The sequence below is a fragment of the Lonchura striata genome, chromosome 1A (genome assembly GCF_050655825.1).
Source record: "Lonchura striata isolate lonStrDom1 chromosome 1A, ASM5065582v1, whole genome shotgun sequence".
In the NCBI taxonomy this organism is placed as follows: Eukaryota; Metazoa; Chordata; class Aves; order Passeriformes; family Estrildidae; genus Lonchura; species Lonchura striata.
The window spans coordinates 61,741,218-61,882,362 of NC_140741.1; the positions used below are offsets into that span (position 1 = coordinate 61,741,218).

General features: G+C 47.6%; 3 protein-coding genes across 17 annotated transcripts; 1 reads left to right on the plus strand and 2 right to left on the minus strand.

The window, feature by feature from the left end:
- Positions 1-356: 356 nt before the first annotated feature.
- Positions 357-16,164, minus strand: TEF (TEF transcription factor, PAR bZIP family member). 2 transcript variants are annotated; one of them, XM_021552751.4, is made up of 5 exons: positions 15,844-16,164; positions 5,250-5,576; positions 3,555-3,775; positions 2,720-2,931; positions 357-803 (listed from the first exon to the last, which is right to left on the minus strand). In XM_021552751.4, exons 1-5 carry the CDS (start codon positions 15,941-15,943, stop codon positions 782-784), a joined length of 882 nt encoding a protein of 293 aa, XP_021408426.2. In that variant the 5' UTR covers positions 15,944-16,164; the 3' UTR covers positions 357-781. The 2 variants fall into 2 exon arrangements, with proteins under 2 accessions (XP_021408426.2, XP_021408424.2); XM_021552749.3 differs by lacking the exon at positions 15,844-16,164 and adding an exon at positions 11,110-11,354 and having other exon boundaries at positions 712-803.
- A 7,829-nt stretch (positions 16,165-23,993) lies between these two features.
- Positions 23,994-72,427, minus strand: ZC3H7B (zinc finger CCCH-type containing 7B). 13 transcript variants are annotated; one of them, XM_085569783.1, is made up of 24 exons: positions 71,851-71,991; positions 66,342-66,439; positions 65,589-65,649; positions 63,122-63,155; positions 62,544-62,741; positions 61,549-61,707; positions 58,889-58,969; positions 57,365-57,424; positions 55,952-55,994; positions 51,300-51,559; positions 49,482-49,830; positions 48,408-48,520; positions 47,432-47,594; positions 47,185-47,346; positions 46,135-46,340; positions 44,587-44,687; positions 43,723-43,904; positions 40,068-40,153; positions 34,573-34,706; positions 32,910-33,015; positions 31,756-31,864; positions 29,935-30,068; positions 28,969-29,132; positions 23,994-28,214 (listed from the first exon to the last, which is right to left on the minus strand). In XM_085569783.1, exons 3-24 carry the CDS (start codon positions 65,639-65,641, stop codon positions 28,022-28,024), a joined length of 3,090 nt encoding a protein of 1,029 aa, XP_085425909.1. In that variant the 5' UTR covers positions 65,642-65,649; positions 66,342-66,439; positions 71,851-71,991; the 3' UTR covers positions 23,994-28,021. The 13 variants fall into 13 exon arrangements, with proteins under 13 accessions (XP_085425909.1, XP_085425914.1, XP_085425913.1 ...); XM_085569788.1 differs by lacking the exon at positions 66,342-66,439 and having other exon boundaries at positions 48,462-48,517; positions 57,365-57,421; positions 71,851-72,427; XM_085569787.1 differs by lacking the exon at positions 66,342-66,439 and having other exon boundaries at positions 48,462-48,520; positions 57,365-57,421; positions 71,851-72,427.
- A 2,629-nt stretch (positions 72,428-75,056) lies between these two features.
- RANGAP1 (Ran GTPase activating protein 1) lies at positions 75,057-96,681 on the plus strand. 2 transcript variants are annotated; one of them, XM_021552746.4, is made up of 16 exons: positions 75,057-75,129; positions 77,895-78,028; positions 79,206-79,333; positions 80,252-80,311; positions 80,971-81,150; positions 81,986-82,120; positions 83,311-83,469; positions 83,640-83,753; positions 85,231-85,330; positions 86,044-86,128; positions 86,518-86,662; positions 87,142-87,255; positions 87,546-87,648; positions 89,294-89,382; positions 91,185-91,306; positions 95,566-96,681. In XM_021552746.4, exons 2-16 carry the CDS (start codon positions 77,917-77,919, stop codon positions 95,633-95,635), a joined length of 1,716 nt encoding a protein of 571 aa, XP_021408421.2. In that variant the 5' UTR covers positions 75,057-75,129; positions 77,895-77,916; the 3' UTR covers positions 95,636-96,681. The 2 variants fall into 2 exon arrangements, with proteins under 2 accessions (XP_021408421.2, XP_085425916.1); XM_085569790.1 differs by lacking the exon at positions 91,185-91,306.
- Positions 96,682-141,145: the final 44,464 nt, after the last annotated feature.

A 141,145-nucleotide genomic window follows, 5' to 3' on the forward strand; every position in this document is an offset into this window, starting at 1 on the left:
CTAAGTCGTTAGCAGAAGAATAGAACCTTTTTCAGCAAGATACCATAAAAGAAAGAGAGCCTCATAAACAAAATAAAGGAAAAGGCAGGTTACAGCAGTGTAGCTGTGGAGCAGGAAAGCCACCGACGTGGTTTATTATTACGTGGGTCATTTGATAGAGGTTTATTACTCTCTGTATGGCACACTGTGGTGCTTTCTGGATTATTTCAGTACATCTGCTGTAATCTTCTGCACTGAAGTCTCACACATTACGGGCTGCTGTCTTCCTGGTGTCTTTAGTTCTGCACTCACAGTACTCCACAATATGCTATACTGTACCAGAAGTGAACCGCAGTAGTAAATAAAATTCATTATACTGCAGGGAAAAGAGTCTTAAAATATAGCAGTTCTTTATATATACAGACACTTTCATTTAAAACTCCCTCTCTTCTTCCACTCGAGTGCCAAAATGAAGAACCACTATTCACACAGGCTGTCAACAGACTTTGAGACATGAACTTTGAGTGTCTTGACAAAACCCCAGTAGGTAAGCTTACTGTAGTTCATAGTTACAGTGAGAAAGACAGATAAGAAAGCCATATACAGAATTAAGGAGACTTTGCACTTTTCATCATGCCCAGCCCTGGGTAGTCAGATGGGGTACTTGCAGGCAAGGAGGCAGGCAGGGTCATCATCAGTTGTTTGTGTTGGGACACCTCATAGATTTCACTGCTCACTCTGAAGACTGGCGATTCATGTGTGCTTTTTAGTTTCTTTGTTTTTAAAAGTCTTTAAAGTTGCATCACTCGGAATCAGATAAGTCACTTTAAACAAAGCAAAGTGTTAAGTGTGACAATTTATTTATAACATACTTCCCACCATCACCACCACAAACCACCCTGTGAAAGAAAAAAACCCTGCTGAAAGGGTGACAATTTTTAGTATGTTTGAAAGAAATTAGACCAACACCACATCAAGAGCCACTCTAGTCAAATTAAGAGTATAACAGCAGGCGGGGGGGGGGAAGGAAGCTCAAAGCATACATTGGGTGTTGTGGATTAGCCTGCTTCTCCACTTCCTTAAGAATTCAACACAAAATTGCTCTAAACTCATAATTTCCACATTATGTTTAAAAGACAAGCTAGTCTTTAGCATAGAAAATAAACCCTAATGCTTTTCTAATGTATTTTCAGATTTCAATAGAGCAACTGCAATTACCCGCAACATCACCATCCCACATTTACTCCTTAATGTAAATATTATCCCAGGAAGTATAGCCTAAGAGCTCTGACACAGCCACTATCTTAAGACAGCTTCTCTTGTTAAGAGAACTTTTAGACATATACTTCTGGTAAAGCTTCTAGCTCTTGCAGTTGTAGGTCATGTAGAAGGTCTCAACATCAAACACAGCGTATTTTTTTCTTTTAACACCATATATTGTTGAAGCAGTGCTTGGTGCTGAGAATGGATTACTTCCAAGAGGGCAAGTCTTGTGTGCTAATTTTCTATCAGGAAACATGCTGGAGATAGAACCAGCAAGCATGGAGAGACCAGATATACTGCTGCACAGGAGATAGTGAGGTAAACTGTTTGTGTTTATAGTGGGTGTAGCTTATCCCATAGTGTGTTCATGAGGCAAAGGACCAAAACTCTTTCTCAATCTCTTGCACAACAGATAAGGTGCAGTAAAGTAACAGAGGCTTGTTTACTTCTTTAAAAAAGCCCCTTCTTTCAAAGCATAGGGTGCTGGCCATTTTTTAACAGCTGGGACTCAAGGTTCAGCCTAATGAGCCAGACTTCTTTTTCTAAATCTCCCTTACTTCTCAGTCAAGTGCAACATGCTGCTTTATCGGCAGTTCAAGAGGGAAGACCCTCTAAGGAAAGAAAGGAGGGGTGGTGGTAGAAATACAGTCTAGAACCCACATCAAATTATTTTGTCCACATATGTAAAGCAAGTGATTCACTACTGTTCTCTATCCTTGGTTTCTGCAAGTTATCCAGGATTAGAACCTATCAAGACATTTAGACAGTATTGTAATCAAAACTGCACTGACTCCATTCTGCATAACATTCATAGATTGCAATACTTCTGTTTTTACAAGAGATTGAATATTTTCCTGTCTTCCTGTCCTACAGGTTCTGCTATTCCTCTTCAAGAGGAACAGAGTTCTATACAACAATACTTTCTAGTGCCTCTGAATGGGAGACGAAACAATTTCATGATGCTGCCCAGCAACATCTACTTATATCCTAAAATTATGTTTTACACTTTTACTGGGAGGGGGAGGTGGAATGGAGAGAAGAGCAAGGGTTTGAAAATTGAACAAAACAAAAAAAAAAATAAAAGAAAGAGAGAGGAGAGTCTCCTAGGCTCTTTCTCCACTTAAAAATGAAGATTAGAACAGATAGCAAAAGCTCTTTCCAATCTGGAGGGATTCACATTTATTCCTCCAGACAGGTGAATCTGTTCAATCGTATGGCATAAGAAAATGTTCTATCAGTGTTGAGAATAAGGTTCTAAATATGGACACTAAGATTTTGGACAACAGAATGATCAGGAAAGGGCCTGAACCAGTTGTGCCAACAGAAACAGGGTTTGTTTGTGTTTTGTGGTTTCTTTCTAGTGTAGATGCAAAATGGCAAAGCCTCCATAAACTTTATTTCTGGGAGTCTCTACAGAAGGCAGAGAAGTCTAAGAGGCTAAAACAAAGAGCCCTAACAAGGAAAAGGGTGTGCTTACAAGGGTCCGTATCTGGTCTCGTATTTAGAAACAATGTTCTTGCATCGTCCCACTTCCTTGCGCAGCTCTGCCACCTCCGTCCTCAGGGCTGTATTTTCTTTCTCAAGAAAGGCTGCCCGAATTGTGATCTGATTCTCCTTTAATCGCCGAGCATCACGGGAACGCTTTGCTGCCACATTGTTCTTCTTTCGCCTTGTCCAGTATTTTTCATCCTGTATAAAAAACAAAGCCAAACTGGCAAGTGTTTCGGAGACACCTCTTTATTGCATAATGATATTCACACTGACTGCTCCATAGGTTTGCAAGGCTCTGACATCAAAATGGAGACCATGCAGTACTGTAAGACTACATCTTGACACAAGTCTTCTAGGATTAACCAAGTGGTTTGCTAGAACTAAAGAGATTTAGAGACTTGGTTATTAAGAAGCTTTCCAGCTGAAATGCTTCTTTTACTTAGTTTCAGTTCAGGAGCGAACTTTTACACTTTTACACAAAACCACCTGATCTTGTCTAGGCTGCTTAAATCCAGATTAGACACAATACTGGGCAAATATAGACAATGGCCTTCAAAAATGCAAGTGATGAGGATTTGACTTGATAGTTCTTCTAATTTCTGTGTATAGCATTATCAGTTGCTCCTTGCCAGTAATTAGCTCATGATACCAAAACCTGCAAACCAGCCAGCACAGCAGTTGGCTTGCCAATGCTATTCTTGGCAACGCTTCTGCCCAATCACGTAGGTAAACTGCATTAGCTCTGTATGTCAAAGGGTTTGGATAAAGAGTCAGAAACTTTTATCATGGCCTAGAAGAGTTTGCAGCAATAAATCTGTTACCTTTTGCTCGTCTGGGACAAAAACCTTCTTGGCTTTTTTAATCATAGGTTGTGGTTTTAGGTCCTCTTCAGTAAACTTGTGTTTGCGAGGATTGAAGAGCTCACCACCAGGCACACTGGACAGCACTAAATCAGCAGGGTCAGGGTTAAAATTCACCTCAACTTCTACGCAGTCAGGATCAATGGGGCTGGGTGTATTTCTCTCATTTTGCGGTGGGGACTCTGGCAACAACAAGAGAAATTACAATATATTCAGCAGGATGACAAGAATTAACAAAGAAGCCAACTTCATTGGCCTGTGGTGAGAAATAGCTAATATAATTAGTTGGTGCTTCCCTGAGGTGTGGGGGTGCTGCACTGCTGCTGGTACAGAGAAAGAGTTCACAGTCCAGTCTGTAATATAACTCTAGGAGCATATGCCAGAATAACAGACATGAGCAGACAGATGCAGGACAGGCGTTAATACTTCCTTGGCAAAAATTACATGTTTTGCACACACAAAAAGCACCTTCAGCAGCAATAAGAAGGGCGAAACTGGTATGAGCCTGAGTTTTCTACCATACAAGTCCTTACAGAAACGAGCCTGCCCAAAGACCCCAGTCCCTGGGTCCCTTCAAAGGTCAGATAAGTAGACTTCCAAACAACTGACTAAATAAAGGAGGATTTGCTACAAATGCAAAGCATTCTTCTTCTTTGCTAATAGAAATAAATGCCCCAACAGAAATGTCTGACACTGGTAGTGTTCATATGAGCTTTATCATATTAATCTATTGTTTCCAAACTTTGCGTACACTAGTTGCAAAACTACATGTCACTGCAACGTGAAGTAGTGATCAATAACTAAGTTTTGCATATACCACCTACAACAAAGCTACACTCTTTAACTTACAGAAGGAGTTCCATGTTATCATTACCACAGATTCATAAAAGAGGTCCAGAGCAAAATGCTTTCTGTAAAACTTGCTCTTAAAATAGTACTATGATGGCTATCATGTTTAAACTCTAAATCCAGGGCAAACTGAGCAGCTGAATTCTTTAATAGAGATCTTCATACTACAAATGAAGTTTCCTAGTACCATTTAAGCACAGTTTTGTTTGTTTGTTCCTCCATAGCCACTTCAAAGCACCACAGAACATCAAACTGCATCATTAAAACACCTTTGCCAAGCGTCTATTTTCACATTTCCCAGGCTACCACAAAAAAGATTGCTTCATTGTTTTTCTATTTAACATTGTTATTTGAGGTACATTAAGTTCACATAAGTTCACCCAAGCAGACCAAGGTAGTAAAAATTACTTATGACAAGTTATCAAATCTGTTGTAAAATAACCTGAGAAAGTATTTTCTCAATTTGTCCAGCTTCTCACTACATTAGCAATACCAAGAAAGCAAATATTTTATGTTGCTATTTCAACTCTTATAATTTCAAAAGCAAAACAGACTGCACACTGATAGACAAACATGCTGCACATTGATAGACACCCATTCTTCATAGGACGGGAAGAGGTAAAGAAACAAGAGGCAGCATCTTCATGTGCTGACACATGAACTAAAGCTCTCTATTGAACATGTTTGACTGTTTAACCTGCCACAGCAAACACTGACAGGTTAGCATGTCTCCTCTTTGATCTAAATGGACACCTTTTAATATGAGAACAACAGAAGTCCCTCAGAGCCCCATGTTATTCCATCTACCTGTGCTGGAGGCTGCTTCAGATTGCTGGTAAACTGCAGTGGAAGAGGATGATGCAGGAGAACCAGTGGAAGCACTGTCAGATTCCTTCCCTTCCAGCTCAGCCACAGGCAAGAGTGGGTTCTGGTTCAAATCCAAGTGAGTAGGGCTGGAAGGAATTCCATTCTCCAGCAGAAACTCATCCAGATCCATGTACTCCAGGTGGAAAGACTCGCCATCATAAGGAATTGTTTTGTCCCAAATGGGTGGCATGAGGGAAGCTGAGACTGCCATAGTGCTGGCAGCTGCTGCCTCATCTTCTTCAAGCTTTATTTTCTCCTTCTCTTTATCTGAAAGATACAAGTAGGTCACTATACAAGCCAAAACACAGGAGAGACTCAAGGTTTAAGAGTCCAATAAAATCCTCATTAAAGGAAATTCAGTAAGCTCATGGTTCTGCCTCATGACATGATCTGGAAAACCAGTTGAAAAGCGACATTTACATATAGAATGCTCTAACCCTCTGCGATGGCTGGACCACAGGCAGCTGAGCAGCCTTGCAGATCAGCATCTTTGCTGTGATAGCTTACCAAGGGGAGATGAAATGCTGAATGGAGCTTATTAACCAGTTACTGCAAAACAGCCTGGTTTTCACATACCCATCTCAGAAGACACCAAAAGTGAGTGTCCCTAAGCAGGATTACATGGGAAACTGTTAAGAAAATTCTGAGGAGGCAGAGGAGCTTATTCTATGCATGAAGAAGGAAAGTGTAGAACAATAATTTAAATACAAATCTGATTACATCTGAAAATCAGTCAAAAGGTCCATAGGACACCAGAGACCTGGATGCCTATTGTTCAGCATTTTAGAAGCATTTCTCTCTGAAATGACTCAGCATGTCCACAGAAAGCAATAGCTCCAAGTACTGCTCACTATAGATAGCTCAGAGTACCTACATACAATTTTCACTCTTTGGGGAGATGTCTAATAAGGCACACTCCCACATCACACCCCCAAGTCACAAGAGACTGATGAGTTTTTCTCCATTTACTGTGCTACAGTGCACATATTACAGAAAAATGGCTGTTTCTATGTTCCCCATAGCTACTGAATCTTAACAATTGTCTGGGACAGAATCCAAGCAGAAAACTCAAGTTATGGAATAATTACATAATTTAAGAGATAAAAATAAGCTGGCAGAAAAGAAAAAATTAAAATCCAAGTCATTTTCCTGATCCAGTTCTCCATGCAGTTCTATCAGCAGTGAAGGAGGCATTCCAGAAGCAGTGCTCGTACTGCCAGCACTGAGCCAGCATTGCTGTCAAATAGAAGGGACAGTCACCAGTTGTGCCCTAAGCACCTGCAAATTGGGCATTACCATGGAAGCCAACAAATACTCAGTTTAATAGAACAGGGACTCCAAGGACATACACTGGACCAGTCTGGATCTCCAGTATTAACAGAAATTAGCCCAATAAAATGCACCAGTCTTTGGCATTAGGGTTTTCTAGACTGGGTACAATATGCTAAAGGAGCATTTTTCTTTATCGGGGGTGGAAGTGGGGGGTGAAACTTGGCTCTAAATCAGAAAAGCCTATTTATATAAAACCTATTCTGATAAAAGTGGCATTCCTTCCGCTGTTGCCTTAGCTGGTGTGGATCTGAGACTGAAAGAGCTTTTTATGGCTTAAAGAACAGTGCTGCCATACAAAGTAAATTATCTACCATATTCTGAATATTTTCTACAAAAGAAGATACTGATTTTAAACCAAGCAGCTGAGAAAGTATTCACCAGCCATCAGCTTGGGATCAAGAGCAACTACCTAAAGGACACATTAAATTCAGACCAGTGGCTCCTGGACCTTGCAGCTTTTTGCCTTCTCCTTGCCACTTCACACTGCTCCCTCTAAACTGCCATCTTCATCTTCCAGCTCCTATTCCTGCTATCAACTCCTTTTCATGGGGAGTTTTGCAATTTTCTACCCTTTGCTTGGGGAAAGCAAACATGCAGGTTAACAGTAATGATGTAAATAACCAGAATGTTTCTGAACAGCTACTCCTTGAAGGCAGTAAAGAATCAGCATCTGCTCTATATACAAGGAGCACACCCTGTCAAATTGGAACTAGCATTTCACCTGTGAATAGAGACTGTGTACTCCCCAACACTTCATAGTGGCCAACACAACCAAATCCAGATTTGCACTGGATGTTGTGGATGATACCCTAGTAAAGATGGCACCAAAACAAATCCAAGCAACCATAATGAATTGTTTGTAAATAATTATTTTTCATTAGTATGATAAAAAACTTGTGTAATGTTAAGTCAAAATGTCAACTAAAAAGAAAAAAAAAATTATTAACTCTTTAAAACAGTACACCATTGTAAGTTATGCCAGTTTTAATACAAACCAGCAGTGCTTTTGTTTTTCAACAGCTAATACAACATCTCCAAGAGAGGAGAAAAAAAATTAACTGATTGTTAGACTGAATATAAGGCTTAAAAATAATTTTTGGAAGTTAGATGCTAAAAAGACTGCATGACTGGCATGTGTGGCTCTTGACAGATCTTTTAATGCCTTTTGGATGATCATCCAAAAGGCATTAAATGCATGATCATCCTGCTGTCCTGCAGTAACCTGGATACACTGTGGTTCCTCCAATTTCCTCTTGTGATTGCCCCTGGTTCACATCAGATTAGATCCTTCCTCCAGGTAAGAAAAGCAACTGAAATTTTTTGTCCTTTTGCTACAAGCTGACAATGTAGTAAGCACTAGGCCCCCAGTGCTGTCTTTGTTTAGCTATGCTGTCTCTCAATCCTCCCTCACTTCTAACAGTATCTGAAATAAAATAGCAGAAATTAACACATATTGGGGGCTCATCTATTTCAAAAATGATACATAACATAGTAAAACCTTTGTATGATCATTTTTGCATTGATGTTTTCCCACAGGCCTTTTTTCAATTCATTTTTTCAATTCTTTATTTCTGCCACACAACATCCTGCTTGGGTGCACAACATCTAACAAAACACTAATTAGCTTCTTGCATCTTGAGGGGGAAGTTTCTGCCTACATCAGCACAGGGACCTGAAAGATTAATTCACTTAAGATATTTATAGTGTAAACAGGTATTACCTGACAGTAGAGCTGCAGTATCCTAAGAGGCTCCATTTGCAGCAATTCAAGGTCACCCTGGTAAATCTGGACTGTATTTCTGCAGATGATGGCTTATGTCCAATTTAACCCCCTCATTCTGCTACTGTGACCTATTAACTGGGCTGTACATTTGGTGTTAACAGTGAGGACATCAGTTTATACTCCGTGACTTAAGTGGACCATTCCAGTTACTGAACTGTTGGAAATACTGCTGTTTTAACCAAAAGCAGCAGCATGAAAAGAGATTTATTCCCTGTCCTGGCTTTTCCTCAAAACCAAAAATCCAACTACACCAAAAGCCAACCCAAAAGATTGCGGCCACCAGGCTGTCAAGAGCTAGCCTAGTCACAAACATTTATTTGACAAATTTCTTCTTGTTCACCAAAAAAAAAATTGTCAAATTATACTGAAAACGCTAAATATATATAGACTGCTCCATAAACCTTTAGTCCCACTTATAAGGACGGAACAAGGCAGGTTGCAGGCTTCCCTTATCCCTAACGCCCATTACTGTGATGTTCACTGAGGCATTTCTCCTGCCACAGCAGCATGCAACTGGTGATTAAGGCATCTTTTGGAGAGTATGCAGCAGCTCATTACTAATGGAGAGACCTGCACTCCTGCTCCAGAATATTAATTGCCTTCCCTTAACCCACATGACTTTTCCCTTTTTTATAAAAATATCATTATTTTTATTTATTTAATCCTTACAACATACACAACAACAACTCCCAGCAAGGCTGGTGAGCTGTACCTGGTCCATGGCAGGGCATTCAAGGGGATGGCATTCTGCTGGAACTGGCTGACCTCCCTCCTCTGTCGCTCAGAAGGATTAGAAAGCTGCTTGCTTTGACTGGGTAGTCAAATTACCAACAGCAGTTGGAAAACCCACAGGTAGCTTGCAGAGACTATAAATGGACAGATACTGCAGCTAGCTGATATAATTCCTTATAGAATAAGACAGAAAATTGTGTTTTTGTCAATAGGCATTCCAGACAAAAGCACAGGGTCTTTTCTCAAAAAGTTTGCTGGAAGTGCACCAGTGGATTAAGTGAATGAGTAATTTTTTAAGATTTTCAGTGTATCACTGTTAAAAGAACAGATAATAATCAAGGACCCTCTGAAGTCAGTTAAGTCTTAAGACTACTGACAGGCCTTTTGTAAATTAGGAATTACTACAATGAAGGCACTTTCATTTGTCTTGAACATGCAAACAAGAAAAGTATCAGAGACCAAAATAAACAGAGAGCAACAAGTTCCACAAAGTGTGAAGTGAAACAGAACAAGGTGAACAAAGGAAATCTTATGGAGAAATCTTAAGAACAAGAACAACCTGAACTTTATCACACCATGAATGGAGAGAGATAATCAAGATGAAATAGACTCACTAGCAAGCTTCAGAGGCTCCAGCTGAACACCTTCACGAGCTGGAATGGGGTCATCTAGTAATCAAATAGTATCAAATGTTTCTAATTTTAGAAAAATGCACTACCTCACAATAATATTAATTTCAGAATTTTACATCTCCATAGGCCACATCAGATGATTCTGAACACAAAAAGCAGCTCCAAGACAAATCCACTAAATCCCTACCAGCAACCATACATCAACTGAAATTGTTCCTGCTAGCATTAATGTCTATAAAAGACTGGTTGCAGAAATATCTCAAGAAATTCCATTATTTTGTAGATTCAAGATTCTGTATGCTGCAGCATCCTGCACCATAGCAACACAGCTAAAACCTTTAGCACAAGCTTTTTTTTTTTTTTTTTTTTTCAGCAAAAAGGAGAAAAAGTCTCCAGAATCACAAAATGGATTTACAGGGTATTGTGCAATATTAGACATGCAAGGTAGGTAGGATCCCCACTGATCTTGCCAACCTTGCTTATGTTGTGGTTTACCCTGGATGTTGTCTACTGTTCCAAAAAATTATTTTTAACCTCAAAATTCGTAGGTGTAAGGACTTCTTTTATTATGCTCTAGTACACTGAGCATTATAGCTGTGCAGATAATCCCGAGACTTCCTCGAAATTAAACTGATACTCAGAAAGGCAAAATTACTGCCAGATGAGAAGGGGGAAAAAAAAAAAAAAAGTGTGCCATTAGCACCGAAGACTATAAGCACTAGCACCGCTATTTACACAGCTGGTGTCCACATCATCAGCAGCAGAGAGGCAGCTCTAGCCCATGCAGGACTGCATGTGCAGGCAGTCACTCATACCCTTATGGATTATCACCGAAGCTAATCTCAGGGGATCCGCTGTTTACTCGTGTCATCGGGCAACTTCCCAGCAATTAAGGTCAAGCAAGACTCGAAACCTTCTCACTGCTGCTCTCCGCTACGCGTCTACAGGCGGGGGAGGCTGCAGAGAGCCGAGGGACTAAAACCAGCGTGTCACATCTCGGCTCCTGCCCACCCTTCGCTCCCGCAGCATTCTGTTTTGCCCAGCGCAGGCACCTACACGCTCCGGAGAGGACAATCCCCGGGAGGCGGGGAGCGATCCCGTGCAGCCGGCTCTTGGCTCGGCCGGCCGTGGGGGCGGAGGGAGGGAGGGACGAGGCGGAGGGAGGGAGCCGAGCGTGCGGCCTCTCCCGCGGGCGCTCCCCCCGCGGCCAGTCCCGCCGTGACCCGCCCTCCGAGCCACGGGGCGGGCCGGGGGCGGCGGGGGTGGATAACTGGGGGGCGCCGCGCGCTCCCGCTGCCCCCGCGCGCGCCCCCACGCTCACCCAGGCGCGCCTCCCGCGGCGGGTTCTCCATCAGCTTCTTCAGCACCAGCGGGAACGCGCCCGCCAGGCCCCGCCGCTCCTGCTGCGCGGCGGCCCCCGCGCTCCCTCCGGCTGCAGTGGGCTCTGGTCCTCCCGCCGCCGCCGCCTCCTGGTGCGCGGCGCGGCCGGGCATACTCCCCGCGGGCGGGCGGGCTGTCAGCGGTCACCGGCGGCGCGGGGCTGCGGCGGCTCCCCGGGACCCGGCGGCGGCAGCGGCGGAGCACGGAGCGAACGGCGCAGGCGCGGCCGGCTGACGCCCGGCGCGTGCTTCAGTATTCATGAGCTCCGGGGCCCCGCCCCGCCCCGGCCTCTCCGCACCCCGGGATTGGGCCGAGCCCCCCGGGGGGGGTGGCTCCGCGCGGACAGGCCCCGCCTTCCCCGCCCTGCCCTCCCCGCGGCCGGCGCGGGCACGCGCCCCCCGCCCGCCAGGGCACGTGCAGGGGCGGGGCCTTAACTGAGCTCATTAGCATCCGCAGCCCCGCCCCCTTCTGCTCCTCCCGCGGGCGCCGCGTCACCGTCAGGAGGGCGGAGGAAGCGGCGGGAGGCCGCGCGCGCTCCCGCGGCCCAGCGGTGCCTGAGGGGGCCGCGACCGACCGGGCGTCCGTGAGGGCCGTCCCGGCAGCGCGACGCCTGCGAGCCCCCTCCCCGTCCTGTCCCGGCGCCAGCGCTCCAGCCCGCCTTTGCATATCCTCGTTTAGGATCCCGAAATCACCTTTCGCGCGTGCCCTGGATTGAATCTGCCTCCGTCCCACACGATGCCCGCAGCGGCGTGCCCTACATAACGTGGGCAGGGAGAGGGACTTCACTGCAGTGCTGGCATGGGCGGGCTGCTGGGGGAAGGGAGGACAGGCCGCCTTTCCAAATTGTCATAATCACAAGAAATTCTTGCGATTCTCCAAGCGGCCCCTTGCTCTAGCAGCAAGGATGCCATGCTGGGATTTAAGCTGCTGAACACACGAAGGGAGCACATATTGCCAAGTTCGTTCCTGAGAGCACAGGTGGATACTGAGGAGCATCTCCCACAGAATGAATAAATTCACAGAAATGTCAGATGCTGCAGCCACAGGCTTCTCCTGTCAGCAGTGGCTGCTCTTCCCTCGACAGGATGGGCTGCAGCGAGCCGGGAAAGGGAGGGATGTTCTGCTGGGATCGGCCCGCCTGCATCCAACAGAGACGAGGGAGCAAGAGCACAGGTATTCCCATACGTGCCAGAAGAAAAAAAGACATCTTCCTCTCAGGTAGGCCCTTGGGCATCTGCTTGGTTGAACTCGCCCCCCACAAACCTCAGACACTTAATTTAACTGGCAAAACACCATTTTACCTGACCCTTACTAATAAACCCTGATGGTCTTTATGACCAAAAAAACAAACAAACAAACAAAAAAAAACAAAAAACAAAACAAAAACAGAAAACCAACCAAAAAAAAAAAAACCACAAATGCCCCAGGAAAGGGAATGGATTTGAAGTCACACAGAGCACAGGATGTTTTCCTCCATTGTCTTACTGCAATGAGGACCAGAGGCCATTTCCACCCAACCTGGGCAGATGCGGAGCTGCCCCACCCAGCAGCAACTTCTCTTGCGTGGGCCCAGTCTCCTCCCTCCTTCACAGGGAACGGCTGGGACTCCAGTGCAACTCCTGCACACATGGTGCCCAATAGGAAGCTTGGGAAAGGACACCCTGTTAATATAGGGTGGAACAGCGCAGGTTAACACATCGTTTATCAAGGCTGATAAATCCATTTGGAGAAGCAGACAGAGCAGGTCATGCTCCACTGCCCAGTGTGCTCCAGGGCTGCTGCCTGCCCTCCATGGATTTCCTCCGCCTTGCCAAGCTCAGCTGGCAGGAAGAAAAGGCACATGTGTGAAAGGGATATGCCACTTCATAGAGGGTAACGAGACACAGATGTCAGACCACACACAACAGAGGCAGCACACACAGCTTGGCAAGGGGCAGCAAACCCGCAGTGGTGCTTTTGTCTAGGAAACAGCTATTGATAGGTGGTAGATAGAGAACACAACCAAGTGAGGTCACAAAGGAGCAGCTTTTAGGCAAGTGGACACAGTCAAAGTGGGGCAGGCTGTAGGCTTCCCATTCAGTTATGGCTCTCATGGTCACTTTGTTCCATTGTTGTCAATGCCCCAAGGATGATGCTGTGCCTCAGTACTGTACAACACTCCTTTCAAGGAACAGGATCTGTGCACATCACCCCTGCAGAGCTCAATGGCAGCTGCTTTGCTGGGTAATGTCTGTACGAAGGGAGGTTATTAAAACCACTCAGCAGCTTTTACTCCAGGGCTTTTCCCGTTAGATTGACCATGTTCTTCCTCCAGCACATTTCCACCCATGCTCACTGTGCTAAGTTTTGTTCTGTACCACCATGAGTTGTAACTTTACTTGGAGAGGGTCTAGACTACACAGCATTAGCTGCTCTTCCCAAAGGCAGGAGGGAGGGAGTTCCTGAGGAGCATTCCTGTGGGTTGCTTCTCATATCACCCTGCTCCAGCATTAGCACTGCTCTGCCAGCTAGGAGGGAGGCTGCCTTGAGAGCTTTTCCTCACTGCCTCTGGGGATTAGGTGCTCAAAGCAATTGTCAACAGAATGCAGGCACTGTACCACAAGCTTTACCTTCTTGGTTAAGCTGGGATCTGCCTGGGATTTTTACACTTGCTTTCACTCTGCAGCTGAGGAGGAAAAGTGGAGGTCAGTAGGTTGTGAGGAGAAGAATGCAGTGGCCTTGGCTGTTACAGCTGGGAGTGTTGTCAGGGCCAGATGATACAGAATAGCCCAGTTCTGGGGTGCAGCAGGGAGGGACGCAAGTGATAACCAGCTCACTGCTGGGCACGGGATGTGAGGGGGAGATGTACAGCAAGCCCCACTGGGAGGTTTGAATAGCAGAATAGAGAATTTCAGAGAAAGGCCTGGGAACTAGCAAATCCAGATGAGTGCTGTCCAAGTATGGAGACCCAGAAGGAGAGAACTGAGCTCTGTGGGAAGAGGGCCATGATGGGAATGCTGGCCTGGAGAGGGAGGCAGCATGATAAAGAGTTCTGAGGACTACGGGAAGTGATGCGGAAAGGCAGGGTGGTCCTGGAGCTGAAGAAGAAAGCTGCCACAAAACAGCACTCTTAGCTGCCAAATAAGTCACACTGAGTAAAGACTAAATTATTCTCTCTTCAAATAATTGATCTCTCCTCTACCCCCTACTCTAAACAGATAGGTCTTGCCAGCACTCTTCCCTTGGATTAATTGAATCCACTTGCCTGTGGAGAGCAGAGAACCCAGAAAAGCAGCCAAACTTAGCTTAGCCACAGCAAAGCTCTGCACGACATGAGCTGCCCTTGGCTGTTACTGCCTCCTCCCCAGCAGTTGCACTTTCTACCTGGATACTGTCAGCTGGGGAGACATGCCCTGGTCCACACAAACAGGGACTTCATACAATGTGGTATGTAAACACATGTGTTAGTTAGCAGTCTCAGCAAAGAAGAGAGGGAGCTCACAGGAGGCAGCAGTGACAAAATGAGCCCCTCAGGGGTGGGGCAGTTCCCCTTGCCCTATTTCACTTTTCCACAGGGAGCACATGCATAGGGCTCATAGGGCTGTGCATGTGCCAGAGGGCTCACTGTATTACAGGAGGTGTAGGCAGCTGCCTTTCCTTACATGAATGCTTTACTGTCACAGGAGCAGCCTTTTCTCCCAGTGACCCTGGAGCGAGAGCAGGGTCCTTCTCCACACTGTGTGTCTGGTTTTTCTGCTCCTGGGTTCTGTTGCTCCTTAACACTGCAGAGCTGCCTGGATGTCCTGGTTGCAACTTCCTAGAGAAGAGCAAGCTCTGTGCATGTTTGTTTCTGTGAGCTCAACTCACTCATGCCCAGACATAGGCTTGTTGAGCCGAGGTGTTCCCACACACCTCCCCAGCACTGAGCAGCAAATGTTAAAACACAACAACCAAAAAGCAGCTTGTCAAGGGTCTGTAGCATCCTATCCAAAACCAGAGAGTACTCAAGCTGGGTGATGGTTGCTTGGAGCAGACCCAGCATTAGCGAAGCCATCAGTGCAGCATGAGCAAAGTGTTCAGCACAGCAAAAGCTCAAACTAAATAACCTCCTGGGTCCTTTCCATTTGTTTTCTACGATGCTGCACAGAGAGTGAGAAAACCTAGGAGTACAGAAGTGCTCTTGCAAAGAAAATGCAGGATTTGCTGTGTTCTCTATCCCAGTTTTTCACTAATAAACAATTAAACAAAGTTTGCACAGTCAGCCTGCCCCATGCAGGCTGGGCTCTCTGGACAGTCTGAGTCTGGGAAAAGGCAGTGTCTGGAAGCTTAGTGGTTATTAACCATAGGATAACAATGAATGGCAATCCTGGAAGTCACTTCTATGTGAGCATAAACATTTCTGCCTAAGCCTTTTCTGTGCATGAATCTTTGAGGGTTTCCAAGAAGTGGCCGAGCTCAGAGATTAAAAGGATCAGCAGCTCAGCATGATTTTATAATCAATCTATTGCTGCTGTTTTTCCTCCTAGCTGCACAACATGCATAGTGCCAGAACTCCCGGTCTGACTTGGACACTTTGGGGAAACACACCCTTGAAGGGCTTGCAGCAAACAAGATCTGCCCATTTCTCACCTTTCAACTGAAGGAGAAGATGGAGAAATCAAAACAGAACCCCCAGTACATATTTCTTCAATCCTACCTGTCATCTTGTTCCAGGGCAAGGAATACTCCAGTAGGGACTTCAGGACTTCCGGAAAGTCCAGGGCAGTGGGGCCCCCAGGGGTGTTGCAGCTTGACATGTCCTGTCCTGGGACTGTGCCAGCAGAGCAAAGGGAGGGCCAGGTGCCTGGCCACCAGCCTTACAGCCCACTATCCTGGGCGTTGCGAGATGGGCTCAGGGGCACCCGGAGCGGGTTTGCGGAACTGCTCTAGCTGAGAAAAAACAAGGAGAATGGGAAGCAGCCTGGCAGAGATGCAGCTTGCCTGGCTGTCTTCACCTCCCCCTCTCCCACTCTGAAGTGGCCAATTGTGGAAATAGCTTGCAGCCTTGCAGGGCTGGGCTGGGCGCCTGGCCAGCATGGTTTTACAGGGCCTCTCCCAGCCAATCCGGCAGCAAAGAACTGGGCCAGTTATCTAACTTTGCAAAGGCAGCACCCTTTTCCTTCCCAAGGTGTTATAACAAATACATGTGTCTGAAGGGGGAAAAAAAACAAGTGTGTGCTGTTAGGGGTACATGTTGGTCGCAAACACAACAGAGAGGGATCCTCTGATGTGTTCTTGAGAGGCTCTGACAAGCTCCAAGCAGTGCTCCAAGCTCCAGGCTGTTACAGGGAGATACATATGCTGCCTGCATCTGCCTGCTAACTTTTTAGCTCAGATGAAGATAGTGACATTATTTGTATGTGATGCAACGATTACTGCATTCCGTCCTAAGTTAATATTGATAATAGCATAACGTTTCTTTCTTAGAAAGTGTACATCATCCCCAAAATATAGGATTTTTCTTCTGAAGTGCCACAGAATTTTATCAGAAAGCAAACAGCCTCCTCTTAGAGCAGTGATGTATGGGAAGAGAGTTCATGAACCCTGCAAATACCTTGGTAACAGCTGGTTAAGTAAGATCTTGAGCACACAAAGCTCCTCTTCTCCTCTCAGTGAAATTCTTAGCATGGAGAAAAGGACTGGAGACAGGAGGATAAAAGTCTGATCCTCTTTTTCAGAACTTGGTGTGCTATGGTCTTTTGCTGAGTGTGGTATTTCAACAGAAGTGCCTTCATTTCTCAGTTTGTTCCTGTCTGTTTTGCCAGGCTCAGCCTTACAGTGCCAGTGTAAGTTGGTAGAAACCAGGTATTCCTACACTGGTTTGTGAGGCACAGCAATTGGACACTCTCCAGCAAAATCAGGCATGGTGTTTGGTTCCATAAGGAAATGAATTTGATTTAACCAAGTAGAAACCAAAAAGAAAGAATTACCTAGCCAGGTTGGGTGGTTGAGAATTTGAGTTTAGTTGGAGAAGATTCGTGATCTAGATCCCAATCTAATCAGGCTCAGAAATTACACAATAGTTAACTTAGTAGAATTTGTAATTATGATACAACCTCTTCAGATTTTGAGCCAGTCATAACCATCAGTGGTGAAGCCATTCAGGGAGAACAGTACTATACTAACTGTGGGCTGTTACAGTGTTCTCCACCCACCCAAAGCTGGAGCCAGCAGTCTGCAGATGGTCACTGCATTCTGGCTCCTGTGAGCAAGAGACATGATCACATCTCTCCTTCCTGGAGCACAGCCTGCCAGCCAGGAGATCCATGTCCTTTTCTGAAATCTTCCAGTCCATTCTGGAAGACTGGGGTCACTCAGTCATGCCAGGCATCATTGATGTTTGGGACAGCTACTGTCATATATGCCTAGTTTCGCTTCTTATCACAGGCTGGCAAGGGAAAGTCAGTGGGAACATGGTAGCTGTCCAGTGCCAGGTGCAGCTGGACCTCCTGGTTTTGTCTGAGGCTCAAACTTGTTATGAAAGCTGAACAAACATCTGACCACATGTCTGGAGGTACCCAAGAACTTCACAGTTGTGAAGTCAGTGCTACAGCAACTGACTGACATTTGTGGCTGCAGAAAATGAAGACATTCATTTAGAGAAAATTCACAGAATCATGGAATGGTTTAGGTTGGAAAGTACCTTAAAGATCATCTAAATTGTCTCTTAGCAGTTTTAATTATTTGCCTGCAATGGACATCTCTAATTTTTTTGTCTAGAGATCTGAGAGTGATGAAATCTACATCTCATCTAGTTTTTGCCATGTCCACAAAGTCTCCTCCCAATACTGTATGTCCCTCTTGATTCAGAATCCCAGAACAGTGAGCTCCTGCCCACCAGAAGAGCTTGGGTAATATCACTAGCTGGAACCATCAACACTACCCTGTCTTCAAGCCCCAGAGAATCAGAAAATATACTATGGAGTAGAGTCATAGCAGTAGGGAATGTCTGTCTGCAACCATATCCCTGCCATGGAGAGCAAAGCATTTGGGCTGCTTTAGTGAATGAAGTTGAAATATTGTCTCTGGAAAGATGCAGGCATGGCCACAGATTACATCACTTGTGCTGGCTGCACTGTTGTCAGACCAGAGATGTTTTTATTGTTTTTGTGATCCCATTTTAGTGGAGTTGCTGGCAGCTCTGCCCCAGCCATCACTCAGAAACCCAGTCAGCCCTTAACAGCACATTTTCTCACAGACTCAACCAGCCATAGTCGGTTATACTGGCCCTAAGTGGATGGCACACAAAAGGAGGTACCTAATGTGATGGAAAAGGTCAAACTCCAAGAACACAAATTTAACTGGCATAGACCAGGGCTAACTTCACTGTATTTTCTGCAGTTCTCTTGTAGCAGCTACCCACGCCACCCAGCTGTGCTGGCTGAACCTCTTGGCACATTTGCCCAAGGAGTGTGTTCAGCATTCCTGAGGAGAGGATTGTGGGTCCTTCAACATTTGCCTTGTCCATACTCTCCATCCTTTTACAATTTTATTCAACAGAATTGTTCTTTTTTTAAGGAACCAATTCTTGTACCTTCAATCCCCTGACCTCTTTGCTTTCCTGCAGTGTTCAGATGCTTCTGCAGGCACCAAAGCATGTAAATGTCTCTTTTAAAACCTCTAATTCTACTCCTGTCTCTAACGGCTCTAGAGAGGTGTGCCATTGGGTCCAAAGTGAACTGTAGAGCAACACTGCTGAGGTGTTACTCATAGATACAGCCTTCCTAGCAGTTTGAGACCTTGAAGAATCTTTTCAGACATTCAGACCTCTGATACAACCATGCTCATTATAAGGAGCCGGGTAAGGGGGTTCTCTGTGTATGGGTCCAAGTTGACATCTTTCACTCAGCCCCAGGAGTATTCCCTCAACTCCTCCACAAGGCCGCTTTCACAGCACATCTGCAGTGGCCTTTCCTCTGTTTCTGCTCCTGCCAGTGTCTTGCTGCCTCCCTCAGACCCAAAACAAGAGCCAGTGACACACTTGGGCGTCTCCTCAGTCAGAAACTCCTGCAGATTATTGCTATGGGTCTTGTCCTTGGTGGTGGCACCTGGCTGCTTATCGATTTGTGAGGCCACCACTAAAAAAGGGAATTTAACTGTTTCTCAAGTGTGTCTGAAAGCACAGCTGATGGGGAACCCAGCAGCAGCAATGACATTTGACCAAAGAAATGCATTAGTGGTGATTATTACTAATTGCTTTTATCTCAGCTTCTTCCAATAAAGTGAAAGTTTGGCTTGGTAATCTAATGGAATGTGTCCTCTTAGAAAATAAAATTTTTTTGTCTGATTTTCTAATGACACAAAGCTTATGCAACGTTATTATGTATCCTTCCGTCCATCCATCCATCCATCCATCCATCCATCCATCCATCCATCCATCCATCCCCAGAGCATGCTACACCTTGGCAAAGTGATAAATACATTTAAATATCTTATTCTGTTTGAAAGATAAGCTAGGAAGAGGAGAGTCAAATTAATGCCTCCCCAGAGATAAAACCTGAGGAGGCTATCTGTTCTGTATGATCTGGGGCCCACTGGCAGCGACAAGGGACAGACAGAAGCCAGCAGTACTGAAGGGACTTTGCTTTTATCCAAGCAAATCCTTTGCAGAGGTCAATCACTGCTTCTTTACAGACATCTTTACAATTTTTTGTTCTTGTATTAGTTCCTAGGACAATTTTACATTCCCCTTTCAGCTTCCAGACTTAACTATTTATTTGTGTGGTACATTGGGTTTGGTAGGGAATTTTTCTCATCTTGGCAGAGGTCTGAGGCTGAGTTTCACCATGGCCATTCTGAATGGACACTTGCAACACATCCCAGAAACTTGTCTTCTTCTGGGTTGAGATGCTGCTAGTGCCAACAAACATCCATGGAGCTTCAGGGATACCCAGAATGGCAGCAGCAGGGAAGGCTGTGGCTAGACTACAAAGGTGTCAGCAGAGATCTGGGATCTGGGATCTCTGCTCTCCACAGCCAAGTGTATTCAATTAATCCAAGGGAGGAGTTCTGGCAAGCAGATTACTTTGAGAGTAGGAGTAATGAAGCCAGCATGGGAGGCTGTACAGCTGAGGAAAAAGTGGGACTCAGGCTCTGTGTTGGTTAAAGACCCTACCTGGTGCCTACAACATGGACATGTAACCCATTGGGTACTTTTGATGGTAGCAACATGTGACACAGACACCTCACTCCTGAGAGCTCCCTTCCTACCTCTGAAAGGGCTTTTTTCCCCAGCAGGGTATGGCATGCATGCATGTGCCTATGTATGTATACAAATGTGCCTGCCTGTCTCCCTGTGTGGAGGAGCAGCACTGGGATCTCCCAACCAAGCAATGAACTTCCATGGCAGGAAGTGCCTGCACCTACCGCCCGAGGCAAAAGAATTTCTAAAAACTAATTCCCCAGAACGAGTGCCAAAAAGTTAATGAGCTTTGCTTCCTCACCACCCCCGCCAAGACATCTCCCCCTTCTTGGGTGCTCACATGGCAGCTGGGCTCACCACAGCTCTGCGTGTCTGCACATGGCCTTCCCTTGTGAAGTGCCATTTGCCAGAGAACTAGGTGCTAGGCAGGGAGAAAACATGAGAGAGGGCCTTGGGATCACCAGAAGTTGTACTGTCCTGGGCAGGAAGGACACCTAGAGCTGCCTTTTTGCATTTCCCTGCTCTGAAAATATTCTGGAAGCCTGAACAGAGACAGCTTTGGGAGCTCTTGGAACAAGCTTTGGCAGGAGGCAGACTCCAGGAGGTGCCAAGAGCAGCAATAAATCAAGGGGTTGAAATCAGGATGGGGAAATCCAAGGCCAGTGATGTTGGGCCATGGGAGATCATTGTGTGGGACAGGAAGAGACACATCCCTGTGGCTGCTTCTCTCTCAAAACCAAGGCTGCCTGTAAGGACCTGGGTTTTCTGTCAGCCATCTCTTCCTACTTACACCTGCTAAGGACAACGTGGTCCTGAGCAAGAGGAGGGATCCTGCAGTATTGTAGCACAAGAGGTCTGAGCTTGACAGAAAGGTACAGGAGTCATCTGAGCCTGGGGAAGGCATGTGAGCTGAAAGAAAACAAATTACCCTCAAAAAAGCTTTGACAGTTTGGCTGCCACTGATGCCCCAAAACCAAGACATGAACGGTCTCAAACAGGAGAGGATCCTGACTGCCTAGAGGTTCTTTTGAAACACTGCTGCTGTATTGAATCCCCACCACAGCTCCCAGGGGCAATGCCTCGCTGTGTTGCAGTTATTTTCAAGCAATTTTCCTGAAAAAAACGGAGGCCATCTCACTCCTATGGAAGCAGGACTTTCCCTCTCTGTCTCAGAGCTTTGCTGGGGTACAGATGGGGGCGCATGCCTTGGTATTCAATTAGCAAAACTATGCAGCTCTTCATCCTTCCCAACCATCTGCCTGGAGGGCTGCAACACTATTGGAAGCCCACAGCTAAGGTAGACGAAGGAAATCCACTGAGCTTAAAGGAAATATGCCAGAGAGCATATGCCAGAGCCGAGTGTTTTTCCAATTCAAAGCAATCCAAATCTACTCTGGCATCTAGCTTTAGAGACCTCTATCCCACCCCTGGGTAAATGTAATTTTTTTGATGATTAATTCAGATGGTTATGAATTACCCTATTTACAGGTTCTCTGCCTTCTTTGTGCCTCCTAAGGCTCCCTGGAACAAGCAGTAGTTTTCTGGGGCACTGCCATCCATAAGATAAAGTGCAGATATGAGCATTCCTGAAAGGGGCAATCTTGGGAGCTGCCAGGGACAGGGCTGTTGTGGTGGGAAATGAGTCAGCTAGAGCTGTCATCCGGTTTGGTCCCTGCTCTTGTCTTTGCTGCACCTGGAGCTGTTTTCAGGAAAAACCACTCCTGTCCCAGTGGCACCAAGACACACTGCTCTTGCCTGGAGGAGGAACCACAAAGAAACAAGAGGTGATAATCAATCTGGGAAGGGAGAGAAATTATGTGGAATGGACAGGTCCTGTCCACTCCCATCCTGGGGAGAAAAGGGTGAGGCTAAATGAGACATGGCTCAGCTCCTGACCAGAGTCTGCAGCTTTCCAGGAAGCCCCAATACCTGTGTGTCCACAGGACCTCTGCCTACAGCCATCCCATAGCACCCAACCAAGTCTGTTTAGTGCCTTCCTCCACCACATATCAAACAGCCTGTGTGCCCACAGCCCTTCCTCCTCCACTTCCCTCCAACTAGTCACTCCCATCTAGGCCTCTTTTACTATTTAGCTTGTTGCTTTCTGCCCCATGTTTTTCCCCCCAGCTGCCCTACAGTTATGTCCTCTGTGCCCAGCCAGTGACCAACACATCTCCCCAGCTCATGCATGTCAGGAACTCTCTGCTGCTCGCTGTGCACAGGACACAACACAACATAACCTTGTTCCTGGTTGCAATGGCAGCAGCAAATACAGTGAAGAAAAAGACAGCATTTGCATCATCTGCTGTCACTGCCCAGAAACGTTTCTCTAGAGCATGGTAGGCAGACTCCATTACAGGATTGCTTAGGATTCTCATTTGCAGCAAACTCCCTCTACCAGGCTGCTGTGTGATGGCATTAGGGGTTTCTACCCTGCTCCTCTCAACCTTCCATAGAACTTGGGTTTTTCCTGGCTGACCTGGGTCTCTCTGCCTTGTCTTTGTATCTGCTGAAATTCCTAGGAAGATCTGATTACTGAAATCACCACTCTTGTTCTTCCTCTCCAAAATACAAGTTTATTTCAGTAAAGAAACGCCAGTTTACAGCTGAGGCTCAAATCTGCAAGGAAAATAGGTATTCTTCTCCTGATGCTTTGTCTGTCTCACAGTTTGAAAATTCTGGTTTCAATTGTAGTGGAAAAGCTACCCTAAACCATTGCCAGCATGCCTCAGCATGGCCTTGTTTTTGGAATGTAAAACTAATGTCCCTCACATTGTATGTACTCGATGCACCTTGGAACTGCACATGGTCCTCATCCCTCCTGCACTACAAGAATGTGTGCAGGCCTCTTCTTTAACCAGAAGGACATGAGTGCTTATGTCTGTACGAAGGCACATCAAGATGTGTGACAAATCTTGTCTCTTCAGGCCTCACTGGATATGATCTTCTGGTCACTACCAGTTTATACAGCAGTAACAGAGCAGATCCATGGGACCCCCATGTCTCCACCACATGTCCAGTTTTGATTTTATCAAGACTCTAGATTAATCTACATCATGATAGATTCAAAAAATAAAGAATCTGGGTTTATTAATAAATGTTTTCACACTGACCTCTTCCCCCAATGCACTTTCCTCACACAGCATCCTCTCTAGGAGGAAAGTGCACAGATGCTTCCCATGACCCAAGCTGTGTGCAGCTCAGTGAGTGGGGCTAAGGACATGTTCCCTAGCAGGGTGCAGCAGCCAGGCAGAAGAACTGGCCAACCCGGTTGAACAGAGCAGCCTACACAGAAGAATCTCTATATGAAGGTGTTTACCTGATTACTGGAGTTATCTAAACACAGGTTACCCAAACACCTGAAAGTATGTGTTAATGCAGAGCACATGGATTCTTGGCACTAGGGGTGAATCAAAACATCTTAAATACACCTAAAGTTCACTAGAGCTGTGTGTCTGAACTGCATCAACTGTTAATATGCACACAGGCAATTTTCCACTCAGCAAGAAGAGTAACAGATTATACTTCAAGATGGGAGAAAGCCACAGTGGTCCAATGCTTGATGTGCTCCCTTTGCTTCCCTCCTCACAGCAGGGAAACCTAAAAGCCAGATAAAATGCTTTGCAGGCTGTTTGAAAAACACAAACACACTCTGGATCACGAGAGGATTTAAAGTGCACACTTTTATTTTCTATTACAAAGGCTAAAAGAAGCAAGTTTGGTTTTTCTTTCTTTATTTAAGAACAAAAACAAAAATGTTGTTAAAACATCTACATATTTATCCTGATACTAGACCTTATGAAAGATACTAAGTTCTTTTTTAATAGTAAAGCGTGGTATTCTTAAATTATATTAATATGAAGACATATTAAAGGACTCAAAATCATTACTACCCAGTTCAGAACTGCAGCATCCCCTTGCTATCTTTTCCTTTCACTTGCTAAAACCCATCAATTTCTGACATACAGTTTCATGCAAGCTAAGTAGGGTATTTTTTGTTGTTTGTTTGTTTGTTTGTTTGTTTTAACTTCTCCCTGTAAAGGCCTGGTTAATTCCAATGCCAGGGCACCTAAATCCCTGCTCCTACCTAAGAATTTGGGAAAAGATTTTCACTAAGTCCTTCAGCATTTAGTAAGTTTCTGCTCTGTGTGAATGTCTGTGGTTATTTTACAGGACATGAAATTTCTTCTAATGTTACAAAATTAAAACATTAACATGTCCTTTGTTAAGAACCCTCAAATTTGGTTTTGTGCTGCAGAATTTTCTTCTCTCACACAAATAAAGAAGAGAGAGTTATCACAGGGTCTTGTGAACACCACTAAAGCAGCCCCTACAACTTGTGGTTTATCTGCTGTACAGCTGCGAGCACTGAGCATTTCTGCTGAGAGCACATAATGCATTGAAGAAAACCCTCTTGGCTTGATAAAGCAAGCCTGGGAAATCAAGTGTGAAACTTCCTGCCTTTCACAATATCCCTTTAAATAATATAAGCAAAGCCTTATATTAAACTTTACTCACTAGTTAGCAGTATAATACTCTCTCACTGAGATGGGACTGCAAGGACATCCTAAAGGGTTTCAAAAATGTGAACAGGGAAACCTGTCCCATCTCAAAGTTTATACCTATCTATATAAAACCCTCCCCTCTGTTGTTAGTTCCCTTTCCCTATCCCAAATAAAAGGCTTCATAATTAAACTGGAGATGCTGCGTTTCCTGGCCTAAGTCCTTTTCCTTTACCTTCATTTAAAAGATTCTTTCGATACCACATACATATAATATTATATAGAGCAATATATTTAATACCTGTGTATATATGCTTCATGGGAAGGGTCACATATATACACACTAAAACAAGTCTGGTGACGAAGTACTGCAACACCACAGACCAGGTTATCATATCAGGGAAAAGAAAGAGATGCTTGATGCAACCTCCATGACCATGGGCCTATGTCACATCACCTCACCCTCTCCCCATCTCAGCCCCAGCCCAAACCTCTGAAGCCCCACTGAGCAGCTCAGCTCTCATTGCAGAGACAGGGAGAGTGGACAGTGACCCACTCTGTAACTTGTTTAGGTTACATGAGAAATCATGGCTCAGCAAGTGCTAGAGTCACACTAGAGATGCAGGTTTGTTTTAAAAATAAGAAACACATTCCAGTGTCCCCCAGTCCAGATTTCTTTCCTTGGCATCTCTGCCCAAGAAGGGCAGAACAAGTTAACCCAGGAGCTGATGCCTGTCTCCTCCCATCTCTAAAGTTGACCACTTTAGCACAAGGATGACCAGGAGAAGATACCATAGCTACCACAAAGAACAAGGAGAAAATACAGCCCTGACCACTCAAAACCTGCCATGTCTGGTATTGCTCATAGCAAACCAGAGACTAACATCCATATTTTAAGGGAGAGGGAAAAAAGATCAGCAGAAAAGTGGCTAAGTTGTCCAGGAAAGAGGCTGAGTCCCCATCCCCAGAGGTATTGAAAAATACATGTAGATGTGGCACTTTGGGACATGGTTTAGTCTGGGACTTGGCAGTGCCAGGTTAACAACTGGACCTGATGATCTTCAAGGTCTTTTTCAACTTAATGATTCTAAGGGCAGAAGTGCATTCCATTTACTTAGAGCACGCCATGTCTCTGGAAAGATTCCAGCACTCTACTCCATAATTGGACCCTAAATATCCCAGTGGAGCTGAAGTACCCTCCTGAAGGCTGGTTTACAAAGATGACAGCTGCCCCACACCATTTCCACATCTCCTGATTTCCACATCCCATCTCTCCTGAAGCTCTGAACCCCAAGCATATGGGAGCAGAGAAGAATAGGAGGACACAGCAATGTTAAAACACCAAGAGGTTCCTGCCCAGATTGTATTCACCATGGATACAGCCCTACCAGCCCCAAGGGCTCTGAGACTGCTGTCCCAGGAGAATCTGTGTGAAAAAGACAACCCTGACAAAGGCTGGGAGGGAGATGTGTTTGTGTTTGACTGGATGGTGCCATCCATGCATGCAAAACTGCAGAGCAGAGCTGGACTGCAGACAGGAGAAGCAGAGGGAAGTTCAGAACAAGGACACATTTACTGCTTACAGGATGAGACTGCCAGAGAGGACAAGGCTGGCATGCAGAGCAGCAGTGCTTCTCACTGCTGCCACTTAAAAAAGCAAAACTTCTGTCCCAGCATTCAGCATTACTGGTTACCTCATCAAAGCTCACATCAGACAGCACAAGAACAGGCCATGGCTGGGTCCCGCTGTGCCACTTGTTCTCCACCACTGTGTTCCTGCTCTGGGTTACATCCTGGTTGCACTGTGCATCCGCAAGCTCTGTGCTCTGGCTCTGAGGTGGAGGGGGCTGGATCTCTGGTACTGGTAAGTGCTTCCAGCTGGATTCCCACTAGTTTAACAGTGCCTGTGCTTCGCAGTGGTGTCTTTTTAAATGGGTCCCCACCCAGTTCTTCTGGCAGTGCAGGGAAAAATGCAGCTCTAAGTAACCAGAAACACATGCCATTTAAAGAGCAAGAAAGAACACCACTACCTCCCTCCCTCCCTCTCTTCAGGACACAAGGCAACAGAAATACAGATTCCTTTTGGTGACCACCTCCCTCCTGACTGATAATGCTGTGTGGACTTCAGTGACACACAGTGTGTCACAGACTCCACTATACCTCCTAGATGGGTTCTGTTATACTTGCACCAGTCACACCAGCCAAAAAAACCAAATCCTTACTATCGGCCCTGAACACTTGCACACACTGAAAAGGACATCTAATGAGAAGTCACCAGCTTGCTTTCTGAGTACAGTCAGCTGAAGTTTGAAGTCACCTACAACCCAGTTCCCGCTGCTGCAAGCAGTTTTATAACTTTACTACTTTTACCTTGCACTCCTTATACCACACAGCTGTTATCCTCCTCAGCACTAGCTGATGCCTCAGGGTAAATAATATAGACATCTGGAACATAAGCCTAGATCTTTTAAGCCAAATCTAGTGGTTTTCCTTCTTTGCACCACAATTCCTGTTTTTTCTGGTACCAAGCTCCCAGAAGAGCAGGAGGGCTGCAGCAGAGTAAGTGGAGCTTAGTCTGCAGCACTGATAAAAGGAACATATGAAATTCACAGTTACCTTATCACCAGATTTCATAAAATCATAGAATAGTCTGGGCTGGAAGGGACCTTAAGATAATCTAGTTTCAATCCCCCTGTCATTTAGAAGGACATCTTCTACTAGACCACATTGCTCAGAGCTCTATCCAACCTGGCCTTGAACAGTTCCAGGGATGGGGTATCCACAACTTTTCTGTCCCTCTCTCTCAACTTTGTCCTCTAGACCTCTGCAGTCATACTCTGAACTGAAAGGCAGAAGAATGACACAAGGAGAAATTCTCTGATTTGCAGCCCAATACAGACTGAATTAATTACTTTGACTGAAGGACAGTGAAAACAAAAAGATGAAGTAGAAGGAGAATTTAGGGGAAAGAAGAGAGAAAAGATGGATCATAAACTCAGTGAGTGTGGCGTCGCTGGCCAACAAGAATCAAATTCACAAATTCAGTCACTAATAAATCACTGTCTCATAATCTTAAAACAAAACAAAAGAAAAAATTCTCTTTGCGAGACACAGATCTCGCTCTCCCTGCTACTGCCACTTGGAAAACCCACCCTGTGTTTCTGCAGCTGACAGACTCCCCCCAGCTCATACTATATGTCATCCCGCAATAGGAAGTTGTATTTCCCGAAGTCGTCATCCCTGGGGCAGAGCAGCATGTCCTTGCGAGCCTTGGCCAGTTTCTGTTTCAGCACTTCCCTCCGGTCTAGCCACTCGGTCAGCTCGTCCTGCCCATGGGCATAGCGACACTCCTCTCCCTCAGGACAGGCCTTGTTCTTCTGGAACCTGCCAGCACAAGGAGCACAGTCAGGAGGGCACCCTCAGTACACGGACTTGAGCTCTCTGGGGTACTTTATCAGGACCCACTGAAACATGCTGTGAACTCTTCTTTTTAAGGGTGAACTGATTGTCCTACAAACCCATGTGCAGGTGGGAAAGACATCAAGGCTGGGGAAAACACAGAGCAGCAAAATGAGAAGTGTATACAAGGGGATTTAGTCAAGAGCACAAAAAAATGTGAGCTGGAATTGGACCAACAGGGATGAGGAAAAAGCAATGCACAAGAGAGGAAATGCCAGGTAACCAGCATGAAAGACAATAACCTTCTTGCTAACCCAAGTGGCATTTTTAACCATCACAAACTTTCTGAAGGCACCTTAAAGTGCTGATTCAGAGGGCTTGAGACATTCAAACCATTTAATAAGGCACCTGGGATTCCCCAAAGCACTGGGCCAAGGAGACTGTTCAGCAGCCTGAGAGTTGAGAGCATCCTGGCTATGAAGAGCACAGGTGCAGATAGGAAGCTCTCCTTTTCTAAAGACACATGCTCAGGAATGTGTTTTTACCCCTCAGTATTATGGCTGAGCACCTCTGTGATCCAACAGCAGCCTGTCACCCAAACCTGTCATCTCATCCCACTCCTCCTCCATGAAGAAGTCTCTGAGAACTTGGTGAGAGGATGAAGAGGGATGACAGAGGCCCTGGGTCTGTTACCCTGTCCCTGCAGCAGTGGCACAGGAGGGAGGTGAGACAATGGTACCTCTCGCAGAGCCGGAATTCGCCCATGGGGAAACGGTAGCTCCAGCAGCTGGAGTCACTGTCTGAGGTGAAGACCTTCTCCTTGTGCTTCTCTGACTGGATGTGCTGCTGCCATTGCTTCTTGCTGTTGCTGTTTTTCCCACAGAGCCAGCAGTGGTAGCCCATCTAACCAGTGCAGACAGGGAAAAGGGCCAGTCAGTGCAATAACATTCACATCCATTGGCCTTCCTATGCTGGAACTCCCTCTCCCCTTTCCTTCCAGAGCATCCTGGAAGCTCCATTCAGTCTATGACTACCCATGTTTCTCTGCTATATTGTATTTAGGGCACTGTGCTGACACTAAAGGGGAACAGAGGAGATGCTCTGTCAGAGTTTATCTATGGCTCAAACAGGCTTAGGGGACAGGGCAGCTCAGTTCATTGACATGGTCCCCCTGCCCCTGTTGATGGCCCCAGTGGGGTCTCACTGCAAGGTGCCCAGGTTCACAGGCAATGCAGAACTCTTCAGCAGCACAGACCCTTACATCAGTACCACCCATAGCATAAGGAAACACATCCGCCTCTGGTTTTCTAAGGCTTCTGTGTCAGCTCTTCTCCAAGCTTCTCCCCTTCTGACAGGCCTGCAATGGTTTTGCCAGCTTGCCCAGGAACCCTGGAGAGAGGCTGAGCCTATGCAAAAGGGAACCTAAGATAGACTCGTAATGACTTGGGGATTAACAGAAAAGCCATTGTAGAGCCTTGCTGACCCCAGGTCGATCTCTTCCCACTTCAGGTATGCTGCTCTTTCTGTGCTGCTCCAAGCTGTCCATTTAACCTATGTTAATACAGGCTCTGTATTAACTGTATTAACACTAGAGCAATGCAGTCTCTGCTAGCCACACCTGAAGCACAGGAGAGAGGCAGGCTAGCAGCATTACGGAAGAGGACAAGAAGGAGAAGGAATGAATGACAAGAGATCAGCTTATTACCATGATGTCTGCATAATCAGTGGGCATCTGGATCTGTTTCTCCCCTTCTCGTGACGTGAGTGGTGTTCCCTCTCCAGGCTTCCCAGGATTGTGTTTCTTTAGCCACATGTCATACGTCTGCTGCATATCTAGTACTGCACAAAGGCAACACATTAAGCCACTCAACAACCTCCCACCTGCTGCACAAACTATGAGAAAAGGACAAATGCTGGGGCAGCCCTTCCCTCCCCTCCCCTTGCCTGTGCAGCAGCACCAGATTGAAGGCTTGTGCCCCATGTCACCTCCTCAGATAAGATCTTGGGGGAGAGGAGGCAAATTCACACCACACCACCTGGCATGAGGGAGTGTCTTCTATCAGTTGAAGGGCAACTGGGGCAAGAGCCACACAAACTTTTCAGAAAGGTGGCAACGTGCTGCAAGATCTCCTTGGAATTCACCCCACAAGATGATTAGCCAAGAGGCCGGATTCTACTTGACCTCTTAGAAGACATCTCATCCAGCCAAGAAGCTAAGGCAAGTTTCAGATCCATCTCTTCCCTCTAAGCCCAAGCTTCACCCTCAGCACTAGAGAGGGAGGAGAGCCCCTAAGCAAGCTGGCCACAGGAAGCACTGCAGAGGGCAGGAAGACCTAATGATAGCTTGCTCTAAGTTCAAAACCTGCCCAGAGAACTGAGGCTGATGTCTCTCATGGCTTTGGATTTAAAAGCCACTCAACATACTTCTGGGAAGGGAAATTTGATGTGGAAGCTTTAAGTAGACATCTGCTTTTGCAAGATCAGCTCCTGAGAGAGGCTATGGAAACATAAATGTTTGCAGATATTGATATGATGCTCTAAGTATGATGCATTAGTGATTTACTCCTTGCTAAATGAGTAATTGAGGAACTTGAGGTAACTGGGGATAATGAATGCAAGTTCCCCCAAACTGAGACAACACTGTTGTTTGAACATTCACTTTTGTGCTTGAGCAAACACACCCAGACTTGTCTCATGTGCTTTAAAGGCCCCAGCAATTAAATGCTTTGAACTGCAACAATTAACAGTTTGGCTCAGCAGAGAGAAGGACCCTCCACAGAACCAAAAAAAAATTCAGGATAGGCCTGAAGTCCTTCAGGCTTTCCAGCAGCTCCAACAGAGACAGGTGAGCACCTGGACAGCTGGCCCTTTTTCCCCAGCCTCCTGTTGATCTGAATAAACAAAGATTTCTGCCACAGAGCTGGCTGTCCAGGATATGGGCAACCCCCCAACTATTGCCCAAAAGGTAAGCCTGCAGAATTAAATACAGACAAATTCCTCTATAAAGGCACCACCCAACGATTTTCTTATTCAGGATCTCAACTCCACCCCTTTGAATACAATGCCATGAGCAGGGAGGGCCACAGCCCAAGACCAATGAGCAGAAATAGGTAAGACAGCCAAACCAGAAAGAAGACAGACAAGAAAGATACAGGAGCAGCTACAGGCCAGGACTGGTACTTTGGCAAAGCTCCATACAGAGCCAGGCCTGGGACATTATAGGCAACAGGAGGGACAGTACAGGGTGGATTCTAAAATGATGCAGAAAGAGAGGGCAGCAGTGAAGCAATGTAAGACATAAAACTATTGTGCACTAGTCCCACAGCAAGGGACTCAAGAGATACATGCACATTTAAGAAAAAAGCAGCTACAGACAGACCTGACCCATAATCCCACATAAACTCATGGCAACAGCCTTGTCCAGCTCCATCTCTGTTGTCAAGAATATGTCTTAACATACCCTCTAGATGCCCAAATGTCCTCTTCCCTCTCCCCAAACTCTTTGGCCCACATTTCCCCCACTCACTTTTATTTTCCTTCATGAAGGTCCACATGTCTCTTTCCTCAGGGCTGTGGGCAAAGGAGCAGTTGCCCACATACTGGCATTTCCTGCCATTCTGTGCATGGATACATAACTGTTAAAAGAGAGAGAAAAATTTAGCATCTGCACAATCAGTCCTTGCTAGAGGGGAAAGTAGGTTTGATAGCCAGCTGAGGCATTAAGTTGCACAGGAGAGATTGCCAACAGGACACTATATATCATTAACTCATGATTCTTTTCCTCAGTCTCCTGATGACATAAACACACAGGCAGTTCAGCACCTGCTGCCATTTCCATAGGTGACTGGGTACAGACACAGGGCAACAGCAGGAAGCATCCTGGATTGACCCAACAGTGCTTCCTGCTGATGAAGCTGCTGGTCCCCAAAAGCGACTCATTCTCCAGCCATCTCTGAGTGGGTGAAGAGTGGCATTACAGATTGCACCACACTGGTGCACATACGGCTACCAGCAGCATCATTGCCAGAGAAAATGAGAAACTTTCTAAACATCGTATTTACTGATCATCTCTCATCCCCCTGTTCTGGCACAAAAGGAGCACCTACAATAGGGTAGGGGGAAGGAGTTTTCTTCTTTCAGGGAAAAAAGAAAGAAGAGGGAGAGAGGAACTCTCTATCATAACATTTGGGGCTGGGGTTGGAGCCGGGATATCTGAACTCAGCTTTTTAGCTGAGTTCTTAGTTTTGCTTTCAAAACCCATTGTGAGCAAGTTTCACAATCTATAGTACACAGTCACAGCAAAGGCAGGGACAGGCTTCTCCTAAGCATTTCGCCTCTCACCCACATTGAGAAACCCTGACCTAAGGGGAGTGTTAAATTTCATTCCCAAACCCTGTGCCAGACAGAGATGCATTAACAACTCTTGTTATGCATCAGCAGCAACACTGGAAACTCGCATTTGTGTGTTGAGTGGATTAAATGGGTGCTGCTCCTTCTTCTGCTCCATCTTTTTGCTGGATGTATTTTGCTGCTGTCAGTCTGTCCTTACCTCCCATCTCAGCCATCATTGCTTTTCTCCCTGAGAAGTCTTCAAGGGAGCAGCCCTCAAAACACTGCACCGCGGTGGAAAGTAAAGGGAAAGGGATGGGGCACCTGGCCATGCCGGGTGTGGGGGCTTACATCATATTGCTGTGGGAAGTTACGGATGGAAGGCAGTGGTCGGACTGACACCCACTTCTTCTTAGCTTTGGACATCACCAGCAGGACACGGCGTTCCTTTGTCCAGCTGAAGAAGAGAGGATCAATCAAGAGAGACATAAGAAAGAGCAGAACAAATGTTCAACCTCAGAGACCCTTAAATACTGAAAAATGAACAGATCCTCCTGTCCAGCTTGTCCCTGCACTATGTGGCTGTTCCTAGACATGCACATCTGTGATGGAGAAACCACAAGAACACTGTTTAAGGAGGACTTCTCCCTGTAAATATTACCTATTTCCTGGGATACCGCTTTTCAAAAAGCCACAAAAATCTCCCCCAAATCTCGCATGGCATCACCACAGATTATTAAACAACTGCATTCCATCCTTTGACACAACCAATTCTTGTGCAATCAGATCCATGAAGAACACTTGGGAATATTTTCTGCTTGAAAGGTGCAATAGAAATGCAAGTCATTACAAGCACTACCTTATGAACAGTGCCAGGAAGTATTTATTCTCCTTCAGCTCCAGCAACAGATCACCATGAGATACCCTGAGCAAAATTCCCAGATCTATTCAGCAGCTGCACAAAAACGTGTTATTTTTCCCATCCCAGGAAGCAATCCTCATCCACTTACTTCCTCCAGAAACTGCTGCTTCTGTCTCTTCTTCAACGGAAGTGTTACACTTACAATAGGAAGCTGGACTCTGCCTTTGTGGCTTGTGTTATAGAAAGAGAAGTTCTATAAACCCATCCTATCCCTGCAGGCTGCCTGGGTGAGATGGGCCAGAGTTTCCATGACCAAACAGTGACTTCCCAGCCACTATTTGTCTTCTAGGGGACTTATAAGACAGATAGGGAAAATTTTTTTTAGTGGGGCCTGTAATGTTGTAACAAGGGGTAGTGTCTTGAAACTAAAAGAGGGTAGATTTAGACAATATGTAAGGAAGGAATTTTTTATGATGAGGGTGTTGAAACACTGGCACAACCCAGAGAAGTGGTGAATGCCTCATCTCTGGAAACATTCAAGGTCAGGCTGAGCAATCTGATCTAGTTGAAGATGTGCCTGCTCATTGCAGGATGGCTGGATTAGATAACCTTTAAAGGTCCCTCCCAATCCAAACTGTTCTAGGATTCAATGCTTCTATTACACCACACATTCTCATAGGCCCCAAGGAATCAAGAGATGCAAACAGACATGACATGCATCACAGAGGAGCAACCAAAGCAGTGAAAGAGCCAAGGAAAACTAATTTAAAAGGAAGCACAGTATCTTGAATTATTGCTAATTGTGACGAGTATGACATCTGCAAATAGCTGAGAGTATAAACATGTGCAGAGGAGAACTCTGTTAGTTCTCTGTTAGCAACTGGGAGAAAAGAGAATTGTGGGAGCTGGACTGCCTGTGCCAGCAGTAACAGTCTGCACGATGCTGGCAGCAAATACACACAGTAAAGAGAGAAGGAAGCTGGAAAACAGCTATCTGCAATGCCTCTGTTTGCTATAGTGACAAGCAGTGAGAGGCTGCTAGGAAACCTTACAGCCTCTTCCAAAGATGCCAAATGAAGCCCTGGAGAAGGTAGGATGAAAAATTCCTGCCCTTGAAGAGCAGTAGAGGAAAGAGAAGGTTGAATTGCTCACCAATGGGGGGCTTTGGCACTACAGTACTTGAGGTCTTTATCTGGCTCCACCAGCTGCCCATTCCTCCAGCACTGGCCACACACAAATTTCATCTGGAGGTCAAAGGTGCTTGACGTGGGATTCCGGGAAGAAGCCTAGGAAAAAGAATCACAGCCTCAGGCAAAGAGAGGCAAAATGCACCCCCCAAACCTGCCACAGAGATGCTGGCTTGTCCCTGCACACCTGTGTGCCAGCGACAAGCCAGATTAAATCAGCTCTCCTTTGCCAGCGTTAGCTGTTGGCCCAACGAGATACCAGACAGGAGCAAAACCACCGCTTGCTTCAGCATGATTTCCTGGGTTTTGACATCTGGCCAAAAGCACAGACAGCCTGGCAGCTTCCAGCACTGACCAGGCCTGGCTGTGAAACCCCTGCAGTGTACCTCCGTGTACAGACAAGCTCTATGAGACTTGTCCCAGAGCTTAATCCCCATTTCCCTGCAGGGAGGGCAATCCATGTCCCACTCTGCCTGTGGAGAGCGCTTGGTCAGCTTGGACCAAGCTTGGACAGCCCCCTTGGGAGGAACCTGGACCATATCACAATGCAGGACACAAAACGCCTGCTTTTGGATGAAGAACCTCGTGTCACACCTAACATTTCACACAATGAAGTCAGAGCTGGATCCACTTGTTGATATCCTTCCAAGCCTTCTCACAGTTCCTCTGCACCGCATTTCACAAGCAGTTAAATCATAGTCTCTGAACAGAGGTACAATGCACATATTTCATATCCTCTCAGCCATTGCACTTACTGCCCCCACCCTACCTGAGAAGGCTAGTTTGGGATTATGAATAACAGATTGTGGAGAAGGAAAAAAAGAAAAGGAGCCAATCTCATAACACTGCTGCCTCATGCTTTCTGAGCAAATCTCTGGAAAACTTGCATTCTGCATCATCACTGGAAGAACATAAGGCTGGTATCTCCAGTTTATTTCCAAACCAAAAAGCAAACCCAACTAGATGCCAGTGGCCCTGGGCATGGGAGTGTATGAGAGTACAAGAGAACACCCTGGTCATCGAGCTGGCCATGAAGCACAAAGGTCACACACCAGCAAAACAATTCTCTGCCTGTCAGCCACATCAGCAGCCCATCCCACCTGCCATGCCTTGACTTTAACCCTGAGCATCTCACAAGAACCAGACATGCAAGCCGTGTCCCTGAAGAGCAGGTTTCTGCCAGCAAATGATTAGCAGCAGCATGGAGCCTGGCTGCATCCCTCTGTGAAGGGAAAACAGCAAGCACAGGCAGCACAGAATCAAAGCATTTCCCAGGAGACACCACATCAGCTATCAATTACCACTCTGCATCCTCCAGATATAGTCTTTTGGAGAATCAGAGGTGACATATAAAGGGTTCTCTGTCACTGTGAAAAGCTGAGTAGGGAGCTGACCTCACCTGTGCTGCATACATGAAGCCATCAGTTCTCTGATGTCCCAGCAAAAGAAAACCAGCATCTCTTTTGAAAGAGATAATCTCTTTTGAAAGAGGATAATCTCTTGTCTGGGAGAATGACCTTTCTGGTGACTCCCAGCACATGACTTGTTCATCACTTGCTGTCAGCTGTCACCTGTGCTGGTGACCACCAAGAACACATCAACGTGAGATTTTCTACCAGGCTGTGAGATGAGCATAGTTGAGATTTGGGCTACCATGAAAGGCAATAACGTGCCTCCCTCTCAGATATGTGGCCTTTGAACAGTAGCTTTAATCTCCACTTAGTCTTCAAAGGCCACTACCGCTCACTACTGACCCATAAATCTACAGCCTATGGTAACAAAACGGCACTGCTAGCATATTCCCTTGTATCAATCCCATGCTATCCCTCCTGGTGACGTATCTCTCAGCACAGCCAAGAAGCTTTGCTCAAACCTACTGACCCAGCAAAACTAAACACTGAGTGTCTCCAGAAGAGATGAGATCAGAGAGAAAGAAAATATCTCTCAGGTAGTTCTGGTAATCTGGGCTACTTTTTCACAAATTCTTAACCAAAAGAAGCCCTGTGCATTTCTTCATCTGAGTCATGCAAACTGCTGGTCAATTCAGTGGGCAGGTATGCTCCCAGGGGATTAGGAGCCAAGCAAAAATTCAAAGCGGCTCCTGTTAATGCTACATGACTGTTTTTGTAAAGGCAAGAAACACACCTGGCAGACTGCTGATAACCAACAGTGTGGAAATTATATCACATGAGGCTCTAGCAGACTAAGCCAGGCAAAAGTGCTGTGGGCTATGGCACCACCCCTTGCTATGAAGCCAGACAATACAGTGCTAACTATGCACCATAGCAACCAAATAAATACAAGTCTCTGGTATGACCGCTCTCCAGTTCAGGCTCTGCAGAAAACAACAGACCCTGCACAGCCATTCATGTCTCCCAGCTTCAGGAACCCCTCTGAGTGATACTGAAATGTTCTCTGGAGGAGCCACATACCACAGGGGACTATATGAGGAGCCCAGGTTACTCAGCCAGCTAACTGAGTGAACAGTACTTAGGTGCAAGTACTCCTTAATGGAGACATTTTTTTCCTCTCCATGCTTAGATTGATAATTCTGGGGTGAGCTTTCAGGGGGTTTCTGGTGCTGGCTAGGGGAATAAAAACAAAACAGTTCTTGAAAACCAGAAAAAATGAGGGCTAAAACCCTTCCGTTTGCTGGGATGTGATGAGAGGACACCCAGCTCCCTACAACAGCCCCTCTTCCTGACTGGCTCTTCAATCTGTGGCCACTGGGTTTACTCCTACAGCAGCTGCTGTGAGGCCAAATTTGTGGGGCCAACTGCAAGACTCCCATCAGGTGCTTGTCAAGCAGTGTATCTTCATTTTTCACTTCTTGCTAAGCATCATGACCTTCACTGTCACAGTTACTGGGCCCCTGCATGCTGCCTGCCTCTTTTCTCCACAACTGGACAGCTGTGGGTGCTGAGTCCAGCTAGCAGCTGTGACAAAACTGCAGCAAAATCCCCCAGAGCGACTTCGCTTCCGCTGACCAGAGGGCACTGGAGTGAGAGTGGATCACACGGGATGATGGGAAGGAGGGGTCTGTTTTTACAGCACTCCTGGAAAGTTGTCTTTGCCAGGCAGCCAACTTTGAAAGCTGGAAAGACACTGAGAAAACTCTGAGTCATGTTAGCCTGCTTGGACAGGAGAAAACAATGGCAAATTAAACATTTCTCAACAGATAGCTAGTCCTGCCCACAGGGTGTTTGGCAGCAAGCCTGAATCTCATCCCAAAGCCCAGCCCTCTGGGTGAGGACGTGCTGTTGCCAAAGCCATGGTGTGCTGCTGTAAACACATGCATCTGACTGACTTGACTGCCTCCCTGCACAGTGCCAGTGCCCATGCCAGGCTGTCAATCCTTAGAGATGGCTGGTGGTGCTGCTGGTAGGCACTTTTTCACTGTACCAACATGGCTGCTGCTTTGCCTCTGCACCCTGGAAGGGTTGTGGGTGCAGTCCAGCTCTGTGACAGGCATTTATGGGCTACAGCCAGACTTTGCCACTAGTCATTAGCCCTAGCACTGCCCACAGGGCCCAGAAACTGTAGCTCTCTACCCATTTCCTGATGTAGCAGGCTCTGGCATTTTCTTTCCTGATCTGGTCCCTTGCAAGCCAGAAATGGAACCCTCACTTAGCATCCAGATCCCACATGCTTCAGAGGACATTCTCTGACCATGCCTACTGTACAGCTTATTCTTCCAGCAGCAGCACCTCCACACAAAGATGAATTTGAAACTGCAAGGCTTACAGGAAAACAGCTATCCATTTATCTTTTTTTAATCCCCTCATTACACACAGAAAACGGCAAGACAGAGCTTTCTTGAAATGCAGGTAAATTCACAGCAGGCAGGACAGAACGAATCTCTGGACTGTGCTCTTTTGGGGTAAGGCATATATGGAGCAAGGATTGCTGATATAAATCCAACTGTTGTCACAAACTGCTGCAAATTCACATTTAGTGTTCTCCCATGTGGAAATGCAGGCTACTGCCTCTGTTCCCTCTCCAGGCAGAAAGAGATCACAACCAGCTCTGGTTGCAGGGACCATTCAGATCATCCACTTCTCATATAATACAGGACACAGAAACTTGTCCTGCTCAGCTTCCTGAGAGTTTAGAACATATTCCTTAAGCAAGTCAGACAGTTCCGGGAACTACAGACCTTGGTTATTCTGTACTGCTGCTTCCCATTCCTCTCCTCCAACTGTTTCAGACCACAACAGCTGCACGGTTTATTGATGAGTATCCCCTTGAAGATGAATCCATCACATGCAGCATAACCAGTGCATAGGTGGACACAGAGCCCACTGCAAGTATCAGTGCAGTCACCTGCATCTTTTCTGTTAGGCTAAGCTATACCCATCAGACCTTCCCAGAGATGCTTCCCCAGCATCTCTGGGAAGATGCCCTACAACCTTCAATACCCTACAGCCTTCAGAACACTTTTGTTTGCACACAACCAAGACAAAAAACAGCAGCTAAACATCACATGAGTGATTCAGATTCCTCTTCTATAAAAGACCTCCTCTACAGGGTGCTCACAGACTGCTCTGGCAGCAGTCTCTGCAGAGGAACTCCTAGGTGACAGACCCCACACAAAGGAGAAACACTCTTGCTTGAACAGTAAGGCACACGCCAAGGGATGGCAAGCTCAGGTTCGCCAAGGTTAAGCAAAGCTGTCAAATGGGAACAAAAAGGATTTACACCACATTCCCCACCATTGTCCTGTTCCAATGGCAAAAACTGCTTTTGTTCAAACTCAGGACTGGGCTGGGAATTGTCCTCACTGGGTGGGCTCTGCTCCTACAGTACAGAAATCCTCTCTGGGATAAAAAAAAAAAAAAGGATAAGACAGCACTGCTCATAACCAACAAGACAGAGGAAAGCAAACAAAGAAAAGCCCTTTGCTTCTAACCCCTCTCACACTACCCTGGTATGCTCTTGGCAGTGCTGGAGGGTGCAGCCCTCCACACTGAGAGACTGGTGGAAAAAAAAAAAAGGCAAAGCTCCCAGCCTCCTCCTGGTAAAGCACCACTAAGGTCTCTGTCATCCTCAACAGCATTTGGGCTGCCAGTTCCACCCACTCTTGCATTCAGATCAGCTCTATATGTCATGAGTCATTCAAACTGCTCTACCACCCCTTGGCCACTAAAGGGCAGCAGGACATATTTGGTCCCCACTCTATGACCACTGCCCCAAAATCTCCCAGTTTCACCAGCAAGGTGTAACACAAAACAACATTCTTATGTGTGTTGCCCTCGGTGACCTGGAGGCTTCACCCTAGCAGGAAACAGAGCAGATAATAAATCTGCAAAACATGGCACAAAGCTCAACAGCTCTCCTCCACCTCAGTGGCCAACCTGGTCTGCCTGGGCTGTCAGGCACAATAGTGGGAGCAAAAGAGAGAAAGGGCTGGAACCATTGAGAACAAAATCTGTCTCCAAGCCCTAGGAGAACCTTACTTACCACACTGTTCGCTGGTTTGCTGGCATGTGCCTCCACCTGCTGCCAGTACTTCTTGGACTCCTGCACGATATCTTCATGGGTCATTCCTGGGAACAACAAGAAGACAGAACTAAGCTACACTCCTTTGGCCAAGAGAAGAGAAGGAGGAATTGCAGGACTTGTTATTTTAGGCTTAGTAACCCAGGAGTAGCTGACAGCTCCCAACAGTCCCCCTGGTAATGTCTGGACAGAGTTGTGACAGAACCCACCACAGAATATGTCTAATCCCTTGCTAAGGAAGCTCCTCTCTGCACAAGCCAAACCAAAGGAGAAGAGTTCAGTCTCCTGGGCTTATTCAGACTTGGCTTTCTGCTCAAGCAGTCTGCAAAGGACCCAGACACTGCTTCCAAGCCAGTATTTCAAGGGTCAAGAGCTTGACAAAGGCTGTCCCTGACCCCCATATTAGCAGATTCTACCAAGGTCCTAAAAGCAATGCTTTGTTACTATTGATCTACTGTATATGGAATTTTTGCTTCTAGCTTGGAAGACAACAGATACCCACTAAGACATCTAGCATCTCCAAGACCCCAGAAGTCTCACCTATTACCTGCTGGGATTAATTAGCCTGTTACACCATCAAATTGAGAAGGCTCCCCATAGGCAAAGAGGGAAGTTGAAATTCAACACAAATAGACACCAAGCACAACCAAGACAGCAAGGAAAGACCAGCAGTGCAAAATGAACCAAGGAACAGCTGCTAGTAAATAATCAGTAAGGAAAGATCTACAAGGTCTCAGATATCAGAAATACAACATCAGACAACAAGAAAAAGGATTGGTCAGACCTTATCTAAGGAATTAGCTCCTGACCAGCTCAGGTGGTGAGGAAACAGCCTCTGTTATCACCAGTCAGCTGGATGGGCATTCATGTTAAGTGCTCTAAAGACCCAAGACAACTGCCAAAACAAACTGAAGCAAATATCTGGCACAGGCAGCTGATTGCAAGAGGGGTGCTGAGGATGGCCTTGATGCAGCATCCCCAGGACACAGACATTGCAAATTTTTATTGCTTTGCTGATGCCTACATCTTTTATTACTGAAGTGAGGTGTTCCCCAGGAGTATTACACAAATGCCATCATTGATCTGGGAGATAGTGCATTCCAGAATTTAAGGGCCACCAAACAAAGTTTTCATCTCAGCTTAGGTTGTGTGTAGCTTGTGTAAGTCATAGCATTCCTGACCTCAGTTTTCCTGTCTCTGATTTTGGCTGTTCATGTCCCCATCAGGCACCACTACTGCCATTTGCACAGGGTTTGAACGGGATGAAAAGCACTCAGAAGACCATTCTTCAAGAACATCTGCTCAGGTCTTTAAAATGGCAGCTACTGCATAACTGGTATTGCTCACAGATTACAGCTGTTGGTGAATATTCTACCTCTTAACCCTTAATCCTAGAAGAAATGGTGTAGTTAGAGAAATTGCAACGTCCTCTTCCATGTCCAAGTATTCCAGGGTCAGATGCAATGATAATTTGTATTTTGGGGACAAAAACTCTAAATCTGGGGAAACCACAACAAAAAATTAACATGCTGCACTGGACCTGGTGGGAAAAGGGCTGAAGCAGCTCCCACCTTCTCTATTCTGCACACCTGTGGTCCTTGAGGTGAAAAACCAAAGGGAGAAGCATATTCAGGTCTTGTCAGAAGACTGAATTTCAAATGTAGTTCTTGTGACTGCCTTCTTCTAGTTCTAGAATTCTGAACTATGTCAACAATACAGTCTAGAAATGTGGTAAGTGGGAATGAAAAACCCTCACAAATGTGAAAAGATGGTTTCCAATCTACCAGCTTTTCAAAGCATGAACTGTCACGAAGAAATGGACTGAGAACCAAAAAGCCCAGGTGTTGATTACTTATAATATTTCGGTATCTTCTGCAGTATCATTAGTGAAGACAAAGAGTCTGTTTATTACCTCTGGTAGAAGAAGATGGCAAAAGATGCCTGTGAAAAGCCACTGTGAACAAGAAAACAGTCCTGCCTGTCCAATTTTCAGATTTTGGGAACCTTTGCTCCACTCATACAATACAATACAATCCTTTACTCCACAATACAATCCTTTATCCCCATGAACAAAGCCAAAAGCTCTGTAAATGCTCAAATGGCTGTGAAGTGTTTCAAATGTAAGCTGCCCTCTTCCTATTCTTGCTGAGCAAATAGTGCCCAAATGAAACTTCCTGCTCCAAAGCTAAAGCATTCCCATAGAATGGCAACAACTGCCTTTAATCTCGGCTTTCATAATGAAGGCTACACTTGAGAAAGGCAAACTAACAAGGAAACCAGGCTCCTATATACAGCCCTGCAGAGAAAAACCTCAAAAGATAATGTCTCTCCTATTATTGGAAAAGGTGGATCATTAAGCACAAAGCTTAATGATCAACTCTGCAGCTTAACTCATGGCTTGTTTCATCTCCTCAACTTTCCCTTTGAAATAATTTCTTCAAATAAAGAAGGAAAGAAGAAAAAAATCAGTTTATTTCTTCTGCAGGATGAAGAGAAAAAAACACAGAGGGAAGGAAGAAGGGAGCAAATAAATGTTTCAAATACCAAAACCTGACCAAAGCAACTAAAATAAACCAGCCATGGGATGGGGATAAAAGCAAGGTACTTGAATATTAGAACAGTATCACAAGCATGTAGGGCAGCAATGGTGGCCCATGACTCACAGGCAACGTGCTATCTTAAAAACTCTAGAGCTGTAATTTTTTTTATTTCCTGAGGCCACAAGTAAATGAGGGCAATCAGAAAGATTAAAGATGACATTTGCCACAGTGTGCTATTTGTTCATCACTGTCCCTCCATGAGATGAAGCCAAGGTCAAGACTACACTGAACATCAATTATGACATCAAAGAATGGTGAGAAACATCCATAATGTGTTTCCTCTCTGAAGTACTCCCATTACCAGGCTGGGTGTTGCACTAAATGAGACCCTGTGGTGAAAAAACATGTAAGGTAGTATTGTGGGTAGACTAATATCTACAGAGCCAACAGGACAGCAGCTGGAGAAAACCTCCAATGTATCAGACAGAGACAAAGAGACAGGACTGAAAGTGCCAGGTGTGGCAGTGTCACTATACAATTTCCCTGAGTATAATCTCTGTAAAACCCTCTCCTGAGGTACATCATCAAAGGCTTTTTGGGAAACACCACATATACTGCAATTTTCTGCTGTTGATGAATTTGTTTTGAGAAACTGCAGATCCACAGCCTTCTTTATGTAACCAACTGGTTTGTCACCTGTGCTGCCATTCTCAGTGCAAAGCATGTTTACTTAGGGGTCCAACTGCTATTTGCAGAAGATCTAAGCACCAAACACCTCTTGGTATTCACCACTATCTACCTAATTATCATTTAAATTTATTCAGCTGGTCCCAAGGGAAAGGCTTTTTGTCTGCAAACTATAATAGCCTTGTTCCTGTAAATTGACAAGAGCCAAATCACCTCACAGAACACCTTGATCCTCTCTTCTGTGTTCCTCAGGAGGCAGAGTAAGTAACATGCAGGAGTGAGTGACACTTTCTCAATAGTCCCAAATCACCTTCTTCCCCCCTGAACTGGCCCTGGGTACACACTGGAAGAAACTCAGGTGTACACAACACCAGCCAAGTCACACTCACCTGAATATTGCTGCAGCAACCAGACCTTGAGCTCAATGAAACTGTGAGCAAAGTGGCAGCTGTCCTCACGCAGGCAGCCGTAACGCACTTCGTGTCGGCATACATCAAACTGGAAGTGCTCCTGGAACTGACGGATCTTGGAATATTTCAGGGAGGTGGAACGCACAATGTGGACCAGACACCTGCAGAGAAATAAAAAGCACCAGAGGATCAAATCCTTACCACCTCCTCCTTATATATGACATCCAGACATTTGACTGGGCAGGCAAAGGACACAAGAAAATTGACATCAGGAGAGACAGATTCCCTCTGAGAAAAGCAAACCCCTGCCCTCCCACCCTATCAAGCCTGGGTAGTTATTTTCACCCTGAGCACATGGGTGATGCTCTGCTTAAGTTCAGAGATCAGACAAATTTCAAACTATGCAGCAAAGATACCAACTCCTCTGGTTCAGCATCTCCCCACATCTCAGGTTGCCAAGAACCAGAAGGAATTGTATGACTGTGTACTTGACATGTTTATTATACTTGTTTTCCTAAACATTCATTACCAGACAGTCAGAGGCAGGATCCTGAGCTAGAGGATCTTTGTTTTGACCTTTTTGTAAAGGCCAAACTGAAAGGCAAATTAAGTCAATGGAAAACTTGGCAGAGTGATGCCAAAGGGCTTTGCTGATGCCCAAAATCCCTCAGCACCAGAAGCAAACATGCAGGGTGAAGCCCATAGTGCTATTTACCATCATTTGAGCTGTCTTATTATTGGAACCCATAGGCAGGAAAGGAAGAAAGAGACCAGAGCCCTGGAGTTAAACTGGTTGAACTTGTGAGACATGGTTCCCATCAGGAGAAAAAGATGTTCACTCACTTGTTATCATGGAAAATGTGTTTTGCAGAAAGGTTGGAGCAGACAGATGGTGTGTCCTTGGTCCCTTTGCTGATAATCCGGGGTTTGCTGTCAAAGCAAATCTGAGAAAAGAAGAAGTAGCATACTGGGAAAATCTTAGAGAGCAGTGAACCAGAGCAACTTCACTTAGAGAAGAAAGAAGAATCAGAGCCAGCCTATTCTAATGTTCAAAGTTAGAAAGAATTGTGGTGAAAACTTTGTGGTAGGGTTTTAAAATAAAGCAAGTCAATCTCTGGAAAAGCTTCCAGACAACATTTTTTGGAGTATTCTCCACAGTATTTTCCATTGCGGTTGGAAAAATTTTGGTCAGAGCCACATATTCTTTCCCTGTTAGCCAACAAAACAAGAACAAGGGAGAAAAAAAACAGCCACTTCACAGCAAAGAACCCATCCCTTTACATGCACCGCCAACATGGGAAACTCTGTGCTGCAGAGCATTAAGATGATATGAAGCAATTCTCAACTGACCAACTCAGTAGCTCTGCACAGACATCGAGTGGGAATTTTTTGCATTATGGAATTTTGCTTTCTAAAGTAACTGGGGATAAATTACAATTCAAAGCAATATGTCAAGATGGGAGAAGAGACAGTTGATCCCATGAGGCTGTAAGCACCTGGTACAGCTGCAGGGCTAAGGAGGGAAACTCCTTTCTCCTGCACAATCCTGCATACAGTGCTCAGTGTCCTTCTGAAAGCAGTGAACTGGCTGGGACACACAGAGTAACAGGTGGCCTACTCCTGCACCTTTCAGATTTCCTTCTTGAAGAATGTCTAACATTCCTGGATTCATTTTCCCTTTAAGACTGCCTCCCAAGGTACCCTGTCAACCAGGCTCCTAAAGAGGCTAAAGTCTGCCCTTCAGAAGGCAGTTCTTCTGACTCTTCTTATTTCTCCAAGAACTGAAAACTCTACCATTGCATGACTGCTGTGCCCAAGACGGCTTCCAACCATAATATCACCCACCAGTCCTTCTCTGTTCTCAAACACCAGACCCAGTGGATGCCTTCCCTAGCCGTCACCCTCACCAGCTGTGTCAGGAGTTCTCTTCCACACACTCCAGGAACCTCCTGGACTGTTTCTTCTCTGCTGTGGTGTACTTAAAACAGACACCTGCTGAAGTTCCCCACAAAAAAAGGTCCAACAATTACAAGACTTATCCCATCTGCCTATAGAATATTTTGTCTGCCTCTTCACCCTGGTTGGGTGGTCTGTAACAGACTCCTGCTTTATTGGCCTTCCCCAAATTCCTACCCATAACCACTCAACCCACTCAACCTTCATCATCATTAAACTCTAGACAGTAAAAACACTCCCTAACACACAGGGCTCCCTCACTGCCCCTCCTTCCTCACCTGTCCCTCCTGAAGAGTGTACAGATATCCATTGCAAGCACTCCAGTTGTGAGAGTCATCCCACTGTATTTTCATGGTGGCAACTATCAACATATCAGTGGTCAAGATACATACTGAAGAGATAATGGATGCCTGCCCCCTCCCACCAGTTCTGTACCTCACAGAGGAAGGTGAAGATGCCCTGATGTTCCTTGAGGAGCTTGGCAATTGTGAGGCTGCTCTGCTTGATCCCACCTAATGGGTCAAAGAGGAGGTCACGGTTGAGGGTCCCCTTCCTCTCCTCTGTCCACACGTCGATCTCTTCCTGGTGGTACGCGAAGGTGCAGTTATCCCCGTACTTACAGTCCTGCTTGTTAAGCATATCTACAAAGCAACAAACAGCACACACCACCACACAGGCAGGGCAGCCCAGTCAGAAACTAAACTCTCTCTTGTCTTCTCCCACTGCCCACGCCTCACATAGAACTGAAAGCAAGAAAACAGAGAACTAAAAGAAAAAGACATCTCCTCCCAAGTTCACCTATATCAAGACATTCAAGGGTTAATGCAAACTACTGAAAGGTGACAATCTCCAGTAATGCTGATATAGGGGAAACCATCTTAAAACAAGAGACCAGCTTTAATTCAGTGCCTGGCCAGGGAAAGATCATGACTTAACTAACCCCTTTTAAAGCCAATACAGATTAAGTTCTCCCATAGGCCCAGAAGTAAAGAGCTATTTTAGCTTGGCTCTTGCAATCTTCCCACTTGATTAGGTACTTTGTAATGACACTGCTTCGGGATGCCAGTCTGGTCACACTGTCTGCATGCTCTGTGGGATGGGCTGGAGCAAAGGAGCAGGCAGAGAATGCTTTTCCCTAGGCAGAACCACAGCCCTGCCATGGGCCAGGTGGGTTGAGTGGGACTAATGTGAGCACATGTACAGGAGGTAGGCTCTCAGTAAAGCCCATGTTAGCAGAGCAGCTCTGAGTGCTCAACTGTGCGCAGCAGCTCACTGAGCCTTTGGAACTCTTCTGCTCCACCACTTTAGAAGCTGCCAGCTCTCTACAACATAGCAGCTCATTGCCCTTCACTGCACTGAGCCACCCACTCCATAGGCTACTGATAGAACAGGACACCCTAGAGCCAGCAGGCAATATCAAACAGAATTTCCCTCCCAGTCTCCCCTGGCACAGCCCCTTCCCAGCAACCAACTGCCACAGATCACCTTTGCACAGATAATAGGATCCTACAAAATTGGTTTTGGTTGGACGAGGACGGATCCTCTTCCAGGTCTTGTCTTCTGAGTTCTTCAGTCTGCCCAGCAGGATGTCCCGCTTGCACTTGTGCTCTAACCCTTCTCGATAGGTGTAATCACCAGCCTTGGGCCCTGCCAGAGAGAATAACCCCATCAGCCTGGGGAAAGCCAATTCCTAGTCTGTGCCAGTGCTGTGGTGGCAGAGCAAATGCATCACCTGTTTTGGGGTAGCAGATATGACAGGCTTGTTTGAAAACATGAGTAGATGCCAGAGGGTTCTTCACCAGTAGAGCCGTGTTGGGCATTACTGGTTCTGGCTGGGACAGCAGGTGCTCGGTGGCCTTGGGCACAGCTGGGTGATTCGCTCCACCAAGGCTGACCTGAGAGAAAACAGACACACCTCTCTGTTCAGCTCTGCAACCACATGCGGAAGACCGCTCCAACCCCCTTGCCCTACTCAAGTCTCTCTAAACCTTTCTCATTTCCTCTCTCATCAAAATGTACTCATTTGAAGTGACATTTCCAGAAGAGATGACTGCAACTTTTTCAAAGAGAATGAACACTGTGGTGTGTTCACTTCAGAGACAGGCCTCTTTCCTACTGGGAAGAGACCTCAGTTTTCTATCACGAGCCACAAAACAAAATGCCTTCCTCACTCCTTCCATCAGAATCTACTTTGCAATGGAAGACTTTTAAATCAACCTTATCCCAAGCTAAGAAAAAACCCAAATAGCTTATCAGTCAATCTTCAGGGATATTCACATTGATGTTAACAGGGCCAGCAGGTGACAGGAACTCAAGAATAACTTTTGTTCCAAGCTTACTAATCCTCCCCTTTTTCTGCAAGACTGGAGACATAGGACAGAGGCAGAACATCTGGAGAAGCCACCTGACAGGGGCAGAGAGCAACAAAGAACTTCAGTAGCCTGAAGTCAAAGTTGCCTTACTCTACCCCATCCTTGAGCATGATGTGGCTGCCAGGTACAGTGGCATACCGCCTGGTCACGCCATGTTTACCTTGGCAATGTGGAGTTACGGATAAAAACAAAGATGGAACAAAAGTCTTCCTACTGACCAAGTGGGAATCTTTACCTGCCTTGCCACAACATGGGAGGCAACACGCACCATGGCAGGGTAAGAGGAGGGGCCCAAATTACCTACATCACCCAACTGACCACTGTCACCACCACTACTACCTTGGCTTCAGAGCATCTTGGGACATCAGCACGGGGCAGTAGCTCACTCACCACTGGGGTTGTTTTTTGACTGCCAGATGGGTGTCGTAGTTCTGGAGAGCTACTTTCTTCTGGGAAAAAGAAGGGGAAAAGAGCCCCACAAAATAAAAACAATCATTTCACTCTCAGAGGGTGATCTACTCACAAAAGGACAAACAGCTTATTAAATTAATTTGCTTCATTTATTTCAAAATGTTTTAATACTTTCTTCCCAAAGCATCTGTCTAGACTCAGAAAAACTCCAGGAAATGCTTTCTTGTCCGAGAAATCCTACTGAACCCAACTCTATGCTGCTGAGAACTGGCATTACTAAGGTGACAACCCAAAGCTGAGGTGAATGTCAGTGTTCAAGTGCTGACTGGCCAATCTCTGCTGTTCTCAAAATACTGCAATACTGGGAACAAGTTAACCAAGAAGAAGCCCACTTCCCTCCTGAACAGGAGGTGACTTAAGCCTTTGTCCACCATCCTCCACAGTTTTACTCCTTATGCCATGAAAGTTCAGAGCCCCATTCAAGAGGACACTCATGGCCCTGAATCCAGAGATGGGAAAGACCTACCTTGGCCTCTACCATTCTGGCCAGCACAACAAGGTCCTGTATCATCTAAAACAGTCATCACCATTTTGCTCACTTTGAGCAAAATGTCAAAGAGTCATTGAGGAGGAAGGTGGAGGAATCATGCTACAGTCCAGCAAATTGTGCCAAGGGAGGTGCTCTGGACACCAAGCCAAGTTTAAATCTCATTATTCATCATTATACACCTTTGTGTTCCTTTCTCCTCTTTAGATTTCACTCCATGCAGATACTGGTTATCTGGGATTACATACCTACAGCTTTTTCTCATTACTTTTGAGCTAAACATTATCCATTACTCTGTCCAAGACAATTCACTGCTCTCTTCTACATTTATATTCCTGTTCTGCCACACCAGCAGAGAAAGCTACAAGACATATGTCCTCAGCACGGAGGGAAAAAATTTTGGCATGCATTCACAGCTAAGGCAACACAAAACCACATCACCCTGCACCTACCAATGGCAAAGGAATCCAAGGTATCCAGCGAGCCCCTGCTTGTCCCAAACGAGTCCAGGGCATCAAGCCGTGTATCTGTGTATGGAAGCAGATCCAGGGAATCCAGCGAATCTAAAGTGGAGCTGCCACTTCCTCCTGGTGGGGCCTCGAAGGCATCCAGGACTGAGGAGGAGGAGAGCTGCTTGGTGGGATCCATCACTAGGCCAAAGGAGGCAGGTGGCAGAGGAGTAGACACAGGGATACTGGCTGTCACAACTGGAGGCAGCAGCGGAGTTCCCCCCGGAAACACAGGAATCAACTGGGGCATCTCTGTTGGCAGGTTGGTAGGAATGGTGCCCTGGACAAGAGACTTCAGGGGAGCAGGAAGGAAGATAAATAGCGAATTAGTATTGAGGAATAAAGACTGAAAAGAGATGTCCTGGTTTTGGCCAGCACAGAGTTAATTTTCTTCTTAGTAGTGGGTACCATGCTATGTTTTGGATTTAGCATGAGAATAATGTTAGTAACACACTGATGTTTTGGTTATTGCTAAGTCATGCTTACTCTAAGTCAAGGATTTTCCACTTCCCACGCTCTGCTAGTGAGCAGGTGCACAAGGAGATGGACAGGACAGCTGATCTGAACAAGCCAAGGGGATATTCCATACCATAGAACATCATTCCCAGGATATAAACTGAGGGAAGTTGGTCAGGGTCACTGACTGCTGCTTAAGGAAGGCTGGACATTGGTCAGCAAGTGGTGAGCAACTATACTGGCATCACTGTTTCTCTTGGGTTTTATTCCTCCCTCTCTCTCCTTTACTATGATTATTATTGTTGATATTTTATTTTACTTTGTTTCAATTATTAAACTGTTCTTATCTTAAGCCACAAGTTTGGGTTTTTTCAATTATCCTCCTCAGCATAGAGAAGGGGCAGGAAAAAAGTACGTGAGCAGCTGTCTGGTACCTAGTTGCTGACTGGGGTCAAACCATGATAACAGAGAACAACAGGCTTCCAGTGAAGGGTGTGGGTGTGTTGTACTAGCTGGAGCAAAAGGATACCTGGCAGCTCAATCCACCTGCAGACTTCCCACAACCTCTCAATTTTTCTATACTGCAAATAGTCTGGACCAGGATCCCTGAGGAGGTGCTGGGACACCTGAGTTCATCAGTCTGCAAGGCAGTGCCCTATGCTGGGCACTTAAACCAGCTCAGGTTGAGAAACAAGGCAGCCAAGTATACACAGTGCACAGGCCAGGGTAATGATCACAACCCATGGCACCTCTCATCAGGGCTTTTCCAGCATGAAAATCACTATACTGCCTCCAGACCCAAGGTGGCTCACATAAGCAATGCTGACAACAAAAATCCAACATAAGTATGAATATGAATGTTTGTGCAGCTCCCAGATCTGTTCAAAGAGCTTAGGCTGAGTGCAACCTGAACAAAATACAATGAGATGAGAGCATGCCCACTGTATAAAATACATTCATCATTCCTGTTTCACCACACTCCTTTTACTACTCTCAGACTTGCTTCAAATTCACGGATATGACAGGCCAGGTAGAAGGAGATGTCAGGGGAGGGCTACCTTGGGTATATTTTGAGAGGAAGCTCCCTGAGGCTGCACACAGCAAAGCACACTTGGAAGAGGACTCTATATACTCTCAGTAGCAGAAATAAAGGAAAGAATGAATGAGTTTTCCCAGAGGAAGACATAGGAGAACATAATTACAGAAAGAGAATGAGCGGCAGCATGCACATTCTCATGCTCCAAGGACTTCCAAGGACCTATTTGGAACAAAGAAGCAGTCAATACAAGCAGCACTCGCTCTTACTAGAGGGTATGGTGACCCTTCAGCAAGGGAATCCAGGAGGGAGTCTAGTTCTTCCCCAATTATGTCCCCATCTGTGAAGTCCTCTGCATTCTCAGGCACTGGCAAGGGTACACAGTCTGGAGATGGGATCAAGCTGGCAGCAGGAAGCGAGGTGGGCAAGCCCTTTGCATCTGAGTCGGAAGGCAAAGGGGCCAGCCCCTCATTCACAGGGATGGAGGTGGCCACAGGAGCTGGGAGGCACTGCAGGTCCATAGAGCAGTCTGTGATGAGAGAGAAACAGAGCCAGTCATCAGGAGAACCTCTTGCAGGAGACAAACAGACCACAACATGGCAAAAATAATATTGTACAACTCCATCAAATCACAGAAAACAAGTATGCCAATTTTCTGAGAGGAGAGGCTCTACTCTGAAGAGTACTTGCACTTTCATTTTTGTTCCCACTCTCCAATGGCTCACCAACAGCTGAAATACATTCTAAGGGCCAGTGCCCAGTCTGACTGTCAGGATTTGGCAAGCACATACAGCAACCAGGAACAACACAAAACCTGTAGTTGAGCCATTACCAAATTCATTACAGCCGGTACTAAAGGCCAGGGGCATGTAATACAATTTCTCTATAACCCACCACCTGGTGTTTTCTTTAATGTTCCTCACTAATGCATTTGGCAGAGATCACTGCCTTCTCGACTCCTTGGAGCTTTGATATCCCAGCAGAAAGCTTGCTTACTTGCACACCCTCTCTAAAAACCCAGGCATCCTAAATGGACAAAGACAAAAAACACAAGGCCCAAAAATCCCCATCAGACTCACTCAGCTATCTTCACCCAGTAAATTCCCTGCTCTTGAGTCCTTCCTGATGTCCAAAAGTGGGAGGTTGCTACTCATTTTCCCCCTCAATATCTGATCAGCAAACATGCCCTTGGAAACTTGTGTGAGGTGGGGTTGAGGCAGGAAAGAGGCAGTGGTTTTCCCTAAGGTTTCTTCCCCTCTCCAGTACATTACTGGAGTAGCAAGGTGTTCCCATCATGCAATATAAACCTCTGTAAAGTGAAGTTATGGTTGAAAGCACATGTTCTTCACAGAAGAGCATTTTGTTCTCAGAAAAATGAAAGGTTAAAAAAAAGTTCAAATGTTAGAAATTTGAAAAATGCAGCATTACATTTGCAATTCTCAAACCAAGCACCCAAACTACCTTAATTCTGCCCCTGTGCAGATGTCCTGGAATAAAAGAAAATAAATAAGACAAAGATGCTACCTTCTCCATCAACATCCCATTGGCTGCACTGTAACTGCAACAGAGTAAGGCCATAAAAGCAAGATAAAAATTGGAAGGAGAGACAATAGCTTTTATTAGAAAGACTGATAAAATTGGGAAAGAAACTAGACAAGCTTCAGAGACACAAAACTTGATCCAGCAAGAAATGCTGCATCCTGTCTGTACCATGTCTGTTCACTCAGCTGCCATGAGAACTTGGCCATCCCTCAGCATCAGGGACCAGGTGAGTGAGCCCTGTTGTGGCTGCAGACTGCTTGTTTTCTGGCCCAGGAATGTGCTGGTGCCTTCTCAGAGAGCTCAGCAAATTAGCAATTCCAGCAAATCCCCAAGTCGTGAACAAAACAACAGCAGAGATGACAAACACAGGCATGCCCCCTTATCTCTAACCCCACCCAGAGCACAGCACCAACCCCTGCAACCTTTCCTCCAGTATTTGTTGTGAATGATCCACATGGATGGACTGCTTCAAAGGTCACTGTGCAAGGCACTGGAGGCTGAGCCATGACAAAAGACAGGGAAGCAGGGGAAGTGGCAAGGAACAGACACAGGTCTCTCTCCACATCCTCAAGCATGCCATTGAAGGCAAACACATTGTACCTTATGGGATCCAACACAGGATTTTGGTGTGCAGCTGAATGCATTTCCCACAGGCTATGCATGTCCTTAGTTTTGCAGCTGTCACACCAATAAGGCTTGGCTCCAACCCCATGCCCCCTTTGCAATGACTTATCTCATCATCTCATCTCTCTTTGGTGCAGAACCCCAGCCACCAGGGAGCCACATGATATCCAGCTTTTCTCATGGCTGGAAGCTTGGCCAGATTCCCCGCAGTACAAAGGAATAGCTTGTGCCTTCCCATTTTTCAGATGTTTAAATCTTGAGCACTGTCAAGATCCCTACAGAGGCCAACAAGAAGAAGTTCAGAACAAGCCAGAAGGGATGGGGACACGTGCAGTGGGGAGCAAAAGGATGCACAATGACAGGGCCCCAAAGGATCCAGCAATTCAGACCTTCTCTGAAGAATGAATGAGGCCCTGCATTTTCTACTCAGACTGGGAAGCAAAGAAAAGAGGCCCTCACACACCCTAAGAAGCCACACACACCCTAAGAGGCCCCAAACCCAGAAATGCTGAATGCATGACCAAAAGGCAGACAATAACATGAGACCCCCACAGCTCAGTGCATGTGAACGGCAAGGAAAAGAGCAGAGACCAACAGGTTCCACTACTTGCAAGTGGAAGAGGGAAGATGACCACTTCTCCCACCCTGACCACCCAAACCCTGTCATTCCTTCAGGCACTTCCTCCCTCAAAGATTGGACTCTACTCTGTCCAATCTTTTTCCCTATCTCTCTTTTACCATTCCTGCTTTCCTCAGGAAACCAGATCTGCTGACCTCACTCACCAGCTGTGACACATCTCACATAATCTCCTTACAGAATGCTCATGCATCATCTGCATTCCCCTAATGTTTGCTCTTTCTTAAAAGAATAAAACGCCTTCTTTTGATGAGTAGCTCACCGATACCTGCTGATTTCTGCCCCTGCCATCACAATCAGCCCCACACATTATTAAAAAGTCAACAAGGGGCTTGTATCGAAGCAGTGCAACCACCCTGCATAGGGAATAACACTCTTTGATTCCATGTTGCAGAAGGCTAAATAAATTGCTTTTATTAAGCTAAATTATATTACATTAATACTATATTATATTAGAACTATATCATACTAAAAAGTTACTAAAGAAAAACCTGTGACTGTCTCCAGACAGTCACGACACAGCTTTCATCCAACTGGCTAGTCAATCCAAACAACCATCACTGGTGTCCAATTAACAAATCACTCTTGGGTAAACAATCGCAGTAACACATATCACATGTGCCAAACAACAGATGAAGCAAATAGAGATAAGAATTGCTTTCTTCTTTCTCTGAGCTTTCTCACTGCATCTTGCAACTTCCCAGGAAAAATCCTGGGAGAAACAATCATGTCTCTCTCTATTCAGAGAATGTCAATATCACAGTCTTGTCCATACACACTTATGAACCAAGTCTCTCATACCAAGCCCCCCAGCTGGTGGCTTCTCTGGCCATACACCTGCCTGCCCCCAAAGGGCAAGTACAGAGCTCTTAAAAGCACTGTTTCTAGCTCTGCTCTTCAAAACAGTAGTGGTTCCCTGGTGCATTAGCTAGCCAATGGCCATACTGAGCCAGATCTGAGCCATGATCTCTCTGCAGGACTGGGCTGAGTTAATCAGATAACTTCAAGCAAAGCATGGAGGAAAGGGCTTCAAGAGTCTGCATTTTAAAACAAAACAAAAAAAAAATCACTAAAAAAACTCTTCTAATCTGAAACTCTTAGGGTACCCAGCACTCAGTTGTCCTGGTGGCACACCACTCTCAGGGCAATTGGATAACATAATTCCAGTGCTTTTGCAAAGATTTCCTAGCAGTAAAGGCTCTGTCTGTCTGATCTGCAGTAAAAGTGGCATGCTGCTCTTACACCAAATCCAGATTAGATAAAGAGCTTACTGGATGCAGTCATTTGTTAGTCTGTAGTAGGAGTCCAGTTAATTTTAGACCAGCAAGATAATGCGAAAAACTGTCCTTAATTCACAGAACCTGGTCTCATGATCTCATGTAGCAAGCAGATACTAAATTGGTATTCAACAGAGAACAACACAGAACATGCTTTCCAAAGCACCCAAAAATGAAATGAATTTGTTTCTATAAAACAAGCAATTGCTACTTGTGGTGGTAAATCCTCACACTTACTTTCATGCACACAGAACTACCATACAAAGGAACAAATATTGATGTGCTCAGAGGCAGAAGTTCGGTGCTCCAGCACACAAGGTAGCAAGCCTTTCTACAGGGGCAGAGTTAAGGTCACTTGTTTCCCAGCATGAAAAAAGCAACTCTGATAATCTTCCTTCTCCTCCTGGGTGCCCAACCCTGAACTCAGCTCTCCCTGGGTCCCTCCAAACGCCTTTGTTTTCAATTCCTCCACTTCAAAGTCTTGGAGGACCATATGCACTCAGAGCAAAACAACCTTAACTTCACTTTATCTGAGAATGTTTTGCCTTGGAGCAGAATTTCAGAAGCTTTGCCAAGAGCAGCTTCAAGAAAGCACAACTGAAGAGAGCTGTGTACCTCAGCAGACCCTTTTAACTCCCAGACTCATCTCTCACCGGGACTGGAAAAAAAGATGAGTTTGCAAGAAAAACACTCCTGCTTTGCACCATTTTTCTTCTCCCAGTTACCAAAGTTAGGAGTGTGCAGAAGAGACACAAATGCAGGTGATGAACCTCTCAAGCCTGCCAGCTTGGTCACATACCATACTCAAGCCACAAAAGTCTGAGGAGAGAGATATCTTTACCTGTTTCAATGTCATCTATTGAGCCCAATCCATTTGAAGTAGTCTGCAAAGAGGATGTAGGAAAAGGGAGACAAAAAATATTATGAGACATTAATCTTTAAATAGACATCCACACTTCACATATGGGACTCTTCACTACTCCTAAACTTGTGACTCTTCCTTTATGGCCTCTTTCTGTGCTGTAACAGTAAAACCAATGAACTTTAGGAGGGCATTGATCCAAGGAACCTATTCATGTTTACCTTCAGCAGCCGACAAATCCTTTTGCTACAAAGGAAAACCATGTCTGCACAATATCCAACCATGTGAGCAACTCCATACATAGAATAGGATATTTCATGTGTGGATGAGAACGCTGTGTCCCAAGTCCCAGGACACACCAATCGGTCAGCCCACTGCATGGGAGATCTGATTAGCCTGATCTTACACAATGTTCCTTTTCTTAGTTCACATATTTTGCAATCTAACAACCACAAACTTCTACAGCAAATTCAAAACAGGAAAATGTTTCTGCCAAGACAACTGCTGACTTGGAGCTCAAGGCAAGGAATAAATTAAGTCCATATTTTGCAGAAACATAAATAGAGGTAAGTACACGTGCCTTCAGATTAAGCTTAAAAAGGCACAAGTATTTGTCTTGTAATATTGCATCTACTACAGTGGATTTTGCACTATTTTCAATTTTTATAAAAGGGAAAGATTTTTAAATTAAAAACTAGGCACAACTATTAAAGAAAGTTGACTGGCCTTCCTAGAAAGATGTGAAGCCAAATCACTGAGCAGTGAGAGGTACACTAGTTCTTTAGTAGTTTGCTGTACAAAATTATAATGTTTATAGTTTTATTGTTTATTTGCTTTAAGGAGCATTGTGAAATACCAACAGCATGTAGAAACAGCAAGTGCTTGTCTGTTGGGATGGTTATTTTGCCCAGTGGTAAAAAAAGGAAACCAACAATTTCTTATATTTTACCATAATATTTGTACACTACCCTGCCCAGCTGCGTCTCCCAGGACAATACAAGCAATACATGTATGTACCTTGCTCAGTACACCACAAGACTTAATTTTATATGTTTCTTCTTCAGTTGCACTTTCTGACTTTTACTTAGCATTGTTGTTAGATATGCAAAACTTGAAAACAAAAATTTATTTAAAATGCAAGAGATAGCAAACTTTCACAATAACTAAGAAAAATATCCATCTTTGGTGATCTAATTACCAACGTAAAAAATTATGTCATTAGAAACATTTTCAAAGAAATTAATTTCTGGGATATATCCCTTAAGAGCAAAAAACACTAATTAAAACAGTTCAAACTTAAAAGACAGTTATAAATTTGCATGCAAATAAAACTTTAAAGCATTCTAGTAGCACAGTCCATGAATAGTAACAATCACAGGATGCAAACACTACCTGGTTTGATGAATTGATTGACGTGCCATTACTGAGTAGTGAGAATGTTTCCAATTCCTGCTGCAAGGAAGAGAGAGGTCTTAGAGCAGAATTCAGCCCATGAATGCTCATTAACTAGGTAAAGCTGGGTTAAAATATGGTTTCCTTCCAAGTACTGCCCAAAATTAAAGCCACCCCAAAAGGTTACCCCACTGTGACACAAGAGTACATGTTTGTCAACACTGAAAAGAGACTGAAAAATTGTTCAGTACACCTCAGAACATCCAACTCATAACCAGGAGGCAAAAAACTTCCTTGAGAAACAGATGGGTTTGCTTTTTGTTAAGAAATTATTACTTTGGGAAGGCATTACCACACTGGAGTGAAAGCTGGAACTCGACACAAAAGATCACAAAGTGTTAACAAAGTACCAATCACAGAATTTCAAATAATAAAAAGCATTCTGGGATGTTTAATTTTTGTATTTCTAACATACAGGTGGTTTAAGCCCATCTCAACTGAGTAACATGACAGCGGTAAAAAAGGCAAGGCCAACACAGTGAACAGCTACAAGAAGTATTTCTACATAAGTTTCCCTTTCTTTGAGACAGAAACATTTTGGAGTGTGGAAGAGGTGAGGATCAAGGAGTTTTCTTAGGGTAGGCAAATCACACATTAAGTTTGCTGGGGAGAGGATTAACATGTTACAACCAGGTTTACCCTAAAAGCTCTCTGCAAATCAGATGCCCACCAACCACCCCCCCTCATGCTACAGAGGTGCCCCTCTGCAGGTGGAACACGCTGTTTGTTTAACACACCCCTGTGCTTGGGGCCGAGGATGCAAACACAAACGTCAGCCTCCACTACTAGCTCATGTTCTTTGTTCCTGAGAACAAAATCTGCGACCAAGGCAGCTTTATGGGAGAGCAGCTTTATGGCTAGCAGTGGCCTAACGCCCTCTAGCTCCATCCCAGGGTACGCATTTAATCACCTACAGCACCTCCTTGTAGAGCCAAGTTATGGATCCAGCCACTGGTGTCAAATTAGCTTCTGACCAGGTGTGCACCCACTGTTCTCCCAAAGCCAAGACTTTCCCCCACCACAAAGAAGTGTATGCCTAGAAATGGGGCAGGAACCCTTCATGATCCTCTGCACTACAAAACCAGTCATGCCTCCAGTGCAGCAGAGGATCCCATCCTTCTCATCTCATAACAGGGAGAGGATTGTGATGCAAAACCTGCTTTGGGATCAGGTGTTCCTCTCCTGCAAAAAACACAAAAGGCATCTACTATGCTGGAAGTTTCTCCTGCAGCACCAGCTGGGGACTCAGAAAACATCCTGGCAGTAGACACAGAGCAGCACTGGGGTTAGAAATGGATCAAGGCAAAGTGAGTCAAGGGGTCAGGACAAGGAGAGTTGCCAGCAGCCTGCTAGAGTTTGCAGGGTTGTGTACACATGTCTGTAACTACAGAGCAGCACTCACCACTTCTGCAAAAGTAAATTTGTACAAGCAAAGGATAGCCTCTAAGACAAAAGAAGTCATACCTGAGGTCTTTTGTATGCTTTTCGAACCCTCAGTCCCAGTTTCTGGGCAAGCTCCTGTCCCAGCTGTGTGACACTTTCATCCTGGGAACAAAACCATTGATGGGACAATTTCAGTTTTGCCTTTGTGGCACACAGAATGAAATAAGAGGAATGCATTATGCACATTGGGCTGCACCAAGCCTCAACTTCAGACAGCAGCAGATAGGTAATTTCCAGAACAGCCCTAGGAGAGTCCACATAGACTTCAGCATTTTTGTAATTTAGTCCTGCCAAGATGCTGCAGTTGCACCAGGAGTTTTGCTCTACACTCATTCAATGCTGCAGAAAATCACAATCAAGTATCTGCTTCCAACAAAGCATCCACTCTGCAAAAACAGGGTTCAGGAGTCCTGCAGGCAAGTTGGCTGAAGGATCTGCCAAGGCTGGCTGCTGATACGGCTTCTGCAAGGTGCCATACCTGAGAAGGAGCCTGAATGTCTTCCCTCTCTGCCAGCTGCAGAGTTAATCATCAGTGTTGATATGCAGACAGTACCCACTAGCTTGTTTTGCTTGTTTGTTTTTAAAGCTTAAACCAAGTCTCAGTTTTCAACCTACTGGCTAGAAGGCATTTTGACTGTCTCCAGCTCCAGCTAAACTGCCTCAGCTTAGTCAAGCAAATCTTCAGCTTTCCCCATTGTGTGGCATTTTACCATCCTCCCTGCACAGTGTCCATTCCCACTCACACACCACCATGGGCTTCCTGCCCAGACTAACAACCTGCCACAGTCTTCTACATTTATATATCACCAGCAACTGGTTCTTTCTGTTTTCCTCTCTCTCCGTTTGCAAAAATATCAGAGTACTTCAACAGTTTTTTCAAAGAAGAAAACAAGTATGTATCTGCCCAACCTGTTGTGATAGCCCTCCTTAATCTGCTAACATATGCCCCCTCATGTCCAACCTTGAAGCTTGCCCTCTTCTCTCTACTTGCCATGCTGGTCTTTCCAATCTCCTTCTCCCTGCAGTTTGAGTCCTTTCCCTTTGAACAGCTGAGAAGCCTCTGGTTCTTCCAGCCCACTACATCAGTAACTGTTTCCCTTCAATCTGGAGTGTCTTTTTTTGATTGTGTCCCCCCACACCCTCAACATTAGTCTTGGCACCATCTTCACTGAACTCAGTGAAAACAAAATCTAGCTTATCCATTTCTTCTTCTAAAGCACCCCATGCCATACAAACACAAGTGTACCACAGAGAAGTATTAACTTCACCATACTGAGAACTTCTGCAAACTAGCAGCACTGAGTATCTGCACCCAGAAATAAATTAACTCTGATAGACAGTGAGCTAAATGAGTGGCACATTCTTTATCATCAGAAGTTTTAAGACAGGCTCTGTTCTGACCACAACAAAGTTCTCAGCAATTACAGCAATCTGAAGATGGAAGTACCCATGTGCTCCAGAGGGTAATGGAAACAAGAGTGAAATGATGGATAGCATGACTTGCTTTTGATGCAGAGAAGGCTTATGACTTCTGTTAAGCAGGTAATAAGACAACAGGGTATGTTAATTTACAAGGCTGAATTGTTTAGCATAGGAAACACAGATCACTCAATATGGTGTTTTAGGCTGAACTTTCCTGGCACAGAGAAGTTTGATAAATAATGTAAACATAACTATATAGTTAAAATATAAATTAAGTGGCTAAACTACAATGTAAAATATAGCCACATATAGCTTTGCAAGAACACCTACATTAGATGCTTTTGTTAATCAAAGGGTTTATTTATAAAACAGTTCCCTGGGACTCCCCAAATATGATATCTTTAATATGTTTTGGTCACCCTGCTCTACCAAGTCAAAGAAGCTAGAATTTACAAGCTATACAAAAGGAATAACTAACTGCTAACAAGGCTTTCAAAGATTGCTTCTATAACAGTAATAATAAAGGAAAGTTAACTTCTCCTGCTGAGGTGGATGCATTTTTCTTGTAATAATATTACTGTGATGGATCAGAACCAACATCAGCAAAGTGCTTACCTGAATCCATATAATCACAGTTTGCTTTTCAGATCAATATCTGGCCTAAGAGAATGCTCAAAAGCACTATCAGGAAAATATTTAGTTCCTAGTATATGCAGATAGTCCTCTCTGCATGCAAAAATTTACACACCCTGGAACACAAAAATAACTATGCCATGTGATGTCAAGGACACCTTTGCATGTTCCTCAAGAAATAAAACGCAATCAGGAAGTGAAATGTGAGACATTTGTATCCAACACAGAAAAAACATACATGTTTTTCTTTCAGAGCTCCAGTTCCCATTTATCCCATGCACCTAGTCACTTCCATTAGAAATAAAAAAGCAGCCAATTAAAACATTCTCATGGCTTTAGTTCATCTTTTGTTAGAGTAGGGGTTTGTTCTTCACAAACAGACCATGAACCTGCTGTCACTAACTGGTGTCTCTGGCTGGCACTATCTGTAAGAGGTGATTTGGCCTGAAGAAATATGTGAGGACAAACATCTTTGAGTCAGAGCGTCAGAATTTCTGGGCATAAGCATGATCTTGGGAACAGACAAAGTTTCTTTTCCACTATCCTCCGGCCTCACACTAAGCATGTTGAGCAGAGGAAGGTTGTGAGCCACAAAAACCAAGATGAGCTGTATGTCGAAAACTTACATGTGGGAGGGACAGCAAGCATCGGCTGTTGCACTCATATGCTTCTTTGTGTCTTCCAAGTTCATTTAAGGAACGGGCTTTCCGGAATAGCGCTCGGATGTTCTCCTTGTCGAGACTTAAAGCCTTCTCGCTGTCCTCCAGTGCCTTCTCATACAACCCCTGCATGGGAACAGACCACCTGGAGTCAGCTGAGGCACAGCAGGCTAACTTGTCCTTCTCTGTGAATACAAATGCTCTATCTCAGCAGAAAACAGGAATACAAGCAGCAGGTGGAAGTACGTGTGTTACCTCATGCACAGACCAGCGTGCAAACACACCTGTGTTAACAGAACATTTTGTTAAATCTTGCAAAACTCAAAACACTTCAAAGTCAAGAAATAACAGAACTAAGGCTGCTTGAGCAACCTTATCTTGTCTCTCCCTCTACCCTGAGCATGTTGCACTTGAAAGTCTTTAATTATGTGAGTGCTTGCTAATTTTCAGGAGACTCAGTGTCCTTACAAACAGGACGGGCCGGCTCTGGGGTTGTGCCATTAAGGGAAGCTGTTACATGCCTTAGTAAAATGGAAGCATGAAGCCTTTTAATGCCTGGGTATTTCAGAATCCTTTTCCATGTGTATGCTGCAAGTTCCTTCAAGACCCAAAGCCCTTCCTACTGTCTTCCAGTGTCTTAGAGGAGAAGGCAAGAGCTTCCAGAGCAGTAACAGTATTCCTGCTCAACACTGGAAGACACTGGATTATTCTAATTCTTCACCGCTGAAGAGCAGAATTGCATTGTCAGTACTTTAGGCCTGGCCCCTTCTCACACATCCTTCCTCTGGTCTTGTAAGACACAGTGCAATTGGGAGGAGATTGCAGACTTTTCTGTATGTCGTTGTCTCCTGCAGTGCTTGAACAGGGAATGGACAAAACCAGCTGAAATGCCTCATGACATCTTTTCCAACTGCACAGCACTGCAACTCTGGCTCCTGGGGATGACTTGGGAAAGCGCTCACCATGGCAAAGTAACAGGCAGCTCGGTTGACATGGAGCTTGCAGAGGAGTTCCTTTGGGATGGTCACCTCGTCAGAGGCTGCATAATCCGCCACATTCAGCCCTTCTACATACTGGACCAGGGAAAGCTTGAAATCCTTCTCTCGGAACAAATCATTGCCCTCTGCAAACAAGTTTCTCACCAGCTTCTGCAAAAAGGCCTGGGCAGCAAGGAGAGAACATACAGACTCAAGTAAATATTCAGAGACAGGAGAGGCTTCCCAATTTCCATTCCTTTCCGAATCTTTTAGCAAACTGCTTGCCCACTAAGATACTCCTGCATCCATACTCTCCTGTAAAACATCAGGTTTTTGGTAGAGGAGAATAATACAGTCAAATTTCCATTCTTCTTGAATGCTTAAGTGTCTTTTCCTTTCCCTGTAAGTTGTCATCATCAGAACCTTAAAACTTTAAGTCACAGGGAAATTGTGACAGACCATCCCACATTCTTCACTTCTGGCACGTAAACTAATGGCTGTGCAACAGAACAAATCTTGCTAACCAGAGGGCTCCCAGTTTTAACAAACAAAATCTCCATTACCTCATAATCTTCTTGGCTTAGGGGTAATGTGGACCTGAAGAAAAATAAGAGAAAATACTCATGAAGCAGGCATCCATGCCAATAAGGGCTTTTGTCTAATGAAGAAATCCTTTTTCTGGTCCTGTGCTGGTGATCTCAGTAAATTACTGAACATTTTATCACTGTGAAGGCAGCTGAGGCAAACAGAACCCATTTAGGGAGCATTACGCTCAGTGTCGCAGTGGTGTCAAGCCATGGTCATGTCTAAGAGGGACTTGAGACTAGAGGAGTCTTATTCTCATTTATTTTCTGTGCATACATGATCCTCTGTAATGTGCCTTCTGACAGTCACCTAAAAAACCTATCTTTAATAAAGAGAGACTGCCAGGAAGAATACAAGTGTATTTTATGTGCATCTGGCTCTAAGGAGAGGCACCAGAGTGGCACTCCAACACCTCTTCAAATTCTTTTTGAGACCAGAGACATACAGATATAAATGCAATCAATTTTCTCTGCCTTAACTTAGCCATATGCCTTTAGGCCTACCTCACAAAAGGGAGAAAACAGTGCAGGTTCAGGAATTCAGCTCATCTGACTCCAGCTTTCTTGGCCAAGGCTGAACCATAAACACTGGCAGCGCTTGTGAGGATAACACCTACCATACAACAGCGCTGAGACTTAAGAGAAAGGTTAATTGAATCACCCAATTCATCCAGGCTTGACCCACATATATTTATTGTTTCTTTTCAAGGACAAATCAGTAGGCTCTAGAGGAATCCTCAGCACCTTTCATAGCTTTTCATACCTACCGTAAATACATGATCTTATTGGTTACAGAATAAAGGCTTTTTAGTGTAGCGAGAGCTGGTCTGACAGTCGGGACAGATGGATACAAAAGCTCTCTGGGGTCAGGTCTCAGGGTATACAGTTTATTGTGGGGCCCTGCTCAGAGCTGCCAGCTGCAGCTCGAAGCAGGCCCCAAGGAGTGGGGGTAGGGCAAGATAGCCAGAGTTCCAAAAGAGGGTCTAAGAGAGTAGGAGAAGGGGCTGGATCGAGGGGTAGGGGAGAGAGAGAGAGTCTGGTCTTCTGGGAGCACCTTATCAAGGGGATTTCTGAGCAGGGGTGCGGACTAGGACTTTGGACCAATGGGATTACAGATACATCATACTTCAGGGGAGGGTTACAGGTGCGAGATAGAACACTTTATCTGACCCTTTGATTTGTCTGTGGGTCAAAAAAGGGAGTTACCTTCTACTAGCTACACCACTGTCCACCAGTGCTTAGCAACCAAGGTCTGCCATCTCAAAGCTCATTTTCATCTCAATCTGGCTCACATTCTCTGCACTTTCCAAATCCCCCGCTAGGCAATCATACTTACAAGGCCTTCTTATTTCATCTTCCCCAACATTTTAGATTTCCTCTAATCACTCCTTAAAACTAACTACAGGAAATGTCATGGCTTTGTAAGAAATATTCATGATGCTTACATATTTGGACTTCCTTCTTTCGCATCAAAACAAACCAACATATAACAATGCTCCTAGTTCAGAGTGCAAGATATGCCCCAGATGCATGACCTACACCTCATATTTCTACATTATTTTCTTTTCCAGAACCTTGTGCATTTTTGTAAGTGCTACCAATATAAATCTCACAATTACCTCTCCAAAACTCAGTTATCAGCCCTCTTTAGTCTCAGACTGAGATGAAACTATCATGGCCATATTAGAGGATACAAATATGTAACATGGAAAATCTAGGGGGTTTCCTACTGTAGAGGCACAGATTTCAGGCATAATAATTGCAGGACACAAAGTAGGACTTAAAAAAACCCCAAACCAATCTGATTACAATCCTTACTCACCATGGAACCTGGACCTAAGTTTGAGGCCTCTGCTCAGTCAAACATTGGAGGGAGAACTACTACTATATCTTATAAGGAAGTACTAGGATTTGTAACTACTACATAAGCAACAACCTCAAGCTCTACAAGGTCACATAATAATCACAGAAGAGTGATCTGAGACATCTACCTTACAGGTTGGCAACTAAAAGCACCCAGGTTATCTATTTTCCCTATAGGCACCATATAGGGTGCCTAACAAGTTATGTACCTTGTTTCCCCACCTACAGAACTGAAACACTATCTCCCCTCCTAATCTTGTTTAGAGAGCACTTTGAGATCTTCATGCTGAAGATGATGTAGAAGGTCCAAGTACTATTAGCATTATGCTAATAGTAAAGATAATCCTGGAACTTCAGTGGAAGGCAAAAACAAAGGAAATTAAAATGGCAGAATTTTAAGCTCAGGGAGCTCTAACAGGACAAGAAAGACCCTAAAAAAATCACAGCCAAAATCCTCAGAACAGTATCTCTTTCCCATGCAGAAAACCCAAAGCAGTGAATAGGAAAAACTCAGCTCCTGGAATCCTCAGCAGAAAGATGACCACCTCCAAATCCACAGGGAACACTGAGGTTGTCCACTTACTGAATGAACTGAAGTCCTTTCTCTATTTCTTGTTTTCTCTTCTGCCTCTCCATTATGGTTGCTGTGGAGGAAGAAGAAAAAGAAACAACACAAAGTGAGTAATTTTAGGTCTCGTTGGCAATTAAACAGCAAAGTATTTTGTTTGTGCCTGAATTTACTACTAACAAACTGTTCCAGACCAGATGCCCTGAACAGCGAAGCCCATGATTTATACACACTGCAGATACAGCATGGCAAGCAGCTCACTACCAAGTATCTGCTTTTTCTCACATGCCACTGACAGAATTCAGGGGCAAAGAGGAATTACTTCAATTTGAGTTCTCTGCTTAGGCTGCCAGTAAATAAAGCAATGGGAACCAACCGTTATCAAGACTGCCTTCTAGCAAAGGGAAGAAACTCAACACCACCATCTTTGCCTGCACTGGCAGTCATTTCAGGAATTTGTGCCTAGACCCTACTATGATATACAATTCTGATCACTATTTTTCTGGGACAGATTTAAACTGATTTACTGCATAGCATATGAAGCACACCTTGTCTGCATAAGGTTTATGAAGGTACAGCACAAAGGGAGATGCAAAGAAAGGAGATGAAATTGCTTGCTGTGGTCCACATAAAAAGACAGCACTAATCCATGCAATGGGGATTTCACACTGCAAGTCAACAGGCAAGAGCAGCACAGACTGGGGAACACTTCTTTGGAGAGGAAACAGAGTCCTATCCTGCAGTGCTTTAAACCGGGGTGGGCGACACCTTATGAAGCCTCAAGAGTTATCTGCACTTCATCCTCTGCTGTTTGGAAGCAAATCTTGGAATGGTTCCCCAGTGACCTTTCTCCAAGGTACACAGGTCTGTCACACAAGAAAAGAATAATGAAGGTGAGAAGGACAGCACTTTATGGCAAAACGGAGCTGCTGGTGACAGCAAATTTCACATCAACCAGCTGTGACCACAAATAATGCTCAGCATTTGAGGAATAGGAACTTGGGGACAAAGGCAGTAAGTACAGAAACACTGAAATGAGATGGAGACAAAGACCCTGTTCCTTCCCAACCCAGGATTGCCTCTGAGAAGGTATTAAAGTAAATTCTCCACCTCTATACTACAACAGCTTGGAGAGGATTATCATCCAGCTCCCATTTACATTAAGACCATCCCTATCATTCTAAGACATCTTGCAGTATCAATGACACACTCAGTCTGAACAGGTTGAAGAGGCCTTTAAGGTACATAAAAATCAATCCTGACAACTCAGCAAGCCCTGATTGATTGTGTTCTATCCCATGCAAAATGTAGAATTGAACTTGCCCTTTACCAACAAAAGACCTGGGGGAAGCAGCAAAGACTGGAGTGAGAGAAAGTAGCAGCAGAAGGAAACAAGAACTTGAAAGTGACACTGCAGTTTCTAAGTCATCAGACAGTAAATTTGGAAGCAATCTGGTTCAAGCAGCAGGTAGAAGACTTTAAGCAGATGAACTTGGAACAGGATGGGCAGTGCAGCAAGAAAGGAAAAGCCAACAGACAAGATGAGGGATGATTAGCATGTCTACAAAGGCTTTTAAACAGAAGTGATGGAGAAGAGCTGATATACTTCAGTACAGCATCAACAGAAGGCTTGCATTGATTCATACATAGCCTGGATAATGAGCAATCAGGAAGAAAGAAGGAAATTTAACAAGGAGATTGTAAGGTTAATATTATCACTAATGATACAGGCAGACAGACTGGAGAGGTAGACAAGGGGAGAGAGGTAATTAATTTAATTTTTCTCCCTGTGTGAAATTCTGCAAAGACAGAGGAAGTAAGAGAGAACAGAGAAGCAGAAGAGGAGCAGTAGGAACCATTTCCACAAAGGCAACAGTGAAAGACATGAAAGAGGACAGAGCCACCCCGATCACTGTAAGAAACTGTGAGGGCCATCAGAGACAAGAGTGAGGAAAGGGTCTCCATAGGAAATGACAAGAGAGAAACTGGGGGAGAAGAGGAGGCAAAAGAGTCAAGTGGATCCTCCCAAAGGCTCATGTGGACTGCACAGTGAGGAAGGAAGAATTTCTAGCTGAATACACTAAAAGTCTTTAAGCACTCCAAAAAGCCTCACCTTGGACCCCCACCTATGCCCCTCTGTCCATAGTCTAGGAGCTCCATTTCAGCGGAGGTCCAGGTCCTGCCTTGTCTGAGCTATGCTGCAGCTGAACTTGTCCTCAGTTCTATCTCTGGGACAAGCCTTGGACATCCACTGCAGGCAGCTTGTCTCCAGTCCCGTCTCTGGCATCATCTGCTACCACTGGACTCGCTGGGTGGACCTGGACCAGATTCACCATCTCATCTTCTCTGGGACTGTGGATGGATCACTCCTATTGGCATCTAGTTCTGCCTACACTGTTCACATGTTGTGGGACTGTACCCTGTGAGTGAGTGCCTTGCTGGTAACTGCCATCACCTTCAGCTACTCGCTTCCCCTGCCTGGAGGTGCAGCCCTGCTCTTGCTGCTCCCTGAGTCATGCTTGAGGGAACAAAAGTCAGGGAAGTGAAGCAGAAGCCCACGGATGTGACGACAAGGGAGATTATTGGTGACTTCGGGGAGGGCAGTTGAACACTGGCTGGTCATCATCAAGTCAACGGCTGCATTCCAAAAATGCTGTGGCACACCTTTACAATTGTGTATATCCTCAAAACAAATCGCCACCTTGCAAAGCTTCCGATATACATGGTCTACTTCTGTTCCTGAGATCAGCCTTTAAAACACTCCACAAGGAGTGAAGAAGAGATCAGTACCTGTTCTCACAGCTACCCTGACCCTGCTGCTAAAACGTCCTACACAGCAGGATATGAGTCTGTGTTACAGTGAGAACTGATTACCGTTGCTTGCCCGCAGAGAAGGGTATTCAAACGTACTGACCCAAACCTGGAGTGCAGCCAAAGGACTACCGGGCATGGCTACAGAATGTCTCCTTCCTAGGGTTACCCAACTCTTCTTGCATCCTGAAGCTCCCCTTCTGGTTTTTTCCTCTCCTCATCACTATTGCCACTGCATCCAGCATATATTCGAATATCCCCACCTTTGCTTCATCTGACCAGTCTATTGCATCTCTGTAGGTCCCACAATACACAGCTACAGTTTGATCCTTGCTACAAAATCCTGGTAAAAGGCAACCTTCTGTGCCCTGCACATTGTTTATGCTCTGCAGTTCTACCCTCATCTTCCAGAGAGAATATTCTTCAACCCAAAGCCCTCCACTGCCTTCTTTAAACATAAACCACAGGCCTGATCTCCCCTATAGACTGCTGCTCCCTGGTGCTACCCCACATTCCTCTCCCCCTGCAAGTGAGTTACCAGCTTTCTCTGCTACAGGTCTGTCACACCTCCAAGCTTATGTCACGACTTTGCACGTAAGACTCATTCCCTCATTGCAACACCTTCAAAGCGCTCACCATGTGCTGCTACCCAACAATTTCTTGCACATCTCTCAGGAACAACTACCTTTCTTTCCCCTTCAATGTGGCTCCAGACCAGCAATCTCCTTCACGTGTGGCAGACCCCTCATCTGATCTGTCCTGCCTGCCCCAACCACTGCAGGAGGCTGCCAGACTCCTCTTTTTGCTCCTCACACGTCCTCCTCCAACACCCCACCAACAAACCCAGTCACTTCTGACTCCTCTCATCATTCCAGCCTCTTCACCATGTTTCATTTAACATTCAGACCAAGCCATGCACTTGTTACACCAGCAAACCCAACACACAGTGAGCCACCCACATGAGCAACACTTCAGTTCTGCTGCACACTATACCACAGCCACTGCATAATTAATTTTAAGTGCAAAGCTTGTTTTTAGCTTTTGTTTTCTTGGGCTTTCAAATATTTTTAGAAACAAACAGAAAACATTTTATGAAGCACAAAGTGTCCCTTTTCTCTCCCCCACCAAATCTCTCTGTCCAGACTTGTCCACTCAAATAATCAGCAAAATTCAAATACTAAGTATTTACAACTCCACTACAAAGCTCTTATCCTTTCAGTCCAGAGACATTTATCCTCCCTGGTCCAGCATCTAGAGAGAACTTTATTCACAGTTCATCAATAAATTACAAACCATTTGCCAGACAGGAATAAAATGCTACGGACAGGCAAAATGGTTTTCTTGCCTTCAGAAGGAAGCTTGAGCCAGTGAACTGGGTGACTAAAACACAAACTGGGTGGATATCCTCTAGATGGGTAGATGGTAGAAAGATGAGATGAATGGAAAGACTTGAATTTATCTTATCAAGGACACAGGTCTTATTCATAACCCTGCCAGAGCTGAATTTGGGCAAAGTTTTTCATACTGTATTTCTGAGATGGCAATGAACTGACACTTGTCTGACCTTCAGGCATTGACTGTAACATTTCAGCTAGAAATTAGTACACTCAGGTGCAAGTGGTAGGTTGTAGAGCTGAGACTGGAGCTCCCCAGGAAAAAAGGCTCCAGGATACACTGGTCTGAAATATGGGAATCTTTCACTGTCTGCTGTTTGACCACTTAGTGGTGCAGCAGAATACCTAACTGGGCATATATCAAGTAAAGGACAAACTGCTGAGCTCACTATAAACTTGGGGTCTTGCTCACTCCTGCAGCTGCTTTCTGCCATGCCCCACTCTCTGGGTTTCACTGCTTCTTAGAGTAAACTGCTCTTGGATTCCCCACCACTATGTTGTGCCCACCAGAGCTGACTCCTCTGTCCCTCCCCACACCAGCCACCCCAAGGAACTTTCATGGCCACCATCTCACATGCCAGCACCCTGCTAGTGCCAGTTCTGCTTTGCAGCATCACTGGGGCCACCAGCTGCACCCCAGCAATATTCACGGCACCCAGCGAATGCAGAGCAAGGTAGCAACAACCAGCTCACCCCCCACTGAAAATAAAAGCAGTGACTCTTAAGTTTCCCTGAGAGGGGGATGGTGGTGGGGGCTAAAGCCTCAATTGCCCACATCAGCCCCCATTACCTAATTTTCCCCTCCCTTCTGCCTTGTGTTCTACACATAACACCTTCATGTACCACAGGCCACCCTTCCTCCTGCCCCCACTGCAGCACAGCCAAGGAACAAGGAGAGAGCTCCGGGGTGATGCTGCCTATCCCTACGCCACTTGCTCTTGGGTTTCTGTCCACCCAGCTCGCATTCCCGTGCCTCATTTGAAAAACTAAATCCGGGGGCTGGTTCGCACACGGATCGCGCGGGAACCCTCTCTCGCTTCCTCCCGCTGCTGCCAGCACTAGGCCGCCGGTCCCCGGCCTTGCGTAGAGGCCGCCGCCGGGAGCGGCGCCACCTCGGCCGCTGGAGCGCAGAGGGGCCGGCGGCGCCTCCCGCGACTGCCGACCGCGGCACCCCGACACCCCCGACACCGCGGCCCTGCTGGGAGGGCTCTCCCACGGCAGGAGACCTCCAGGTTTGCCGGGAAAAGGAAAACAAACCAAAACATACTCTTCCTCCTTCCCCATCCCCCATCCGCTTAAATAAAAATCACGCATTTCCAAGAGTCTGGGAGACGGCTTTAAGAGAAAAAAAAAAAAAAACCAAACAAAAAAAAAAAAAAAAAAAAAAAAAAAAAAAACAAACAACCAAACCAAAAAAACCAAAAACGCATAACGTCCCCTGCTACCCGGAAACGGTATTAAACATTAAAGAATTAAAACAAAAACAAACGAAACAAAACCCAAACCCGCAAAAACACAGTCTTCTTATTTGATAAACTTTAGAAGACACTACGGAAGGTCCATCTAAAAAGCAATTCCAAATTATTTCTCTGTCGTTTCATGAGGTTTGGAGGAAAGAAGAGGGGGAAAATGCAGCCTAAATACAGACCAAAACATACATCCCGAACGTACGAAACACAAACAGCCAGAAACGCGATTAATACTAAATTTTTCACATAAACCAAGGGTCTTTCCCCCTAGCTATGCAATTTTAGACTACCACATTTTTTTCCAGGGGGTGGGATTAGGATCGTTGACAATATTTTTTTTTTTTTTTTTTTGCAAACCCCACATTTTTGGCGGAAGGTTTAGCTTCAAAATCTCACCCGTATTATTTTTCACCACATTTTTTTACATTTCCAATTACACAACCTTTCATCTATGCAGTTACTATCTGAAACCTTTACTTTCTAAGGAAGCAACATCCAGAATTTCTTGCTTCTCAAGTCCACCCCTTTTCTACATACACAAACACACAGAGAACTGATTTAAGACAAAAATAATCCCCCCCAAAATAATAATAGAGAACTCACCTCTCCTCGGGTTTTCCCCCCCACACTATGCATAAACTTTCCTTGATAAATGGTATTGTATTACTAGAGATATTATTAATGTATTATTACTAGAAGTAATAATAATAGTAAGTGCTATTTAATTATAGAAGGCAGCATTCTGCTTCTGGATCGGCTGCCTCTGCAGCTCCCTCCATGTGCCTCCTGATCTCTTTACTTTCATTTCCAGGTCTCGCTCTCTCGCGCTCGCTCTCAGCTGCACCGGCGAGAGAAAATGCCTCCCTGCATATCCTCTGGGCCCTAGAGGCTACCGCTTTCCATTACAGAAATTCACAAATCTTTCCCTTGAGGCTGGTTTTGAGATTCTTTAAGGTGAATTAGGATTTAAAAACAAAACAAAACAAAAATCTAAAAAAATAAAGCTCTTCAGCAGTCGACTCTCCGTTCTAATTTTAATGCAACGTTTTTTTCTTCCTGGTTGTCTTTGCTGATATTAAAAAAAAATACCCCAAGAGAAAGCAAAGCTGCCGCTGCAGAGGGAATGCATGCACACGGACGCGGCGAGGAAGTGAATTGTGAGACCCCCCCCGGGATTATCACATACGGGAAGCAGTGACCCTTGTGCCCACCCATTTCTCTTCGCTGGACGGGGGCCAGAGCCAACGCTGATGGCAGAGCAATTATCTGCTCCAGCCAGACCTTACTTACTCCACCCTGCACTGCTGAGGGGGTTCCTTGTAAATAAGATTATCTGAGAACATAAATCTTTGGGTGGAAAGGAATATGCATTTAAAAACAAACAAACAAAAATCAAAACAACAGCAACAACAAAACTAAACACAAAAATTAAAGAATTTTTTTTAAATCTCAAATAATATAATATTTTACATGTCTAGGAATTATACAATCTACATATTTATATATATATACACACATGTATATATATATACATATATATGTTATATATATGTAGATGCATATATGCAGCATTAATAAACCATATTAATATTAAATTTTATATGATTGGGTATTATACAATCTACATATATATTATATGTATGTAGATGCATATATATTTTTATGTTTATGCATACACATGTGAATTTAGACACTTTTTGGAATCGTATTTTTGGCTTGCTTTCATCCCAAATCCCTCAATATTTCCAGAAAGTGCACTGAATCTCCAAGTAATCCATGCTAGCAGAGCCCCAGGAAGAGAGCTGCTAGTGGGAAAGGGAGGTTGGGTGGGATGTGTTCTACCATGGGCAGTAGTTGTGAAGATCCAGATACACAGACCATCTTAGCTGGAGGGTCACCCATCTCCACCCAGCTGCACTAATTGCAAATAACACTCTGGAAGGAGTTTCCTGCTTGTACAGCCTCCCTGGTAGAACAGTTTCCCTCTCCCTAACGGATTCTGTCTACCATTAGATTAATAATTTCCAGACTGACACTGGCTTAAATCACCAGCTTTTTCCCAATCTAATCAGTGACATGTTTACTCCTGAGCATCTCACTTCTCTATTTACAGTGACCCACAAGAATGTCAGCTTGTGCTTTGCAACTGTGTACTCTGCCAAGATTCAAAGGCAGATAGAAGGTAACATCTGAAGTGTACTAAAGTTGCTTGATATTTAAAATGCATTGATCAGAAAAGGAAAGACTTTATTATACTGGGTAGGATTGGCTTCTGACAGCATTGTCAACACAATAAACAGATAATTTATGAAATACAGGCTGTGACTTGTATAGGGTAGCTTATGACATTGGAGAACATTGTCTAATGCTCTTCATAATGTTTTATTGCAATGCACACTTTTAGGTATTGGTTTTGATCCAAAAATTGCTATTATCCATGGATAAGACAATGTTTATTTTTATTAGCTCTTCAGAATGTTATGTGTAATAAATATAATTCGCGCCATTCCTTGTATGAAATATGTAATATTGGATATTTGTTAAATCATGCCCGTCGTATTAGTTCCCCCCCCCCCTTTACAGGCGAGACTGGATGTATATTAGAAACTGATTTACAAGTAAAAGGATGTGGCTCGGCCAGGAGATGGGCCATATCTGGGCTCCAGGTGTTGATCATCACCATCGGTGCTGATCGTCTGAGATGGATATCATGGAAATCCTTAGACAGATCCATGTGAATGCAGCCTTCCCGTAAACTCTCATCAAGAATTCAACTACTCCGAATTCAACTACTCTGGACATTGAATTATTTCTCCTCATCACCAAAAAAAGAAAATCTTATTAACCTATAGACTCTGAATAGAAGAAAAGACTAACTGCTCAAATCTTGGCCTCAGGTGGAATTTTCCCTATAAAAACCACTCGGGCCAGGATGGAGGTGTGTGGGCATAGGGGAAAACCTCTGCTGAGGCTGACTCCTTGTTGCACACCCAGGGCCGACCCCGGGCTCGGCTCTGTTCTTTCCGTGTGGCTGGCTAGATAGAATTTGACCGCTAATAAAATTATTTTTATTTTTAATCTGGCTGAATAAATTCTCATTTATAACACCAACCAAGGCTTTTTTTCCATCCTGAAGCAGGAATGACTTTGCACTCCAGGGTGAAAGCGACAGATGAGAGGACATAGCCATATGCTGTACCAGTGGAGGTTCACGTTGGCCATTAGGAAGAATTTTATCACAGAAAGGGTGTTTGAGTATTGGGATGAACTGCCCGGGGAGAAGTGGTATTGTCACCGTCCCTGGAAGTGTTTAAGACTGGATGTGGCAGTTAGTGCCATGGTCTAGTTGATCAGGTGTTGTTTGATCATAGGTTGCACTCGACGATCTCAGAGATCTTTTCCAAGCTAACAGATTCCGTGATTCTGTGAAATGCCTTCCTTAGCAGAACGGTCTGACAGTAACACGTGAGTACGAACAGGAGACCCCAGGGACATTATCTAGGCGAGGCTTCACATCAGAAAGTCCTCGTGTCCCACCTGCGGGCTTGCGGGCGCTTCTCCAGCGACACTTCCGCCAGTGGGGGTTGTGAGCGCGGCGCGGACAGAGCCCCGCGCAGCGCAGAGCAGGAACGGGACTACAACCCCCGGCGCGCCCCGCGGCCGCTGCCGCGCGCGCCCCGCAGCCTGGCGACACCGGCTGCAGTGCGGCAGCGGAGCGCGCCCCGTGACGTCGCGACGCAGCGGCCAATCCCGGAGCGGGGAGCAGAACTGCCGGCGTTCAAATCCTCCGCCTCCCCCGCCCGCCCCTCACCCAGCGGCCCCGGCGCGGCGGCAGCGGCGTGAGGCTCCCGCGCCTTCCCCGGTGGCGGAATCCCCGAGGAGGTGAGGGCAGAGGCGGCAGCCGCCGTCTCCGTTAGCGGCCGGCGGAGGGGGCCGTGCGTGCGGGGGGGCGATCCCGCGGGCTGCCGCGCCCCTCGGCCCCGCCTGCGGGGGGCGCTCCCACGCGCAGGCGGGGCCCCCCGCTCGCGTCGCGCGTGTCCGGCGGCGGGTCCCCCACGCGCTCCGCTGCCCGCGCGGGGCGCAAGGGGCGTTCCGGCCGCGTGGGGCGGGGCCGTGCGGCCTGCGCTCGGCGGCTCCCGCGGGGCAAGAGCGGCGCTGGGGGCTGTCAGCGGCCGGCCGGGCGGGCACTCGGGCTGTCGCCCCGCGCTGCCCGGTGCCCCGTGGCTGGGCGAGCAGCACGTAGCTGGTGCGTTGGTTGTTGGGGTAGATGAAGTGTTGTAACTAAAGTATGCGTCTGAACTAACTTTTTCGATCATAGGGGAACGTAAAGTTTCATACATCCCTTAAGTGAAAAGGAAACCTGTCTTTAGGCGTTTCCAGATCTTGGTTGTGTTTGCCAAACGGACTACCTCTTCCTTCTTTCCTTCTTTCCTTCTTTCCTTCTTTCCTTCTTTCCTTCTTTCCTTCTTTCCTTCTTTCCTTCTTTCCTTCTTTCCTTCTTTCCTTCTTTCCTTCTTTCCTTCTTTCCTTCTTTCCTTCTTTCCTTCTTTCCTTCTTTCCTTCTTTCCTTCTTTCCTTCTTTCCTTCTTTCCTTCTTTCCTTCTTTCCTTCTTTCCTTCTTTCCTTCTTTCCTTCTTTCCTTCCTTCCCAAAAGCTTTTTCAGCGTAAGAATTAACAGTAACGAGACCTCTGGTAGGTTGACAGGTGGGTGTGGGTGACGTGCTATAAAACATGCTTCAGGATGTGTATGTTGAGATTAGAAGGTAGTCTATGTGTAAGGTGAAGAACAACAAAGGTGATTCAAGGGAAAGAGAAGCCAGGAGGATGTGAACATCTGTAAGAAAGATGATCATAATAGATTAGAAATGATTTTTAAGAGTAAAGTTGTTAACTTTACTCTTAAACTAGGTGGACAGGCTGACTTCTGCAGATAGTAACTTATGTTCCTATCTGGTAAAGCCTTCATGGTTTGGAGGATGTCCTCTTTCTTCTCAGTGTTGGATTGGCAGAGGCTGGGCGTGTCCATAAGTTTGGTATCTGGGTGTCTAGTAGGACTGGAATAAGCTATGTGGGTTTGATGCCTGAAGTTTTAGCTTTCATGTTTTTCAGGTTCTGTACTGCCTTAGTGTGTAACTCTGAACTTCATATAAAGTGTTAGCAAGTTCTCTTCACAGGGCAGGTAGACAAAACAATCCTTTTCCAGCCTGAGAACCAAGGACACTGTTGCAGCTTCATGCCCAAAAAGTGTGAACAACAGCAAATTGAGGAAAGCCATCTGGGAGGATGGGACTTCATAACCTGAAGCTGTAATTGGACAATTAACCCCAACATGGAAATAGACCAAAACTTATAAAATATGAAACCTCATGATCAGGTGTCCATCTTGGGTGGAGTCATGGCTGGTCTGCTGTACTGCCCAAGGTTTATCTTTTGAAGGCCTTTTAATAAACACCTACTTTATTGCTTTAACTCTGTCTAGCCTCTGTTCAGGTAGCCACAGTAGGCATCAGTTTCTTTCTACTGGCAGCACCTACTTGAGAGGATAGTCATCCTAGAAAAATTATGTTGTTCAGCCTTGGAGATTTTCACCCCCTGTTTCCAAAAGTGATATTAAAATTAAAGACCCCTGAAAAGAAGTCATACTCTGGGGAAGCTGGAGGTTTCACAGATGGGTATCAGGAGGAAAGTGTGCAGAGGAAAATATACAGTTTTCCTATAGAGGATATTTTAAAACCAGCACTATTGACCTCAAGCAGCTACAAGAGTGTGGGGTCACTTCTAATCAGACAGGAATGGAAGGGAACCAGTTTTCTGTTGCAGGAATGGAACTTCATCCCTTCTGACATCTAAAGTCTAAGTGTGGGGTTTCTAAGCATTAGTTGTGTGTAGCCTTTTATCTCAGCAGAGACAGTGGGATAAGAAATGTACTCTAGTTATTGTGCTCAATGGATGGAGGGCAGTTCCTTCAGCCAGTGATTAATATTCATTAAATAATGCTATGCAGATGCTACCAGACATGGCTAGCTTCAAATTTGTGCCTCAAGGCTAGATGCTCATTAATTTATTTTAAGTGTAAGATCATCCTGTTTAACGTGTGATGAATTTGTGTGGAACATCTGAAAGGAGAGAGCACCCAGGAAGCTGAGAGAGTTTTGTATGCAGCACACAGTGTTTTCAGCAACTCGATGGTTCTGGAACTGTGCTGACAAGGGCACTTCTGGGAATATCACTGAAAAGGAAAAGCAACTGTTCATTCTAGCTTGCTTTGGAGAGCATGGGAAGCATGCAACACATATAATTAAAGGATGGAACTTGAAACAAGAGGGATATTGCATTGTAATTGTTAATCTTGCACAAAGAGTAATGTCTTAATGTGGCCTTAATCCATAGTTTTACCTACTGTTTATTTATGAAGTATATTGTCAGTGTTGGAAGAATCAGCACCATCTGACTGACTGGCTTTGGAGTATTAAGCTAGCTTAGCTGTCTTAATTGAGCTCTGGGGAAAAGTAGTTATGACATTAAAAACTCAATTAGATATCTGACTAACAAAAACCACATTAATGTTCAAATAAATACGGTTATTTGAATTGATTATGTATTGTAGTTAGAGAGTTTTTATGATGACCATTTCTTTTAATTGACAGTTCTTTTGGAAAAAGCGGGAAAATGGCATCAGAAGACATCACTAAGCTTGCAGAGTCACTTGCCAAAACCAAAGTGGGTGGTGGACAGTTGAGCTTCAAAGGCCAGAGCCTTAAACTCAACACAGCTGAGGATGGTAAGAGAAAATACCCTTGTGCTTTGGAAGCATCTTCCTGAAATTGTAAAATCTTGTGGTAAACTTTCTGCAAATCCCGCATGGACAAGTTGTCATAACATATCTGCCATACAGGGGTCTGTCAGCTACAAGTGCTTCTGATAGGGATGTTTCCTGTCCTTCTGGTACCCTGCTTTGACCTGGTGCCTTGGCAGTGCTGTAACTGGGGTCTGGGTGCCTGGTTTGCAGTTGTATTCTTGGTGTTATCTCTAAGTGCTTTTGACAGTTACTGGACATTAGAAGTCAGTGCTTCTTTTAACAAGAGTAATAAACAAGTATATCGCAGCTCTTGGTACAAAATGTGTGCAGAGGAATGGGATGATAGGTTAGCCTGCTGCAGTAATTCCCTTTCTTTCTGTTCTTATTGCTGTATGTGTGTTTCACAATAAGTCTTACAGTGGCTGCTAATGTAAATATCTGGAGAAAATGTATGTATTAGATCAACATTTCTGCCACACCAAGAAAAACAGCATGTTTTTCAGAGAGGTTATTTGTTATAGTATAGAGCAAATAATATATATAGCATATATGCTATATAGCGCTTTTTTTTTTGCTAATTCCAAAGGCGAAGCTTTTCTATAGATTGGTTTATTAGTTCAAAGGCACTGAACTATGGGGCAAGGCCTTAGCTCTTGGGAACAACAGCAAGTGCCCATTGGAAGAAGAGACTGCAACTTGCTTCTTTGCCTTGCATAGGATTACTGCAGAGCTAAATTGTTCCACCCTGACATGTTTGCTAAACCGATATTACTTGTCAGTCAGGGGGAACTTCTTCCTGTTGATGTGACACTAATGCCCATCAGCTTTTAACTTAGTCTCTGCACCACTCCAGGGACTTGCATTCTAGCTTTTAAAGCGTGTGCTGAATGGCAGAATAATTTTATTTGGGAAGTAAAGAAATCTACTTTTACAAATAGGAGAATGACTATAGAATAGAACAATAGAATTATGAAGGCAGGGTAGGGAATGGAGTGTGTTCTTTCTGGTGACCTGACACTTCAGCTCTGTTCCCATTGCTATTTCAGGTGTTGTTCTAGCTGTTTTTGCTAGAGGTTGAACAATTTTTACTGGATCTCAGGGTTACTGTGGTAACCAAGTCAATGGTTAAAAGACCAACTAGATTATCTGCTTCTTGCAGCTGAAGAAGTGATCAAGCAAATTGATGAATTTGATGGCCTGGAAGCCTTGCGCCTGGAAGGCAACACAGTGGGTGTGGAGGCAGCAAAGGTTATTGCCAAAGCCTTGGAGAAGAAAAGTGAGCTCAAGGTGAGATTCTTAACTGTGGGGTAATCAAGGGGAAGATATAATGTGGAAATACTGAAGGCCTCTCTAGACTCTTCCTGAAGAAACCTGCCTTGAGTTACCCCTGAAGCTTGCTTGGTGGCTCTTCCAGGAGGAAGAGCAATCTTAGGAAAATACAGCATACCTTGGACATTTTAAGATAATGGGAATACTTTCTGCATTCCTAATTTCCTGTTTAGAAGGTTTCCAGTCTTAAAGCTGGGAAGCTGTGTGAGGAAGAGCCTTTACTGAAGCCAGCATCTGTAAACAAAGCCATGGCAACAAAATACTAAGTTCAGATTAAGTTCTCTGAAAAACTGAGTTGAATGTTCTGGAGAGTGAATCTTCAGAGAACATCTCAGTAGGGAGGAAATAATTAAGGAAATGTAACAGGAGGTTCATCTTTGCTCAAGCTATGTTTTTCTACTATTGCTCTAGCCTAATGTTAGGGGGATGCTGGGCTACTTCAGGCACTACACTGTCTCTTGAAGGAGAGTGGTATTGATTGATACGCATTAATCACCCAAGTGTGGCTTTTCAAGTAAGTTCAGGTTGTCACACTTCATACCTTAGTAAAATCTGCATTGCTAATGTATTCTTCTGTTTCCTGATGGTTTTTTCAATGGCGATTTTCTCAACAGAAAATAATTCCAGCTTGAACACAAACAAGAATTTTTGTATAATGTTTATAGTGTAAATTTCAGTTACTTTGTCCTTGCAAGTGAAGTGATTGTAACACTGATTCTTGTAGCTCTTTAGTACAATCAAATGACAACCCAAGGGAAGGGAGATAGCATTAAGCTGTCTCCAGTGATGTAAAGAATCTTGTATGTGTAAATGTTTATTACAGCTGAGTTGACCTAAATATTTTAGTGGGTTTTATCTGTATGCTTCTTATTTTAGAGGTGTCATTGGAGTGACATGTTCACAGGCAGGCTCAGGTCTGAGATCCCTCCTGCTTTGGTAAGTAAAAACTAGATCTGAGACTTCTGACTAATATAACTTCTTTTCTTACCTGTCATGCTTTTTGTGGGAGTTTGTATTTTGGTACAGAGCTGATCCTTCTCTGTGCTGTTAGCACTAAATGTCTCAGAATAGGTGAGTGGTCCTCTTCTGCTCTTCCTGTATGAGATGGAGAGGAGTCAAAGGTTAAATGTGAGTCCATGCTGGTGAAGGAGCTTTTCACTGGGAAAAACTATCTTCATGACCCAGCAGATAAAATGAAATCTAAACTTTCTAAATAAATCATATAGATATGTCTTCTAAGACCATTACAGAGCTCCTCATCTTCTTGAGTCCTGTGAAGCCAGAACATAAACTCGGCATTGATGAAAACAGTATTTCTTTCAGCAGTGTGGAGCAAGAAATTCACTTTGAAAAATATTTGACCTAAAGGGATAGGATAATGTCTTGGTGATTGCTTTATGGTTATCTTTAGCTTAATTTGTGCAACTTCCTCTCTGGATTTAGCAGTAAAGTTTTATTTCCCCATGCAGCTTTGCAGAATGTCTTCAAAGTGGAAATTTTTTTTTGCAGCATCACTCATACCTAGCCACTGCAGTGATGCTGTCACTAAAAGTTAATCCATTCCCTCCCTCCCACTGCCATCTGTTTCCTTACAGATCTCTTTGGGGGATGCACTCATCGCTGCTGGTGCTCAGCTGGTGGAGTTGGACCTGAGTGACAATGCCTTTGGGCCAGATGGTGTGCGTGGCTTTGAGGCTCTGCTGAAGAGCCCTGCATGCTACACTCTGCAGGAACTCAAGCTCAATAACTGTGGCATGGGCATTGGTGGTGGGAAGGTAAGGGTTGTCTCCTCTTTGGGAATGAAGTTGGAAGCAATCTTTGGTGATTGCCGACTCCCCTGCTTAAGACAACTAGAAGTACACCGGGTTCTTCAAGCTTGGTCTCATCAGGCTTTGGAGACTTCACAAGTTCTGTGAATAGTCTATCCCAGTGTTGAACAGCCTTCACAGTAAAAAATGGGAATTTGTGTTAAAATGGTGTTTTCTTTGCATTTTGTGTGCAGTTGTGTCTGACTCTCTGCCTTCTTTATACCACCTTCTCTCCTTGTCATTCTGGCTATTTTTTACACATGGATAATATCTCCCCCAGAGCCTTTTCTTCTCCAGCCTTAATAATCTCAGGGGTCATTATTATCCTTGTGAGTAAAATTCTCCAGTTCTTCAATTGTCCTTGGCACCCTTTGCTGCACATGCCCCAGTAAATCCATGTGGGAGCCTGGACACTGTGCCTGGATGTATTTCACAGGGATAAGTAGAGAAGGATCTGACCTTGTATGAGTGCTTTTTCCCAGAGCAGCCTAGTAGAATTCTTTTGCTTTAAGGGTGTACTGGTAGCTCATGGTCAACTTCCTACCCATATAAGCTTACCTGAAGAGAAGCAAAATGTTCTTGATGGCTCAGTGTGTTTTAGTGTTGCAAAATTATCAATTCTTGCCTGAGACCATTGTGCAAGTGTTGCAGGTAGAGCCAGTTTTATTGTATACCCTGTTGTAACAACAGGTACCTGTCAGTAATGCCCAAAGTATTTCTCAAGAAGTGGATCTACAAAACACATTAGGATTCCTGTAGAGTGATATGCTGGGAGAGTATAAGCTGCTTGTTTTATCTTTAGATATTGGCATCTGCTCTGAAAGAGTGTCACAGGAAATCAAGTGCCCAGGGCAAGCCTCTTGCTTTAAAAATATTTGTGGCTGGCAGAAATCGCCTGGAGAATGATGGTGCCACTGCCCTGGCTGAAGCCTTTGGGGTGAGTACCAAACCAGAGCTGCTTTGACAGCAAATTGGAGCAAGGTATGATTCAGTGCTAGTGTTAAAGATGATGCATGGAGAGTTTGCCTCAGCTTGGAGCCAAGAGCTGGTGGTCTGTTCACTAAAGTCATGATGTTTCTTGCTGCTGAAACTGGAGTCTTCAACAAGTGGAGTTAGACTTGGTTACTGAGTGTTTTAGTGACCTAAATTTCCAAACACATAGTTAGTCACTATGTAAATGTAGTTACCTGAGGGAGAAATAGTCATCTCCTGAGTAATTTAATAGTCCTATTCCTTTTCCTCTCTCTATGCTAGTGGTTGTTGACTGGCACTGGGGTGGGTATCCCAGCTTTTTCTCTTGAATCCTGCTTTGCTCAGTCATCTGGCAAAAGCAGCCCAGTTTTTTTTTTTTTGCTAGGATCATCTAGTCAGAGCTTGAAGTGTTGCCTGGCTTTCTCTAGCTGTCACTGGCCACTTGCACTTTTATGGGAAGAAGACAATTCACTGTGATTGGGGCCACCTAATTCCCTCTTGGTACTTCAATTGTTGCTGGAAATGACTTCTGAATTACAATGCATATGGAGAATGATATTGCAGGTTACAGGTTGACTTTTTTTGTAAAGAACTGCCTAGATGTCATTTGGATTAATCAGTAATGATGTCAAAAATAAGACTTCTTAAATACTAGATTTGTATGACAGTGTGATTTGTGGAGAATCAAATTTGAATGGCACTACCAAAATGGAGTTAATTACTGTGTTATGTGACATGCTGTTTAGTCCATAAACAATATTTGTACTGAGTTTCTTACATGCTTGTTTCTGTGGTCAGTGCTAAGAGTAGATTTTCATTAGAAAATTCAAGCGATGTTGTGTAGTGTACTTCAGTGTTCTTGAGCCACAGGCGAAGAACTCTTAAGTTATTTAGAGCAGGCATATAAGACTATGATACTTGTCTCTTTGAATCAAGGTTTTGTACTTACCTGATATTTGCCATGCATCTGTGATTTCACTTAGATTTGTGACAGAATTGTTGGTAAATAATTCACTCTAGAAGAACCAATGGAGTTTTGAAACTCAAAACAATTTTAAGCAATTCCTAAGAGGGGAGCTGACGTTGAATTGAAGCTGATGTTGAATTGAAACTGAATGCTTTCTAAAAGCTTTTTTTGTCAACATCCTTTCCCAGATCATTGGGACTCTGGAAGAGGTCCATATGCCACAGAATGGAATTAACCATCCTGGCATAACGGCACTAGCACAGGCCTTTGCTATCAACCCACTACTTAAGGTTATAAACTTGAATGACAACACCTTCACAGAGAAAGGAGCTGTGGCAATGGCAGAGGTGAGTTGTTTTAAGCAGTTGTTTTCGGTTTTGTCTCAAGTCTGGTTGGCATTAGCACCTTAGGGTTGGTAGAACCATGTCATGTTGCAATAGGAAAGATGGCATTCCAGAAGTAACAGAATGTTCACTTACTTGCATGTCCACTTTCAAATCTCTGTCTTTCTCTGCAGACTCTGAAGGCACTTCGTCAGATTGAAGTGATCAACTTTGGGGACTGCCTGGTCCGTTCCAAGGGTGCTGTTGCTATTGCTGATGCTGTTAAAGAAGGGCTTCATAAATTAAAGGTATTGTCTGCTTGCTGTTCAGCTCTTTTTAAAAATGCCAAGTTTTCAATTTCATGTTGTTCTGTTCTTTCTCCTACTACTGCTGATTACTTTAAGATAAGATTTGGTGCAGGCTCTGTGCTCACACTGGAGAAGCAGCAAGCAGTGATATAGGTCAATGGCACTCCACCATCCAGTGAGGGCTGTGCTATGTGGAGGTGTACCAGTGATCTGGTTAGTCTTTGCTTGATGTTTTTGCAGCTGTTGGCTCAACTCAGTAAGTGCTACTCAAAAAACTGATAATGGAAGTACCTGCAACTTCCCAGAGCTTCAAGAGTGGGGCGTGACATAAAGAGGGCTTCATGAGCAGCTTGTCTTTTCAGCATTTCATAGCTCATACAGTTGATCCTTTTTCTTTGTTAGAGCATCAGGCAAGGGTCCAAGTATTTTTAGTTTTTTGGTGATACCACAGCCTGCTACATCAGTGTTTGCAGGACTTGAATCTGACAACATTCTGGATAGACTGAAGTCAAATTAATAATGTAAGCGAACCTAGGATCTTTAGAAACACCTGCCATGAGTCATAACTACCCTGAGATAGATACTGAGCATATGATTGCTAATCTTCCAATCAAAGACGGGAATTAACCTAATACCTATTTGTGTGTATGAACCTATAGAAAGAGTAGGTTCTTTGTGGTATGTGATGCCTTGCTTGGGTTTCTGCTGGTTGTACTGAAACTTGTCTGAATCGCCCAAGCAAACTTAAGTAATGGGGTATTGATATGAACAGACAGAAGTTTAATCATTTTTCCCAGAGTAGAAATGGTTACAGGAAGGTAGCATGGAGCAATTACAGCTGATTCATTCTGTTCAAGGTCTGCTTCCCTTCTCCTGTTAATATTCAATCCCTTCTCAGGAAGGGATTGATTGAGCATAATGTGGTATAGTGGGGGATGGTGTCTGGCTGTTGAATTAGTTGACTCTTACTAGTCCACACGGTTTCTCTGTTGTCTGGATCTGTCAGAAGTAGTACCACTCATGGCTTTTTTTTTGAAGGCCTTAACTTGAAACTGAGTTGTCAAAGGAAATGTGCTATCTGTTTAGTACAGTAACTGCCCTTTTTCTGTTAGACTTACTGGAGTGTGTGTGAGTTTGAGTGCTCATGAGACCCTTGATAAGTGAAGATCTCCAGTCAGTTGACTGCTAAGGACTGAAATGTCTGCTACCTTTCAAGTGAGCAGTGATTTGTAGGTATTTTAAAATTGCCACCTTTAATAATGCTACTCATAACTACCAGTATGTTTCAAAACTCCCCTTTCAAGTATATAAGGTAGCAGTATGTTGGACTTTATTTTTGATGGATTTGTTTGTTTTTTTTTTTGCTGGTAGCCTCTTCAAATTAGTCTTTCCAGGACACTTGTGAGGACATGAAATTTATGGATACAATAGATCTTAATAGGAGTTCTGCAGACAAAATGTCCTTCTGCATTTTTAGGAACTGAATTTGTCTTTCTGTGAGATCAAGCGAGATGCTGCTCTGACTGTTGCTGAAGCTATCGAAGATAAGACAGAGTTGGAGAAGTTGGATCTCAATGGTATGTAGGTTTGCTAGATCAAAATATGTATAGTTTGATTCCAATGAGAAACCACTAGGAAGAATGTTAATGGAACCATATACTCTATTATTGGAATTGTCAGCATATAAAAAACAGTACTCAGTAGCTGAACTTGCATGACCTTGGGATGGGAAGTGGTTAGATCCTGAAAGTTTTCTTAAACTATGAACTCAGTTAATTGGTAAGCATTTTTTAGTGCACCTGCTAAGGTGCAAAGATTAAGCTGATAGCTATACCTCTTTTCAATAAAACTCTAATTATTCATCAGTGCTATCTCAGATACTTCATACAAAACAAAAACATTTATGTGCAGCTCTGCAGAAGAGTGTGGGTATGTTGGCTTTTGCTGTTCATACCTTGGGTCAATGGATTTCACTGATGCTGTGTTGTGCCCTTGTTTTAGAATCACTAAGAACAAGAGATATCTAGAGAAATAATAGGAAGTCTCTCAAACTCCTGAAGTGTTAGGGGATTTTTATCTCCAACCATTGTGTAATGCTGCTGAAATTTGTTTAACAAGTGTTTGATTCTGTCTGATAAGTGCAGTTTGTGTTGCTGTCTCAGAGGCCTTGTGCAGAAATGGCATGTAACTTTTTCATTTCAGAAACAAGAGATGGACAAGAATATACAGGTAAGTCCTCAAGAACAAACTTGTGTTCATCTGTCAAGTCCACTTTCCTCTGTCAATCTAGGTAACTGTCTGGGAGAAGAGGTGTGTGAGCAGCTCCATGAGATCCTTGAAAGCTTCAATATGGCATCAGTGCTGGGGTCTTTGAGGTAGGCATGCTACCAGAGTTTAAATCAGAAATTTTCTGACAATTTTCATCAACATTTTCATTGGCCTATTTCATTTTAAAATAACTCTCTCACTGCTGGTGGATGTTGATCTGAGTGTGGAGCACAGCCAAGAATATGTATTAAACTTGTCTTGTTTTCACTGATGGGCTCACCTCAGCATAAGTAATTGATTGTGTTTGTTGATCTTTCCTTGCTGTTCTCTGGGTGAGTGATGTCTGAGTGTCCTCTTAGTGTGTTGTAGGTGAGATGTGCTTCTTGCAGTAGGACTTTGAGGAGAGGCTGCTCTTTTGTTCTTGACAAGGTTTGAGTTCCAGTGTACAGGAATTCCAGGTGTGTAATTAATGGAATATGTAACATTCTGACTTTAGTGATGATGAAGGGGAAGAGGATGATGATGAGGAAGAGGAAGATGATGATGAGGAGGAGGAAGAGGAGGAGGAACAGCAACAGCTGAAGGAGAGAGGAACAGAAGAACAGGAGTTACTGACTGCTAAGAAGATAATTGATTCACAGGTAAGCTTACTGCCAGCTGGATTTTTGGTTTCATCGGCTGGAGAAGAGTAAAGGAGGAAATGAGATTGTGGAGTCTGAACTTGAAGGGCTGAGAGGCAGTCACATTTCTGCAAGGGCTGGCACTATTTTACCAGGGAGATAACATTCAGGAAATAAAATGGATTAGTTGAAAAATGTGTTTTGTTGAAGTGGGCATGTTGTACACATGCATGGAGGGAAAGGCTGAGTAGTTGTTGTAGCAACACATGGGTAGCAAAAGTCTTCCATGTTCAGAAAGTGGTGGGGACAATGCAGTGCCATGCCCTTGTGCTAGCATATCCTGACCACTTCAGCTCTGGGCTTAGGTCAGCTTCAGGCTGTTTTCAAAGAGAACAGATTCTGGCCTGGTATAGCTGTGCCCTGACCTGTCCCATTTGCTTTTGCTGAACCAATTTATTTACTTCCAAGAATAAACTTGAGATGGATTCCACCTGTTTCAGGCTTCAACTCCTGTGCCATCTCCTCCTGTGGATGTTGCCACCTTCCTTGCTTTCCCATCACCAGAGAAACTGCTGCGACTAGGACCAAAGTGCTCTGTGCTGATAGCTCAGCAGGTAGGTGAGCTGGAGCTTATCTGGGCATGATTTTCCTCTCAAAATTGTTTAATTGCCAGAGCTGATAACTTGATCTAGATTTGCATCTTCAGTGATCCCAAAGAACCTTATGGAATCAGATGATGCAGCTAATGCTTAAACTGGTATCAGAGCTTCTACATAAAATAATTTTTTATGTTGCTTGTGCCTTGTGATATGGCTAAGGCAAAGCTGATGTCAGTCAGCTGAAGACTGTAATTCTTTTCATAGCTGTCTAGCAGTTAACTGATCTCTATTTTTTTCCCTTTCAGACAGATACATCTGATGTAGAGAAAGTAGTTGCAACCCTCCTAAGAATATCCTCAGTCTTCAAAGATGAGGCCCCAGTGAAAACAGCAGTGCATGAAACAACAGGTGATTGGTCTTTTCTTCACATTGTGGTGTGACCTGGTTTAGTGCCATAGACAGCTTTGCAAGGTGGACAAGGCCCCTGTGAGCCAGGCCATTGGGCCTTTTTGCCCCTGGCAGGTAACAGAGTCAAGCTGTGCCCTGCTGTTGTGTAGAGTGGAAGGTTCATTCTGAACTTGGCATATTTTGTGCTGCCAAAGCCTGTCACTGTTGTAGTTTCCTGATGATACCCTTACTGCATCTCCTGGATGCTGGGCTGTCCACAGCCACTAATTCTGTGTTTTAAGGTCAGTTACCTTTCCAAGGCTGTTTATTTAAAAAGCGTTTTGCAGGAAGTAGCCTCCCTAGTGTAGTGTTATGAGATTGTAAACAGAGACCTCCTAGTTGATGTCTCTTATCTTTAATTTCTTCAAGAAACGGAGATTTCCAGCATGGGGCAAGACACAGAAACCAGTGTTCCAAGAAGGGACCATTTCTCACACTATATTGGAATAGTAGTTTGGGTTAGGTCTGATTAGTGTGTGGACTACTAGTATATCCCTTCATGATTTTGCTTGGAAATAGTGATTTCCAAACAATCCTGGGCATCTGACCACTGCCTCTCATTTTTCAAATCCCCCAGCAGTTCAATTCTCCCACATGTGAGCTACCCATCATTACTGTGCAAAAGAATTTGATCAATTATTGTGAAGACCACTTCAAGTGGTTTGGAATTCATAGACATGTGAATCTTTTACAAACAGTAACACAATAGCTCTCTGCAGTTGGTTATGGGTTGAATCAGTGAAAAAATAGTCACTTGGCACTTCACTGAGCTAGAGCACCTTGTCTCATGCCTGTTATGAATTGTCTCCAGTAAAAAATGGAACAAAGGGTATTATAGATGTCCCAAGTGTGTTTGTTTACATATTTATCTTTATTCCTGCTTCTTCAGGAAAGATAGAACCTGGCAATTACTTTCCTTCCATAAAAGCAGTCATCAGCTGACAGTGAGGGCCCTGGTTAATGTCTGGCACTGTTCTACAGCCACTCTAGAGAATTCTGCCCGTTCTAAGAAAACAGAATTGTCAGAGGTCAAAAATGGGTTGCCTTGCCACCTTGTACACATGAGAGGTTAAAGCATTGGTTTGCCCATTGTTTGTGGCATAGTATTAGTCCTGAGGGTGCCCAGAAAACAACTGAACAAACGTTGGCATTGTTTTCTCTTATTCTTTGTGGTTTCAAATGAAAGGTGAATTGTTGCTGGCCTTTAAGAAGTCAAGGCTCTACATCTTGATGAGCTTTACTTTATCTGCTCATGTTTGTACGCAACCACATAGCATGCATACTCAAAAGCACTGAGCAGAGCATCTGGTGGTGCATAGGACTGGGGTGCATTGCATCTGAAGCTTGGGGGTGTGGGAATTATCATGTGGGCTTTGTGTGTTTTGCTGGATGTTTTAAATTTTGTTTTTTCTCCTTTTTACTTAAGGGGTTTTACCTGTCTTAATGTTTCAGAGCTTATAGCTACAGAGACAAATGAAATCTTAAAAGATACTGTATCACAAAACCAATTTAACAGCTGAGTTTCTGTATGATCCATTTTCATCTTAAAATCCATAAATGTCTTTATTCTCTGTTGATTAAATTTAATGTGCTTATCTCTTTTTAGATGCCTTGATGAAAAAAGCCTTCAGTTCTGCCACATTTAATTCAGATGCATTCATCTCAAGCCTCTTGGCCCACATGGGACTACTTAAGGTGAGGAAGCAGCAAAGAGTTAATTCATGGCCTGTTTAGGCTGTTGAAGGCCAGACTGGCAGGAATTTGGGTAATTATGTTGCCATGGAAGCAGGTGGATGCCTGTGCATGCCTGATGCCCGGGGACAATGGAAATCTTTGGGTCCAGCAGAAACTGCAAATTGCAAGGTTGCATTAGGATGAAGGATGTGTGCCTTTTGTAAGTCTCCTGCTTAATGTGTTCTGCATTCTCAGTCGTTCCCTTAAGGTAGGAAGGCTCAGGTAGGGCAGTAATGCTGCTGCTGGACTATAAAAGCCATGTCAATGTTATTAGTTATTGGGGTCCTTTAGGGCATTTTTGAGAGCATATCTCAAACATTAGTATTATCTACTCATGTCAGATCAGTGGCATTCAACATCATGCTTTGGAGACTCTTTGCCAAATGCTAGTGTTAAGTAATTAGTTGCAAGGAATAAACTTACTGTGAGAAGATGGAGGGTCAGTAGGAAGCCTGTGATTTTCACAGAGTTAGTAGCTTTATTTTCAGTGAGGTGGCTGTGGAGAGATTATCTCTGCAAAGCCTTAAACACCTTTGCCTGCTTGTACTACAAAAGTTAGTGTTTCTCACTGCCTCAAGACCTGGAAGCTGAGAATATAAGCTTGGACTAAGACAATTCTAAACTACAGAAAAGCCATAATCTGTTAGAGCAGCCTGCTATTAAACAGGTTTGTGAATGTCCTTCTGGTAGTCTCCAGCTTGGTGTTCAGACCCTCGTTGACATGTGTGCATATGACTTAATTTCCTAAAAATCACTTCAGCCGCTTTCTATATTCACTGCATACTGGACCATCACTGAGTGAGCTTCCCACTTCCCAGAAAGTCAATGGAACCCAAGGTGGTATTTGGTTCTGCAGAATGCCTGTTTTGAGGACTGCCACCTACCTCTTGCCCATGTGGAAAATAGCAATATACATGAGGCACAAAGCACCAACCTGTGCTCCTGAAGAATTCTTTCAGGACAGGAAGTGGTGATAAAGCCCTGGAGAATCAACCTGCTGATTCAAATCTGTGATGTGCTTAATTAATCCCTAGTTCCCTACATGTGGGTAAGAACTCCATTTTCAGTCCTATGTAGCTAGAAGCATGTGAGCAACAGATATTCTTAATACTGTGAACTCCAAGGTCATACAGCAGGAACACAGGTCTGGGTCCTGTCTGCAGAATGATGAATTTTGTTGAAATGCCAGTAGAAAGATACATGAAAACCATGTAAGAGTTGGGACACATAGGGTAGCATCACATTGGGAGTAAGAAATAATTTCTGCATCATGTAAGCAAGGGGATGTTTTGGCTTTAGCTTATACATAACTGTGAGACCAGTTCTGGGAACACTGCATCAGGTTCTGGAAGGAGCCTGTCAAAGAGCTGGAGGTGGTATAAAAATGAGCTACAGAATAACAGAAAAATTATGAAGGCAACTGAATTCTTTATGGACTGAAGTCTGGTGAAATTCCTCAGGAGAACACTTGGACACAGCCAAATCTTCTCAGAGGCTCTGTTTCACTTGCAGGTTCACTACTTCCCTTTCCCAATTAGTACTATTGTCAGTTGATAAGTATTAGAACGTTCTTGATACATTGTTTCAGGTGCTGGGAGACGATGGAATTTGCTACCTTTGTCTTGTACTTAATCTAGTGACCAGCTTTCTATCCTGCAGTATGTGGGAGCACTTCATTCTGCAGAGAATTCCTTGGCTGTGAATTACAGTGGGTTAAATCAAATCCCAGTTCTCTGATGTCTGATTTCTTGTCCGTTTGTCAGAGTGAAGAGAAGATCAAAACTGTACCAAGCCTCTATGGTATTCTTATGACCTTGAACCATATAGTCCAGCAGGATTACTTCCCTAAATCCCTGGCCCCAGTTCTCTCAGCTTTTGTTACAAAGTGAGTATTGTATTTGCCATGCCATCTTCTCTTTGGGAGCTGGTGCAACTGTTTGAGGGTTAATAGCTGCATGTAAGCTTTTGTGAAAGCCCACTACATGTCTGTTCTGAAACTGAGAATTAGTAGCTTAATGGGCCTCTATTTTATCTTGTTTACTGCAGTATGTGAGGTTCAGAATTGAAAAAAAAAAAACTAAAGAGGGAAAAGTGGGAAGTTGGCTTTACAAGCAAGTGGCTCTGAAGGAGAGACTGCTAATACCTTTCACAAAAGAGCTGTTTTGAGCTTAAGGAAACTTGCTGGGCTTTTGGCCATTGTATGAATGAACTGTGGGTACACTGGGTCTAACTATGCCCTCCAAGTCATCCTTCAGACTTAAGAGGGTCAGCAGAGCTCTCTGAGTTGTCATGCTGTGTGACACTGAGCACTAGCAGATGAAAACTAGCAGATGTCCATAAACACCAACCATGCTTGCTAAGGTGAGTTTTGGAAAGTAAAGTATCTTGTTTACACATGTGCATATACTAACTGGAGGCCCTTCTTGTGGAACACTTTGCCTGCTGCCTCCTGTCGTTGTGTTGATCAGATTAAGGCAATTAGAGGCTAGTGACCAAGTGCTTTACCAAGTGAACAAATATACCTCCAACTTATTATAGGTTTAAGCAAGATCATTATAGGTTTAAGCAAGAAATGCCAGGACTTGCCATGTGAAGTTATCCAGCCATATCACTGAATTTCTGCTGTTTCCTACACTGCTGCCTTGTTCTTGCTTATTGATCAAGCCCCAGCCCTCAAAATGGAATTTAAGTTGCTGGAAGCTGAGGATACAGGAGAGACTTTGGTTCAGGGCATTTGACTGTCCTAATTATGTCAGGTAGCAATGCCCAGAGAAGCCTCTTAATTCTAAGTGTCCTAACAAATTTTGTTCAGGAAAGACAATTGTCTTCCCTCTTCCTGTACATGTAGACTTTCCCAATAAATGTTTTTAAGCTGTAGTTGATGCTGTATGTGACAAAATAAAGAGTAAAATTTTGGTGTTCATGAATTCATCAACACAAACTCTATTAAAGCCAGGGCCAGCATTTCACTACATGAACAAGAGGGGAGGGTCTCTTGGTGGAAGTATGAGACTGTTCATAGGTTCTGTAGAAGCTGAGTGAGAGCTGAGAGCCTCCCTGGTGGAAGGCAGATCTTCCTCTCTTCCTCTCATATGTATCAGTGGTAATGCCAAGCTTCCACCAGTGTGCTATGAAAGGCTGAAGTTTTCTGCTTTACAAACTTGTTGCAAGCTGTGATTTTTATAGGGAAACTTTTGTCTTGCCTAATGCAGTCCACACTAGATACAAGCAATCTCTTTGTTATATGAACACAGGCCTTTCTTACAATTTTTTCCCTTAAGGGAACAAGGACAACAGCTCTTAAACCTGTCTGGGTAAATGTAAACAGTTCAAGAACCCCACAATCCAGTTCAAACAGCCTTTTGTGGTTTCACCCCAGCTGCTAACAAAGCCCCACACAGCCATTTACTCTCAAGCCAGTGGGATGGGGAAAAGATGGAGAAGACTGAAAGTAAGCAAACTTGGGGATTGACACGAAGACAAATTAATAGGTAAAGTAAAAGCTGCATCTTTAAGCAATGCAAAACAATAAATTATCACTCCCACTATCTCCAGGCAGGCTCCATCATAGCTAGCTCCTTCCTTCTGCTTTATCTGATAAGCATGATGCTGTGTGCTGTGGAATATCCCTGGGACAGCTGGGCTCAGCTGTCCTGGCTGTGTTTCCTCTGGCTTCTTGTGCACCCCTGGCTTACTAGCTGCTGGGGTGGGGTGAGAAACAAAATGCCTTGATGCTGTGTGAGCCCTGCTCAGCAGTAACTGAAACATTCCTTTGTCAGCAGCACTGCTTCCAGCATAGATCCAAAACACAGCCCAACCCGTGAAGAAAATTATCCCAGCCAAAACAAACACACAGCTTCTCAACTAACCTCTATCCCTTGTCTCTTCTTGGGATTCAGTCAGTGTAAAATTGCAATCCTAAAGTTGAACCTATATCTGGTTAACCTAGTAATACTCAGAACTCATCTGGCCTGTTTCTGCAACAAATCTAATTCCACTCTGTCAAACCTATGATTCCTTCACTTGCAGAAAAATAATATTAATTTTTGTGGGTTTTTTTTTTTTTTCTCACTTTGGTTTGTGGTTAACTCTTCTGGGCTTTTAGAGCTGTAAAGTTCTTGTAGCTGCCTAGGCCGGAGCTCTGCTGTCTTTCACTGCAAGAAGGCTTCTGGAATAGGCACTTAGCTCCTTCCTTTTGTGACAATTTGTTGTTGTAGGCAGTGTTCTCTGTTCAATAGTAATTACAGCAGTATGGATGCAGACTGTAAACAGCATCCAACTCTGCTTGCTGTCAAGCCTTTTTTGGACGCAAGAGGGTGCTGTGAATCCACATGCACTTTTCCGTAAATTTTTAGGTGGAAATACTTAGAGGATGTGGATGTCTGCCTGCCCACTTGAGACTTGCTGGAGGTGATGGAGTTTGTGTTTGGTGGATTTTTTTTGAGTTTTTTTTATGCTGCTCTTTACTGTTGAATTGCATCACATTACTGGTCTCTTCCAACAGTCTATAGCATAGAGTGGCAGGCAGGTTACTCAACAGCAAATAAGAAGAATTTTATTCTTACAGGAAACTTAGTGTCAGGAGAGGGGGCTGAGGGATCTTGTCTGTGATCAATATTGGTGGTCCAGGTTCTCTATTTCCAGAAATGGGCAGCTGCCTGGATAGAACCAGCTCCCTCATTGCAAACAGGGCTGGGTCTTCCAAAGATGAGGGCTGAAATATGTCTCCCAGCCACTTTGAAAATAAACTCCAAGCTGTAATTCTGTGACACTGTGTATGAGGCATTGAATGGCTCTTGGGGGGAATAAAATAGTTAGGTCTCCTCCAGGATGTGCTTCTATTAAACGGCAGCAGCCATGGAGTGAAGTACCAAACAACCTCTACAGCAACTGGTCATATGCTTCCTAGATATTCCACTCTATTTCAGCTCACCCTTTTCCCCAGATTGAGTAAGCTTCACAGATATTAATTGTTAAAGGTTATTTTGCTGCGGTGAGGTGGGAGAGAGGTAAAATTAATGATTTCTGTTCTCAGAACAGTGGAAAATACTGGATTAAAATCCTTTGGAGGAAGTTCCCTAATGGATGGATTGAGACTGGTAAAAGTTTGTGATGCTGAACCAACAATTAGCCTGCAGAAACAGAAATATACATGTATATTTCTGCATGTATATAAATACATTTTATAGGTTTTAGAAAACTAGTATAATTGATAAGAAACACCAATGATGAGGACAAGTGGTGATGCAATTCCCCCCTGGGTCAAGCCCCTTCTCTGGAGCCTCCCCTTAGCACTAGTTGTACTTTGTCCATGAAAATGTATCTTGAAGAGTTGTTATCAGCCTTGGTTCCCAGGAAGAACCAAGATAGTATGGAGTCTTGTATCTCCTGGGGCTTGGTGCTCTGAAATTTTTGGATTTCTGCTTAAGGAGAGGCCATGGAAAAGTACTGGGAAAGCTGGTCATTTATACAATAGATTATAGAGGTGCAAATACATGTGTGACGAATGCATGTGTGCAGAGAACATATAAAAGAAAAAAAGGCAAAACCTAATGGGCATCAGCCCAGCAAAGCCAGTCAGCTGTTACTTGACCTCAGGGAAGAGTAACAGGAGGTTATGCTGCTTCTTTTAAAGACTTTTAAAATCTTGAGACCAAAGTGACCATCTGATTATAGATAGCAGATGACTTGGTGAGAAAAGATTGGAGTGCTCATAGGATCATCTCCTGTGTTTTGGGGCTCTAGACAATGAAACTTGGTGGGAAAAATCCATTACTGAAAGAGAGGGAAGGGCATTTCCACCTCCATCATTCTACCCAGAATGAGACACTGGGCTGCAGAGATAAAAGTCAGTAGCAGATTGTTTATAGTTATTGAAATAAATGTTCTTATTCTAGGCCAATGTCTTCCTGACTTGGACTCTAAGGAGAGAGAGTTTTCCACAGCAGGCTCTGAATGGGAAGCAGTGATCTGGGCAGCAGTGATGGAATTGTATTGGAAAAGATAACTGAGGGCAAAATCTGTAGGTTTTGGGGCATACACATCCAATGCATTGAAAATTGTGTTTATTTGCTTAGTCGAAGGCAGACACAAAGCCATTCTTAAATTCAGTATTTTAAATCTTTCTCTCCCTTCTTTCCACAGGCCCAACCGTGCTCTTGACTCCTGTTCCTTTGCTCGCCACATGCTCTTACAGACCCTCCACCAGCTGTAGGAGACGAGATGTGCCCTTCCTTCCCCGTAGGATTGTCATCAGCAGAGAACTCGGAGCCACAGAGTGGGAGAGGATCCCAGAGCCCATACAGACATGCTGTCCTTTTCTCTTTTTCCCCTGTAGGAAATCTGTCATTCCTTCTGCTTTCATAAACTTGAACAAATCCAGTTGAATTGTCCTCCTGCTTCTCTTGGTGATTCCCTGGTCTGTAGGGCAGATGCTTACGCTAAATTAAGTCTAAACTGCTGTGAGCTCAGCATGATTTTAAGAGTTCTCCATTTTTGTTGCATTGGCAAGGGTGCCAAGACTAACACAGGGCCCAGAAGAGCTCTCATCTGGATCTACCCAGTTGGGCATTTTGTTTTATTGGACTTTGATTCCTGCCTTATAGCATTTAGCACTGTGCCAGAGGGAGGCTCTGCTGCTGCTACTGCCCTGCTTCTCTGGGCCAAGGGGTTGCTGCTCATGGCTCAGAGGGGTGAGGTGTGATCCCCTAGTTCTTCTTTCAAGTCTGTTGTCAAAAGCGGTGTGTGGCCAATGTTTATTTTAATATACTCTTCCCCTTCTGCTGTGTCTTGGAATATTTGTGTAGTGTGGCTGATCTTGGTGGCCATTGCTTAAGGGAGTGAACATATTTTATTGTAATTTTTTTTTTTTTTATATTGCTTGTGTTGTTTATTCTTCCTGCTCTTTTCCTTCTCACCCTAATTAAATAGTCTTGGTTTGGAAATAATTATAATCCATGAAATCCCAGTGGAACGTGTCCCTTTCTCTTCCCTTTAACAAAACACTGGGCCTGTGTACTCTGTTCACATGCTTGAGAGCCAAGCACGTGTGAAAATATGGAGAGAGAAGGTTGTGCTTTTCTCTGAACAAGTAGCAGCAGGTGCCCCTAAATCTGTCTGGAGGATTGTCCATATGCCCATACGTGCCTTGGAACCACCATGACATTCCTTCATACAACTTACAAATGTTTACGTTGGTTGCCTGAAATGTTATGTAAATAAAAATTAACTCCACAGCCTTATCATCATTTATAAAACCTACACTGGGATTTGGAAGCCTGTTTTGCAGCTTTATGTGGTTGCAGAGTTTGCAGTGGAACACAAAATGGGACTGGAATGGAGCCTGGTTTGTGTGAGGAGAGAGGCACCAGTAAAGAGAGAGGGAGCAAAGCTAACAAGTCAAAACTTGTTTCTGCAGCACCCCATATCTTTTCTTGATGGTCTCCTACTCCTGTCCAAAACAGGAACGTGGCAGAGGAGCAGGTTTCCCTCCAGGCATCTTCAAATTCCTAGCGGAGTCTAAATAGGAAAACATTATTAGCAGCAGGCTTCTACTCAGCTGTAAGTAGTGTGAAGTGAATACTAAACTTGTTAATGTCCCATATTCCCAGGATGAAGTAAATTTAAGCACTTTATCTCATTGGCTAAAAAAACCAGGCTGGAATTCACAGGAAACTGAGCTTTCCTTAAGAATGGTTGAACTAAAAACTCCATCACAAGTCTTTCTGGTGTGATCTCATGCACAGCCAAGATTTGGCCAGCCAATATCTTGCTGGATTTCCCTCTGGAAAGCTGTGACTTGATGCTCTGACCATTTAAATCCTGATTTTTTTCTCCATCTCTTATCAACTTGCATGGAGTAGTTCTTGAATTTTGCAGTGGTTGTGAGAAAATAAATGTAATCAAAGGCCAGATTTGTTAGGCAGAGCTCCATGGACTTACTAAGGTTGTACTGCCCCTGCATTCATAAAGGTCAGATGGTTACAGACTCATGAGAGCAACATGACATTTAGGGCTTTGGCCATATTCCAGGTTGGTGTGGTCAGACTTGCTTTTCTTCAGAATTTGAGGCTTATTAGCTTATATCTACTAGCCCTTGGTAAATATGCGAAATGACATGGCCTACCTAGCAAACAGAACACTTGGCTTGTCAAAATGTGTCTGTGCCTTGCTCTTTCAGCACAATGGCTTTGTATGGAGTCCTCCCTCAGTGATTTTGCAAATCTACAACTTTTACAATGTACTGTGTTTTTGGGTTCAAAGCTCACAAACAGGTGAGGAAAATGGAAGCCCCAGCTCAGAATCTCAGCCACTGTTCTGAGACTGCAGATGAGGATTTTTCTCCAGACAAAAGGGAGGAGTTAGCATGTTGTAACATATTCTGCAGCACAGCAACATTTCTCTTATGGGCCTCATTTTCCTGAAGATGAGAACAAAATCATTTTAGAATAATTTTGGCTTGTTAGAATTGTCAGAGTCCCCAGTTCTTCCACAATTTCATTCACCTTCGTGAGGAAAGAATACTTTGGATCCAGCAGCTGACAGGAAACACAAATAATGGTGATTATTTGTATAATCTAAAAGTACTTTTTCTTCCTTTCATTTGGGAATACTTGCACTCTCTCCCTGTGTCCTGAGTTCAGCTGAACAGCAGCCAAACTACATCACTCAGTCATTTTATTAGTCTTTTAGGAAGGGCAAGACAAGCGAGAGAGCAGGGCTGGAATAAGAAAGGCTTCGTTTCAGAAGGTGTGGATATTTCAAATTAATATGAATTTCAAATTAATCTAAAAAATGCAAGCAAAAATATTTAATCTTCCTGACTGTAGAACGAGCAGGAGCAAAAGAAGAAAAAAAATGATAGGTAGAATTCTTTAAGTTCATTAATACCTTAGGAGGAAAGTTTGCTGTCAAACATCATCTCTGACTTCTTGCAAGCCTATGAAACTAACAGAGGTTCTGGCTCCTAAAATACATCAAATGCTGAAGAAAAAGCATAAATGGGAAATGCAGTTTCATCAAACTTTCCAAAATCATGCTATCAGTTAATTATTCAGTCTTTTCATTAAATCACAGAATCCCAGAATGGTTTGGGTGGAATAGTTTGGTTGGAATGGTTTGGTTATTAAAGCTCATCTCATTCCCCTCATGGGTAGGGACACATTCCATTATCCCGGGCTGTTCCAAGCTCTGTCTAGCCTGGCTTTGGACATATCCAGGGGCAGCCACAGCTTCCCTAAACAACCTGTGCCAGGGTTCACCACCCTCACAGGTAAGATTTTTTTGTCTTCAAGAAAAATTTCATGACTGATCAAAGTTTTTCACAATTGCCCTTTTTAAAGCAGCAGGGGAAAGCTCACCTAGGAAATAAAACATTATTCTTAAAAGGGTATAAATTTATACTTTCTTAGTGAATGTAGGATCTGTGACAATGCCACACTTTTTTCCACTAAGGAGTTTTTTGTTTTCAAGGAAAGATTTGTATTTATGTGATCCCCCCTAAAAGAAATAGAAGATTAGATAACACAAATATGCAGTTATAAATCAGTTAGGGCTATTCTACCTAAAATTTATATCCATGAGCTATGGAATAATAAACTTGAACATCATCCTCTACTTATCTACCCCAAAAAAAGTTATTTACCATTAGCAGCCATCAAATCCTATCTCAGAGCTCTGCTGGGAGGGATGCCCATTCTTCAGAGGTCTGCTGCAATCCAGAACTGTCCACGTGTGACTCGGCTTTTAAAGGTAATAAGAACCTAATTTTGTCTGTCTTCAAAGGAAATATCTTTTCTGGGGGGATGTGGTGTTGGTACTATTTGGGTTTTTCTGAATGGTGGCGATAACAGATTTTTTAATATTGATTGTGGATTCTGAGTCTCATTTTTTTCTGAAGAAAAACCCCCATATTCTAGATCTCTCATTTAGATCTCAAAAGTGCTGAACAAAGGTGGATTCCACTTTGGTTACGACCTGGCTTTGCCTGTTGCTTTCAGGGAACATAAAATGTTTCTGTTTTTAGGTTTTACTAACTCCTTCCAGAGCTGATTTATGTAAATAACTTGTATCTGTCCTTCCATGGCCTTGCTGGCTGCCTCTGTTCTGCTGCTGGTTTTAATTCAGGGTGTTAACTCTTCAATGCAAGAGCCTGTTTGCTTGAGGGCCAGTAGAGCTCCCAGTGAGCACAGTCACACTTTAACTTGGCCTCTTGGCACTCCTGTAGTCTGGGGATAAAGGGGAGTAAAGTTCAAATTTAGGATCTTTAAATTGCTAATACATACTTCCAGATACAATATCCTGAAAGGCTGGGTTTATGAGCTTGAGTTCTCTTTCCTCCTTGCATTTATTGGGATTGAAATTTGTTCCTTGCATTTGTCAGGCCTTTGAAAAGTCTGAATAAACTCCTAAAGTAGGCACTGTGTAATTGCTGACAAAATCATCTCCTCTGATCTCAAACAGATGAGATTTGTGGTTTTTCCAAGGTCAGCTAAACCTGTTCAATAACTGCTGACATAAGCTGCTACTCCAGTGGGCTCTGGGAATGCAGGGATTGCTCACAACTTCTGGTGGGATACCAAAGACCAAAAATGACAGTGGCTCCATCCCCTGAGGCATATTCAAGTCTAGATCCCTCTGATACCAATGGTGTAACTCCTCTGCTTACACAAAATGTCTGTGAAAGTCAACACAGTTTTGGCCATCATGAAATTTGTCCTGCTTTTTTACAAAATGTAATCATTTACCAAAGTGGGCTGTCCTGACATTGAATTTTTGAGCCCTCTGTGCCTTGAGTCCTGAAATATTTGGAGTTTATTTTACTGAAAAGAATACTTACCATGTATAGTGAAATCATTTGGCTTCTGACTGCCAGCTCTCATTCCACCAGTTCAAACATTAGGTGGTTAAGGGTTATTTATAGCTCCTAGACATTCTTTAGGGATGAACACATCCAGTAAAAAACAGCCGTGGTGCTTGTGGGTAATTTAAAGCAAATTTTAAATTTAGGAGAAAACTGTGATCTCATACTACAGGCTGAAAACCCTGCACAGAAATGGAATTTTGTTGGGATGCTGATATACTCTGAGGAAATAGATCCACAGCATACAGGTACCCCTGAGCTGGGAAAGGCTCAATTACCTGTCCTAAGGAATTACATAACTTTTTCTTCTCTTATCCTCTAATAGCACAGACACAAACTGAGTCAAAAAAAAAAATTTTTTTTCAGTACACTCCACTTATTCTTGAATTTAATTAAAATCATTAATTCCATCAGGATGGGAATACATCATTTTATAGGAAGCAGAAACTCAGGGTCTACGTTCAGCAAGATGTTTCTAAATTTTAAATAATTGATTTAAATTACGAGGTTTTTTTAAAAAATACATACCAGACTTCATTGCCTTTAATTTTAGTGCATATTTACATCACTCAGGTTACACAGTGAAATCCAGCCTGAGTGTGATGTCACTACAAGACAGAGAACCCATCACATCTCCTGTGAAGTTGTGTGATTGCTGAGATTTTCCCTGGCCTTAGGATCAGTACACGTCTACTAATATTAAATAGACCTCATCTCACATAAAACTGAGTCCTGCCACTGTAGGTTATGGATGATGGCAGTGCACCTCTGTGAGCAGCCTGTCTGGCTCTAAATACGCACTGCAGTGCCATGCAATAGCTGTAGATATGCAGGGGAGGCAAGGGAAGAACCTTTATGACCTCATGTTAACCATTTATACTCTGAGTCATTAAAGTGGTTGCTTCTTATAAAAGTTATCTTTGCTAGCAGAGGAATATGTGGGCAAATGCTTCCTCTGACAATCAGTGTGCTTTGGATCAGACTCAAAACACACATATTCTTCAAACTTAACTTTCCTTGACTCCTATTGAATTATTTGCCCCCAAAAGAAACTGTCTGACTCTTCATGAAACTGCGGGCAATGGTGAAATTCCTGTCAAGCAGTGGAGGTCCAGTGTGCTCCTCAGGTTAATTGTAAATTACTCTGGAACCTGCTATGCAAAAATTAGATTTTGTTCCACCTGTGGCCCACCAGTGGATTTGGAACAAGAGTCTACTGTCAGTAGATCAGATTTATTGCACAGTGTCCTTTCCATCAATGGAAAAAGGGGATCTATAAATCAAAAAAAGATCTGACAACACTGCACTGTGTCCAAACATTCAACATCTAAACAAGTTGGCTTTCTGTTTGTCAGTTTTAGTTATAGAGTAACTTAGATGTGACTGTAAGGTATTTTCTGTGAGTGTTAAGGGACTTACTGAACAAAAATGAAGAGCAATGGAAGGGCAGAATGAAGGACAGATTAATTTCATAAAACTGTGGTTCAGCTCATGCACACATGTTTAGGTTTTCTTTCAATGGAAATTAAGTTCCAGGAGGGGGATAATTCAGAACAGATCTCACTCTGATGTGGCAGTAAGGACTGAAGTCCCTAATCAAGGAAGTAGGAATTGCTGCCAGGTCCTGCAGTTTAAATTAGAATAGAATGTATCTTGCTGTAGCAGTTAAGACAACAAACCACCAGTTCATCCAGTTAAATCCACTTTAGCTCAAACACTCTGGAGGCTAATGCAATTCAGATCATGTGTCATTCTATTTCTTAATCATTTTATTTCACTTTGTCACATTTTGCTAGTCAGCATTTGTTTTTGCAACCATAGTGATGAAATGTATTTATTGGCTACATAAACAGGTGCCTATGTCCTGTTCATAATATTAATAATTGAAATTTAAACATTTTTTTTTTCTGGTATCAAATCACAAATCTCCAAATTTGGGATTTGCTAAAAAGATATGAGACTATTTATCCACAGTTCAATATTTCTGCCAGTATCTTGCTAATAATTTTGTCTGATTTTTTAGGTGACTGTCATTCGGTAACTGTAGATTATATTTCCACTGAGTTTGTGTCTTTTGCTATAAGATAATGTGAGTTTAATATGTTTTTATCTTGTTATGACAGTGATACCACATACTCATTGCACTGACAGTTAATATTTAGAATATATTTATTGGCTAATTTTTACGTGATATTGTCCTTCAGTGCTGTTGGAAATACAACCAAAGAATTCTCAGGTTAAGAGTAAGTTGCTTTCATTACAAAATCCAATTACCCTGTGTCTTTTATTGTAGGAGACATCAAATCTTACTTGGCTTTTATTTCTGGGTTTGAATTTTTTTTTTCATCATTCTTTAAGTATATTTTTTAAATTTCTTTCACTTTTGTACAAATAATCACAGACTCGTGAAAACTCACTAAATATTACATTTGTCTCAGCTATTTCCATGTTGCAAAATTCTGTAAAAAGTATACTCTTAAAAATCCTGATAAGGAACTTTAATACTTTTAAACTGTGTTGCAGAGAACAGAACATTTTATCCTCTGTTCTTCATACAACTTAATCACTTTTTAATTCATAACAGCGTCCCACCCCACAATTACAAATGTCTTCAACTACCTCAAGGGAAAATGTCCATATGATCAAAATTCAGGATATTTAAAGTCGGTGGCATGATAATGACTGAAATTTATCCAGAAATAGATGCTGAATTCTCAGAAGGAAATCTGTATTAAGAAAGGAAGAAACTTTGCTGATATATTTATGTATTGATGTAATTTTAATATATTATCAGTCTGAAAATGCCACAATACTAAGAACATGTTTGAAAAGAGAGATGTGCTTGATAACATCAATATTAAGATTGATTAATTATTTTATATGGCTGAATGTTCAGCCGTAGAAATGACACAGTGGAAATTGAAATTGCAATAATTTGTAGGATTGTCTAATATGTCAGTGGCAAAAGGAAGATTTTTAACCAGGTGGGAAGAAGTGAGAGGTGGTCTCTAATTTTTGTCTAAATATTTTTGCAGTGTGTACCCATAGCTGGCACTTGTGAGTCTGGTCCTCCACCATCCTCCCTCCAGCTCTGTTTACAGCTGTTTTATTTATCCTTTCCTAAGGAGATATTTAAATGGAGCTAGACTTGGAAGAGGGCCTGAATATAATTTCAGTTTGGTTTCAGTTTTTGGCAGCTGACCCTGAAGACTTCTGGAAACTTTGTAAAATATATATGCAAGGGAGGTTACTAAAGCCATTAGTCAATTGGGAAACATCCCCTTTTCCCAGCCACACAGAGTGGAGTAATTAATAACATAGACACAGCTACTAGTGATGTCAATTGTTGTCATCGCACTGGAGTTGATGATGAGACAATTATTCAAATTTATTATCTGAGCTCTTGTTCCTCTCCATTTCCCATAAGTAGATGTATTAAAAAGCTTAGTAGAGGACATGGAATTTAAAACAGGAATGACATGTGCCCATGGAATTGACTGAAATATATTGAAGGAACTTCATTTGTTATTAAAATTTAATTGGAAAGACAAGATGCCAGCAAAATGACTGGAAAAATGTAATTTTCTTTCTCCCCAGAAATATTATTAAATACTAACAACATAACAATCCATGTGCCAGATTCCTAAAGGATAATTTCCTTTCTCTGCCTCCCTATAGCTCCTTCCATTCTAAGTACTGCATGTTTCTTTTACTTATTTTCCTTTTATAGCATAACACTCCTCTGTCACTCACTATATTTGGTTAGGATACAAAACAGCCCACTCAGCAATTGTTTTGCATTCACCCCTTGAATTTTAAAAGAGGAAAAAAAAGCTGCAGTACAAAGTGCAGCTGAGGAGAGGCAGTATAATCTGCCTTGCCTCTGTTTTGCTCTAAGAAAAATAATTGGCACTATTAATGAAGTCAACTGCACTTCATCCTAAGCAAAGATGGCAGAGCTCAAGTGTTTTAAGAGAGAGAGAAATGAAACTGTATAGATTTTAATTGTGAACACAAAAAAAGGTTAAAGAAGATTTTTTCCCTCTAGTTTTGAAAAATGTTTAACCTTGAAAATACAATAGACACAAGATTGCCTCTCTCAGGGAGTGCCACCCTTAAGGCTTATATGTCCCTGGATCATGAAGATGTCATTGTATATAAGAATATTTCAGCCTAGACATCAAAACTGAGGAGATTGGCATCATCCCTATGTGCTTTATATCTAAAACATCTCCCCTTTATCTAAAGCAAAATCTTACACACCTTTTTCATTTTCTACTAATCAGTTACCAAGAAACCATTGACTATATTTATCTGAAGTGATGTTTTTATAGATGCTTCTTACTGACTATTGCCTGTTTCCTGAAACTACTGACCTTTGCAGGTGAAAATACCAAGTGTAAAAATGATGAAAATTGATGGGGGGGGGGCGGGGGGGGGGGAACGGGTGTAGGACACTGACCATTGTCACCTGTGATTCCATAGCTCTCATAACCTCTAGAAAGTCACTGGAGAGCCTGAATTAGTGCCAAAGTGACAGACCCAGGTCTCCCTGGTAGAAAGGCCCAGAACTGTTCTGTTCTCTTTCCCCATATAATTCTCCTATAATTCTTTATGGGACTTCTCATAGAATTCTTTGTTTCAGCCTTGAGCAAAGAATGCTCTGTAAGTTCCTTCTTTAAGTTTGGAGCACCTTCCATCCATACTGCTCTGAGTTGCAGCTATATTTTGGCATTATCTGAAATAATACCCATCTATTGTTGTAATCCTTGGCAGGGTCAGGTGCTCTTTATTACACAGAGAAAAGTAGCAATTCAAATGGTTATTCTGTAATTGATCTGTAGCTTAGTTTTAGTGGTGCTTCATTCCCCTCATCAGTTCACTTACTCCTTAATTAATTAGCTCAAACCATCAACAAAAGATTTAGCTTATTAATAATCTTATAGGTGAGATTTATGGCCAATGTTGCTATCACAGCAATGGAGATAAAGGTTAAATCTGTCTTATATGGATGTTTATTTTGCCTCATCCATTTTACTGCAGCTTATTTTTTTTTTCATGGTATTTTTTTGTTCCTCACATTTTATATAATTATATCAGCATCAACTCATATTGCAGAAAAACAACAGAATTAGCTTTAACCACTAAAGTGTCCACAATTAAAAATTAAATACTACATTAAAAAACATATAAATAGTGACTTGAAATAGGGGAGGAAAAGAGGCTTGAAATAGAGGCTGGATTTGAGAGAAGATATATTCTTATGTCATCTTCAGGAAATCTGCGCAATGTGGAAGGGTCTTGTGCTTTAAATGCCAGGTTTATTTTATACATTGTGACCAAGTATTTTGAAAACTTAAGTAAAATAACAGCTTCAATCACAGATCAGAATTCATAAAATCCATCCCACTTTTGTGCTTGGTCTCTTTCCCACTGGCATTTCTTGGCCTGTGTGGGTTTAAATGAGGTAGTGCAAGATTGGAGCTTGCCCGGGAGTTAGGATAAGATTCAGATAAAAGCCCATTTTTAGTTATTTGTTCTAACAGAAGTGATAGGTTTTGCAGTTCACCTGTTGCTGAAATGCTTTGTATGAAGATCAAAAAAGAAACGTTTCCTTTTTGTGTGGGGGAAATCTTTCTGTGTGACTATTTGGAGCTTTTTTCTTATGTAAAATGATACATTTTTAAAATGGAATTTCTAGAACTCTCTTCTGAATGAACCAATATCTCTTATATTTTTTTAATGTTTCAGAAATGAAAGACAAGCCAGGCTGTTATGCTGTCTCTGTGTTTTCCCTCTGTTTATAAACAGTGTTGAGGATCATCCATCATCTACCCTGGACTTCAAATTGATGACATCTGGACTTCATCCTCACAATGCTGGAGCATTGACAAACTTCAAACAAACTCAGAAGATGCTAAAAAGAAGAGCATTACATAGAAATGTTCCACAAGCATAATATCTGTATGCAAGCAAAAAGCTAAAATACTCATTTTGCTGGAAATAAATAAAATTTGGGGGTTTTCTTGGTCTTGGTTTGGTTCCTCCCCCACCACCTCCCTTTTCTTGGCTTTAACTTATTGAACTTTTCAGTTAAGGCAGCTCAAAGACATGAAATGACAGATGATGCTTACTCATCCTAAAGTTGAAAACCTCTTTCCAAAGATAATGGTTTCCACTTGGTACTTGCCACTCTAAGGGGATAAGTCAGTCATTTCTAGAATGAAAATAGTTCTTATATTCCTGAGAAGGGAAACTCCATGAAAATATCTTCCTTTCTTCACATATGATCTAACTTTAAGTGTCAAATCCCCACATCGAAGTTTTGGGAGAAACAGGTAAAAGTAGCAAGAGTTCCTTGTTATTTATAGTCTATGAATTCAAACAGAAACAGTGGAAAAAACAGATTATATATCTGAAAATCCTCAATATTTCAAACCTTTCTTACAAAGGCTAGTGTTACAAATTTAGATTCTGTAGCCTTTTTGAAATCTGGAGCATTTTGAACAGCAGATCATGGAACAGCTGCAAGAATATCTCAACAGAAGATACCATTTACAGTGTACTTGGTTATGTATCTAACCTACACTGAAAAAAACCCAATCCTGAATAATAATATCTTTTTAAATAGACATTTTTATAGTCAGAAATATAAGTTAGGTTATTTTTGAGGCTTTTGATAAGCTTCTTGAGGACATGCTTGCTAATAAAGATGTTCTAATTATTTAGCAGCTCCATATCTCAAGTAGGAATCTCTGGTTTTTGTCTTTACTGCTCAGCAGAGATGTAAGCCCAGACCTTAGAGGGAGATGAACTGTGCCTTTCTCACTGGGTTTAATAAATACATGCAGATAGTAATGGTCTGCTGAGTTTTAGGAGTCCAGGATTTATTTCAGCTCTGAAGAATATCCTTGAGGGTTACAAATGCCTTTTCCTATGAACAATCCCCTTTTCAGTTTCCTTGCATTGCCTTTTTCTCCCAGCCTCTTCTCTCTGACCCTTATTCCAGGCTTGTATTGTCCCTTGTTTGCCCTCTTGTAAGCAAACAAATAAACAAACAATTGACAGCTTCTATGTTTGTTTTCAAACACAAATTTGACAGCTTTTACTTGTATCTTTGAGCCGTTTCTGAGGTCTTTATCTCTTATGACAAACAGAAAACTTCCATAAATGCTTATTTGCAGTGATACTGATAGTAAAAGGGTTTTAAAATCATGGGGATTTAGGGTAAAAGGAAAATTAAGCTTAGTAGGCCCTGAATACAAAAATACCCTAGGTACCTGAAGGCCTTGCACCTTGCTAGAATTGCACCAGTGTAGCTAGTACATGATATATAATTGTTAGATATGGTGATTGTTTAGTAATTAAATATAATTACTGTTTAATCGTAGGAATAATCATGAGAAACTGTGGTCAGAGGCCTAAGAAAGATCACAAGAAACTCGTGCTTGAATAAAGTCAATGTATACAATAGAACAATATAAGTTTAATAATTAATATGTAAGTTATATAACAATAGAATATAAAATATGTTCAGTTCGAAAGCCATGTCAGAGTCATATTTGGGTCTGTACCCCTGATTCCTAGAGCTCTCAATAAAAACTCCTACATATAATTATATCTCATGATTATGTGTGTTCCTGAATGCTAAAAATACAAGCAGCTTTGCATGTAAGCTCTCAGAAGTTTCTGTGACTGAGATCTGAACATCAAGACCTGAAGCTGATGCTTAATTTGAATCAACCCAGTGAGCTGGACTCAATCAATAGTCACCTTTGCTTTATTCAGGAACAATCACACTCCAGGATATTCCTGTTCCTGTCAAAACAAGACTGTTTCCTAGTGTCTGTTTGCACCTTGATTTACTTCAGCTGAATCTGGTAAGGGTTACATTTTATGATGTGAAATTAGCAGCAGCTACCTAAAATTTGTGTTCTCTCAAGGAGACCAGGTGCTTGTTTGTCCCAAGTGTGACTCATTTTTTCAATGGGAGCAAGGAGGAGTTTGGCCCCAAGTACAAATTTGTAAAATTATTATAAAATATTCAAGTTGAGCCATAAAAGCTGTCTTTCTAGTAAAAGGGAGGGGGGGAAAGGGAAAAAAAAAGTCCAAAACTCAGGAAAAAAAGGAACCGCAGGATTTGCTCCAGTAAAGTGGGAGAGAAGGGCTGAAGCTCCTGCACACACAATATCTCCAGGTCCATGGAACACCCTGGGGCTCCCAAGGTATTACAGGATCTGTCTCAATGCTTAGTGCAGTAAAACTCAACTGAAAAACTCCTTGTGCTCTACAGAGCTTCTGTATTGGAATTAAAGAAGTGTTTGCAGGCTGGAAACCTTGGCCATGTTTTTTTCTCCAGCTGTGCCAGCTGCTCTAGGAAAAGTTGTGATCTCCTGAAAATCTTTCTCCTCAGAAAAAATAGTGTATTTATGTTGTTTGTTTTGCTTGGGTTGTTTCCACTTTCAGGACAAGTAAAAATCTCATTTCTGTTTTAACAGAACTCTAAGGGATATAAAATAATTTGTAAATCTCTCTACTTTCTGAAAAAGGAGTTAAGGGCTAAAGTTAAAGAGGCCACTTTAAAAAGAAAATAAAAGATAAAGCACAGCATAGGCCTAAGCATTTTGCTGAGTGTGATGAGATTAGGTATATTCTTTAGTGAAATAGGGCCAAAACATCCTTGTTCTCCCTGCTGGAAGGGTCAGGGAGGATGGGGGTGCCAAGGCAAGGCTTTTAAACAAAGCTGTGTTAAGTAAGTAATTCCAGTTTCCAGGCACAGTCTATTTATGAGAGAGGGAGGCTGGCCCTTGATAAACACACTGCAGAGGAACCCTTTGGAAATATTTCATGCTTCCATTGCAAACTTTGTGAATAATATAAATTAAAACCATGAGTGTTAAGAAATGACACATAGCCATCATTGTATATCTTCATAATATAATTTAAAGAATTCTTTTAATTAAGGTTTCTTGATGCTGAAACTAAAAGCATAATATTTAATGTAATTTAACTTCAAAGCTGAAGACAAAAACCTGAGAGTTTTTGTGCCTCCAGTTCTCCTCTCCATCCCACCCTAGGGAGGAAGGAGTGGTTTTATTGCGAGCACTAAATTGGAGAATACCATTCCCAAACCATGATACAACCCTCTCAAATGTGATGACTGAACTTTTGCTTTTTTTGTCTGTAGTTAAAGACACAAGAAGCAGAACTGCATTACCTGAGCAGAGACTATTTGTTTTTTTGTAGAAATTGGTGGTTTCAAAAGCATACAAGGAGTAAGTAGGCAGTGGAATTAAGCAATATATAGAAAATTTGCCCATAAATCACGGAATATTTGCAAAGGGATTGAAAATCAATTTCAAATAATCAAATTTAAAAAATTTTGGTAATGAGTACCTTGGCACTCAGCACCTGTGGAAAGCAGATCTTTCTCACCACATTTTTTTCTCCCAAATTTGCTTACAAAAAAGAATGCTTGGAGAGAAGAAAAACACAATTATACCTCCCTTTTTTTCTTTTATTTCTTTTTAAGTTCCAACAAGTCTCCAGAAACGGGTAATTTGGCAAGACACAAAAGCAAAACTTTTTAAAAATGTAGCTTTATTTAGTCATTGTTCTTAGCCTAAGAAAGAGAAAATTAAGAATTAAAATGGCACTAAAATCAGTCTGGTATCTCGAAAAAGCAACCCAGTTCAGGGCAGCAGGGTGTGACTGGAGAGAAGGTGATCTCATTATCAAAACAAAGCCTGAGTGTCTTTACAGAAGGATGAATTATGCTGAAAATCAAGTGAAGGATGCACTTGAAAGGCAAAGGTAGGCTGGGATATTTGACTGTGGTGCTATGAGACAAAGCTTGATTTAAAAACCAGTGAGAACAGTCAATCCTCCATAAATACAGGACTGTGTCCTGCTGCTCCCCACACAATGGCTCCTTTATGGGCTGCCTCCTGCTCTGTGTGCTGAGCCCCAGCTCTGACACTACAGGTACGACTTGGACCCTTGAAGATTTTACATGTTCGTTTTTTATTAAACACACTTCAGATCTCCTGAGCAACACATAAGCTTAGCTTGTTCTAAACCCAGGATTTTAAAATTCCCCTCAAGTATAAAGAGGAAAAAATAGTACTTTACTATCTGATATACAAATAAAGCATCTTTGACTACAATTATTGAACCCTGGCAAAATATTATTTTAAGATGGGTAGTCTGATGCCATTTCCATGCTAACAGCACTCAAGCCCTACTACAGTAATGTGGAAACTTGAGGGCTGAAGCAGGGGGTGTGTGCGGGGGAATTACTGCTCATGATAAAAGCAAAGGAGTGCAGTCAAGCAGCAAGAAAGGAAAACATGAAAATAATGTGTTTCCCTTGTTGTTTTAACAAAGCCTGTTAACTGTGAAAGAAGGAAGGTCTTCAGATGAGGAAATCTCATTTCTGGATTAGGAAACAGCCTCCATCGCATCCAGCAGCTTTTCCCAGCTTTTCCCTGTTAGATTTTGCCTGAATTCTTCTCTTCTACTATGAAAGAATTGCTGCCTTAAATGAAAAAATGCTACAATGCTTCAGTTTCCAATGTACAGAAGTTTTATTGTTTCTGTGAAATTGTTCTTTGGTCTCTGCCAGACACTTGAGTTGTCTGAACACCTGATGCCTGCACTTGCAGCGTCTCTCCCTGCAGAGATCTGACAGAGGTCCCTTGTCAGCTGAAGCCACCAGAGTTGCCACAATAACGCAAGAGGAGCATCTTTGCCTTTGGAGTGGGAGTTCTGCTTGCTGTGCATCCAATGAAAATTGCCCTTCCCATGTATTTTCTTGAGTCAGCTCAAAGCACAAAGTGCTTGTTAGTTTTCCCATCTAATGTTGAACCTCACTCAATAAAAAATGAATTATGGGTGTTTTCTTTGATAATTTACCACTCACTAATTTTGGAACTTGCAGTGCTGAGCCAGAGGTCTTGTTTAGGGAAATGAGATTATTTTAAAGGCGAGCTTAACAGCTGCATCTTGCCTGAATACACCGTGAAGAGTTGGGTCTGACCTACATTAAAAGCTTAGAGAACCTTTCATTCTGCAAATGAATAAAGGGCCCTAACTCTGAGAGAAGAGCACATACTAACTTCTCTCTAAACCACTGGGATCCACAGAAATTGAAATGCAAGGGTTTTTGTGGGACCTCTCAGTGCTTGTTTCAGGATGTTGTGTGGCAGTGCACTTTGTCAGAGTTTGAGTCACTGCCTGCTGCAGTAACCCACTGTAAACTGGACTAAACAAGCAATTTGATTTGTCCTAAAACACCTCTGGAATACCAGCAAATTAAAGGTGACTTCTACATTAAATATTTAATTAGTGATAAGAAATGTAGGTAAAAGAACAGCTGATTAAGTTATTTGCAAGATTTTTCTGATGCTGCATCAGTGAGTTCTATCTTTTAAGCAGAAGTCGTCCTTGACACCTTGGTTCAGTGTCTGCATCTATGATGTTCTTTTCATGAAGAAGGGACGTTTTTGACTGGGAGGAAGACAATTTGAGAATTATTTCCTTTCCTGAGGCTGCACCTACAATCAAACAAGGATATAAGCTTGCAAAACGCCAAGCATGGAGAATTTTACTCCAGAGGAAGTCAGTGATCAGGGTTCTTCTCTTTTTCTCCTGGGATATTAAATATTCTCTCAGAATAAGCCATCTATTTTATGATTTTCCAGTGAGTGATATTTAGCTCTGGGAAAGGACAAGTTCATTTTGCCAAAATTGCCTGTGGATTACGATGTTGCATACCCCATTGCTAGGGACATGGCCTACTGCAGAAAACATTACAACTTAATTATATTGGTGAATGTAATATTGTTTGTGAAACACAATTGCATTATTAGGATATTTAGCCTTCATGGCTTTAGAGAATCATTAAACAAAGCAACTCCCTCTAGCCAGTGAAAAGGAATTAATGAAAGAGTAGAGTTATCAGAAAGATCTGAAAGGAAATGATTATGAGGTATCCTGATGTCAGCAGATAAACTTAAAAACATTTACATTTGTCATCTGGCTTGTCACCTTTGATAAATCCTTCCTTCATTCCCTCTCCTTTGCTTATTTGATCCACAGCACCCCCTTCAGTTTCTCCTTGCCTTCCTCATATGCGCTTATTCCTCCCAAGCACAAAGCAGGGAAATGGATGTTTCTGGCTATTTACTAAACTGAAAAATAAAACTCTTCAGCTGGAGTAATAATATTTTGGTCCTCCATCTAAAAGGGCTAAAAAGAAAAGCCAAAAAAAATCCCCAACTGTCAGGATTTTTCACAGAGGTGCAGAGAGACAGAAACAGAAAACAATTTATATTTCTGCTTCTTGTTTTTTTCATGTGGAATGTGCTTGGAGAATTGTTTACCTGGGGTGATTGCTTGATTAGATTCCGGTGAGATTGTTTGAGTCTGATGGCCAATCGGATCCACCTGTGTCTGGACTCTGGAGAACAGGGTCATGAGCTGTTAGTTAGATTTGGTGGTTAGAGAAAGTAGTATGTAGTTTTAGTATCTTCCTTTATGTAGTATATTAATGTATTATAGCATAGTTATAATAAAGAAATCATTCAGCCTTCTGAGTCAGACATCATCATTTCTTCCCATTGGACTCGCCTGCATTTACAATACCCAACATATTTTCGGTTTTAACACTACTTGTCAATCTATTGTACGTGATACTTCTTGGGGGTCTCTCTCTCTCTCTCCCTCTTGCTCTCTCTTTTTTTTTAATTAAAGTTTTTTTTTTTTTTAGTTTTCCCTTAAAGAGTAGCTAATTTGTCAAAATGCCAAAACTATGAAACCTAAAATAACATTTCCTTTTGAAATTCTTATGTATTTTAATATTTTATAATGGAATTCTTCCTTGAAAAAAGTATTTGCCATCTTTGGGCTAAAAAAGCTTTTCAGTGTAACTTGAATTGATGAAAATATGAATTTTTCAGTGAATTTACTGTCCATAGAAAATTTGTGACAATGAGTAATAATATACTGCTGCTCCTATTGATGTTGTAAGATTTGGCTTAAAATTCACACTGTCTTGTTAAAATAATTTCAAGATGTGTTCTGATTTCAATAAATGCACCTAGTGCTTCTGATGAACCATGCATTGTCTGCAATAAAATTTGAAATTAGAAGCCTTTGGATTTAATAAGAACATTAAAATTAATTCAATGTTAGATTTATCTGTATATCCCATGGAAATACCTTATGTCCCTTGAAATTTCTAATCTAAAGGCTATTAAATAACAAAGTAGATAATATTGCAAGATCTCTGCCCTATTGAATTGGAGAAATACTTCCAGCCTACTTGCTCTCTTGAGGGTTTGCTTCATGGCAGATTTCAGGGTCAGCTCAAATTTGCCTGTGAACATAAATGCTGTTCACCATTTGGCTGTACACCTTAGTTTTATTTATCTGAGTTCTGATGGGGCAGCTCATTGTTTCAAAGGAGTTAAAACAGCACCTGAAAAGTCATGTGCATCTCAGTTGTGCATCTCAGTTGTCAAGGAAGCCCCCCCCAGGACTCCTGGCACTAGACTTCATCTCAGTTGGAGATGGAAACACCACAGGTATTGGCCAGACAGGCACCTTCCAGCAGATGCTATTTGGGAAGCAAGTCAATGGATCAGATTCTCCTCTTGCAGCAGCTCTGGAGCTATGTGAGGGTTTGCCTTTGTCTCCAAGGGGCTTGGCTCTCTGGCAGTTTCTCTGGGCAGAGAGCCATCCTAGAGGTGAGGCTGTTAAACAGTGCTCTCGAGGTACAAAAAAGTCTTCAAAGCCCTATGGTAAACGTGTCTCTAAATTTCCTAAAATCTGGAGTGAGGGCTAAAAATTATCAGGGGGAAGAATGTGGTAGGCTTTGCTTCAGACAGACACTCTCTTTGTGTACCAATACTGTACAAAAGTGTTTACATTTACAGCCTTAAACAAAAAATAATAATTGTGCATTTGTAATGGATTTGTAATTTAGTCATTAAATGTCCTGAATATATTGACTGAGATCTCCAGTCCTGGTAATGGCAGAACACTAAGGTTATGGTTCTGGGGTCACCTGTGAGTGCTACAGGCAGTCGCACAAAGTGCTACCAGCCTGTTCCCAAACGGAGTTTGTCCATAGAGCATCCAGAAGGGTTAAGTGCTCTATTTTCAAGAAGAGGAAAGTAAAGCTTTGGGTGTGACTGGGGATGTCCATAAGAAACAACAGAGCAAGCTGGAAGAAGATTACTTGAATACTAAGGGGAGAAAACAGGACAGGATAATGGGGAAGACAGATGGTAGGAAGAGAAGTAAAACTGTGATACACAGTTGAAATGGATACGTAAAACAGGGATTGGAAATCTGTGGAATGGGAAAGAAAGAACTATAAGAAATGTCATATTGGGGAGATACGGTTGTGAACAATTGAAAAACCAAGAACAGGGATTTTATGGTAAAAAATGGATGGGCCTGCACCATCACATGACTGCATGGTGTTTCAGTTTGTGAGGGGAAATGCTGAGGTAACTCAGAGGTGACAGCAAGAAATTCAGACGGGAGGAATGCTGGAATTCTCTGGCATCACCTGGATGGTGCAGAAGGAACATTTTGGGGGTAAAGTTCAGGAGATTTACTCCCACTGGACTGTGGCAACAAAAGATGCAGTAATCTCAGGAGGATATTTTTGGCAGGAAAATTTGAGGCAATTTCTAGAGGGAAAAATTGTTTGTGGGAAAAGGCTGGAAAAGTCTGAGGAAACTTGAGGAGGACAGGCAGAGAAAAATTTGTGACAAAACCTGAGGTAATTTTTAAGGGCCAGAAAGAAATTTATGAGGTAAAATCTCAAGTATTCTGCAAGAGACTGAATTAATATATTTGAGGCAAAATCTGAGGTAATCCGTATGGGACAAATAGGGAAATTTTGTGAGGGAAAATGTGAGGGAAATCAGTAGGGGACAAAAAGACATTTTGGAGGTAAAATCAGAGGTAATCAGTAGGTGGCATTTTGAGGCTTGAGAGGTAACGCATAGGTGCAGATGGGGGACATTATGAAGGGAAACTCTGAGGCAATCTATAGGGACCACAGTGAACACTGAGGGAGAGGTGGGAGGCATTGTGATGCTGAGAGGACTTAGGGGTCGGTGACGAAATAGGAGTCTCACTGAGGAGACGTGTCCCTGAGGGAGTGACAGGTGCCCCGTGTGTCACTGAGGGCGTAACAAGTCACTGAAAGAATGGCCGATTAACGGTGTGCTGCTGAGGGGTCAGGAAAGCCCCTGAAGGGAGGGATGTGCACATGTGTTACTATGGCCGCCGCAGGAGCGCGTTTGCGTGCGGATGGCTGAGGGAGCTGCGGATCCGCCTCGTGTCGCTACGGGCACTCGAGGGTCGCTGAGGGGGTGCGAGTGCGCCGGGAGGGCCCCGGGAGGGACGGGCGGGTCGCGCCGCGCGGCCGCCGCCTCGTGATGGCCGCCGCAGGGGCGCGTTTGCGGCCCAGGGGCGGCGGCCCCGCCCCGCCGCTCCCTCGGTCGCGGCGGCGGGAACTCGAACCGGCTGTGCCCGCCTCTCCCGGCGAGGCGCCGGGCAGGGCTCTTTACGCGGCCTCGGAGTCCCCCAGAGGCGCTCCCTGGGCTGAGACACGGAGGCGGAACGGACGGCGGCCGTCACAGCACTGCGCGGTGTTTGAGTTTGCGAGAGGAAATGTTCAGGTAAAATAAAGGGGACGGCCAGGTCTTTAGAGGGGAGGAATGGTGGAATTTCTTGGCGTCGTCTGTGGGGCAAGGAATGAACGTTTTCCTTAAAATTGAGCGGTATGGGAACGAAAGCTGCGGTCATGTGTGGAGGATATGCGGGAAAATCTGAGGCGGTTCCTAAGGAAGGAAATTGTTTTTGGGAAAAAGTGTGAGGTAATTTGGGGAGGATAGGTGGAGGAAATTCTCTGATAAAGCCTGAGGTCATTTTAAGGGGCAAGAAGGAGCATTTTTTGTGGGTAAACTTCGAAGGGCATCTGCAGGGGACTGAAGGAATATTTTGAAAGAAGTGTATGAGGTAATATGTAAGGCCTGGAACGAGTCCTGAGGGAGAGTTGGGTGCCCGAAGTGACGATGAGGGGATGTGAGTGTCCCTGAGGGGACGCGGGTCCCTGAGGGAGTGGCAGGTGCCCTGCGTATCCCTGAGGGCGTAGTAGGTCCCTGAAGGAAGGGCCGATTCCTTTCTGGAATTGTGTGTTGCTGAGGGCCCCTGAGGGTCTCGTGGGGAGGCTGAGGGCCCATGAGGGTCACTGAGGGGAGGTAAATGTGAAGCTCAAAACTGGGCAAGAAAAGAAAACTCTGTTGTGAGAGAGGTAGAGAGCAGATTTATTCAGTGCTGGGAGTGAGGTGGATCTCTGTGCCAAAACCTCACTCCGTCTTCTTTAGCCTTCAGATACATTTTAAAATGCCTTCCGTGCAACATCACATTTGCAGGATATCGTTAGCAAACTCATATTTGTGTAAAGCTGTGTCATCAGTTCCTTCTGTGGTGGCCTTTTGATGAAAACTTCTATATTACTCCTCATGTTTGAACCTTTTGCCTCTACAGTGCATGCTTGGTCCTTTTTTATTGAGTTTAATTTGATTTAAGCTAATTTTGCCTTTTCGGAAGTTCAGTTAGAACTTGCTGTCTTGCTTTGGATGATGCTTGGTCTCTCCCTGCCTTTCGAGAGCTCGTTTGTATTACCTGCAAAATTGTTACAGTATTACGGGTGGTTAACCTTTTGTTACTTAAGAGTTAGGATTGAGATGCCAATGTGTTCTTCTGAGGGACAATTGAGGAGAGGCAGGAGCCCCGCGTTCCTCTGAGGGGGCATTTGCGGGTCACTGAAGGGGTGGCAAAAGCCCGGTGTGTTGCTGAGGGGACACAGAGGCGATTTGAGGGGGCGCTGCCCCGAGAGTCTCTGAGGGGCCGTGAGGGTCTCTGGGAGGCGTACGGGACACCCTGCACGTAACTGCGGGGGTGGCAGATGCCCTGCGTGCCGCTGCGGCGGCGCTCGGATGGCTGAGGGAGCTGCGGATCCGCCTCGTGTCGCTACGGGCACTCGAGGGTCGCTGAGGGGGTGCGAGTGCGCCGGGAGGGCCCCGGGAGGGACGGGCGGGTCGCGCCGCGCGGCCGCCGCCTCGTGATGGCCGCCGCAGGGGCGCGTTTGCGGCCCAGGGGCGGCGGCCCCGCCCCGCCGCTCCCTCGGCCGCGGCGGCGGGAACTCGAACCGGCTGTGCCCGCCTCTCCCGGCGAGGCGCCGGGCAGGGCTCTTTACGCGGCCTCGGAGTCCCCCTGGTCTGAGACGCGGAGGTCTTAATATGGGACAAACAGGCAGAGGATATTTTGTGATTAAAGTGACGTAATTTTGAAGCGCCTGAAGGAATGTAATTGGTTGGAAATCTTAGGAATGACTGATGGGAAAATATGAATTATTCTCTTTTATGAACATTTTTGGAGCATAATCTAAAGTAATCTCAATGAAGAATGAAGCTGAAGAAATCTGTTGGGGATAGAACGGATATTTTGGGTGCAGAATGTGAGGCAATCTTTAGGGGATATATTTGAGGTAAAGCTTCAGGTAATCTATGGGAAGGGAGAAAATAGTTTTGAGGTAAAATCTTAGGTATACTTTAGGGTACGGCTACGGGTCCTTTCAGAGAAAAAATTAGAGGTAATCTTTTGGGGGTCCAAAGTAAGATTCTTGTCAGAAAACTTGAGATAAATCACATGAAAAAAATAGTGATTTCTTGCAGGGTGATTTTTAGAGTAATTTAGGGAGGAAAAATGAGCATTTCTGAGGGAGCCTGTTGTAACACCGCATTCTGATGTGGCATCTTTGACAGAAAATATAAGATACCTTAGAAGGCAAAGAGTTGATACTTTTAGCTGAAAACCTGAAACTTCTCATACTTTAAAAGCTTACTGTCATGGGAAGAATAGGAGATGCAGAAAAAATCTGTCAGAAAAGCCATCCTGCTCAGTAATAGAGCTGCCAAAACAGCCCTCTTGACCTAGAAATTCAACAAAAAGAAACCTGGTTGTGGAGTAATCCAGACTCGGCCCCAGATTTCTTAAAGGCTTATAGCTAAAAGATTTTAAAGAAGTGAAACTTTTCCTTCAGGATAAAGGATGGCAAACCGTACATATTTATGTAAATTTATATATTTTATTATAATGATAATTAGACAAAAGTATGCTAATAAAAACAGGTTAAAACACAATACAGGTGCTATAAAAAGCAGTGTAGTATAATGCAGTTTTAGGATCACAGACGGAAAAGATTATATGTAAAGAAACAAAAAAATAATTCCATTGCTGTTAATGTAAGTAACACATGCAAAAAAAAGAAGGGAAATATATTGTAGAAGGGGTTGACTGGAGGCTGCACCTATGCGGTTGTTGGGTGGCGGTTCCCTTCAGGCACAGGAGCCGGAGCTTCTCTGGCCTGAGTGTGTCGTGGTCCATTGGCAGAAGCCACGGGACGACGAGGCAAGAGCGGCAGCAGCTTCGAGCTCAAGAGTGGAACGGCGAGGCAAGAGCGAGCTGGGAGCTGAAGAAGGGGACAGGAGAGGCCCTCTGGGCAAAGGGCCTTCCTGGCACGGCCAGGGCACCTTCCGGGTGCCGCGGCTGGCTTTGCGTTGGGCGACCTCCCTGTAAGCAGGGCTGGGTCTTTGCTGACGTTGGCCTTTTGCCGTTGCGCTCCTTTGGCTGCCCGGAGAGAGGGGCAACCCTGTAAGGAGGGTGAGAGCCCCTGTCTCTGCACCTGAGGGGGGAAACGGAGCTCTCCCGATCCCCAGCCCAGCCGCCTGCCCTGTCAGCAGGGCCGGGCCTTTTGCCCGGCCCCGGCAGCTTTCTGCCAGCTGCTGGCCCCTGGCCTGCGTGACCCCCTGTACTCGGGGTGCGTCACCGCCCTCGTCCGAGCGCCTCAGCGCCTCGAGGCTCCTGTGCCCCGCCCGCCTGCGGCTGCAGGGGCAGGTCGGATGCTTTCCTCTCCCGCTCGACGGTAGGGATGGCTCCCTAGAGCAGGTTGCCCGCACAGAACTTGCTCCCTCTTCTGGGACTGCCTTGCCCTCCCTCCTTCCCTCCCCGGCCTTCCCCTCAGCTGGTGTGAGTGAGCAAGTGCGTTTGTCCCCCTTTAGCCCCCCTTTAGCAATAGAGCAGAGTAGCCTAGACTTCCCAGGAGGGAAAGAGGAGCTCTGTGCGGTCACAGGGGAGGTCCCTACACAGGCACGGGTGGAGAACGCGTCCGGCCTTGCCCCTGCCGCCTGAGGAGGGCACGGAGCAGCTTAGCGGTAGCGTGGGCACCGTGACCCGCCTGTAGCCTGGGCCTGGGTGTGTGCCTACGCTGGCGGTCCTGCTGGTGACCTGCCAGGGTGCCGGCCCTGTACTCGGGGCACGTGTCACGACCTTTGTCCCCAGCGGCAGCCCCAGGTCCCTGTAAGCAGGGCTGGGGAGTCTGTTTTAGGCAGGTGACAGGAACGAGCGCTCCCGGGCCCTCGAGAGGGCGCAGGTGTAAGGAGCGCTGCGCCGCAGGGCGCGGTCCCGCCTTTGGCGCGGCTTCGGGCAGGTGCCTTGTTGAGGAGGCTCCCGAGGGGCTCCTGCAGACGGCTGTGTGGCCGTGCTGCCGCGGCTGGGCCCCGGCCGGCCCCGGAGCGGGGCGCAGGCCGGGGCCTGTGCTCCGTGGTGCTTGCTGGGGGGTGCCGGGCTGCGGGGGACGGCCCCGTAAGTGGGGCTGTGTGCGTCCCCTGCCCTCGGCGGGCGGTTGGAGGGACCCCCTGTAACCAGGTGGGTGTCCCTGGCCCCGGCCTTTCAGAGGCGTGGGGTCAGGAGTCATGGGGCCGGGCGTGTGCCCCCCAGCCCCGGGGCTGGGGTCCCGGCCCCTCGGCTTTAGGCCGTGAGCCTGACGGTAGAGTCTCGTTCCTGTTGCCCTGGGGAAAGGCCGAGCTCTGTGGCTCCCTGGGTGTGGACCGGCCTGTAAGCAGGCTGCGGGTCTGGGAGCCTTTGTGCTCCCTTCAGCTGGCAGCCGGCGGAGAGAAGGAGCCTGCGTAGGCCTTGGGGGCCGGGGCCGCCCTGTAAGTCGGGGCCTGTGCTCTGGATTCCCGGGCACTTTGCAGTCCAGGCAGAGGCTTGAGCTCCCTGTAAGCAGGGGTGCAGCCTCTTGGCCGCTGCTTGGCGTATGCCCAGCTTCATTTGCCCAGAGGGCCTGGCTCCCCGCACCGCATGGGACTGCGCTGGACCTCGCGATGGTAAGTCAAGCTGAAGTTGGAGGCTTTTGGGCGCAGCTGAGGCCGGGGGGCTCTGTGGGTGGCGGCTTGAGGATCTGGCCGTGGGGCTGTTGGGTCACGGTGCCCTTCGGGAGCTGGAGCTTCTGGGGCCTGAGTTGTGTCGTGGTCCACCGGCAGAGGCCGTGGGACGACGAGGCAAGAGCGGCAGCAGCTTCGAGCTCAAGAGTGGAACGGCGAGGCAAGAGCCTGCAAGAGGCCCGGCAGCTTTGAGCCCCAGAGTGGAAGGGCAAGGTAAGAGCAGCAGCTTGGAGCTGAAGTTGGAGGACTGGGGGCTGCCCAGGGGGCTCTGTGGGTGGCTGCTTGAGGATCTCGCCACGGGGCTGTTGGGTGGCGGTTCCCTTCAGGCACAGGAGCCGGAGCTTCTCCGGCCTGAGTGTGTCGTGGTCCATTGGCAGAAGCCACGGGACGACGAGGCAAGAGCGGCAGCAGCTTCGAGCTCAAGAGTGGAACGGCGAGGCAAGAGCGAGCTGGGAGCTGAAGAAGGGGACAGGAGAGGCCCTCTGGGCAAAGGGCCTTCCTGGCACGGCCAGGGCACCTTCCGGGTGCCGCGGCTGGCTTTGCGTTGGGCGACCTCCCTGGAAGCAGGGCTGGGTCTTTGCTGACGTTGGCCTTTTGCCGTTGCGCTCCTTTGGCTGCCCGGAGAGAGGGGCAACCCTGTAAGGAGGGTGAGAGCCCCTGTCTCTGCACCTGAGGGGGGAAACGGAGCTCTCCCGATCCCCAGCCCAGCCGCCTGCCCTGTCAGCAGGGCCGGGCCTTTTGCCCGGCCCCGGCAGCTTTCTGCCAGCTGCTGGCCCCTGGCCAGCGTGACCCCCTGTACTCGGGGTGCGTCACCGCCCTCGTCCCCGTGCCCCTCGCCGAGCGCCTCAGCGCCTCGAGGCTCCTGTGCCCCGCCCGCCTGCGGCTGCAGGGGCAGGTCGGATGCTTTCCTCTCCCGCTCGACGGTAGGGATGGCTCCCTAGAGCAGGTTGCCCGCACAGAACTTGCTCCCTCTTCTGGGACTGCCTTGCCCTCCCTCCTTCCCTCCCCGGCCTTCCCCTCAGCTGGTGTGAGTGAGCAAGTGCGTTTGTCCCCCTTTAGCCCCCCTTTAGCAATAGAGCAGAGTAGCCTAGACTTCCCAGGAGGGAAAGAGGAGCTCTGTGCGGTCACAGGGGAGGTCCCTACACAGGCACGGGTGGAGAACGCGTCCGGCCTTGCCCCTGCCGCCTGAGGAGGGCACGGAGCAGCTTAGCGGTAGCGTGGGCACCGTGACCCGCCTGTAGCCTGGGCCTGGGTGTGTGCCTACGCTGGCGGTCCTGCTGGTGACCTGCCAGGGTGCCGGCCCTGTACTCGGGGCACGTGTCACGACCTTTGTCCCCAGCGGCAGCCCCAGGTCCCTGTAAGCAGGGCTGGGGAGTCTGCTTTAGGCAGGTGACAGGAACGAGCGCTCCCGGGCCCTCGAGAGGGCGCAGGTGTAAGGAGCGCTGTGCCGCAGGGCGCGGTCCCGCCTTTGGCGCAGCTTCGGGCAGGTGCCTTGTTGAGGAGGCTCCCGAGGGGCTCCTGCAGACGGCTGTGTGGCCGTGCTGCCGCGGCTGGGCCCCGGCCGGCCCCGGAGCGGGGCGCAGGCCGGGGCCTGTGCTCCGTGGTGCTTGCTGGGGGGTGCCGGGCTGCAGGGGACGGCCCCGTAAGTGGGGTTGTGTGCGTCCCCTGCCCTCGGCGGGTGGTTGGAGGGACCCCCTGTAACCAGGTGGGTGTCCCTGGCCCCGGCCTTTCAGAGGCGTGGGGTCAGGAGTCATGGGGCCGGGCGTGTGCCCCCCAGCCCCGGGGCTGGGGTCCCGGCCCCTCGGCTTTAGGCCGTGAGCCTGACCGTAGAGTCTCGTTCCTGTTGCCCTGGGGAAAGGCCGAGCTCTGTGGCTCCCTGGGTGTGGACCGGCCTGTAAGCAGGCTGCGGGTCTGGAGCCTTTGTGCTCCCTTCAGCTGGCAGCCGGCGGAGAGAAGGAGCCTGCGTAGGCCTTGGGGGCCGGGGCCGCCCTGTAAGTCGGGGCCTGTGCTCTGGATTCCCGGGCACTTTGCAGTCCAGGCAGCGGCTTGAGCTCCCTGTAAGCAGGGGTGCAGCCTCTTGGCCGCTGCTTGGCGTATGCCCAGCTTCATTTGCCCAGAGGGCCTGGCTCCCCGCACCGCATGGGACTGCGCTGGACGTCGTGATGGTGAGTCAAGCTGAAGTTGGAGGCTTTTGGGCGCAGCTGAGGCCGGGGGGCTCTGTGGGTGGCGGCTTGAGGATCTGGCCGTGGGGCTGTTGGGTCACGGTGCCCTTCGGGAGCTGGAGCTTCTGGGGCCTGAGTTGTGTCGTGGTCCACCGGCAGAGGCCGTGGGACGACGAGGCAAGAGCGGCAGCAGCTTCGAGCTCAAGAGTGGAACGGCGAGGCAAGAGCCTGCAAAAGGCCCGGCAGCTTTGAGCCCCAGAGTGGAAGGGCAAGGTAAGAGCAGCAGCTTGGAGCTGAAGTTGGAGGCCTGGGGGCTGCCCAGGGGGCTCTGTGGGTGGCTGCTTGAGGATCTCGCCACGGGGCTGTTGGGTGGCGGTTTCCTTCAGGCACAGGAGCCGGAGCTTCTCCGGCCTGAGTGTGTCGTGGTCCATTGGCAGAAGCCACGGGACGACGAGGCAAGAGCGGCAGCAGCTTCGAGCTCAAGAGTGGAACGGCGAGGCAAGAGCGAGCTGGGAGCTGAAGAAGGGGACAGGAGAGGCCCTCTGGGCAAAGGGCCTTCCTGGCACGGCCAGGGCACCTTCCGGGTGCCGCGGCTGGCTTTGCGTTGGGCGACCTCCCTGGAAGCAGGGCTGGGTCTTTGCTGACGTTGGCCTTTTGCCGTTGCGCTCCTTTGGCTGCCCGGAGAGAGGGGCAACCCTGTAAGGAGGGTGAGAGCCCCTGTCTCTGCACCTGAGGGGGGAAACGGAGCTCTCCCGATCCCCAGCCCAGCCGCCTGCCCTGTCAGCAGGGCCGGGCCTTTTGCCCGGCCCCGGCAGCTTTCTGCCAGCTGCTGGCCCCTGGCCAGCGTGACCCCCTGTACTCGGGGTGCGTCACCGCCCTCGTCCCCGTGCCCCTCGCCGAGCGCCTCAGCGCCTCGAGGCTCCTGTGCCCCGCCCGCCTGCGGCTGCAGGGGCAGGTCGGATGCTTTCCTCTCCCGCTCGACGGTAGGGATGGCTCCCTAGAGCAGGTTGCCCGCACAGAACTTGCTCCCTCTTCTGGGACTGCCTTGCCCTCCCTCCTTCCCTCCCCGGCCTTCCCCTCAGCTGGTGTGAGTGAGCAAGTGCGTTTGTCCCCCTTTAGCCCCCCTTTAGCAATAGAGCAGAGTAGCCTAGACTTCCCAGGAGGGAAAGAGGAGCTCTGTGCGGTCACAGGGGAGGTCCCTACACAGGCACGGGTGGAGAACGCGTCCGGCCTTGCCCCTGCCGCCTGAGGAGGGCACGGAGCAGCTTAGCGGTAGCGTGGGCACCGTGACCCGCCTGTAGCCTGGGCCTGGGTGTGTGCCTACGCTGGCGGTCCTGCTGGTGACCTGCCAGGGTGCCGGCCCTGTACTCGGGGCACGTGTCACGACCTTTGTCCCCAGCGGCAGCCCCAGGTCCCTGTAAGCAGGGCTGGGGAGTCTGTTTTAGGCAGGTGACAGGAACGAGCGCTCCCGGGCCCTCGAGAGGGCGCAGGTGTAAGGAGCGCTGCGCCGCAGGGCGCGGTCCCGCCTTTGGCGCGGCTTCGGGCAGGTGCCTTGTTGAGGAGGCTCCCGAGGGGCTCCTGCAGACGGCTGTGTGGCCGTGCTGCCGCTGCCGCGGCTGGGCCCCGGCCGGCCCCGGAGCGGGGCGCAGGCCGGGGCCTGTGCTCCGTGGTGCTTGCTGGGGGGTGCCGGGCTGCGGGGGACGGCCCCGTAAGTGGGGCTGTGTGCGTCCCCTGCCCTCGGCGGGCGGTTGGAGGGACCCCCTGTAACCAGGTGGGTGTCCCTGGCCCCGGCCTTTCAGAGGCGTGGGGTCAGGAGTCATGGGGCCGGGCGTGTGCCCCCCAGCCCCGGGGCTGGGGTCCCGGCCCCTCGGCTTTAGGCCGTGAGCCTGACCGTAGAGTCTCGTTCCTGTTGCCCTGGGGAAAGGCCGAGCTCTGTGGCTCCCTGGGTGTGGACCGGCCTGTAAGCAGGCTGCGGGTCTGGGAGCCTTTGTGCTCCCTTCAGCTGGCAGCCGGCGGAGAGAAGGAGCCTGCGTAGGCCTTGGGGGCCGGGGCCGCCCTGTAAGTCGGGGCCTGTGCTCTGGATTCCCGGGCACTTTGCAGTCCAGGCAGCGGCTTGAGCTCCCTGTAAGCAGGGATGCAGCCTCTTGGCCGCTGCTTGGCGTATGCCCAGCTTCATTTGCCCAGAGGGCCTGGCTCCCCGCACCGCATGGGACTGCGCTGGACGTCGTGATGGTGAGTCAAGCTGAAGTTGGAGGCTTTTGGGCGCAGCTGAGGCCGGGGGGCTCTGTGGGTGGCGGCTTGAGGATCTGGCCGTGGGGCTGTTGGGTCACGGTGCCCTTCGGGAGCTGGAGCTTCTGGGGCCTGAGTTGTGTCGTGGTCCACCGGCAGAGGCCGTGGGACGACGAGGCAAGAGCGGCAGCAGCTTCGAGCTCAAGAGTGGAACGGCGAGGCAAGAGCCTGCAAGAGGCCCGGCAGCTTTGAGCCCCAGAGTGGAAGGGCAAGGTAAGAGCAGCAGCTTGGAGCTGAAGTTGGAGGCCTGGGGGCTGCCCAGGGGGCTCTGTGGGTGGCTGCTTGAGGATCTCGCCACGGGGCTGTTGGGTGGCGGTTCCCTTCAGGCACAGGAGCCGGAGCTTCTCCGGCCTGAGTGTGTCGTGGTCCATTGGCAGAAGCCACGGGACGACGAGGCAAGAGCGGCAGCAGCTTCGAGCTCAAGAGTGGAACGGCGAGGCAAGAGCGAGCTGGGAGCTGAAGAAGGGGACAGGAGAGGCCCTCTGGGCAAAGGGCCTTCCTGGCACGGCCAGGGCACCTTCCGGGTGCCGCGGCTGGCTTTGCGTTGGGCGACCTCCCTGGAAGCAGGGCTGGGTCTTTGCTGACGTTGGCCTTTTGCCGTTGCGCTCCTTTGGCTGCCCGGAGAGAGGGGCAACCCTGTAAGGAGGGTGAGAGCCCCTGTCTCTGCACCTGAGGGGGGAAACGGAGCTCTCCCGATCCCCAGCCCAGCCGCCTGCCCTGTCAGCAGGGCCGGGCCTTTTGCCCGGCCCCGGCAGCTTTCTGCCAGCTGCTGGCCCCTGGCCAGCGTGACCCCCTGTACTCGGGGTGCGTCACCGCCCTCGTCCCCTCGCCGAGCGCCTCAGCGCCTCGAGGCTCCTGTGCCCCGCCCGCCTGCGGCTGCAGGGGCAGGTCGGATGCTTTCCTCTCCCGCTCGACGGTAGGGATGGCTCCCTAGAGCAGGTTGCCCGCACAGAACTTGCTCCCTCTTCTGGGACTGCCTTGCCCTCCCTCCTTCCCTCCCCGGCCTTCCCCTCAGCTGGTGTGAGTGAGCAAGTGCGTTTGTCCCCCTTTAGCCCCCCTTTAGCAATAGAGCAGAGTAGCCTAGACTTCCCAGGAGGGAAAGAGGAGCTCTGTGCGGTCACAGGGGAGGTCCCTACACAGGCACGGGTGGAGAACGCGTCCGGCCTTGGCCCTGCCGCCTGAGGAGGGCACGGAGCAGCTTAGCGGTAGCGTGGGCACCGTGACCCGCCTGTAGCCTGGGCCTGGGTGTGTGCCTACGCTGGCGGTCCTGCTGGTGACCTGCCAGGGTGCCGGCCCTGTACTCGGGGCACGTGTCACGACCTTTGTCCCCAGCGGCAGCCCCAGGTCCCTGTAAGCAGGGCTGGGGAGTCTGTTTTAGGCAGGTGACAGGAACGAGCGCTCCCGGGCCCTCGAGAGGGCGCAGGTGTAAGGAGCGCTGCGCCGCAGGGCACGGTCCCGCCTTTGGCGCGGCTTCGGGCAGGTGCCTTGTTGAGGAGGCTCCCGAGGGGCTCCTGCAGACGGCTGTGTGGCCGTGCTGCCGCTGCCGCGGCTGGGCCCCGGCCGGCCCCGGAGCGGGGCGCAGGCCGGGGCCTGTGCTCCGTGGTGCTTGCTGGGGGGTGCCGGGCTGCGGGGGACGGCCCCGTAAGTGGGGCTGTGTGCGTCCCCTGCCCTCGGCGGGCGGTTGGAGGGACCCCCTGTAACCAGGTGGGTGTCCCTGGCCCCGGCCTTTCAGAGGCGTGGGGTCAGGAGTCATGGGGCCGGGCGTGTGCCCCCCAGCCCCGGGGCTGGGGTCCCGGCCCCTCGGCTTTAGGCCGTGAGCCTGACGGTAGAGTCTCGTTCCTGTTGCCCTGGGGAAAGGCCGAGCTCTGTGGCTCCCTGGGTGTGGACCGGCCTGTAAGCAGGCTGCGGGTCTGGGAGCCTTTGTGCTCCCTTCAGCTGGCAGCCGGCGGAGAGAAGGAGCCTGCGTAGGCCTTGGGGGCCGGGGCCGCCCTGTAAGTCGGGGCCTGTGCTCTGGATTCCCGGGCACTTTGCAGTCCAGGCAGCGGCTTGAGCTCCCTGTAAGCAGGGATGCAGCCTCTTGGCCGCTGCTTGGCGTATGCCCAGCTTCATTTGCCCAGAGGGCCTGGCTCCCCGCACCGCATGGGACTGCGCTGGACGTCGTGATGGTGAGTCAAGCTGAAGTTGGAGGCTTTTGGGCGCAGCTGAGGCCGGGGGGCTCTGTGGGTGGCGGCTTGAGGATCTGGCCGTGGGGCTGTTGGGTCACGGTGCCCTTCGGGAGCTGGAGCTTCTGGGGCCTGAGTTGTGTCGTGGTCCACCGGCCGAGGCCGTGGGACGACGAGGCAAGAGCGGCAGCAGCTTCGAGCTCAAGAGTGGAACGGCGAGGCAAGAGCCTGCAAGAGGCCCGGCAGCTTTGAGCCCCAGAGTGGAAGGGCAAGGTAAGAGCAGCAGCTTGGAGCTGAAGTTGGAGGCCTGGGGGCTGCCCAGGGGGCTCTGTGGGTGGCTGCTTGAGGATCTCGCCACGGGGCTGTTGGGTGGCGGTTCCCTTCAGGCACAGGAGCCGGAGCTTCTCCGGCCTGAGTGTGTCGTGGTCCATTGGCAGAAGCCACGGGACGACGAGGCAAGAGCGGCAGCAGCTTCGAGCTCAAGAGTGGAACGGCGAGGCAAGAGCGAGCTGGGAGCTGAAGAAGGGGACAGGAGAGGCCCTCTGGGCAAAGGGCCTTCCTGGCACGGCCAGGGCACCTTCCGGGTGCCGCGGCTGGCTTTGCGTTGGGCGACCTCCCTGGAAGCAGGGCTGGGTCTTTGCTGACGTTGGCCTTTTGCCGTTGCGCTCCTTTGGCTGCCCGGAGAGAGGGGCAACCCTGTAAGGAGGGTGAGAGCCCCTGTCTCTGCACCTGAGGGGGGAAACGGAGCTCTCCCGATCCCCAGCCCAGCCGCCTGCCCTGTCAGCAGGGCCGGGCCTTTTGCCCGGCCCCGGCAGCTTTCTGCCAGCTGCTGGCCCCTGGCCAGCGTGACCCCCTGTACTCGGGGTGCGTCACCGCCCTCGTCCCCGTGCCCCTCGCCGAGCGCCTCAGCGCCTCGAGGCTCCTGTGCCCCGCCCGCCTGCGGCTGCAGGGGCAGGTCGGATGCTTTCCTCTCCCGCTCGACGGTAGGGATGGCTCCCTAGAGCAGGTTGCCCGCACAGAACTTGCTCCCTCTTCTGGGACTGCCTTGCCCTCCCTCCTTCCCTCCCCGGCCTTCCCCTCAGCTGGTGTGAGTGAGCAAGTGCGTTTGTCCCCCTTTAGCCCCCCTTTAGCAATAGAGCAGAGTAGCCTAGACTTCCCAGGAGGGAAAGAGGAGCTCTGTGCGGTCACAGGGGAGGTCCCTACACAGGCACGGGTGGAGAACGCGTCCGGCCTTGCCCCTGCCGCCTGAGGAGGGCACGGAGCAGCTTAGCGGTAGCGTGGGCACCGTGACCCGCCTGTAGCCTGGGCCTGGGTGTGTGCCTACGCTGGCGGTCCTGCTGGTGACCTGCCAGGGTGCCGGCCCTGTACTCGGGGCACGTGTCACGACCTTTGTCCCCAGCGGCAGCCCCAGGTCCCTGTAAGCAGGGCTGGGGAGTCTGTTTTAGGCAGGTGACAGGAACGAGCGCTCCCGGGCCCTCGAGAGGGCGCAGGTGTAAGGAGCGCTGCGCCGCAGGGCGCGGTCCCGCCTTTGGCGCGGCTTCGGGCAGGTGCCTTGTTGAGGAGGCTCTCGAGGGGCTCCTGCAGACGGCTGTGTGGCCGTGCTGCCGCTGCCGCGGCTGGGCCCCGGCCGGCCCCGGAGCGGGGCGCAGGCCGGGGCCTGTGCTCCGTGGTGCTTGCTGGGGGGCGCCGGGCTGCAGAGGACGGCCCCGTAAGTGGGGTTGTGTGCGTCCCCTGCCCTCGGCGGGCGGTTGGAGGGACCCCCTGTAACCAGGTGGGTGTCCCTGGCCCCGGCCTTTCAGAGGCGTGGGGTCAGGAGTCATGGGGCCGGGCGTGTGCCCCCCAGCCCCGGGGCTGGGGTCCCGGCCCCTCGGCTTTAGGCCGTGAGCCTGACCGTAGAGTCTCGTTCCTGTTGCCCTGGGGAAAGGCCGAGCTCTGTGGCTCCCTGGGTGTGGACCGGCCTGTAAGCAGGCTGCGGGTCTGGGAGCCTTTGTGCTCCCTTCAGCTGGCAGCCGGCGGAGAGAAGGAGCCTGCGTAGGCCTTGGGGGCCGGGGCCGCCCTGTAAGTCGGGGCCTGTGCTCTGGATTCCCGGGCACTTTGCAGTCCAGGCAGCGGCTTGAGCTCCCTGTAAGCAGGGATGCAGCCTCTTGGCCGCTGCTTGGCGTATGCCCAGCTTCATTTGCCCAGAGGGCCTGGCTCCCCGCACCGCATGGGACTGCGCTGGACGTCGTGATGGTGAGTCAAGCTGAAGTTGGAGGCTTTTGGGCGCAGCTGAGGCCGGGGGTCTCTGTGGGTGGCGGCTTGAGGATCTGGCCGTGGGGCTGTTGGGTCACGGTGCCCTTCGGGAGCTGGAGCTTCTGGGGCCTGAGTTGTGTCGTGGTCCACCGGCAGAGGCCGTGGGACGACGAGGCAAGAGCGGCAGCAGCTTCGAGCTCAAGAGTGGAACGGCGAGGCAAGAGCCTGCAAGAGGCCCGGCAGCTTTGAGTCCCAGAGTGGAAGGGCAAGGTAAGAGCAGCAGCTTGGAGCTGAAGTTGGAGGCCTGGGGGCTGCCCAGGGGGCTCTGTGGGTGGCTGCTTGAGGATCTCGCCACGGGGCTGTTGGGTGGCGGTTCCCTTCAGGCACAGGAGCCGGAGCTTCTCCGGCCTGAGTGTGTCGTGGTCCATTGGCAGAAGCCACGGGACGACGAGGCAAGAGCGGCAGCAGCTTCGAGCTCAAGAGTGGAACGGCGAGGCAAGAGCGAGCTGGGAGCTGAAGAAGGGGACAGGAGAGGCCCTCTGGGCAAAGGGCCTTCCTGGCACGGCCAGGGCACCTTCCGGGTGCCGCGGCTGGCTTTGCGTTGGGCGACCTCCCTGGAAGCAGGGCTGGGTCTTTGCTGACGTTGGCCTTTTGCCGTTGCGCTCCTTTGGCTGCCCGGAGAGAGGGGCAACCCTGTAAGGAGGGTGAGAGCCCCTGTCTCTGCACCTGAGGGGGGAAACGGAGCTCTCCCGATCCCCAGCCCAGCCGCCTGCCCTGTCAGCAGGGCCGGGCCTTTTGCCCGGCCCCGGCAGCTTTCTGCCAGCTGCTGGCCCCTGGCCAGCGTGACCCCCTGTACTCGGGGTGCGTCACCGCCCTCGTCCCCGTGCCCCTCGCCGAGCGCCTCAGCGCCTCGAGGCTCCTGTGCCCCGCCCGCCTGCGGCTGCAGGGGCAGGTCGGATGCTTTCCTCTCCCGCTCGACGGTAGGGATGGCTCCCTAGAGCAGGTTGCCCGCACAGAACTTGCTCCCTCTTCTGGGACTGCCTTGCCCTCCCTCCTTCCCTCCCCGGCCTTCCCCTCAGCTGGTGTGAGTGAGCAAGTGCGTTTGTCCCCCTTTAGCCCCCCTTTAGCAATAGAGCAGAGTAGCCTAGACTTCCCAGGAGGGAAAGAGGAGCTCTGTGCGGTCACAGGGGAGGTCCCTACACAGGCACGGGTGGAGAACGCGTCCGGCCTTGCCCCTGCCGCCTGAGGAGGGCACGGAGCAGCTTAGCGGTAGCGTGGGCACCGTGACCCGCCTGTAGCCTGGGCCTGGGTGTGTGCCTACGCTGGCGGTCCTGCTGGTGACCTGCCAGGGTGCCGGCCCTGTACTCGGGGCACGTGTCACGACCTTTGTCCCCAGCGGCAGCCCCAGGTCCCTGTAAGCAGGGCTGGGGAGTCTGCTTTAGGCAGGTGACAGGAACGAGCGCTCCCGGGCCCTCGAGAGGGCGCAGGTGTAAGGAGCTCTGCGCCGCAGGGCGCGGTCCCGCCTTTGGCACGGCTTCGGGCAGGTGCCTTGTTGAGGAGGCTCCCGAGGGGCTCCTGCAGACGGCTGTGTGGCCGTGCTGCCGCTGCCGCGGCTGGGCCCCGGCCGGCCCCGGAGCGGGGCGCAGGCCGGGGCCTGTGCTCCGTGGTGCTTGCTGGGGGGTGCCGGGCTGCGGGGGACGGCCCCGTAAGTGGGGTTGTGTGCGTCCCCTGCCCTCGGCGGGCGGTTGGAGGGACCCCCTGTAACCAGGTGGGTGTCCCTGGCCCCGGCCTTTCAGAGGCGTGGGGTCAGGAGTCATGGGGCCGGGCGTGTGCCCCCCAGCCCCGGGGCTGGGGTCCCGGCCCCTCGGCTTTAGGCCGTGAGCCTGACGGTAGAGTCTCGTTCCTGTTGCCCTGGGGAAAGGCCGAGCTCTGTGGCTCCCTGGGTGTGGACCGGCCTGTAAGCAGGCTGCGGGTCTGGGAGCCTTTGTGCTCCCTTCAGCTGGCAGCCGGCGGAGAGAAGGAGCCTGCGTAGGCCTTGGGGGCCGGGGCCGCCCTGTAAGTCGGGGCCTGTGCTCTGGATTCCCGGGCACTTTGCAGTCCAGGCAGCGGCTTGAGCTCCCTGTAAGCAGGGATGCAGCCTCTTGGCCGCTGCTTGGCGTATGCCCAGCTTCATTTGCCCAGAGGGCCTGGCTCCCCGCACCGCATGGGACTGCGCTGGACGTCGTGATGGTGAGTCAAGCTGAAGTTGGAGGCTTTTGGGCGCAGCTGAGGCCGGGGGGCTCTGTGGGTGGCGGCTTGAGGATCTGGCCTTGGGGCTGTTGGGTCACGGTGCCCTTCGGGAGCTGGAGCTTCTGGGGCCTGAGTTGTGTCGTGGTCCACCGGCAGAGGCCGTGGGACGACGAGGCAAGAGCGGCAGCAGCTTCGAGCTCAAGAGTGGAACGGCGAGGCAAGAGCCTGCAAGAGGCCCGGCAGCTTTGAGCCCCAGAGTGGAAGGGCAAGGTAAGAGCAGCAGCTTGGAGCTGAAGTTGGAGGCCTGGGGGCTGCCCAGGTGGCTCTGTGTGTGGCTGCTTGAGGATCTCGCCACGGGGCTGTTGGGTGGCGGTTCCCTTCAGGCACAGGAGCCGGAGCTTCTCCGGCCTGAGTGTGTCGTGGTCCATTGGCAGAAGCCACGGGACGACGAGGCAAGAGCGGCAGCAGCTTCGAGCTCAAGAGTGGAACGGCGAGGCAAGAGCGAGCTGGGAGCTGAAGAAGGGGACAGGAGAGGCCCTCTGGGCAAAGGGCCTTCCTGGCACGGCCAGGACACCTTCCGGGTGCCGCGGCTGGCTTTGCGTTGGGCGACCTCCCTGGAAGCAGGGCTGGGTCTTTGCTGACGTTGGCCTTTTGCCGTTGCGCTCCTTTGGCTGCCCGGAGAGAGGGGCAACCCTGTAAGGAGGGTGAGAGCCCCTGTCTCTGCACCTGAGGGGGGAAACGGAGCTCTCCCGATCCCCAGCCCAGCCGCCTGCCCTGTCAGCAGGGCCGGGCCTTTTGCCCGGCCCCGGCAGCTTTCTGCCAGCTGCTGGCCCCTGGCCAGCGTGACCCCCTGTACTCGGGGTGCGTCACCGCCCTCGTCCCCGTGCCCCTCGCCGAGCGCCTCAGCGCCTCGAGGCTCCTGTGCCCCGCCCGCCTGCGGCTGCAGGGGCAGGTCGGATGCTTTCCTCTCCCGCTCGACGGTAGGGATGGCTCCCTAGAGCAGGTTGCCCGCACAGAACTTGCTCCCTCTTCTGGGACTGCCTTGCCCTCCCTCCTTCCCTCCCCGGCCTTCCCCTCAGCTGGTGTGAGTGAGCAAGTGCGTTTGTCCCCCTTTAGCCCCCCTTTAGCAATAGAGCAGAGTAGCCTAGACTTCCCAGGAGGGAAAGAGGAGCTCTGTGCGGTCACAGGGGAGGTCCCTACACAGGCACGGGTGGAGAACGCGTCCGGCCTTGCCCCTGCCGCCTGAGGAGGGCACGGAGCAGCTTAGCGGTAGCGTGGGCACCGTGACCCGCCTGTAGCCTGGGCCTGGGTGTGTGCCTACGCTGGCGGTCCTGCTGGTGACCTGCCAGGGTGCCGGCCCTGTACTCGGGGCACGTGTCACGACCTTTGTCCCCAGCGGCAGCCCCAGGTCCCTGTAAGCAGGGCTGGGGAGTCTGTTTTAGGCAGGTGACAGGAACGAGCGCTCCCGGGCCCTCGAGAGGGCGCAGGTGTAAGGAGCGCTGCGCCGCAGGGCGCGGTCCCGCCTTTGGCGCGGCTTCGGGCAGGTGCCTTGTTGAGGAGGCTCCCGAGGGGCTCCTGCAGACGGCTGTGTGGCCGTGCTGCCGCTGCCGCGGCTGGGCCCCGGCCGGCCCCGGAGCGGGGCGCAGGCCGGGGCCTGTGCTCCGTGGTGCTTGCTGGGGGGTGCCGGGCTGCGGGGGACGGCCCCGTAAGTGGGGCTGTGTGCGTCCCCTGCCCTCGGCGGGCGGTTGGAGGGACCCCCTGTAACCAGGTGGGTGTCCCTGGCCCCGGCCTTTCAGAGGCGTGGGGTCAGGAGTCATGGGGCCGGGCGTGTGCCCCCCAGCCCCGGGGCTGGGGTCCCGGCCCCTCGGCTTTAGGCCGTGAGCCTGACCGTAGAGTCTCGTTCCTGTTGCCCTGGGGAAAGGCCGAGCTCTGTGGCTCCCTGGGTGTGGACCGGCCTGTAAGCAGGCTGCGGGTCTGGGAGCCTTTGTGCTCCCTTCAGCTGGCAGCCGGCGGAGAGAAGGAGCCTGCGTAGGCCTTGGGGGCCGGGGCCGCCCTGTAAGTCGGGGCCTGTGCTCTGGATTCCCGGGCACTTTGCAGTCCAGGCAGCGGCTTGAGCTCCCTGTAAGCAGGGATGCAGCCTCTTGGCCGCTGCTTGGCGTATGCCCAGCTTCATTTGCCCAGAGGGCCTGGCTCCCCGCACCGCATGGGACTGCGCTGGACGTCGTGATGGTGAGTCAAGCTGAAGTTGGAGGCTTTTGGGCGCAGCTGAGGCCGGGGGGCTCTGTGGGTGGCGGCTTGAGGATCTGGCCGTGGGGCTGTTGGGTCACGGTGCCCTTCGGGAGCTGGAGCTTCTGGGGCCTGAGTTGTGTCGTGGTCCACCGGCAGAGGCCGTGGGACGACGAGGCAAGAGCGGCAGCAGCTTCGAGCTCAAGAGTGGAACGGCGAGGCAAGAGCCTGCAAGAGGCCCGGCAGCTTTGAGCCCCAGAGTGGAAGGGCAAGGTAAGAGCAGCAGCTTGGAGCTGAAGTTGGAGGCCTGGGGGCTGCCCAGGGAGCTCTGTGGGTGGCTGCTTGAGGATCTCGCCACGGGGCTGTTGGGTGGCGGTTCCCTTCAGGCACAGGAGCCGGAGCTTCTCCGGCCTGAGTGTGTCGTGGTCCATTGGCAGAAGCCACGGGACGACGAGGCAAGAGCGGCAGCAGCTTCGAGCTCAAGAGTGGAACGGCGAGGCAAGAGCGAGCTGGGAGCTGAAGAAGGGGACAGGAGAGGCCCTCTGGGCAAAGGGCCTTCCTGGCACGGCCAGGGCACCTTCCGGGTGCCGCGGCTGGCTTTGCGTTGGGCGACCTCCCTGGAAGCAGGGCTGGGTCTTTGCTGACGTTGGCCTTTTGCCGTTGCGCTCCTTTGGCTGCCCGGAGAGAGGGGCAACCCTGTAAGGAGGGTGAGAGCCCCTGTCTCTGCACCTGAGGGGGGAAACGGAGCTCTCCCGATCCCCAGCCCAGCCGCCTGCCCTGTCAGCAGGGCCGGGCCTTTTGCCCGGCCCCGGCAGCTTTCTGCCAGCTGCTGGCCCCTGGCCAGCGTGACCCCCTGTACTCGGGGTGCGTCACCGCCCTCGTCCCCGTGCCCCTCGCCGAGCGCCTCAGCGCCTCGAGGCTCCTGTGCCCCGCCCGCCTGCGGCTGCAGGGGCAGGTCGGATGCTTTCCTCTCCCGCTCGACGGTAGGGATGGCTCCCTAGAGCAGGTTGCCCGCACAGAACTTGCTCCCTCTTCTGGGACTGCCTTGCCCTCCCTCCTTCCCTCCCCGGCCTTCCCCTCAGCTGGTGTGAGTGAGCAAGTGCGTTTGTCCCCCTTTAGCCCCCCTTTAGCAATAGAGCAGAGTAGCCTAGACTTCCCAGGAGGGAAAGAGGAGCTCTGTGCGGTCACAGGGGAGGTCCCTACACAGGCACGGGTGGAGAACGCGTCCGGCCTTGCCCCTGCCGCCTGAGGAGGGCACGGAGCAGCTTAGCGGTAGCGTGGGCACCGTGACCCGCCTGTAGCCTGGGCCTGGGTGTGTGCCTACGCTGGCGGTCCTGCTGGTGACCTGCCAGGGTGCCGGCCCTGTACTCGGGGCACGTGTCACGACCTTTGTCCCCAGCGGCAGCCCCAGGTCCCTGTAAGCAGGGCTGGGGAGTCTGTTTTAGGCAGGTGACAGGAACGAGCGCTCCCGGGCCCTCGAGAGGGCGCAGGTGTAAGGAGCACTGCGCCGCAGGGCGCGGTCCCGCCTTTGGCGCGGCTTCGGGCAGGTGCCTTGTTGAGGAGGCTCCCGAGGGGCTCCTGCAGACGGCTGTGTGGCCGTGCTGCCGCTGCCGCGGCTGGGCCCCGGCCGGCCCCGGAGCGGGGCGCAGGCCGGGGCCTGTGCTCCGTGGTGCTTGCTGGGGGGTGCCGGGCTGCGGGGGACGGCCCCGTAAGTGGGGCTGTGTGCGTCCCCTGCCCTCGGCGGGCGGTTGGAGGGACCCCCTGTAACCAGGTGGGTGTCCCTGGCCCCGGCCTTTCAGAGGCGTGGGGTCAGGAGTCATGGGGCCGGGCGTGTGCCCCCCAGCCCCGGGGCTGGGGTCCCGGCCCCTCGGCTTTAGGCCGTGAGCCTGACGGTAGAGTCTCGTTCCTGTTGCCCTGGGGAAAGGCCGAGCTCTGTGGCTCCCTGGGTGTGGACCGGCCTGTAAGCAGGCTGCGGGTCTGGGAGCCTTTGTGCTCCCTTCAGCTGGCAGCCGGCGGAGAGAAGGAGCCTGCGTAGGCCTTGGGGGCCGGGGCCGCCCTGTAAGTCGGGGCCTGTGCTCTGGATTCCCGGGCACTTTGCAGTCCAGGCAGCGGCTTGAGCTCCCTGTAAGCAGGGATGCAGCCTCTTGGCCGCTGCTTGGCGTATGCCCAGCTTCATTTGCCCAGAGGGCCTGGCTCCCCGCACCGCATGGGACTGCGCTGGACGTCGTGATGGTGAGTCAAGCTGAAGTTGGAGGCTTTTGGGCGCAGCTGAGGCCGGGGGGCTCTGTGGGTGGCGGCTTGAGGATCTGGCCGTGGGGCTGTTGGGTCACGGTGCCCTTCGGGAGCTGGAGCTTCTGGGGCCTGAGTTGTGTCGTGGTCCACCGGCAGAGGCCGTGGGACGACGAGGCAAGAGCGGCAGCAGCTTCGAGCTCAAGAGTGGAACGGCGAGGCAAGAGCCTGCAAGAGGCCCGGCAGCTTTGAGCCCCAGAGTGGAAGGGCAAGGTAAGAGCAGCAGCTTGGAGCTGAAGTTGGAGGCCTGGGGGCTGCCCAGGGGGCTCTGTGGGTGGCTGCTTGAGGATCTCGCCACGGGGCTGTTGGGTGGCGGTTCCCTTCAGGCACAGGAGCCGGAGCTTCTCCGGCCTGAGTGTGTCGTGGTCCATTGGCAGAAGCCACGGGACGACGAGGCAAGAGCGGCAGCAGCTTCGAGCTCAAGAGTGGAACGGCGAGGCAAGAGCGAGCTGGGAGCTGAAGAAGGGGACAGGAGAGGCCCTCTGGGCAAAGGGCCTTCCTGGCACGGCCAGGGCACCTTCCGGGTGCCGCGGCTGGCTTTGCGTTGGGCGACCTCCCTGGAAGCAGGGCTGGGTCTTTGCTGACGTTGGCCTTTTGCCGTTGCGCTCCTTTGGCTGCCCGGAGAGAGGGGCAACCCTGTAAGGAGGGTGAGAGCCCCTGTCTCTGCACCTGAGGGGGGAAACGGAGCTCTCCCGATCCCCAGCCCAGCCGCCTGCCCTGTCAGCAGGGCCGGGCCTTTTGCCCGGCCCCGGCAGCTTTCTGCCAGCTGCTGGCCCCTGGCCAGCGTGACCCCCTGTACTCGGGGTGCGTCACCGCCCTCGTCCCCGTGCCGAGCGCCTCAGCGCCTCGAGGCTCCTGTGCCCCGCCCGCCTGCGGCTGCAGGGGCAGGTCGGATGCTTTCCTCTCCCGCTCGACGGTAGGGATGGCTCCCTAGAGCAGGTTGCCCGCACAGAACTTGCTCCCTCTTCTGGGACTGCCTTGCCCTCCCTCCTTCCCTCCCCGGCCTTCCCCTCAGCTGGTGTGAGTGAGCAAGTGCGTTTGTCCCCCTTTAGCCCCCCTTTAGCAATAGAGCAGAGTAGCCTAGACTTCCCAGGAGGGAAAGAGGAGCTCTGTGCGGTCACAGGGGAGGTCCCTACACAGGCACGGGTGGAGAACGCGTCCGGCCTTGGCCCTGCCGCCTGAGGAGGGCACGGAGCAGCTTAGCGGTAGCGTGGGCACCGTGACCCGCCTGTAGCCTGGGCCTGGGTGTGTGCCTACGCTGGCGGTCCTGCTGGTGACCTGCCAGGGTGCCGGCCCTGTACTCGGGGCACGTGTCACGACCTTTGTCCCCAGCGGCAGCCCCAGGTCCCTGTAAGCAGGGCTGGGGAGTCTGTTTTAGGCAGGTGACAGGAACGAGCGCTCCCGGGCCCTCGAGAGGGCGCAGGTGTAAGGAGCGCTGCGCCGCAGGGCGCGGTCCCGCCTTTGGCGCGGCTTCGGGCAGGTGCCTTGTTGAGGAGGCTCCCGAGGGGCTCCTGCAGACGGCTGTGTGGCCGTGCTGCCGCTGCCGCGGCTGGGCCCCGGCCGGCCCCGGAGCGGGGCGCAGGCCGGGGCCTGTGCTCCGTGGTGCTTGCTGGGGGGTGCCGGGCTGCGGGGGACGGCCCCGTAAGTGGGGCTGTGTGCGTCCCCTGCCCTCGGCGGGCGGTTGGAGGGACCCCCTGTAACCAGGTGGGTGTCCCTGGCCCCGGCCTTTCAGAGGCGTGGGGTCAGGAGTCATGGGGCCGGGCGTGTGCCCCCCAGCCCCGGGGCTGGGGTCCCGGCCCCTCGGCTTTAGGCCGTGAGCCTGACGGTAGAGTCTCGTTCCTGTTGCCCTGGGGAAAGGCCGAGCTCTGTGGCTCCCTGGGTGTGGACCGGCCTGTAAGCAGGCTGCGGGTCTGGGAGCCTTTGTGCTCCCTTCAGCTGGCAGCCGGCGGAGAGAAGGAGCCTGCGTAGGCCTTGGGGGCCGGGGCCGCCCTGTAAGTCGGGGCCTGTGCTCTGGATTCCCGGGCACTTTGCAGTCCAGGCAGCGGCTTGAGCTCCCTGTAAGCAGGGATGCAGCCTCTTGGCCGCTGCTTGGCGTATGCCCAGCTTCATTTGCCCAGAGGGCCTGGCTCCCCGCACCGCATGGGACTGCGCTGGACGTCGCGATGGTGAGTCAAGCTGAAGTTGGAGGCTTTTGGGCGCAGCTGAGGCCGGGGGGCTCTGTGGGTGGCGGCTTGAGGATCTGGCCGTGGGGCTGTTGGGTCACGGTGCCCTTCGGGAGCTGGAGCTTCTGGGGCCTGAGTTGTGTCGTGGTCCACCGGCAGAGGCCGTGGGACGACGAGGCAAGAGCGGCAGCAGCTTCGAGCTCAAGAGTGGAACGGCGAGGCAAGAGCCTGCAAGAGGCCCGGCAGCTTTGAGCCCCAGAGTGGAAGGGCAAGGTAAGAGCAGCAGCTTGGAGCTGAAGTTGGAGGCCTGGGGGCTGCCCAGGGGGCTCTGTGGGTGGCTGCTTGAGGATCTCGCCACGGGGCTGTTGGGTGGCGGTTCCCTTCAGGCACAGGAGCCGGAGCTTCTCCGGCCTGAGTGTGTCGTGGTCCATTGGCAGAAGCCACGGGACGACGAGGCAAGAGCGGCAGCAGCTTCGAGCTCAAGAGTGGAACGGCGAGGCAAGAGCGAGCTGGGAGCTGAAGAAGGGGACAGGAGAGGCCCTCTGGGCAAAGGGCCTTCCTGGCACGGCCAGGGCACCTTCCGGGTGCCGCGGCTGGCTTTGCGTTGGGCGACCTCCCTGGAAGCAGGGCTGGGTCTTTGCTGACGTTGGCCTTTTGCCGTTGCGCTCCTTTGGCTGCCCGGAGAGAGGGGCAACCCTGTAAGGAGGGTGAGAGCCCCTGTCTCTGCACCTGAGGGGGGAAACGGAGCTCTCCCGATCCCCAGCCCAGCCGCCTGCCCTGTCAGCAGGGCCGGGCCTTTTGCCCGGCCCCGGCAGCTTTCTGCCAGCTGCTGGCCCCTGGCCAGCGTGACCCCCTGTACTCGGGGTGCGTCACCGCCCTCGTCCCCGTGCCGAGCGCCTCAGCGCCTCGAGGCTCCTGTGCCCCGCCCGCCTGCGGCTGCAGGGGCAGGTCGGATGCTTTCCTCTCCCGCTCGACGGTAGGGATGGCTCCCTAGAGCAGGTTGCCCGCACAGAACTTGCTCCCTCTTCTGGGACTGCCTTGCCCTCCCTCCTTCCCTCCCCGGCCTTCCCCTCAGCTGGTGTGAGTGAGCAAGTGCGTTTGTCCCCCTTTAGCCCCCCTTTAGCAATAGAGCAGAGTAGCCTAGACTTCCCAGGAGGGAAAGAGGAGCTCTGTGCGGTCACAGGGGAGGTCCCTACACAGGCACGGGTGGAGAACGCGTCCGGCCTTGCCCCTGCCGCCTGAGGAGGGCACGGAGCAGCTTAGCGGTAGCGTGGGCACCGTGACCCGCCTGTAGCCTGGGCCTGGGTGTGTGCCTACGCTGGCGGTCCTGCTGGTGACCTGCCAGGGTGCCGGCCCTGTACTCGGGGCACGTGTCACGACCTTTGTCCCCAGCGGCAGCCCCAGGTCCCTGTAAGCAGGGCTGGGGAGTCTGTTTTAGGCAGGTGACAGGAACGAGCGCTCCCGGGCCCTCGAGAGGGCGCAGGTGTAAGGAGCGCTGCGCCGCAGGGCGCGGTCCCGCCTTTGGCGCGGCTTCGGGCAGGTGCCTTGTTGAGGAGGCTCCCGAGGGGCTCCTGCAGACGGCTGTGTGGCCGTGCTGCCGCTGCCGCGGCTGGGCCCCGGCCGGCCCCGGAGCGGGGCGCAGGCCGGGGCCTGTGCTCCGTGGTGCTTGCTGGGGGGTGCCGGGCTGCGGGGGACGGCCCCGTAAGTGGGGCTGTGTGCGTCCCCTGCCCTCGGCGGGCGGTTGGAGGGACCCCCTGTAACCAGGTGGGTGTCCCTGGCCCCGGCCTTTCAGAGGCGTGGGGTCAGGAGTCATGGGGCCGGGCGTGTGCCCCCCAGCCCCGGGGCTGGGGTCCCGGCCCCTCGGCTTTAGGCCGTGAGCCTGACGGTAGAGTCTCGTTCCTGTTGCCCTGGGGAAAGGCCGAGCTCTGTGGCTCCCTGGGTGTGGACCGGCCTGTAAGCAGGCTGCGGGTCTGGGAGCCTTTGTGCTCCCTTCAGCTGGCAGCCGGCGGAGAGAAGGAGCCTGCGTAGGCCTTGGGGGCCGGGGCCGCCCTGTAAGTCGGGGCCTGTGCTCTGGATTCCCGGGCACTTTGCAGTCCAGGCAGCGGCTTGAGCTCCCTGTAAGCAGGGATGCAGCCTCTTGGCCGCTGCTTGGCGTATGCCCAGCTTCATTTGCCCAGAGGGCCTGGCTCCCCGCACCGCATGGGACTGCGCTGGACGTCGTGATGGTGAGTCAAGCTGAAGTTGGAGGCTTTTGGGCGCAGCTGAGGCCGGGGGGCTCTGTGGGTGGCGGCTTGAGGATCTGGCCGTGGGGCTGTTGGGTCACGGTGCCCTTCGGGAGCTGGAGCTTCTGGGGCCTGAGTTGTGTCGTGGTCCACCGGCCGAGGCCGTGGGACGACGAGGCAAGAGCGGCAGCAGCTTCGAGCTCAAGAGTGGAACGGCGAGGCAAGAGCCTGCAAGAGGCCCGGCAGCTTTGAGCCCCAGAGTGGAAGGGCAAGGTAAGAGCAGCAGCTTGGAGCTGAAGTTGGAGGCCTGGGGGCTGCCCAGGGGGCTCTGTGGGTGGCTGCTTGAGGATCTCGCCACGGGGCTGTTGGGTGGCGGTTCCCTTCAGGCACAGGAGCCGGAGCTTCTCCGGCCTGAGTGTGTCGTGGTCCATTGGCAGAAGCCACGGGACGACGAGGCAAGAGCGGCAGCAGCTTCGAGCTCAAGAGTGGAACGGCGAGGCAAGAGCGAGCTGGGAGCTGAAGAAGGGGACAGGAGAGGCCCTCTGGGCAAAGGGCCTTCCTGGCACGGCCAGGGCACC

Excerpts from the sequence above, each read along its gene's own strand:
- TEF (XM_021552749.3), bottom strand. The coding sequence starts at position 11,281 with ATGCCCGGCCGCGCCGCGCACCAGGAGGCGGCGGCGGCGGGAGGACCA. Across the intron at positions 3,776-5,249 it reads TGAAGCAGCCTCCAGCACAG|AGTCCCCACCGCAAAATGAG; the intron begins GTAGATGGAATA and ends TGTTGTTGCCAG. Across the intron at positions 804-2,719 it reads GAGACCAGATACGGACCCTT|TGACTTATCTGATTCCGAGT; the intron begins GTAAGCACACCC and ends CTTTGTTTAAAG.
- ZC3H7B (XM_077783624.2), bottom strand. The coding sequence starts at position 65,641 with ATGGAGAGGCAGAAGAGAAAACAAGAAATAGAGAAAGGACTTCAGTTC. Across the intron at positions 63,156-65,588 it reads AAAGGACTTCAGTTCATTCA|GTCCACATTACCCCTAAGCC; the intron begins GTAAGTGGACAA and ends ATTTTTCTTCAG. Across the intron at positions 47,347-47,431 it reads TATCTGCTACCCCAAAACAG|GGCCCAAGGCTGGTGATTAC; the intron begins GTGATGCATTTG and ends TCTCTCTGGCAG.
- RANGAP1 (XM_021552746.4), top strand. The coding sequence starts at position 77,917 with ATGGCATCAGAAGACATCACTAAGCTTGCAGAGTCACTTGCCAAAACC. Across the intron at positions 81,151-81,985 it reads TGGGCATTGGTGGTGGGAAG|ATATTGGCATCTGCTCTGAA; the intron begins GTAAGGGTTGTC and ends TTTTATCTTTAG. Across the intron at positions 82,121-83,310 it reads CCCTGGCTGAAGCCTTTGGG|ATCATTGGGACTCTGGAAGA; the intron begins GTGAGTACCAAA and ends ATCCTTTCCCAG.